The 106,985-nt window shown below is 38.4% G+C and overlaps 1 protein-coding gene across 1 annotated transcript; it reads right to left on the bottom strand.

Moving 5' to 3' along the window:
• Positions 1 to 5,006: 5,006 nt before the first annotated feature.
• On the bottom strand, positions 5,007 to 95,818 carry LOC136871929 (chitinase-3-like protein 1). The gene is made up of 11 exons (XM_067145662.2): positions 95,679 to 95,818; positions 61,208 to 61,297; positions 58,119 to 58,295; positions 50,966 to 51,066; positions 50,462 to 50,593; positions 31,345 to 31,472; positions 29,457 to 29,583; positions 24,175 to 24,360; positions 16,122 to 16,244; positions 11,719 to 11,847; positions 5,007 to 5,393 (listed from the first exon to the last, which is right to left on the bottom strand). Exons 2-11 carry the CDS (start codon positions 61,287 to 61,289, stop codon positions 5,127 to 5,129), a joined length of 1,452 nt encoding a protein of 483 aa, XP_067001763.2. The 5' UTR covers positions 61,290 to 61,297; positions 95,679 to 95,818; the 3' UTR covers positions 5,007 to 5,126.
• Between the last annotated feature and the right edge of the window lie 11,167 nt (positions 95,819 to 106,985).

Below are 106,985 nucleotides of genomic sequence, written 5' to 3'. Positions count from 1 at the left end.
TTATTTGTGAATACACATGTAGGAATATATTTTCTACAATCAAAATAAATATCAGTGATCTTCCTGATTGAATAATATATTATATACTATGTTCTAAATCATACAGTCATATCAAAAATGCAGTTATAAATGGATGTAAAATCAACTAAAAGTCACAATCAGATATTATATGGATACAAAAGGAGTCTCTTGTGTGATTAGTTTACTATTTTCATGAACTTATGTGTCCTACTAAGCACATCGTTCAGCGGTGTGAAGAGCACGTGATGAAGTACAATATGTCTGTGATCAAGTGTATCGTCAAACTCAAAGCTTATGGACATTCTACACAGATGACGATTTTCTCTTTTCCAATACATCTCTTGCAGACAACCTTTTTGCATGCCTTACACACATGCCCACCTTTCATGTCCTTTTTGCATTTGTTGCACACTTGGCATTTCCTGCGTATTCGGCCAGATTAAGATTATTTATTACTATCATCATCGTCTGCAGTATTGGTCCTTTTATTTCCACTCTGGGTATTTGCTGCGGTAAATTCCTCACCAAGTTGTACGAGAAAATTTCTTCATGAGATCTTGATATTTGTAACGTATTTGTACAAATATTTCAGGTTCCCTGTAGGAATCAACATCTGTATCATCTGATGGCCAGACAGGCATCAATTTTTGGTAATGAGACAAAGTCTTTCGTAGTGCATTGGCACTGCCGGTGGCTCCAAGTACCCTACGCAGTGGCCTCCACGGTATGCACTAGCCATGCGTCTTGGTGGGTGCGCTGTTTACCAACTGATGAGCCCAACTTAGCACACTGGGGCGAAACGCTGGCAACCAGGAACGTGTTAGCTGGAAAATTTATAATGTCCAATAACGGACCATTTATATTGGTATAACATTACTGAATGTGTGTAACAGCCACCTACGTGCAGCTGGCTTCACGGTATACTTTCTGGCCATTTGGTCCACAACGTCGACTCCATACTTAGTTCCGTTGTAACATGTTATGGTGTTGGGTTTCTTATTTCTGTCCCACATGCACATCTGGATGAAGTGAACTGAGCACATGTACATTCGTAAGTTTTGTACATTTTTTGAACTTGTGCTCGGGAAATTTTCACCACCAGAAGAACCTCCCATCTTGCCCGATTTATTATGACAAGAAGACTGGTTCCCTGGGATTTCAGCTTTTCAGCTAGCTGCAGTGATGCAAAAAATCTGTTGCAAGTGACATTCCTACCCTTGTTTGTGATAGGGGCCATTAACTTCTCATTTACATAATCACCCAAACACAAATTTTCAGGGCGCTGTTCATCCCTTCCTAGACGAGGAAATAAATTTAAAATGTATTTCGATTCATTAGCCATGCCATCCAGAATTTCTGACCATATTTGTCGAGCTTAGATGCCATAAATTGCAAAAAGTGACAGTGAGTTTTGCTGGAGAACAGTTGCTCATCAATTGTAATCCAAGTGCCAGGTTTATAACAAATCGGACGATTTGAAATAAACCTTTCCCAAACTTTTGTTTTCAGGGCAAACCTATCGGTTTTAAGTATCTCTGACCTTGAGGATCTGATATCGAACCTCAATAATCTCAAAATTTCTATAAAACAATCTCGGGACATGGCATTCTTACCCAATTCAAGTCCCTGCCTTTTGTACCACAGTGATTTCAAATCTAGGGTTCTCGCACAAGTTGCCTCCACGAGCATACCATATACCTAGAAGTGCATCAAGTTCATCCATGGTCACAGACCAATTCTTACATTGTAGCTGCTTTTCAGCCTGTGGGATTCTGTATGTTTTTGAGGATAAATTCATCCATTAAGAGTCTCTATGCGCTTGTGATGAACCCTTCAACAATATTTTGCTTTCCATGTGGTGCTGGACCTAACTCGTCCCACTTAGCTCTTGGAGAGAAACTATTATATTGTCCGGGCTCAAACACGTTCTGTGCTCCATATTTAAGGAATCATTTGTAAAACAACCACAACAACCAGCTCAATAAACAAACTGGTTATAATTCAAGTTTCACAAGCTCCTTACTGAGAATGGCAGGTTTGTTCTAACCTTGACTCACGTTGGTGGAGTGGGGAGGGGATAAATAGGTAAAGGTAGCAGATGGAGTGGAGTTGGGGAAGGAGCTAACAGTCTGCATCACGCATAGGAAACAAATTAGAAGCAAAGTTATGGAAATAGGATTCGAGTTCTTGTAAAATCAAATATGGGTCAAAAATTACTCTTCCATCCTTCTAGGTTGATTGGATTATAGGGTTTTACCAAGCTCGATAGCTGCAGTCGCTTAATTGTGCCCAGTATCCAATATTCGGGAGATAGTGGGTTCGAGCCCCACTGTCGGCAGCCCTGAAGAGGGTTTTCCGTGGTTTCCCATTTTCACACCAGGCAAATGCTGGGGCTGTACCTAATTAAGGCCGCTTCCTTCCCACTCCTAGCTCCTTCCTGTACCATCGTCACCATAAGACATGTCTGTGTCGGTGCGACAAACAACTTGCAAAAAAAAAATAATGTAAGGGCCAAGCTGTTAGAGCTGGGGCATCCAAATTTCAACGACAGCAAATAAAGCCTGTTGTTGTTGTTGTTGTTTGAGTCATCAGTCCATATACTGGTTTGATGCCACCCTATCCTGTGCTAACCTTTTCATTTCTACGTAACTATTGCAAGCCTAAGTGATGAAAAGGCATACAGTCTGAACGAAATCTAAGATAAATTATGGCAACAGCAGAGTGATGAATTCATAAAAAGGTCAAATATGACCCCTCCGTCTTTCTAGTGTTAAGACTCCTCCCCTATGTGGAAATTCTTCATTCCCATGGAGGGAATTAGATATTTTTCCACCAATAGAGCATATCAAAAATCAGATCAAAAATTAGATGTATGGCTTATCAGGCGTTTGCTGTATTAACCAGCATTTCGTCTTAGGTCTGACACTAGACTCGTCAGAGTGGGATGTGTCAGACCCTACCCACTGATGCTGGGGTGTATGCAGGTGAACTTATCAGAAGCCTATTTATGAGGCACAATCTGATAACTGCATACGGGAGATAAAACTCCTCCCCTATTATTGCTATATGAATCCTATTGAACTTATGTGGGCACAAGTAAAGGGTCATGTAGCAGAACACAACATGACCTTTTAAGAGAGTCATACCTTTAAAGTAGAAGAATTCTATTTGAAAAGTGCCGCATTATTGGACAATATTGTTGAAGATTTTATAATATCGCTCTCTTCAGATTCTAGTGAAAGTGATGAAGAATACACTTAAATGAACCATTGTGCTATTCATCAGAAGAAGACAAAATGGATGGGCACAAGTAAAGGGTCATGTAGCAGAACACAACATGACCTTTTAAGAGAGTCATACCTTTAAAGTAGAAGAATTCTATTTGAAAAGTGCCGCATTATTGGACAATATTGTTGAAGATTTTATAATATCGCTCTCTTCAGATTCTAGTGAAAGTGATGAAGAATACACTTAAATGAACCATTGTGCTATTCATCAGAAGAAGACAAAATGGATGGAATTAGGATACTGGAATGATAAGGTACGTACAGCATTTTGCCTTTAACCTTTTATTGACCCTTGATATATGTTCCTGTACCTTGCATTGTTGAAATAGTAACAGTTCATTGAAATATTATTTCATTTTTATATGCTATATTATACTGTAATAATATTTAATTATGTTTTTCTTTTAATGTTTCTTTTAACTTCTGTGGCTTTTAGAGATGCTGAGGTGTCAGAATTTTACCTTGGAGGGGTTATTTAATGCGTCAGTAATCATGCCTTTTCTCGCTTTGCCGCTCTTGCTCCTTCTCTCTCTTACAGGCTGGTAACACAGCACACTGGTTGTTTAAACCTAATTGCTGGAAGTGAACAAACATATAAGAATTACAGTGGTAATACCTGCAATGACTTCCAGCACAAAATATAATTCTTCTCTAAAAGTCATAATATTTTGGAGTGCTTTTCTAAAATTTAGAAATTTATAACTCCTACAGTCTCTGGGCAAACTCAGTGAAATTGGGAGATATACAGGGTAGTTGGAAACAACATGAACTGGGTGTATGAGCATTAGAGCGTTAGTCATACTGGTAAGTAATTTTAAAAAATTATTTTGATATCTCTTGCCATTGTCATTTTATCATCTGCTGAAGTTAGTCAATCAGATCTCTTCTCGGACGACTTCAAATGGGCTTTGCAAGGTAGTGTTGCTAAATCTGCACGTGGCTTATGACTGGCTTTAGAGCGCCAATAGAAGAAATGCACTTCTCCAGGGGAGGGACTTGAACAAGGACCTCCCTGCTGATAGGCTCGGCCCATAGCAAGCACGCTTCGATGGCATTGGTTGAAACCCACGGTGCGTTAGTGTTTGATACTCGTTTTTCGGCATGGCTCTCAAGTGATATAGATGCTGATTCTTATAGGGAACCTGAAATATTTGTCTCAAATGAGTAAATTTATAATACCAATATAAATGGTCCATTATTGGACATTGGTGTGCTAGCACACTGGGGCGAAACGCTGGCAACCAGGAATGAGTTAGCTGGAAAATTATAAATAACAGACAATTTATATTGGTATTATAATGGCTTTCAAGCCCGACCAAGCCACTTGCAGATTTAGCATCACCATCTCGTAAAGCCCGTTTGAATTTGCCCGTGAAGCGATCTGATTGGCTAACTTCATCAGCAGCTGATAAAATGACAACGGCGCGAGATATCAATGTAATTTTTTCAAATGACTAATTAGTATGACCAACGCTCTTAACGCTCATATACTCAGTTCACATTCTTTTCGACCACCCTGTATGTGCAATTGGATGCAGGTGTTCATAGAAACTTTTTTTTTTTTTTACAGAGTTCCTAGCACAGACGTTTAGTTTCTAGATGACATTTCATAGTATTCAAATGTGGTGTCAAACTTTTGGCTGGATTTAAGTGGGTAAATAGGGAAAAGGAAATATGTTACCAAATAATAATTGTGAGAAGGCTGTATAACCCCATTTTATTAAACAGTTGGTATAAATATTCTTGCAGCTACTTATACAACATTCTTCTCTCTGTTACAATTCTTGGAAAGATAAATGCAAGGGAACTGTATCTGCATTAACAGTCTACTTGATCCTTATAATTACATCCATTCATTTTGGGATCATATGCAAGGCCTGCAGGGCATTCAAATCTGGATGCAGTATAAATTCCACCAGCCAACTGACAATAATAAAACACAGCACAGTTAGTTGGATCTCTTACGTAACCTGTTTCTTTACATGGACCAGTAGGGTCAATTGCACCTCCAGGTGTTGTGGAACTTGTTGTAGGAGGAGAGGAGGTGCTTGATGTGCTTGTAGTCGGAGGTGGTGTTATGCTTCCCTGTGGAATAAATAAAATAGTTGTGTTAGGCCCAGTTTCATCAACACATGTTAGTACTTAACAAGGTGTTAAATCATTTTAACATACAATTTAAGAAAATTTGCATTTCATCAACAGCTGTTAACGTTAACATATATTAAGCTGCGTATTAAAGTAAACATCAGCCATTTCCCATGTTAAATGGCTAACATTAGTATTTAGCAACCTGTTCCAAAATGGCTGCTGTGAATCTCCCTTTAGATACGGAATTGCTCTATTTAGATCTTTTACACAATAATCCTGATCGAAGAAGAGTTCAGCGAGGTAATGACTTTGAAAATTTGACGGATGCAGAATTTCTTCATAGATACCTACGGGTTATCGAAAATAGTCGTTGCTAAGGTTGCTGACGAAATAAGAGTGAGGTTGGAATATCCTACGAAGAGAAACTTACCTCTTTCTCCAATATTGCAGGTACTGATATCATTACGATTTTTTGCTACTGGTTCTTTTCACATTATGGTCGGAGACAATGCTGCAATTTCTAAAGCGAAAGAGAGTGGAGTGTCTGTGATCATCCAGAACGTATAAATCTACAGATCGCAAATGACTTAGACATGGGGACACATATTAATACAGACAAGACCGCGGCGGCAATGACCAATTTTATTGTGGAACAATTACGTTTAAAATTTGTGAATTTTATCACCTGGAGGCAATAGAGTCAAAATATATCGTAATCGGAAGGGATATTTCTATGTTAATGTTCAGGTGATCCTAACCTCCAAATCAGGGATATAGTTGCTAGGTGGCCTGGTTCTGTACACGACAGTACAATATTTAATAACTCCCATATCAGAGCACAGTTTGAGATGGGGACAATTAACGAAGGGATTTTGTTAGGTGATAGTGGATACCCACTAAGAAAGTATCTGTTAACACTATTGAAACCCTCGCGGACTTACTCCCATGCCTCGTCCTTTTCTTTCATCGTCAAGCCATCTTCAGTTTCTGAGATATAAGTATCTTCATTAAAGGCATTCAACCCCTTTTTTCACCCCTTTTCACCCCACCTATTGGGATCTTCCAAAAAAAAAAAAGTGTTTATTTTTAATGAAGATTCTAAATACCAATTTTTACATCTGTAAACTTTAAAAGTTTTGAGATATAGAAGCACTCATTTTAAAAATCCCCCCCCCCTTTTCACCCTCCCATTAATTGGATTTTCCAAAAACAAAAAATTATGTGTTTCTTTATTTTTAAAAGAGATCGAAAGTACCAATTTTCAGGTCTGTAATATCTTCAGTTTCTGAGATATAAGTACCGATATCCTGCTTAAAGGCATTCAACCCATTTTTCACCCTTTTTCACCCCTCCTATTGGGATTTTCTGAAAACAAAAAAATACGGGTTTCCTTATTTTTAAAGAAGATTCTAAATACCAATTTTCATATCTCTAAACTTTTTAAGTTTTGAGATATAGATACACTCATTTTAAAATTTCACCCCCGTTTTCACCCCCTTAGCGACAGTATATCCAAAAATCCTCTCTTAGTGAGCGCCTACATCTTAATATGAATATATCCCCTAAATTTCATTTCTTTATGTCCAGTAGTTTTGGCTCGGCGATGATGAATCAGTCGGTCAGTCAGGACAAGTTATTTTATATATATAGATTACGCTTATTACTATCACATTATTCAGACGTGCCAACTCCCCCGATTTTAGCGGGTGACTCCCTATTTTTGGTCTGTCTTCCCTCTCTCCTGATTTCAGAGACTTATCTCCCGATTTTGAGAGCAGATTTAGTATTCCTAGATTTTTGTTGTTGTTTTTTTAATCCCAGGCTTTTCCCCGTTCTTTAAGTAGCTGGAGAGAATTGATATTCAGTGGACACTGGCAATACAGATGCAATTAGCTGCTGGTGTTCTTAAATATGACAGAATCTCTAACATAATGCTTTTTATTTTATAATTTCCACATAGCAATGCCAACTGTGAGACTATTCTTTAGCATATTTACAAGGACAAAATCTCAATTCAGATCAAAGCTTCCCGAAAAATAATTCTGAAAAAAATGTTCAATAAGGCCAGTGCTTTGAGTATAAATCTAGTTCAGAAATTTATGAAGAGGCCTAAGGCAGTTATAATGAAGAATCATGTTGTGTTCTAAGCTCAGACACTTGAAGTATTTGTTGACAAATAAAAAATGATAAATTATGCAATTCAGTAGTATAATGTGTTAAATGTTCTCCCACCGAGCTCGATGGCTGCAGTCTCTTAAGTGCGGCCAGTATCCAGTATTCGGGAGATAGTGGGTTCGACCCCACTGTCGGCAGCCCTGAAGATGGTTTTCCGTGGTTTCCCATTTTTACACCAGGCAAATGCTGGGGCTGTACCTTAATTAAGGCCACGACCGCTTCCTTCCCACTCCTAGCCCTTTCCTGTCCCATCGTCGCCATAAGACCTACTGTGTTGGTGCAACATAAAGCCAATTGCAAAAAAAAAAAAAATCTCCAAAGTTACGTCATCATTGATGTGTTGTTAACATGTTGGGATATGCCGCAAAAAGATCTCCTGCTTTTTGGTTTTTGAAAGTTGGCACGTCTGCATTATTATTTTATCTAGAGTATAGTTGAAGATGTTCGCCTAGGTTGGGCAATGTTATTTCTCTCCATTAAGGATCATTAAGGTAGGAAATACTGTAGAACCAGAGGGAAATAATAATAATAAAGAAATAAAGGAAATGAAGAGATTATAGGTCCATTTGGATATGGGAAGAGAAACAAGGCTGGAGATATTTTGGTAGACTTTTGTAGAAATAAGCTGATCATTGGTAACACATGGTTTCAAAATAAAAGCAGTCAGAAGATAACAAGATATTGTTGGGATAACAAAATCAAAACTCTGATAGATTACATTTTGGTCAAGAAAGGTAACAGGAAAACGTTGGTAGATGTAACAGCCCTCCCAAGTGAATCTTTCGAAGGAGATCACAGAGTTGTGATAGCTAAGTTAAAGATGGGAAAAATACAAAAGATGACTGTGATTAGGCAGAGAAAGCTAAGGGTGTGGAAATTGCAGGAGAAGGAAATAAATGAAAAGTTCCAGACACACATTAAAACGAGTATACCTAAGAAAGACATCAAAAGGGTCGAAGAAGAATTGGCATACTTTAAAACAGTCATGGTGGAGTCTGCAGAAAAGACCTGTGGAAGAGAAGGAAGAAAGATCAAGAAATGCCCCGGTGGAATGACAGGGTAAAAGATACAATTAAAAGGAAGAAACAAACTTGGAAAAGATGGCTGAGAAACAGAACAACAGAATGCAAAACAGAATACAGTCACTGCAAGAAGGAGTGGTTCAAGAAGAGAAAAATAAATGCTGGCAAAAATTCACTGAATCTCTGCAAGAAGATACAACCAGTGGGTTAAAAAGAAGAAAAACCCAGATGAAGGTGCTAACTTCATTAAAAATGAATAGGAGGAAGTGTTAACACAGAAGCAGGATATATTGCAGAGGTGGGGAAAACACTTTGAACAACTTTACAACGTGCAAAATACCTTGGTACAAGGCGAAATCGAAGAACCAGATTTAGTGCAGATGGAAGATAAGGAAAACGAGGTGTCCATGGCAGAGATTGAGTGGGCCGCTAAAAGAATGAAACGGGGCAAGGCAGTTGGAATTGACGAGGTCACCATAGAAATGATCATAGCAGCAGGAGCAGTTGGTCTACAGTGGATGTATAGACTTTTCAGAGTGATATGGAGAGAAAAGACTGTTCCAAAAGAGTGGACGAAAAAGGTCATTATACCAATTTTCAAGAAAAGAGACAGGAAGCAATGTGAAAATTTACAGAGGAGTGACAATGATACCTCATACAGCTAAGATCCTTGAAAGAATCTTGGATAAACGAATAAGAGACAGAGTAGAGGGAAAATTGGCAGAACACCAGTATGGATTGAGAAGAGGCAATATTTATTTACATTGCATCAAATGATGGAAAGGTATTGGGAATATGAAAAGGACATGGTAGTAACATTTCTAGATATTGAAAAGGCATATGGGAGTGTCCCAAGGAATTTGGTATGGAAAACATTGACAGAGGCACAGATTGGGAATGAAACAATGCAGGTGGTTATAGCATTGTATCAAAATTGCAAAAGCTGTGTTAGAACCAAAGTGGGTCAAACTGAATGGTTCAGAGTTGAGACAGGCTTAAAACAGGGAAGTGTATTGTCTCCCTTACTCTTCATTATCATCATGGATAGAATTCTACATAATATCAAGGAGAAGATGATGGGTGAGCAAGTAAAGTCTATGCTCTTTGCTGATGACGTTGTAGTTTGGGGAAATAATGAAGAGGAAGTACAGACACAAGTTGATTTATGGAAAGAGGAGATAAGAAATTTTGGAATGAAAATTAGTACTGCAAAAAGTAAGACTTCGATCATGACGAGAGGTAACAGAAAATCGAGGGGAGTGATAAAAATAGGAAATGAACCTCTTGAAGTAGTAAAATTTTATAAATATTTGGGCAGTGTGATGTCATAAGATGGAAATTTGGATAAAGAAATTGATTTAAGAATACAGCAGTCTGCAGGTTTCTACCAGTGTGTGAGAGACATTGTATGGAACAAAGATATGCCAATGAAGTGCAAGAAGGTTTTATACTCATCCTATTATAAACCTATGACCTATGCCTCAGCAGCGTGGACGTTGACTAAGCAGAACCAAAGTAAGATAAAAGCAGCTGAAATAAGGTTCTTGAGGAGCATACAGGGAAAGACAAGACGAGATAGAATACGAAATGAGGAAATAAGGAGAAGCATGGGAGTGTGTAAACTTCAAGAAGAGACTGATATAGCAAAGCTAAAATGGTTTGGACACATAATGAGAATGCCAGGAGAGAGAATACCAAAAAGAACATTCATGGATACAGAGACTAGAAAGAGGCCTGGGAGACGGCCCAGAATGAGATGGAGGAGCTCTGTTGTGGACTGTATTGCAAATAGAGGAGTCGATAGCAATAAAGTACTAGAAGAGGAATAGTGGAAAGATCGAGTAAGGTGGAGGGCTTTGGCACACTACTCTACCCAGAGAGAATCTGGAAAAGGGAATGGATGAAGAAGAAGAAGTCTGTGTATAGGACAATAAAAATCTTGGAGGACCTTGTATGTCAGAGGAACAAGTTGATCGTATTTGTATTGCTTAGCTCCCCAGTCTGCAGACATCAATGTTAGAGAGTCTGGAGTTATTTCTCAACCAAATGTTTTCAGAATATTGTGGAAGCAAGAAAAAGTCAAATAAAACTTCCTGTAGCCTCTAAGTCACCAAAACAAAATAAATGATTTCTGCATGGAAATCCAGATACATTTTGAAGTTAGTTTTACTGAGCAGCAAATTTTCAGTGATAAGCTGACGTAAGCAAGTCAGCGTAGAACTGAGCAAAGTTAGTGTTTGGTGTTTGAATAAAAGGTGTTTGGAAATTCTCATAACAAACTCCTAATGCTTGTAGAGGGGGACAAGTTGATAATGTTTTGAACAGGAGCCCATGTCCAAAAATATAGTTTCCATGCTACATGTACAAACACTTCAAATAAAGTTTAAATCTTCGTAAAGGGAAATGCAGTACTTGTCACTCCTGGTGAATGAAGCATGCCTTCACTGCCTCACCTAGCAGTGCACAAAAAAAAAAAAGACATTAATAGGGTATAGCAAGAACTAAACTATACTAATACCCACTCAGGTGATAATTTCTTCTTTAATGATAATAATTATTACTTTGCAAAGCTACCAATTATTGGACTAGTTCGACAACAGCAGACAATCATGCAGAGATGGGAGTAGGCAGTATGCTAGAAGGTTCACCAACTTGAAACCAAAAGAATTGAGACAAGGCACGGGCAAGGATAAGGAAAGTAGTACGAGTTGTAGTGAAAAGGATCTTTGAATTCAGAGATTTTGAAGTCCTGTGAATTGGTAATCCCAGTAAGAAAGTCAATAACTGTTATAAAAATCAGTATATTCTCTGTCAGGATATAAAACCACTGTTATCTCATACACATTCTGGCATGTTTATAGATTGTGAAAAATCTGAAACTGAATTGACATATGTTGGAGAAATATCTAATAATGTCCAAATCAGGGCAAAGAAAAAAACCTAAAGAGAAAAATGAAGTGAACCAATATCAAGGGCTGTAGAATCATTAAGGTTGTGTTAAACTAATCCCTGGACTATATTTCTGTATTATAATATTTTATAATATTTCTTATATTTTTGTAATCATTATAATTGTTTTGTTAAAGGTCACTTTAGTTAATGTTACTTATTTTGTCATTACTTACGCCACTTAGAACTTCATTGATGGCTGTCAGGAGAGGATATTTATAACCTGCACAGGTTCCCAAGAAGTCATCAGTCTCAACACTCCAGATCATGGCTCCACCAAGACCCAGATCAACAGCAAACTGAGTCTGAAAGACAAATCTTGTTCTGTTATTCACTGTTATCATCCTCATTCAAGTAATTCTAATCTCTTATTCATATTCCTTTTAATTATGTCTTTAATTATGGATAATATCGTCAATTCAGGTTACTTCATCCACTAGGGGATACTTTGACCATTCCATTCTAGTCAGTTATTCTCAACTGCCATCTAAAAATTGGTAGCGACATTAATTTTTTATAATGCAATCGGAAGCTGGTAGAGGGATCTGTCAATATCCATGTTTCACATTTTTTACCTTTCTGCCGGTTAGAACAACTAGGTGCAAGAATTAAATAGTGTTGTGTATATTGTCTGGTCTCGAATGCCAAGAATAACGGCCGAGAGGATCCATCGTGCTGACAACACGACACCTCGGAATCTGCAGGCCTTCGGACTGAGCAGCGGTCGCTTGGTAGGCCATGGCCCTTCAGGGCTGTTGCGCCAGGGGTTTGGTTTGGTGTATATTGTTTTGAAACAGTTATTTTACAGAAACGACGACTATTTTGCATATTATATTAAATTTTGGCTTAAGTGAGTGTCTGGCAATATATTCTCCAAATTTTTAGTGGGAATATTAAATAGGACTTTTGTGAATCATAAAATTTTGTTAATTACCTAGGTAACTTGCCATGCAGCACAATTGCAAAAGTAATGTAGTAGCATTCTTATGAAAATTACAACCCTATCTACACTGAGAGAACTTTAAATAAAACTTTGACCTGGGAGATTTTACATTTGGAATATATCTTCTGTCACCCTTGTCCAGTAAGCTCCTAAATCAAGCAGTGGATCACTGACCTCTATTTTGTCCTCTCCTTGTCCTGATCCACTTTGATGTTTCATATAGGCTATTAGTACTGTGGGCTCACCACACCCAAAGGCTTTTTATACTGCAGCCACTCCTAACCTGGAGAACAAACGCTACTCTATTTGAGGACCAGCACCCACCCAAAGAAGCTCCTCTGCCTGAAGCCATTGGCTTCTTTAGAGAGTCGGATTTTTACCGCTGCCCAACACTTGGTGTTGAGTCACTGGTTTTATGATCTACTTAATCCCGGTCAGATGTGGTTGAAAGCCATCTGAAATATAAATGGCTCATGGAACATTGTGTTTCATTAGATAATGAGGATCTATCAAGAAGTGTTAATATGTTTGTGTAACATATTCAGTGGGCCCATTTAAGCAAAAATTAATTTCAGTAAAGTATTTTTAACTTAATTATTCAATGTTTTTGTGAGTGAATCTTATTATATTATATTATATTATATTATATTATATTATATTATATTATATTATATTATATTATATTATATTATATTATATTATATAACTATAATTATTATATTTAGGCTAGTGCTTTTGACATGCAAAATAAATTTTGAAATTCTATGAACATATTTGTTTCATACTTCCTTGCTAGGCTGGAATAACAGTTGAAACCTCTGATAACTTTCAACTCCCCACTACTCATGCTTACAGCTGGTCAGGTGTGTGCTTGTGGCAAGCTGTACAATTTTCTTCATGTTCCTTTCAGAATTAAAATTGGAGTGATTTTTCTCCAGAGGGTAAAATTGTTAACATTTTTCAAGATGAGGGCCTTGAGGATATATTCCCATATCTTGATAATGCGACAATATGTGGAATAAATCAACTTAAAAATGATCAAAAATTGTAGAAATTTCTAACTGCTGCTGAAAAATATAATTTACTCTACTTTTTAGTGAAATCTGTAAACTTGCTAGGGTACACAACTGAACACAAGACAATCAAACCCAATCCTGATTATCTTGAAGATGCTGTCTCATAGCAACAAGCCCTGGGTATGTTTCCTTATTACTGTAAATAGATGCCCAGGTTTTCTGAAATGGTTCATCCTCTCTTGGTAAAACATCAGTTTCTTCTTTCAGAAGAAGCAATTTCAGTCTTCAAATCCCTAAAGAGTGATGTGGCTACGTCTCCAGTAGCAGCTATCGAAGATGATACAGCATTTAGAGTTGAGACAGCTGCATCAGATTTTACAATAAGAGCAACTTTGAGTTAAGCAGGACATCCCATGTCATTCTTCTCTCGGACATTAAAATCTGAACAAAGATACTCATCTTTAAAAAATCCTATGCAGTCGCTGAGTTGTTATGTCACTGGCAACATTATTTAATTTTGAAATATTCACTGATTAACAATATGTTTTCTTTATGTTTGATCAACAACATTCAAGTAAAATGAAGAACAAAAAGATCATGCATTGAAGGTTAGAGGTAGCATATTACAAATTTGGTATTATACATCACCCAGGAAATAAGAATACCTTTGCAGACACCCTAGCAAGAATATCTGCTGCAACAGGTTTAGGAAGTTACGTGCAAGATCCAATGGGATTTGCACAAAAAACTCCTTTTTCTTCGAAAAACATAAGAAAAGTTACAAACTCATATCCTGTGTGTGCTGAACTAAAGCCACACTTTGTGAAAAAAGAAGGAAAATGAATTAAAGCAACCTCATCATTTGAAAGAAATGTGGACTTTAAGAAATCACTATCTCCTTACCATAGTCAATGAGTTTTCTAGATTTCCTTTTGCTATTCCTTGCCATGATCTGTCTGCAGCCACAGAAATAAAGCACTTATTGCACATTTTTGATAATTTGGAATGCCTTCATATATGCATGAATTTTCCTTAACATCTCAAAACATTGCAACTAGTCAAACAATTCCATATAATCCCCAAGGGAATGGCCAAGGCGAGAGATATAATGGCATTATATTTGGAAGATTGTCTAACTAGTGCTTAGGTCAAACAACATGAAAATTCAACCATGGGAAAAAGTCTTACAGTCTGCTCTGCACTCTATCTGTTCCCTTCTATGCACTGCAACTAATACTACCCCATCTGAAAGTACTTATGTTTCATCATCCTAGAAGATCATACAGTGGGAGTTCCTTAACTATATGGTTAACCAATGGTGGACTTGTAATGATGAAGAAGAAGCATGTCCGTACAAGTAATTATGACCCTGTTTGCAGACACTGTCTACGTATACGTGTATGTAAAACTTTCAGATGGTCAAGAAACTACTATCTCAATTCACCATCTGGCCCCACAAGGGATATGAACAGGAAGTTGAACAACAGTATATATATATGAGAGAGAGAGAGAGAGAGAGAGAGGGGGGGGGGGGGGGCATGAAATGTGGATTGTTCTCTTTGATGTCTTGTAATATTTATTTAGTGTAATCCTGTATGTTGGATTTTTGCTTATTAAAGCCTATATTGTATCAAGAAATGCTCGTATTCAATTCAGTAGATCACAATAGGTAAATAATATACCTTTTATGTAATTATTTTAGGCTGTATTTGTGCTTTTTGGTTCCATAGTACATCCTATACTCAGTAACAGCATGCATCTTGAGTTTAAATGTTCAGTATTTGGGACAAGCGACACCTGGTACATGCAAGTAATTCAGCTTGTTTTGTCACTGTTATGGTCTAGAGCAGGGATGGCGAATTTATGTTGGGCCAGCATCGCCTCCATGCTCATACTGCTGGCCTCCTCCAGAATTCTGACATTTGTACATATATTCTGCCAGGTAATTCTCAAGATGTTTCCGAGACATCTTTGATGGAAGAATTTAAGCATTTTTATGTAGTGCCTGTACTGTATGTTTTCCATGTCTCATATCCAGTGAGGATTACAACTGATTTGTACATCAGAAGTTTGGTAGAGCTACTGATGTCTTGATTATTAAAAACTCTGATTAGCAACCTTCCAGATGCTACTGCAGCACATCTAAAATGGCAACAAACTTCTACATCAACAGTGGTTTTGCAGACATGTAACTTCCTAGATATGGAATGCAGTCAACATTTTGTACAAACTGCTTGTTGACTGTTATATGTTTAGTGTTTGGACATGAGCACTTGGCGCTGGCTGGTATGAGACTTAAAAGTCTGGTTCCTGGTTCTGCCATAGAGGATTTTAAGCCTAGAATGAGACTTGAGATGTACTAAATTTTAATGTAAGTAAACACCAGTATGGCACTGAAATTAAAGTTCATGGCCTATTGTTTCCAACCTTCATCCTAACTAATTACAAATACAGACACCATAGCTACACAGAACATCATGCACTCAGTACAAAACTGAAAGCCCCTAAAACAAAACAGGAACAATAATTCAAATTTGTTAGAAAAAATTCTCTTTACCTGAAATATTTTGGGGAAAAGTTTATTTTATTGCAGTTTTTTCTTTAATTAAAAATGACTCACCTTTAACTTAATTGATTCAATATTGTCATAACCAACCCATTGGTTTCCTTTGCTTGCATATGGCACTTTCTGTTCATCATCCCAGACAACGGTCCAGCCTCCTTCTTTCTCCAGCTCACAAATCTGTTTAAGGAATATGAGTTTAAAATAATTATCCCTTATTTTAGTTTGGTAGCTGAAATAAATGATTATGCTCTGAAGAAGAAGATCATGCTGATGATGATGCTTGTTGTTTAAAGGGGCCTAACATCTAGGTCATCGGCCCCTAATGGTATGATATGAGATGAAATGTAATGACAATTTAAAATTCCAAAATCATCCACTGACCAGAATTCAAAACATGATGGCGAAGGATGAATGGATAAATATGAATGTAAAAAAATCAGTAGATCCAACCCGCAATGCCCCACATTCCCAGAAACTAGCGTAAAACAATAGTATTACTGACCAAGGGACTGCTTCTAAAGCACAATTCTGAATCGATGATGCTTGTTGTCTAAAGGGGTCCAAAATCCACATCATTGGCCCTTCATAATGGTACTTATCACTAGTAAAGTAAAACCATGGTATTTGTCATGTTGCGGTACTAATCAAAAGTAGCATAGAATCGCAGTATTCTACACATTATGGTACTACTCAAGGGTAATGTAATATGCGCATGTAACAAAGAAGTATGATGTTTCTCACATAGCAGTGCCACTTACAGGCAACACAAACCTATGGTGTTCCTCACATAGGTGTACTAATCACAGGGATTCGAACTATTCTGTGGTGTCCCTCACATAGTGGGTACTAATCATAAGCAATGCAGACCCACTGTGTCGCTCATATAGTGGTACTAATCACAGGCAACGCCCAGACCCGTGGTGTGTCTCACATAATGGTACCAATCACAGGCAACGTAAGCCCGTGGTGTTCTGCATGTAGTGGTACTAATCACGGGTACTGTAAAACCCATCCTGCTTCACATACTGTTGCTACTAATCACAAACCTATTGTATGCCTAACATAGTGGTACTACTCGCAAGTAAAGGCGACCCATCGTGCTCCCTACATGATGGTACTATTTACAAGTAGTCTCATGGTCCTAATTCGATCATCCCTTGGTCACCCCTTTTAGTCGACTCTTACGACAGGCAGGGGATACCATGGGTGTATTCTTCGTCTGAGTCCCCCCCCCCCACAGGGGACTTTCACCACCTTGACTATGGTGGATTTAATGCTTCCTGGGTTTATGCTGTGTAAACATCACTCACTACTACTGCTATCTATCAAAAACTATTGATACCAGTGTATTAATAGAAGTGTGCTATGGAATTGTGTGTCCTCATTTGAGCTATGGAATAGTTCTTTGGAGTTGTATGGGAAATGAATATTCTGAATGACTATTTATTTTACAGGAGATATCTTAAAGAGTAATTTTTGGCATACCAAATTAAAGTACTTACAAACTTCTGTTTACCACTGTTACTGTACTACTTACAAATTGTGTTGATTATCCGCCTAGTCAATAGACAACTTTTACATCCACTTAAGATGAAATTTTTAGATAGACAAGACCCAGCATATGGTCATCCTCAGTAAAATATATATAATAAACTATAAATATTAGACACACATACACAATATGACGTGCTTGTTAAAAAAGTTTTTCTTTAAAAAAACATTATGAAAATTAAAAATATGAGGTGGTGGTCGTTAAAGCAGTTTTGAGCTGGGGGCCTTTTTGTTGCAATATTCTTGTTGTCCCCTGATGCAGTTCAACTGATATTTGTACAATGTTGACTTAATTATTATGTTCAGTCATATAGTGACACTAATAATACGAGGTTCTTTGTGGGCCATGCGGGGATTTGATGCTGCCTTACAGAACCGTGGCATAGGGATTCAAAGCCTTCAATGACGTACAACGTGTGGCTGGGTTGCCCTGGTTTCAGTTTGTTGGCGGGTTGCTTAGAGATAGCCTGTGATTCAGACATAGTGCCTAAGACTGTGTTTTGTATCCTGAAAGACTGCTTGAACTGTTCCCGAAGTTCTGCAGGTCACAAACCACTCCATTTCCAGAGAATGGGTGCTGCTACAGGGATATTATAGCTTCCACTTCACTGGTAAAGGGTTCTGCACAATGCTGGGGACTAGATGTTTCATGGAGGTATTGTCCACCTCTGTAGCGTAATGGTTAGCACTATTACCTGCCATCCTCAGGGGCCAGGTTCAATTCCTGGTACTGCTAAAAATTTAAGAATGGCAGGAGGACTGGTACATGCAGCTCACCTTCATTGGAGGTGTTCCTGGAAAGAGCTGCACCATTTCAGGATGAGGACATGAGTTTACTTTACTATGGAGGTATAATTTTTTGTATTGATTGTAATTAACAGTTTCCACTAAAAAAAAAAACAAGCCCTTGTGATTATAGTATGAACTCAGCAGCATGTGCAGGCATTTTGATTTGACACCATTGTAGCTGCCTGCATGTCAATTTTGACATTCTGTTTTACTCTACAAGAGTGTAGAGAAACAGACCCCTGTTGAGTGATTTACGGCTGAGTTTTATTGTTAATTTTGTCGGATAAACTTCAAATGTGTCACCATAGATCTTTTTGCATGCTGATATTGTATGACATGGAGTGCCAAAAGGACTTTTTGCCACCCTTCAAATCCAACTATCTCTGTCTGGTTTTTGGATCTTGAGGACAATACCCTATCACTGATCACCATTGACATTTCGATATGCATTTATAAATCTATTCCCTTTGTTAAAATGATAAAATATTGAACCAAAAAAACAACAGAAAAATTCAAATAAGAAACAAAATTGATTGTCATATAAATTTGTGAAATGAAAATCCACAGCCTGTTTCCAGTCATTTGACCTGGTCAGGGATGAAATGAATGAAGCCCTCATCTAGCGGCAAGGCTAGGAATTATGCCGGCTGCCGAAGCCTGTCGAACTCCTCTGGGGCAATGATTAATGACTGACATATGAAATGAAATGATATTGGAGAGTGTTGCTGGAATGAAATGATGACAGGGAAAACCGGAGTACCCAGAGATAAACCTGTCCCGCCTCTGCTTTGTCCAGCACAAATCTCACATGGAGTGACCGGGATGTCATATAAACTTGTACTGCTCTAAAAGAATGGATCATACATGAGTAAAGGGTATGTTACCCTACAAGTTACTTTGACATATCAAGACCCTGCATTCTTCAATCAACATGAAAACATTAATTAGCAGATTCCTGTATATTTGGAGGAGCTCTAAAAATCAGAATCTATGTTTTGTGTTGTACAGTAAATGAGTCCAAATCTATGCTTTCATTTTCATAACTTTTCTCTGTAAGGTAGAAGATGTTATCCAGATGTTATCTCATCATCATCATCATTTCCCTCCACTTTCTTCGGTCTTTCCACCACTCCTCCTCTAACACTGTGTCCCAGCCCATGTTCCTTTCTATAATACTGCGTTGGATTGTGTCCTTCCATCTCAGTCGTGGTTGTCCACGGCCTGTCGTTCCTTGCATTTGTGTTTCCATCACCTTGTTTGGCATTCTTTCATCACTCATTTGCTTTATGTGTCCAAACTATCTTAGTCGGCTCTTCTCTATTCTATCATTCATTTTTTCCACTCCAATTTCTTCCTGGATTTTCTCATTCCTTATTTTCTCTCTTCTACTCTTTTGTATCATACTCCTCAAAAACTTCATTTTGGCTGCCTGTATTAGACTCTCATCCTTCTTTGTCATTGTCCAAGTTTCTGCTCCGTAAGTTGTTATGGGTACATACCTCTAGTACATAGTTTCCTTTGCTTCCGTTGGCACATCTTTGTCCCATAACATGTTTCTTACACTATGATAGAAACAGCTTCCAGCTTGAATCCTCTTACTAATCTCAGCATCCAGTCAAGCATTCTCCATTAATTCACTCCCCAGGTATTTGAATGTCTCCACTACTTCTAGGGGCTTGTCTGGTCTGGAAGTCTAATCTGACCTTTCCCTTCTTTCTTCCCTCTAGTCATAACAAGACTTTTACTCTTTACTGCACTTATTTTCAATCCACATTCTTCGATCTTCCCATTCACCACATCCAACTCTTGAACCTTCAGTCCTCTTCTCCCCAAATCATAATATCATCTGCAAATAACATGATGTTAATTTCTCTTCCTCCATATGTTACATTTGCTGTTCTCACGATGTCATCCATTACTATTGTAAACGGGATTGGCGATAGAACACTTCCCTGTCTCAGCCCACTAGTGATTTTGAACCAACTTGTGCTGCCATCTTGTGTTTGCATGCAACTACAACATTCCTTGTACATTGCCATGATCATTTTTATTAATCCCTGTACAATTCCTTATTGCACCAGACTGTCCCAAACTTTAGTCCTGGGGACAATGTCATATGCCTTTTCAATGTCAATGAATGTCATCACCATATCCTTCCCATCAGTAGCAGCGATTGGAGGAACAGCCCCCCCCCCCCCCCCCCCACTTTGTGGATAAAAAAATAAATGTTATTCCATTTTAGCCACCTAAAACTAGGAATTATTTTAAAAAAAGAACAATTTATATAAACCTTGTTATTAATACTTAATTCTTTCCTTTAATTTCTTTATATATTAAAAGAATACTTAGCAGAAATATGCACAAAATGTCATTCGATGCAGCTAACCGATTTTTCATTGCCACAGCAAATAGTGGAGACACGCGAAGCAGCGTGTAGAAGCGAGATTAATATCTGATGGCACAAAATCTTAGTTAGGCACATGTGTAATTGAGGAGTGTCTGTTCAAAAGGTGCTATTTCCAAGTTGTGGGAAAAGCGCAAGAAACGTAAAATAAAAGGCACATGGAACATGCCCATGATCGGGCTTGGTCCAACTTTTAAGGAATTACACCTTCTTTTTTTTTGGTCTGGATTACTCATGGGAAATGACAATATTCAACTACTGTAATGCATGTGGACGAAATAGTGACTTATTTTTTGAAAGTGGAAATAGCACCTTTTGAACAGACATTCCTCAATTGTTCCTTTGCTGGAAGTTTCATTGTCTAGTATTGAATAAAAATCTCAGCATTTAAGTTGGTAAACTGTCAACCTTTATTTCTCCAAAATTTGCTCAGAAAGCATTAAAAAACTTGCCATTTTGTAGCTATTTTATTTCAATTTTGATTTCTACCCCCCAACTATATTCCCCACGCTCCCTATACTTGTTTGTTTTCTATAAATTTCTGTGCCCCCCACTTCTAATTCCCAATCGCCGCTACTGCTTCCCATACTCCCATTGCTTTTCCATTAGTTGTCTCGTAGTTAAAATGGACTCTATTGTTGACCTTCTACTTCTGAAACCAAACTGATTTTCCTGTATCTGATTTTTAACCCTCAACCTTATCCTACTCTCCATTATCTTAGCAACATGGGATATCAGTAGTTCTTCAATACTTTCTTATCGCCTTTCTTGAAAATTGGATGATTATTCCTTTTTTCCAATCCTCAGGGGCCTCCTTATTCTCCCAGACAATCCTGAGAACTTGATATGTCCACCACAGGCCTAACAGCTCCAGCTGCCTTTATCATCTCCACTGAAATTTCATCTATTCCAGCAGTTTTTCTATTCTTCATCTTTCTTACTGCCATTTCAATTTCATTCATTGTAATTTCTTTATCCATTTCTTCATCAACTAATTGCCTTTCCTTTTGGTCCATTGAATGACTCTCATTAGTTCTCATGTTCAGCAACTTCTGAAAATACTCTCTCCATCTATTTCTTATTTCTTCTGGCTTTGTTAATATTATGCTGTCTTCCTCCTTCACAAATATGGTGCTTACTTGACCTCCACATATTTTCTTCTAATTTCTTCAGTCTTAGATGTTTTCCATGCTTTCCATGCCATTTTCTTTCCCTTCATTTAGTATTTACCCTATCATTCCACCAGTGTGTCTCTTTGTCTTTCACATTTACTGATGTTCTACCACACACCTTTTCTGCACATCCAACCAGTGCTTCCTTAGATCTTTTCCATTCATCTTCAACATTCCCCATCTCCGTCCTGTGTACCAAGGGTATTATTTCCCTTCAAAATTCTTCTTGTATGCTTTTCTCCTTTAACTTCCATACTTTATTTCTTTTCTCTCTTCTTAATGGGGGTTTTTCAATCTTTCCCACCTTCAATTTTCCTGTCACAACTCTATGATCTCCACCAAAGGCTACTTCAGGCATGGCTGTAACATCTAGAAGGTTCTTCCGGTGTTCTTTCTCTATGATTATATAATCAATCATGGTCTTTGTTCGTCTATCTCCCCAACAGTACCTTGTAATCTTGTGACTGTTCTTCTTCCTAAACCAGGTGTTTCCAACAATCATTTGGTTCCTCATGCAAAAATCCACCAACAACTCGCCTTCTGGATTTACATTTCTATATCCAAAGGGCCCTACAACATCTTCCTTTCCTTGTCTTTCTATTCCAACTTGTGCATTTAGATCTCCCATCAATAGCACTTCCTTATCTTCTATGTGTTTCTCCACTTCCTCTAAAAAGTCCTCTAAATGTTCATCTATGCAACTCGTTTGTGGGGCATATGACTGAACTAGATCTTTCATGCCATTTTCAAACTGGAGTCTCATCATCATCATCCTATCACTGACGCATTTTGTATATTCCACATATTCTTGGATTTCTTTTCTAAGTATGATAACCACTCCATTTATTGCCTCAGGTCCTCTGCTGTAATACAGCCTGTATCCTTCTTTCAGAGGAATCTCTCCCATAACCCTCTTGCTGGTCTCACACAGTCTGGCTATATCTTTTTCTTTCATGAAGTCAACCAGTTCTTCTGTCTTTCCCGTCAGTGTCAGGACATTTGCTGTTGCAAACTTGTAGTTTTGTGCTGGTTGCCCACTTCTCACAGTTCCCCCAACACCCAAAGAGCTGTGCATCGCTTTTAGCAGGGGACGCCTTAACCTTTTCCGAGGCACCATATCTGCTTTATCCATATAGGCTATTGCTATAATGGGCTCGCCACACCCAAAGGCATTTTATACCTACTGCCAGATTCAAAATTAGGCCACCCCTAACATAAAGACAGATGCCTTTTGTAGCCACTCGCCTGGAGTACTGATGCTATGGGTTTGCCCCTCCGCCATCTCCACCGTACCGAAGTCCACCTTCTCCGCCGTAGATGCCGTTGAGGTCTTCACTCGTAACCCAGAGCTGAGACCCATACCAGATGTTACACACCGGGTCATTGTGCTCTGGGACTCACATAGGCAGGGGCGCTACTCCCTGGGTAGGGCTGCCTCCGAAGAGGGTCCCTACCTGCTACCAGTTAGATGTTATCTAACAACGGGAAAGTTGTATGGGGAAAAAATCATTTAAATTAAAAATTAAAAAAAAAAGGGTATCTTGTAAAGTTTGACTTGATTGAAAGAGATAAGCAGGTGATTTAGTGGGTGAAGTAGATGGTCCTATGCTTCACCACATCCCTATTCAGAATGAATTAATTTTAATTAGAAGAAATAAACAAGTGATTTAGTGAGTGGACTAGATGGTTCTATGCTTCACCGTAGAAGGCTATAGAAATTATTCAGAATTAACTCATGAAAACAATCAGTACCCAGATGTGTGAAGTACTGTTATTTTCTCATGTAAAACAAGAATCACCAACCCCATTACAATTAATGTCCAGATAGCAGCACCAGACTAGAAAATCTTGAATACCACTTTGTATTTCTGAGTGCTTCCTGCTAATTGTCGGGAGTTCTGATGACAAGTTGGGCAAGATGAAAAGCAAAATATCTACTGCTATAACAAAATTAATTTTAAAAGAAAATAAATAGTATTATCTATTTTCTTAAACCGTAGTACTATTATTGACAATGCATCTTTTATTTTTAAATAATGAAACTGTTACTTCTATCCTCAAACATTGGAAGGAATTAATATTACACTGAAATTTCACAAAAAAATTCCAGATTTAGCAACAAGTCACAAAGCTGACAATACTGTTGATCAAACAAAATTTTTTCAAACATATGTACGCTTATACAACATACCTCATTGTAACCTAACATTCCTGATTCACGAGTATAAGGGCCTGCAGAGCCTGGGCCTGAAGCAGGTGCCCCAGGTCCAACTAAACCTGCAGAAGGCAGTGAGAAACTGCGTCCATATGTTCCCATGCCAAGAACTATCTTGCTAGGAGTTGCACCATTCTCGATCCAGTAGTGAATGCTGGCATTCTGAAATATTTAAGATTTCTGATGACAGGTGATGGATTATTGACACATATTTTATTAAATAGATAACTATGCTGTAAGACCCCACTAAAAAAAAAAAATTAAATGGTAAGAATGGGAGCAATATACCGTATTTCTCCAACTTTTTCCTTCAAAAAAATTAAATCAGGGTTAAAAAGTGCTTTGTAGAATCACATGAATGCCTTTCTTGTACAGTACGCCTTATAAGACTATCTTTGTCTTCACGCCAACACCAAACATTGGCGTTAGTTATCCCTTTCTTTTTTGTGGCTGTACAATCATTCTTTATTTCCATGGGTTTAATTAGTAACCATTAACTTAAAACTGGCATCATAATATCAAAGAGAACCTGTTGACAATTTTTCGCCAATACCTGTTCCACATGTCTCTACAATACGACGATCTATCAGGAAAATATTCCTGCTGTCTATAAAACTATTACTATTACTCAGTGTCAGGTACAACCGCCTGCTGCTACACGTATGTCTTGCTTGCCGGGTTCGGCCGACTTCAACGGCTAGCGATGTAGAGGCCCAATAAAGGTGCAGACGTTGAAGGTCAATGAATAAGTTTATTGTGCCATGGTATAGCCATTGCGGCCTTATATTTTTCGCACACATTTTTTGTACAGTTCGCATTTTTTAAGCTATCTTTGTCTTCATGCTAATGCCATATATTGGTTTTAGTTAGGCCTATGCCATATTTTCTTGTGGTTACACAATTATTCTTCGTTTCCGCATGTTCAATAACCATTAACTTAAAATTGGCATCATAATATCGACAACAACCCGTTGAAAATTGGCCGCCAATGCCTGTTCCACGTATCTTTAAAATACAACGATCCATCATGAAAATACTCCTTTTGTCTATAAAACTTAATTTTACTGAGCGTCAAGTACAGTAGACGAGTTATAACTCTGCCACTGAGTAGCCATGGCCTTTCTAAGAATTCAAAGGCTCGCATGTTTCGATGCCATTCTGCGGATTTGAGAAGCGTTTTTGTAGAGGCTAACAGAATTTCATTCTCTCTTCACTATTTCCCCAGATCCAGTGACATTACACAGAAGCACTGTACAACCGCTTGCCATGGCTAGCGATGTACAGGGTGGCCGAGAATGAAGATTCGGACGTTGATTGTCAACAAGTTTTGTGTGTGCGCACGGGGGCGTGAAAAGTAGCAGCGTGATTACTGCGGTAGCTGGTATTCATTACTGTTGGGTCGCGAATGCAAGACGACCCTTGATTTTTCACATGAGATTCTGAGAAAAAAACAATGGAACGATGGCAAGTAATACTAGAGGCAAATGGATTACGAATAAGTCGCAAGAAGAAAGAGCACATGTTCTTCAACTTTGCGCAGCCAGGGCAAGCGGGCCCACAGAACACTGTCTTCCTTGCTGGAGAACTACTGATGATGACTGACAAGTTCAAATATCTTGAATCAGTCATCACAACTGATGGTAATATCGATGCAAACGTCAAGCACCGCATCAGTGTTCGTTGGATGAAATGGCGGTCTCTTACCGCTGTTCTGTGTGATAAGCGGATGCCAGTCAAATTAAAGGGCAAAGTGTACAAAACCACTGTCTGGCCTGCCCTCATTTACAGCTACGAATATTCGGCCAGGCAGAAAAAGCATGACCAGTGAACGCATGTCATAGAGATGCAGATGTTGCAATGGTTGGCGGGAGTCACTCTGCGTGAGGATCCTTTAAAGTTGTGCCCATAAACGACTAGATGGAGGAGAAACAGCTCCACTGGTATAGTCATGTCAGAAGAAGAAATGAACACCATTTAGTATGGAAAGCTCTTGCCATCGAAGAGCCGAAGAGAGGGATAGGGTGTCCTAAGGTAACAGGGAAACAAACTGCTGAAGCTGCTTTAAGGAAAAGTCATGTGATTTTCCCGTACCACCTTCTTCAATGCTTGACGGTCTCTGTTGGTCAACACATGTGGCTCACCCAGCCATGGGTTTGCTTGTGGCTATGTCTTAGTGTTTCCACTTCACAATCATGTCCCCAACAGTTGACTTGGGTAACTTGAGAAGGACAAAAATGACCCTGACTGATTACTTACTGATGTGGCAACCAATAAACATTCCAAGTTCAAAGTTCAAGCCCTCTCCTCCAAATCTGCAGGTATCTCATAGCACCAAGCAACAACGAGCTCTCAGCTGACTTTTATAGTAGCAGTGGTGCTGTTGTGACATCTATAATTTTACATCTACGGAGAAATGTCTGGATACTTTTGATCAGAAAGTATAATTGTAGAACAAAATCTGTTTAGCTTTAGATGATACCTTGTTGTTTCAGAGAAGATTCTTTAAAAGATGGTAAAACTGTATCCACTTTTGTATTCTGTTAATTATTTTGTTTTGGGCCGATGACCTCGATGTTAGGCCCCTTTAAACAACAAGCATCATCATCAATTATTTTGTTTACTGGGATGTTGTTCTCAGTGAGTACACTACCAAGCCATTACTATACTCAACTTCTTTCCAGTAGAATGTTGACTGGCTTCTTATGCCTGGTTGTCGACATATCTGCATAGCAGATAGCAATTCTTCTGGTTTTATTTCTTCTCAGCACTCAAAGAGCTCATTTCTGCTTCTCAGTTCTTTCAAGGGGCTGGACATTCACAGTCACATTCTCGTTGGTAGTATGTGAAGATGTTGAGTGTGAATCCCTGAAAATTTGTAACATCATCACGGATACACTGTATAAATCTATGTCATTTCTTTCTATTGCACCCTCTGCCTATTCTGACCTGTCATTATGTATATTATTCTTAATCGATAAAACTGTTTATGGACTATGAAGACACCAGAGCCTCCCATTCCTCCTTCAAATTGTTTCTTCCTTTCCTGCCAGAGATACTCCACTAACTTCTTATTTGCTGCTCACCTGTTAAAATCTTTCTCGGGTGAGATCCTATATCCTTGTGAATTTCATCCTAAAAGTCCAGAAATCTTCCTTTGTAATGTTTGTAATGTTTGCCCTTTTCAATTACCGGTGTACTTCTTGAAGCCAGGGCTGTTGTGACTTCAACTTCTTGACTTCCGCTTGTTGTTTGAGTCATCAGCCCATAGACTGGTTTGATGCAGCCCTCCATGCCACCCTATCCTGGGATATTTTCATTTCTACATAACTGCTGCATCTTACATCTGCTCTAAGCTGCTTGTCAAAGTAATACCTTGATCTACCCCTACCATTCTTACCACCCACACTTCCCTCAAAAACCAGCTGCACAAATCCTGGGAGTCTTCAGATGTGTCCTGTCATTCTATCTCTTCTTCCCGTCAAATTAGCCAAATTGATCTCCTCTCACCAATTTGATTCAGTATCTCTTCATTCGTGATTCGATCTATACATCTCACCTTCACCATTCTTCTGTAACACCACATTTCTAAAGCTTCTATTCTCTTTCTTTCTGAGCTAGTTATCAACCATGTTTCACTTCCATACAGTCCGGCTCCATGGCTAAATGGTTAGCGTGCTGGCCTTTGGTCACAGGGGTCCCGGGTTCGATTCCCGGTAGGGTCGGGAATTTTAACCATCATTGGTTAATTTCGCTGGCACGGGGGCTGGGTGTATGTGTTGTCTTCATCATCATTTCATCCTCATCACGACGCGCAGGTCGCCTACGGGAGTCAAATCGAAAGACCTGCACCTGGCGAGCCGAACATGTCCTCGGACACTCCCGGCACTAAAAGTCATACGCCATTTCATTTTCACTTCCATACAATGCCACGATCCAGACAAAAGTCTTCAAAAACATCTTTCTAATTCCTATATCAATGTTTGAAGTGAGCAAATCTTTAGTTTAGTTTAGTTTAGGCTCTTAACGGGACACCTCAGCAATCCCAAATTGATATGTGGCGCGCAAGCTGCACTCGCTCCGAAGAATGGCTGACACAAAGTGAAGAACTACCACTTGGTCACATGGAAAAATGGAGTACTTGGAGATCACTGAACAGATTACGAGCAGGTGTGACAAGATGTAAAAGCAACTTGCAGAAGTGGGGTTTCAACATCGAGTCCTCATTGTGTGAGTGTGGTGCAATCCAGACGACGTCTCATTTGTTGCAGTGTAGTAGGTGCCCTAAAACATGCACAGTACAAGATCTACTTCAGGCAACTGAAAATGCACTGGATGTCGCTAATTTTTGGGAAAAAGTAGTATAGACTTTTTCTTTTTTTATAAGTATGACTTTGTCTGTAATGTACATAATTCAGTAATATTATATATGTATATGTATATATAGTATTAATGCTTCTGATACGAATAAATAAATAAGTGAGCAAATTTCTTTTCTTAAGTAAGGCCTTCCTTGCTTGTGCTAGTCTGCATTTTATGTCTCTGCCATTATTAGTAATTTTACCACCCAAGTAACAATATTCATCCACTTCCTTTAAGACTTCATTTCCTAATCTAATATTTCCTGCATCACCTGGCTACTTTTGACTGCATTCCATTACTGTTTGTTTTGGATTTATTTTTATCTTGTACTCCTTACTCAAGACTTCGTCCATACCATTTAGTAACTTCTCGAGATTTTCTGCAGTCTCAGATAAAATAACAATATCATCGGCAAAACTCAAGGTTTTGATTTCCTCTCCTTGGATTGTGTTTCCCTTTCCAAATTCCTCTTTGATTTCCTTTACTGCCTACTCTATATAAACAATGAAATGGAGGGGGGACAAACTGCAGCCTTGTCTCACTCCTTTCTGGACTGATGCTTCTTTTACAAAGCCCTCGATTCTTATCACTGCATCATCTGACTTTGGATGACTGCATTGCACTCTGTTGGGCAAAGAGAGTTTTATTTGCCATCCTGTTGTCCCCATTCTTTTGATATGCCCATAAAATATCATGCTGGCTGATATTCCTTCAAACTTTTCTCAGGGCTCCTTGTTTGATTTCAAGTGGAAATTGAGTGTATCTCCATTTATCCCTTGTGTAAATATTCCTATCCTCCTTTCTAGTTTAGTGTCATTGATAAATACTTGCTCACTTTATTGCTCCCTATCCATGGCATACATGTCTACAATAAAGGTTAGAGTATATGAAAAACCTACCACATTGAGAGCTTGAGCTTCAGGTGTAGTATCCACAGAGCTGGCATACAGAGGAGCATTCTGCCCAGTTTCGCTTTCCCAAGAACCATGAAGATCATATGTCATCATGTTGATGAAGTCCAAGTACCTTCAAGTAGAAAGTATCAGTTACTGTTAAACTACTTGCAAAAAAAAATCATGATTATGATCTGATAAGGAAAAAGGAGAGATACAAATACTTATTTTGAACAGTAAGTTCAGACCAGTATTTGCATGGGTGTTAATCCTTGCTTGTAATCTGTGTCAAGTGGGAAGTGTTTTGATCTCAAGAGGCTACTCAGTGTCTACTATGTTGTAGCATTACACCACCCACTCAACATGCTGGCTGTTAGGTATTACCGCTAATGTTGTCAACAAGTCGTAAACTAAATGGAGCTTTAGTTGACATAAGTGAAAGTTATACAGTTGGATATTATTTGGAACTGCTGCTAAATTTTAATGGTGATCAGCTGGACCATAAAGACGAACTTGAGAATACAATGTCCCTTGCAGAGTTATTCGATCACGTGAGAGATTGTATCTGTAACGAAACGTGAACAGGGCTTTGTAGCTTATGTGATTAATAAGAATCACAGCCACTCCTGTTTTATAATGATGTTTAAATACAACAGACATGTCTCTCACTTTACAAGAGTGTTAGTTTGTTTGCAGGTCAAATGTTCGCTCAGATATTTTGAAGTTAGAGAACTGAAGGCCACACAAATTTAATAGTCTATAAAATGATGAAGATCTATTTTAGTTTCAGACATATATTCTTTTACGACTGACTAAGTGATAATTTTAGATTATTATTTATCAATACTTTTAAACAAATTCAGTTTTTGTATATATTTTTAGATGTGATGTATTGCTAGTTTTAAGACATCACAGTGTTACAACAGTAATAGTCTTATCACATTGTAAGAATAGATAGACTCCACAACTAATTGTTTTAAGATTGAGTTAGGCTGATGATGCACATTAAACAAAGGGCAAAACATGTACCTTAGAACTTTGTAGAACTATATAAAAATTTAACCACATAAATTGTGGAATGTATTGAATAGGTGGTCCAATAAATATTCCTGTAATACCCTATGTATTTTTGATATAAAGTCACTTTCAATGTGGAACAATTATGAGAATAATAACTTGTAATATTCCACTTAGTCAAACTGTTTGTCTCCTTACCCCCAAGTGTTCCAAGCTCAAAGTTTGCAACATTTTCGTAACAGTACTCTTTTCACCAGAAATCACCCAGAACAAATTATGCTACTGGTACTTTTCTTTGGATCGTTTCCAGTTCTTGAGGGTATGTGAGGGCCTCACATACAATGGAACCATACTCTAATGGGGGTCTTACCAGTGACTTACATGCCCTCTCCTTTACATCCTTACTACAACCCCTAAATACCCTCAATAACTAGGGCCCGGATTCCTTTACTTGTAGACAACGAAAAATGTAGGCAAATTGTGGTTCTGATATGGTTACCCCTGTGTTTCATTTTACATATTCTTGCCAATATTGTATTATATATTATGTGAAGAATGTAGCATTTTTGTTCATATCTAGGCAATTATTTAAAAAAAATTGTATCAGTTCGTTTAATTTTCAGATTATAGACCTCTTTTTATTTGTAGTATCTAATTCTAGAGTCCTGAGTCCTGCTGGAGTATTAAAGAACATTAACCAACCAACCTGTGATGCTCCAGTCCATTAAGAACCTTGCCCAACCAAGGTAGCTGCTGCCCAGTCATATGGTCTGCAGGTACTGAAGTGCACATGATCAGCATGACCTTGACCAGGCACCTCCAATAAATCAAAGTGTAAAATAATGTAAGAATTTCTTCAAGTATAGTTAACTCTTACTTTGATAATGATGGCAAATCATAAGATTCTTGCACAAGATATCGTCCTGCTCCCACAGCAGCACTCAGCAGCAGGCCTCGTTCATCAAACTTGGGACGTAGTTCCTGTAGCAGCTTGACATATGCTCCCTGTAAAGAATGATATACATAGAGATTAGGAGTACCAAACAAGAGTGGAAATGAGAAGAAAAGAAAAAAAACCTTTTGAGTCATTATATGAAGATGTGATAGTTTATGCATCAGTTACTTGTGTCAAAATACTGCACCAGCCACATTTATGCATATTTAAATAGACTGGGATAAGTGATAAACAACAAACATTATACAACCAGCTAGATGTTGAATAAGTCACATGCTACTAAAAGATCCTGTATATACCACTCATACCCTATTTTCAATTCTCTCATTAGAATCGCCCTTTAGCACTATCCTGTCCTTGTTGTTCACCCTGATTATTAATTTCATTCATTGTTTCATAAAACTTGTCTACTTCATTCTCATTTGTTCCCTCACACAGTAAATACACTGTAACAATTTTCATCCTAATTCCTCTTACCGCTAAGTCTATCCAAATCATCCACTCATTCATGTGCCTAACAGAAACTATGGTGCATGCTATGGTGTTCCTGATGACACACCCTACCCCACACTCTGCCCTTCCTCTTTTAACCTTTCGCGAGCGGCAATGTTTTGCAGCTGTGGGCGAAGGGTAATTTCGGAAAAAAGTAATTTGATATAAATACTGCTAATAGTATCCTAAGAGCCCCCTTGGTGGCCATAATCCTTAAGGCGTTGAAGTCTAAATGGTCTGACACCAAGGTTAGCCGGTTTGAGCCCTGTTGGTCGAATAAATGTTCATCATCAGAATGTTGGTCGGCAGGGTAGGGGAGGTGTTGGTATGCAATTTCTATTCACTAGATTGCGTGCCAAAAGCCTGGATTAAATTCCAAACCTCTCTGCAGTGCTCATATGGAGTGAGGGCATATAACGCTGTTGATGGTGATTCGTCCGTCGGACATGGGCGTTAAGCCGTGAGCAGACCCGTTGCTGCTATTCGAGAGGAGTAGGCTATGTGCCGGCACCAAATTTCACCCTCTCCTTTCCCACTATCATATATCACGTCATTCATTTAATCTCATTAACTCCTCTGATGAGGTTGACGTCAGGAAGGGCATCCGGTCATGAAAACCCACCACAACAGATTCATCTCACCTCATAATCGACCCCGTGGAACAACGGGACAAGGGTTGGACAAACACAAACAAACAAACAAACTGCTAATAGTATCCTAAAGTATTCATTCATGTATAAGAACAACATATATTTCGGGTTTTACTGAATTTCAGCACTTATGTGCTCCAGGAATGAATATTTATTATTTTACGAGAATTTGTTACCACAAAAACGTCACATGTGTCACTGAATAATTTTACCAGTATAATGAAATTTGTAAAATTGTTATTGTAATTCTATTACTATAATCACAATTCACTGACAAAATACAAGTCAGATGAACAACAACAACAACAACAACAACAACAATAATAATAATAATAATAATAATAATAAAATAATAAATCCTCGGTCCAAAGAAATGTGCTGACACATATCGATTACGCAGTAACAAAGAAATATATAAAACATGCAGTAGGATTTCAGATGTCATTCGAAAGCGAAGAGTTAAATTGTTTGGACATATTTCAAGAATGCCTGATGACAGACTTGCCAAGAAAATCTTTAACCACTACAATAAGCCCAATAGGAAAGGCAGCTCTTATGAAAAATGGTTTGTTAACACGAAGAAGGATTTGCAAGAAATGAACATCACACATCAAGACATCCGCAATAGAACCACCTTCAGAAAAAAGCTACACTCATTTAAGGGTTTCCTAGAGCCAGAAACAGCGACCAAGAAGAAACAACAATGGACGGCTGAAAGAAAAGAAGCAGCAAGCAGGAGGATGAAGGAGTACTGGCGCCAAAGAAAGTTTAAATAATGAGGAGTTATTTACATGGTCCACAGCTGGCCAAAATCGATAAAAGAATAATAATAATAATAATAATAATAATAATAATAATAATAATAATAATAATAATAATAATAATAATAATAATTCCAAAAATAAACTATGTACAGTTCAGAATGCTGTTATTACTGTCATAATAATTGTTCACTGAATGAATACCACAAGAAAGAGACAGCACAGAAGTAGAATAAGAAGAAGTAGAAGAAAAATAAGAATAATCCTAATCACCAAACCAATAAATGCTTCCAGGTCTGAAACACTTGGGGGAATCCATGATGCAATTCTTGCCCTTTTAGTCCGGCATGTTACTTTTTTCTTATTTGTGTTTCCCGGAATAGGCAAGTTTCATTTGTAATTATCTCAAAATCTCATCATCAAAGAAAAGATAAAAATACTCTAGTGGATCAGTCTCTTGAACAAAATATGATGGTAATATAGTCCCCCAGCTAAATATTATATATTGCAATCCTAGGTGATGGGCCAGATCAAAATTACTCACGTCAGTCCAGGCATGTGCACTATTGTCTGTACAATCACTTGTGCCGTGCTCACATTCACTACCGCTGCCACAAGAAATCTCGGGAGATTGACCTTCACTGTTGCTAAATGACAATTCTGACACTTTCATTAACTATCTCATCACTTGTGATTAGATTCCTTTTAACTATTTTGCCAAAAACGCGGTTAGAAACCAGAAAATATGAACCACAGCATTCTGCAATCACGCGCGATTAACGCACTCAGTTGATAACTCACAAAGAAATGTGCATAATATAATTGTAACGCCACAATTCGGCTTTAAAATGTTTGTAAGTGCAGCTTATGTCATCTGTTGACTATTCATGTTACTATTTGAACTAAGAGAGCTGGTAAAATTTTGAAGTACTGTGCAAGCCCATATATTGGTTTCTGCCTGCGAGGATAAGGACAGGTAACCCATACATGGGTTTTCGCCTGGGGAAAGTACACCTTATAATTGAAGCCCCTTCTCTGGCCAGGAGATGTGTGACGTGATTTGAGGTGCGGTGAAGGGTAAGAAGGGATCAGCTGTGGCCTATAAAAGGTACTGTCCGAGCATTTGCTTCAAGTGAGAATGGAAAACTACAGGAAATTATTCTCAGGGCAGCCGATGGTGGGGCCAGCCAACTTGCCTCCTGAATGCAGAGACTGGCTCTCTTTCAAGCCACACTGTTCAGTGCATTATCTCCCCTTACTAGAGCATCATCAAGAGATGAACTTTTTATGTTCACAACTGCTACATATAAGTGACTAGAATTCTGGCAATGAAACAACATACAATACAGTAGGACCACGATAATCCGGCATGCTTGGGGATCTGCCAACAATGTATTTTCAAGGTCTTTTTAAAAACAAACAAGGGGATATAAACAAAGATTACAGTTTTTATGTAAAAAAATTAATACAGTAGAGCCTAGACAATTCGAAATTGGTTAATTCAAAATCTCGCCTAATGCAAAGAAGCTCTCATTCCTGGAAACATGAGGTAGGCCTATGGTTCTGTATGTTATTTAAATTGTTTAATTAGAAATATGGGTAAATTTTAATTCGAAGAACAATGTCGGTTCCATTACCAAAATTCAGACTTTTAATTCAAAACTGCTTTTACATTTTTAAAAATAGTCTTTTACAGAGTAATTTAAATTCAAAATATCTCTTCATCATGAAAGAATGCGTCTTCTGGAACGTGCAGGGGTAGCTTTTTGCACTTTCACTTAATACAGTGTGTCTACAGTGTGCTTCATATTTGCTAAGTTCGAGTGAAATCGTAATTCTTTTGTATTCAGCATTTTAAGGAACGCCACAATATCACGTAGCAGGCAGTGTGTGGAGAAGCAGAATCCACAAACACTGGTGATGCCACCAGTTGGCGAAAAAATGTGGCTCATATACCGTAATCAATTTGTATGCACTGAAAAATATTGTCAATGCCGATGAAACTGCATTTTCTTTTTAATGCCGAGCCCAAACGGACTTACGGTTTTAAAGGAAAGAAGAGCCAGCTGGGAAATCATACAAGGGTAGGGTCCCTGTACTGTATGCAATGCACACAGAAGCGAGACTTCCTTCCATCGTCATAGGAAAGTTTGATAAGCTACAATGTTTTAAGGGCATGCAAGTAAAGGTATCTAAAAATGCAAACAGTGCAGTAATCCAGAGGATCAAGCATTTGCACAGGGGAGCCAGCTTAATTTGTCCTCGTCTTTGAATCGTGTCTTTTTAGATCAGTTGCGTGAGGTTATGTTTGCCAATGTTTTACCGAAGTGCATTATTTGAATAATGTATATACACCTTCTTGGAAACATTTCAGAAATAGTGTTTTCCATGTCATTTGAAAAGTTTAAACTGAGAATCAAGGTGATTGCATGCATTAATGGGTCTTAGAATACTTCGTGATACAGCAAGGGTTGGCATTGCTGAATTACAAGAGAAGTGCCATGGCGGGAACTTGTATGAGGATAGTCACTGTAATGTGTTGTAATGCAGACGGAAGTGAGAGATTTTTCTCCCCTCGTCATAGGAAAGTTCGATAAGCCACAATGTTTTAAGGGCATCAGTACTTTCTATGCAAGTACAAGGCATCTAAAATGCATATAGTACAGTAATCCAATGAATAAAGCACTTGCACAGGGAGCAAGTATAGATTTCTCCTCGTCTTTGAATCATTTTTAAAATTTCATTGCGTGAGGTTATGTTTGCCAGTGAGTTATCCAACTGTATTGTTTGAATACTGTAAATGCACTTTGTTGGATACATTTTGGAATTAGTCTTTTCAATGGCATTTGAAGGGTTTAAACTGTGAATCAAGGTTAACTGCATGCAGTACTGGGTCTTAGAATATTTTGTGACGCAGCTAGGGTTGGCATTTCTGAATTACGAGTTGGCAGTTAATTCAAAATCACGTCATTTGAAGTTAAATTTTTGTTCCCCCAATGACTTCGAATTAATGAGGTTTTACTGTAATTGTTATTTATTAAACACAACAGAACATATTATAATAAAAGAATTAAGAAAACAAAACTGAATTAAATATTAAATACTGTACTGCACAAATAATCAGTTTAAGGCTAAAAGTTTTAGCAAAGTTCAATAAGTCATTAATATTTTTGTAGATCTATTATGAAATAAAGAAGCACCATGGCTTTGAAAGCCAAGAACAATTTAATTTTAATCAAATAAAAATTTAGATTGAGCTTTAAAAGCCCACAATTATAGACATGATAATTAGCTTTTGGGCTGTTGCAGCATCAAGGAAACAAGGTGAAATTCTTTACGTTTTGCAGAGTACTTTGCTCCACATCTTCAGAAGAAAATCTTGTCTGTTCACGAGGAAGTCAAAGTTCTCTGCAAAATGTCAATAATTCCACCTTGTTACCTTGACACAGCAAAAGCCCAAAAGTTATGTCAAATAAAAATTGTTTAACACAGTACCAAGAATTTGGTACAGTTCAGTCTGAATCACTGTCTATAGGTGTCTGATGATGTCAAACATGTAAGACTGGTATCAGCCACTGGTAGGACAGCTTGAATTTTCTTCTGAGCCCTCTGAAACATTGCTGGGATATTTAACTGTTTCTTGGATTGAGCTCCTTTTTTTTTGACAAAAATTATTTGTATAGTGTGGAGATTCATAACTTCAGCAATATTGTATTGTTGGTTCCTCTCTGTGAATTTCACGATGGTGTTTAAGGTTTGCAAAGCTTCAGGCCATGAGATGTTTGGTTTCAAAAACATATTCACTGTACGTACAAATTTTTCACTGTGCTGTAGTCTATTTGACAGTCATGCACATTACTAAACTTTGATACAGTATGATGAATTTATTAAATAACTGTAAAAGAAAACCGCATTGCACGGATGCAAATGTGAGTACTGTAAGTATAGGTCTATATCAACAAAGCATCATTGTGATACTAGCACGAAGCCAAGACAGCGACTGGCTGATCCCGGCAAGAGCATATTCGTAGTGAGGTAGGCAGTAGTTACTGACGGAACTCTGAATGGTTCCGATATTTCTCAAACGTGTCCGACTGTACTGCCAATCATGTCAAGTGCTAAGTCCCTCAAATTATAGGAAAAAATCAATTTCTGATGCGTGCCGGACTATCTAGTCTGCTGGACTATCGAGTGCCGTATTATCATGGCCCTGCTGAAATGGTAAGATATGTAAACTGGAAAAAATCCAAAGGTAAGCAGCACGATTTGTTCTCAGTGATTTCCAACATGAGATTAGTGTTATGAAAATGTTATAGACCTTGGGCTGGGAAGAGTTGGAAGTAACGAGGCAAGCTGCTTGACTAAGCACTATGTTCCAAGCTATAATTGCAGAGATGGCGTGGAATGATATTAGTAGCAGTGGCGAGTCTAAGAATATTGTTCAAGCTTACCTTAAATTCTTTTATAAAGCAAGTGTATGCGGCGCTCCTTTCTCTCTGCAAATGTATCAATGACGCGGTCCCTGAAGCTCTCGTTATTTGACAGTTTGTGCAATAGAGATTTTTCTATCGCAAGTGTACTTAAATTACATAGTCTACTGTTTGTCACTGAATTCCTCAGGAAGGTTTTTATGCATTTTAGCACACTCATACTTCTTTCACTAGAACATGTTGCCACTCATCATCATCATTCCGTGTCCGGTCAGCATTTCCAAAATGTAGCAACTCCGATGGCCTTGTTGTTCGCCTCGATCAGGTCCTGTGTAGTGCAGGGTTGTTCTAGTAGAGGACAGATGCGCAGATGGTTCGGATCTTGTGTTACACCACACTCGCAGGATGCGTCTCCTCAGCTGGAAGTATGCCCCATTTTTACATGTTGGTCTTGCAAAGAGGGCCGCCCATCCTAAGACGATTAAGTGATCTCCAAATAGGGTAGGATAGGTCATTCCCTGGAGCTAGTTCTTCCTTTGCAGGGGTATCAGATGGCAGCCTGCTCTTCCACCTAGTGATGTGGTTAGACTGCAATGTTCCTATCAGTGGTTGAGTCCTGGTGATGAAGCTCTTTCTCGACTTCAGTCGACAGATTACAGCCTGGTGATCATGCAGTGGATGGCGAAAATCATTAGTCTGCTTTGTCCTCTCTGCATCAGCAGCAACAGCCCTTCTGATAGTTGGGGGAGCTATTCCAACAATCGGGTAGAGTTTGTCAACTGGAGATGACTTCAGACATCCCGACAAGATTCATATGGTCTCGTTGATTGCAATGTCAATCTGCTTGGTGTGAGTGGATGCACTCCACACAGGTGAAGCGTACTCTACAGTGGACACACACAAAGCAAGAGCAGAGGTTCTCAGGACGCGAGGGCTTGCTCCCCAGGTGGTACCTGTGAGTTTTCTCAAAATATTGTTCCGTGAACTGACTTTCAACCTGGTATTGTGGCAATGTTTCTTGAAGGACAGTGTTCGGTCAAGAGTAACACCTAGATACACAGGTGTTGGACAATGCCTTGCCATGTAATGTCCAGTTCCCGCCGAGCTTCTCTATTTCTTAAGTGAAATGTGCACACCTGAGTCTTGGGATTTGGCTTTAGATAATTGCCTTCATAGTAAGAGCCAAGAGTATCTAGTGCAGAAGTCAACTTTCCCTCCACCTCTTAAAATGTCTTTCCTTGGGCAGCTACTGTAGTATCATCGGCGCATATGAAAAGCCTGGTATGTTCCGTTGTTATGTTGTTTGTTTGTAAACCTTGTCCAGGCCATTATCCAACATATATTTTAGCAGTATTTGTGGAGGTAAATGTTTAGCTTCATCAGAGCACACATTCACAAGTTCATTTGTCAGTTGTTCACTTTCGAAAAAAGGGTACATCTTCAGGAGTTGTTTCATTTTCATTGAGGGAAAACTTGTGTTGTAAGCCTTAAATTGTTAGGAATGAAGCCATATTTTGCAGTGTCGACTTAGTTAAATGCAATAAAAACTTTTCAGTCTGTCAAACACACAGCAATTACAATATAAATTATAACACTATAAACATGATTGCCTTCATAGTAAGAGCCAAGAGTATCTAGTGCAGAAGTCAACTTTCCCTCCACCTCTTCAAATGTCTTACCTTGGGCAGCTACTGTAGTATGACTAAGTGTCATTCTTGATAGGTATGTTTATAGTGTTATAATTTATATTGTAATTGTTGTGTGTTTGACAGACTGAAAAGTTTTTATTGCATCAGCTTTAAATTGATTCTCATCTAATAATTCAGCAAAATGGAAGTTTTCAAAGTCACAGAACCGTATTTCCATCTGTACCATGGTGGTATCAATTATTTCATATGCTAATGCTGTGAGGGTTGACACTACAGATGGTTCTGTTGTCATTGCGGTATTGAGAGCTTTGCTGGTGTCTATGCATTCATTCACTGTTTCTTCATTTCTCAGATTTTTTAAGTTACTTGTGGTTTGCTTTATCTCATGGTTGCAGATATTTACATTAGATGTGCATTTTGCTTGCAGCACCTTGAATAAATGATCCGTGTAGCAGAATATCTTGTTAAAGATGCACAACAGGAAGAGAAAATTAGGGTCATCTAATCTCTTAACCAGTCCCATAGCACCATTAACAGATTTGCCATACCATTCTTCATCTTTATCAAGAGCTTCTTTCAAGTCCTTGAAATGGTATGCTATTGTTAGTGTTGCTCTGGAGTGGAAGTTCCAACATGTCGTACATGCCGGGGGACTTAGGACTCGAGTTCTCTTTGATGACTTGGTGAAATATGTATGGAAGGCAGTCAAATCATAAGTAAAGAGATGCACTTTCATTATAGCTTTTGCTCCATACAAGAGTACCAAATTAAGCTTATGTGCATAGCAATGTATAAACATTGAATGTGGGCAAACTTGCTTTACGATAGTTGAACACCCCCTGTAGAACCCGCCATTATGGAAGCCCCGTCATAAGTCTGACATATTAATTTATTTTCTACGCCCCATTTTCTTACAACATCCAATATTATGGCTGACAATCCAGTGGCACTTTTATCTTTTGAGACGTCGTAGAACCCGACAAACAACTCGTGAACGTTATAGCCAACACAGTACTGAAATATAATGTTCATCTGATTCTGACAAGATATATCTAATGTTTCATCTGCCTGAACTGATACAAATTCACAAATAGAAAGTTCTTTCTGAATCTCTTCATTCATCACTTGAGTTACAGTCAATAAGTTCATTCTGAATGTCACTCGAAGTTCCTTTAAATCCTGAAGTTGCTCCCAGATGCTCTCTCATGAATTGTTCTTCTTGTGCTAGCAATTCCAGGGTCTCGGGGTAGTTACCTTTATTTACAGAGTCACTACTCTCGTCATGCCCATGGAATGGAAGTTCCTGTTTTCCGAGAAAACACACCACTTGAACTAACCTGCCAAGAAACCGTCTATTATGATTTACTAACTCATTATGGTTTAGAGCTGCAAGACGAGCCACTTCTGATAAGGCATGCTCTATTCTACTCCTGCCAAGAAGAAGAAAACGCTCACTGTTCTGAATATGTCTTTTTGAAATCTGGTGTTTACGTGCTCTTCTATGAAGTTTTTTTAGGGTACTAATGCCACCCTCATTCCATTCACGATCACCTCCAAATAATATTCAAATGTAACAATAAAACTTACAATCTGTCACACTTGCTGTAAGCCATGTATAATCCTTATACCATTGAGACTGGAAAGTTCTTATTTGGTTTCCATCCTTTTGCACAATTCTCAATAATGGCTGTGGTCGCTTGTCTTTCAGGGCACATTTTTCTTTGAAAGACAAAGAAAATGGAGTTCAAAGCAAGTATGTAATAAGATCATTACCTTCATTCCTTATACATGGATTAAAAAGACACTGGAAACTCTTTTCACAAAACACAGACCACTAATAATAAGTTGTAAACTTCGCAGATCAACAGATCACAACGTAAACATTAACTCGTAACTCGAGACTTGGGGACTTGACTCCCAGCTAGGTTTCAAAGCGAGCACTTACCACTGAATGACGTCATACGTTGTCATAGCAACCAGCACAAGCCCCACCTGCTAGCAGGAAAGTAAGAGTCTGGCTAGGCTCAGTGCTCTGTGAGTAGCGCGGCAAGCAGAGAGCCGTGAAGTCTATTAAGTTTATTAGACATAATTTTTGTGCCTTATAACAATCATTTATTATTCGTATTTCGTCTGGGAAATCTGAGACTCTTAGATTCCCCCCTAGCTTTGCCACTGATTAGTAGACAAATAATCTTGAGTGGAGTTTCTAACAATAGGAAAGATCATAATATGAAGATTTGCAATTCAAGGAGACAAATTGTGTCATTTATAAGAAGAGGAATAATTTTTCAAAAGATATGTTTGATAAATTTCCAACTTCTTTGATATAATTAAGAAAAGACTAGGTAAATAGATGATAGAGAAACTGCCACCTGGTGACAGCCTTAAATGCAGATTAGGACCGACCGACCGACCGACCGACCGACCGACTGACTGATTGATTTGAATACCTGGGATCCACTGTCACTAATGAGCCTGAAATATGCACTTGTATTTGGAAGAACACCTCCATCACCATCAAGATGAAACTAAGATTTGTGCAATCTCTCATCTTCCCCATCATAATATTTTCTTCTTCTTCTTCTTCTTCTTACGCTGTTTTAATCTTGGCTCGCTATTTTGCACGACCTTGGGCATCATATGGTCTTAAGCTAAGAGTTTTCACATCAGCGTTTACTGTGTCATGCCAGCACTGTTTTGGATGTCCACATGGACATTGTCCATTAATTTCAAAGAAGTGGTGAAACTGGCAACTGTTCCAGATGCAGCAGGCAGGACATAACCATACCATTGGAGACAGTTTTCATTGATGGGTAAGATGCCAATTTGCTGGCAAATGGTGTCTTTTTGACATGATGCAGGAGTGTGATGACCATCAACCAATGGAACATGCGCATTTCCATGTTGTATAGTTGGCGGTCCATAGCTTTGTCAGCTGGTCGCCGTTCAACACTGTATAAAGCAACAGGACGTACTACCATGCAGTATATTTTGAACTTCAGAGTATGCCTGTGACTTCCCTCCATTTTATCCATCCTGCCTTTATCGTACTTCATCACATATCCCACCATCAGTCTACAGGAATGAGATCCTAGATACCAGAAGCTTACAGTCTTCGTTAAGGTCTCTCAGTCAACTTGGATGGAGCCATTGCTTGGGATTGTTTCCAGGTATTTGGTCTTCTCTTTGTTCAGTCTAAGACCGTATTATGAGAGACGGCTGTCCCAGTCTTCAACTTGATGCTGCAATCCTCTTCTAGTGGCATCAGAAAATGCAATATAATCTGCATATAAGAGAGTCGAGGGTACACTTCTTTGCACGTCACATGTGATTGTGTCCATTACAAGGACAAAGAGCAATGGGGACAATGCACAGCTTTGGTGTACACTGACTTTCACTGGGAAGCTCTCCAAGATGCTGACAGCGCAACATACATGACTTGTAATGTTTGTGTATAGCATATTTATCCAATTGATAAGCATTTCTGGTATATTGTAGTCACAAACTGCATACAACATCACATTATGTTAAACATAGTCGAACACCTTTTCAAGATCAAGGAAGGTAGTGTGTATTGGCTGTTGTTTCTCTTGGTGCTTTTTATTGGGTATTCTGGCAGCGAATATTGCATCTGTTGTTCCAGCACCCTTGACGAAGCCGCACTGGTTGATTCTAATGCTGATGATGTCATGCAGTTGCCGATCAAGGATTCTCTCAAAAATCTTCATTGTGTGCAACAGCAGGTGAATTGGATGGCAATTTTCACATTCTCCTAGATCACCTTTTGACTTGAAGATAGGCACAGTGATGCCTGTAGCCCAATCACTGGGAACAGAGCAGACGCAGCTTCATAATATGATCTGCAGAGCTGCAGAACCACCAGAATGAAAGATAATATACAGCGATTAGCAATCCCATCCTCCGTATTGTGTGTTGTTATTGAGCGAAAGATCGATGCCCATTCAGATAGTGGTAATGCAGTGTATTGATTTATTCAAGTGTCCGAATGAATCAATTCATAGGAACGGCAAGCTCACGTCACACTATTCAGCTGACTCGCAGTGGACAGTGCCGAGTGGCTTACTCACGGCTCACTAGCGGGACACTGGACATTGGTGGGGAACCGAGCTTCCGCTGCAGCGAGACATACAGTGAGCCATAGCACATTGAAACAATTGTACACAGTCACGGATCAGTGAGACACGACACACACACACACATGCGGCTCCTTATCGGCACACTGGACACTGGCGGGGAGCCGAGCTTCCACTGCAGTGAGACATACAGTGAGCCATTGCACACTGAAAGAATTGTACGCAGGCAAGGATTAGTGAGTCACAACACACACATGGTTCATTATCGGTACACTGGACACTGGCGGGGAGCCAAACTTCCTCTGAAGCAATACATACAAAGCCATGGTACACTGAAAGAATCCTATGCTATAATGGACTTTCAAGCTCAGCTCATTTGAAAATAATACCCACTTTCATTCACTGTCCTCTTCTCACAGGGACTTTTAAATAGTAGACGGATTTATTTACAGTGTTAAAAAGGTAGTCAAAATATAATTCCAAAGTACCTAGCTTGTAAGTAGGTAGGCTATTATGTTATTCTATTTACCATATTAGTTTAATCAATCGGTATTTTTCTAACTAGTTGTCGTTCGACAATTAATTAAACTCAACTCTCTAGCCTCCCCGTCTGGCTGAGTGGCTCAGAGGGTTGAGGCGTTGACCTTCTGAACCCAACTTGGCAGGTTCGATCTTGGCTCAGTGTGATGGTATTTGAAGGTGCTCAACCTTTTGACGGTAGATTTACTGGCATGTAAATGAGCTTCTGAGGGACTAAATTCTGGCACCTTGGTGTCCCCAAAAACCATAAACATTGTTAATGGGACTTAAAGCCAGTAACATTATTATCTAGCCTACCCTATGACTATGAGTCATGCTCAAAACCACTCAAAATTGTCTGTTTTATATTCAGAAGAACCGCTCGGTATTCTCTCAGTTCATATGTCGCATCATTGCACAATACTTCAATAATTGAATCACGAGATCACCGGTGTATGCGGGCAGTGAGTAAGTGAGCAGACTAATGCAATAGCTTAAATAAAAAAATGTTTAATCTGAAAACCATTGGGCTACTGTACATCTTGTGTAGCCTAAACAAAATATGACATTTTAAAAAAATCCTCAGCTGATAGAAAAAGACATTTTGAAAGATGAACAAGCTAGTTGGCCATGCATTTAGGGTCGCGTAGCTATGAGCTTGCATTTGGGGTATGGCGGGTTCAAATCCTACCGTCAGCAGCCGTTAAGATGGTTTTCCGTGATTTCCTATTTTCACACCAGGCACGTGCTGGTGCTGTACCTTAATTAAGATCACGGCTGCTTCCTTCCCACTTCTAGCCATTTCCTATCTCTTTGTCGCCATAAGACCTATCTGTGTTGGTGTGACGTAAAGCAACTTATTTGATTGATATTTAATATGTGGGATACTTATTGTGGACACAGATAATTTTACATCTAATTATATATAAGAGCTGTGACATTCAGAGAACTGTGGAAAACCATTAGGTAGTGTATAAAATTTGAGTTATGTCAGTAATTATTATTATTATTATTATTATTATTATTATTATTATTATTATTATTATTATTATTATTATTATTATTATTATTATTATTATTATTATTATTATTATTATTAACTACGTAAGTTTTGTGCTGTAATATAATAAGCAAGTATAGTACTGAATCTGGAAGTTAGATGACGCATAGGGAAGTAGTTCATAGAATGAAAACCAGATGGTAGCAGCAAGCATTGAATGTTGTTGCTGCTGTCTTATCAGTACACACTACACAGATGCAATAGAATTGATGACTCTAATGAGCCATGAATCAGCTCGCTGTATCAATTCAGTAATGTGAACGGAATCAAATGAATCGGTTCATTAAAATGAATCTAATATCCCATCACTAGATCTGGCAACCTTGTTTGGATCTGTGAACACCAGAACATTAGGTTGAAAGCATGTGAGCATGTAACTACAGCTTTTTCCGATAGGTGGTTCTGCATGAAAAAGGTTCTGTATGAACTGCACGCCTTGCAACACAGCTGGCCTTCCCGTGTTGCTGAGACCACAGAGTTAGTAAATGATACACTAGAGCAGGGATGGCGAACTAGGTGACACGCGAACACGATTTCGGTGGCACGCCACATGAACATAATATTTTATATATACGTCTCGTACTACAGACAATGCATATCTTATAGTGTTTCACGTGTAAGAAATAAATATCGAAAATCTAAATACTAGTTCCATTCGGACGTGCAATATGGCAACACTGCTCCGAAAGTCAAGTAAGATAGTGTCGTTCTCTGGTGGTTTTGTATACGGGCATTGCAAACATGTTTTCGGTGCCGAAAAGAACAGAAACTTAACAAAGGTGGTGATGACCGTATTTTTCAAGAACTCTGGCCAAGGGAATTCGGACTGATAAAAAGATATGTTGCTTGTGTTCGGAAACAATTCTATCCCCCACATTTAATGTAAAGCGCAATTTCAAGACTGGTCATTCAGATATTTGTTCCATTTCAAATGAAGAAAGAAGAGAGTTCGTTTCACAAAATATCGAACATTACACAAAACAAACTAGTTCTTGTGTATCATATTTCCACCCTAGGAATAATATCGGTGAGGCTGCACAGTACAGCATGCATGGGAAACCGATTTCTGACGGTGAGTTGTTGAAAGAAAGTTTCTTATTGACGTCCGACACATTATTTGAAAACTTCCCTAACAAACAACTAATAATTAACAGAATTAAAGGAATGCCAGCCAGATGAACTGCTGTCAAGGATAGAATAATAAAAATGAGTGAAGAATATTCGGAGCAGTTGAAAGCTAATTTGGATAACTCCCACATGTGTGCAGTATATTTTGATGAAAGCATGAATGGGACCTTACAAACAAGGATAGCTGTTTTTTTTTAAGATTTCCTTATGGAAATGTGATGAGGGAGAAATTAGTTTAATTGTTGAGCGTACAAACTACAACATGGGAAGATAATGAAGCTAATGGAGGAAGTGAAGTCCATTCTGAATATTAGTACTTTTGATTTTTATATCTAATATTTTTTTTACAATTTGTTTTACGTCGCACCGACACAGATAGGACTTGTGGCGACGATGGGATAGGCTTACGAGTGGGAAGGAAACCGTTGTGTCCATAATTGAGGTACAGCCATGCAATCAAATGTATTTACAAGATATATGTATAATAAATAAATAAATAAATAAATAAATAAATAAATAAATAAATAAATAAATAAATAAATAGCATATTATTAAACATAATCGGGAATTTGGAAAGGATGTCTCGGGGGAGGGGGGGAGTTGGGTTGTAGGTTGTAGACATCCCTTAATGGAAAACAAGTGGCACAGTCAACAGGTGAGAATAATGAACCAGACTTAAAATGGCACACTAGTTGGAAAAGGTTCGCCATCCCTGCACTAGAGGTAGCACCAGTGCCACCGTCTGCAAGAGAATCACTGCAGTGAGTGGAGCATGTTGAAATCTCCTTGTCAGCTCTTTGGAAAAAAGGTTCCTCCGTGTACTCATCAATGTAAATAGAGAACTTTTAAAACTGTGTGGATATTGATACGGTTTAAAATTCTTACATGTAAACATTCTCAGAGACTACAGTATAATTGTAATGTTTTTGTTCAGTAGAAAAAAAGTCCAAAAAACTTAAAAACAGGAGAAATGCACAATGAAAGAGGATGGTGCTCATTTGCGATTAAGTAACACAAAAACATATCAGATGTAAGGCTTTTCAGGCGTTTGCTGTATTAACCAGCGTTTCGTCTTAGGTCTGACACTAGACCCGTCAGAGTGGGATGTGTCAGACCCTACCCACTGACACTGGGTGTATGCAGGTGAGCTTATCAGAAGCCTATATATGAGGCACAGTCTGATAACTGCATATGGGAGATAAATCTCCACAATGGAATAATTGCCCGCCTAGCAATTCCGAATGGAAAATAAGTAACACAAAATCAATTTACTGTTAAGTCTTCAAACAATGTACTTTAAGATTGTGAGTATGTATATTTCTCTATCTTTTGTGTAAATGGCCAGGACTTTAGGCATAATTCTATCCAATGACTAAAAACATTCTCTCTCATATGAAGCAAATGAGTGAATTTTTAGGCCTAAAAGCCTTGGAGAATTTATGGGGCTAACTAGACAAATTATTGCCATCGCTGATTTTTAAACGTGATTAAAAGTAGAAATATAACACTGGTTGTGGTTTTAGTCTGTTATGGAGTTTTTATTTAGCTTTTCCTCCCCAAGCGTGGCTGTAAATCACACCCTCTCCTCCCTTGGACTATCACTCTCTTTGGAACAGCCTTGTCTTACTGGATGTGAAAGAAAAGACCTGGTTTGATGATTTGTATTGAAATGTTACTGCTCTGGGTTGGCATCTTGCTATTAGACAACACTGTGGCCGAGAATTATTTCAAGAGTTTAAACTGACCTCCTTTCGACAAAGGTTTTAACAGGTGGTCTTCCACTCTTCGTAATACAGTTGGCAAGATAAAACAAGCCATTCTACAGTTCTACATTCAACATTCTACAGTTAATCATGGCTATGTTTTTCCATAATGGTAGTGAATTCTTTGAAGTTAGGTAGACATAAAAATGAAAACAGAAACGTTAATACAATCAGATGATGTTCCCCCTCCATTAAGAAAGCCAGCTCCCAATGATGTATGCAGGTCTCGGAACCTCTGTAAATATGAGCGTGTCAATACCACATCTATTTTTTTTTTTTTTTTTTTTCAATAAGCGGAAGAAAGGCTTCCTTTGTAACATTTTAACTGTTGCTTTTTGTACAAGTCAGTTGTTTATATCGTCGAAGTCCCTAAAAAAATTGGCTTCTTACAAATTGAGATGTATGTTAACCTGTATTTTTTTTGTACATTTTCAGGGGACTTCAAAGCTCATAGGACATGGAACAAGATGTTTCTGCAAGGTTGGAGGACAGATGCCAACGAGCAAAGGTGGCAGTTCCCATGAAATGAAAATTTCACAGCCTATTTCCAGTCATTCCACCAGGTCAGGAATGGAATGACTGAAGCCCCCATCTAGTGGCGAGGATAGGAAATGTGCCGGCTGCTGAAGCCTGTTGCACTCCTCTGGAGCAATGATTAATGAATGATTAATGAAATGAAATGGTATTGGAGAGTGTTGCTGGAATGAAAGATGACAGAGAAAACCGGAGTGCCTGGAGAAAACCCTATCCTGCCTCTGCTTTGTCCAGCACAAATCTCACATGGAGTGACTAGGATTTGAATCACGGTATCCAGCGGTGAAAGGCCGGCGCACTGGCGCCTGAGCCACAGAGACTTCGGCACTTCTCATATGTAATACAAATTTAGATTTGTCTATTACACTTACTGCAATGGACTGGGCGTCGCTGAGCAGAACCACCAACATAATTCAGCACAAGCCACCAATGGAACAGAGTCAGTGTCAACTGTGGCAATGAAAAAGTTAGTCAGCCAGTTGATTGCAAATTTTTTAAATTCCTGCAACATCCAGAAGTCTGCCTGAAGGTCATCTGGTCCTGGCGCTTTTTGGTTCTTCATACTCCTGATGATGCTGGTGACTTCCTCTGACATGATGTGTAAGATAGGACCTGTTGTTGGATTACTTTGTGGAATAGGAGAATGTGGGAACTTAATGTTGGAAATCTCTTCAAAGTGTCATTGTCAACATTTGAGGATGTCCTGTCGGTCCTGCAATCGCCAACCATCTTTGCCTTTTATGCACACATAGTGCTCATTATCCTGTGCTTACTTTGTTCTAGCTTTGGTTAGCCGGAAGATAGTTTTCTCTCCTTCCTTTGAGTCCAGTGTTTTATACATGTCATTATAGTGACTGCATCTAGATTCAGCGACAGCTTTCTTAGCCTCATGTTTTGGCTATGACATATATTTCCCTGTTGTCTGGAGTCTTTTATGAAACCCAGCTTCTATATTCCTTCTTCTTTTCATGCATCTTTTCTTTTACTTTCTTCATTGCTATATATGCATCAGAAACTTGGACTGAAAAAATAGCAGACTGCTGCAGGATCAATGCCTTGGAACTGTAGTGCTATAGAAGGTTATTACAAATACCATGGATGGCACACTGCACCAGTGAGTCAATCCTGAGACAAACTGGTGTTGACATGGGACTGTTAGTCCTAGGAGCCAAACACTTCATGAAATACTTCAGATACAATGCCAGGAGACCAGAGGCAATGAAAATACTGATTGTCAAGGAAAACGTTGATGGCCAATGGCCCAGAGTATGTGTTCCATTATAATGGGCAGAATAACTCAAGAGCCTGACAAGAGAGAACTTGCAAGATGTGATCTACCATGCTCAGGACAGGGAAGACTGCAGCAGAACTGTCAATATGCTTTTGTATCATGATGTCACCATACCTTTAGGGAGGGTCAGAACATGAGAGAGAGATTGAATATTTGCTACACATGATCCTAAATTCATATGGTCAATCAAAGCATGTTAGGTATCTTTCATAATTTTATCTCAATAGGGAGACAACTGGCACCACAGAACGAAAAAGATTTCAGAATGAAGAGGCATCCCTCTTCATACTCTGTTCTTAAAATAAAGGAAGCTGTATGCTTAAAATATTACACTATGTTATATTGGCTGAAAGCAAAGCAGAAAAATAATATTTTATGCTGCTAGGAAACAATTCAAGTTATGTTGTTATCTATCAGATATTCAATGAGAAGCATACTTTTGAAATAAAAGTTGGTGCATACCTGCCAGTGTTATTGCTTACTTACAAATTACAACTTTAAGAGAAGCTGAAAACAATTACTTCTCTAAAATACTTAAGTGCTTAAACTGTACATCACAGAAGCAATAATAAAATTCTTGTATATATGACTCCACATAATTTCATATGAGGCGTTGTGACAAAATAATAACAACTTCATTGTTAACTGGGAGAGAATGAGATCAGTACCTTATCTGAAGCTGCTCCACCTCGCTGAGCTGGATATTCCCAGTCCAGATCAAATCCATCAAAGCCATACTCTGTCACAAAATCCACTACGCTCTGAACGAAGACAGCTCGCTTGCTGTCATCGTTCATTACCTAAATATCACAAAAAACAAACAACCATTTAAGGAGATCACAAATGAGGTGATTTATTATAAAGTTTTGTGGCAAATTATTAATAATTAACTTACTTGTGCCCTAGGAATTTAAATTATTCATTTTCTTGGAACAACTAATCATACTTCATAAATTGAAAAATTAGCATACAAAGGCAAATGAACAATGAAACAATGAATTCAGAACATTAAAAAATAATATTTGATGAACTTTGTGATATGTTATAATCTTATATTTCCTTCATTTCATGCTTGAAGTCTCCTCAGTGGTTCTTCAAACATACTTTATAGATGTTTTTATGTAACGCATTCTTAAATTTACAGTTTTTTTTTTTTTGCAGTTTCAACTTACTTGAGAATACTTTTGAGAACCCTCATTCCAGCCTCCAATTGCAGCCATAACTTTAACTGCTGGATTCTGCTTTCGCAGGGCAAGAAACCGTCCAAATCCATCTGAAAATCAGTATTCAAATTATCTTAAAAACTCAGAGAGAGAGAGAGAGAGGGCAGGGGGTGGGGGGCAAGAAACTGTGTAAATCCATCTGAAAATCAACATTCAAATCATCTTAAAACCTAAAAAGAGAGAGAGAGAGAGAGAGAGTGTGTGTGTGTCAATACATTCAATTTCCATTTTTCACAAAGAAGAATACTAGTTCTATTTACTATACTTCTGATTTACTGCTATGCAGTGCTGTAGTCCCAAATTTCTCACAGGGTATACTCTAAGACCCTGACATTTAAAATTAGTGGGTTACAGCTGGTTGCAACAAACATCCCTCTGTTTGGCATGAATCAGGCATATAGAAGACATTTTATGATGACAACAAGGAAATCCATATTTGAACGGACTAGTTTGAAAAATCTTAATTTGCTTATACAGTATTTTTCTACTGGACCTACTTCCAGCTACTTTTTAAAAAACAATCCCAGAAGCCCCTTTTCATTTGCAATAACACTTTTCACTGGAACAAACTCTTGAATTGGTGTATGTTACAGTACGGTGGGTTTGCAGCCACATCTTTATATGTTTCTCAGGCTTAAATCGGTCAGCTGGTGGTGAGGCATTTGAATGTATGAACACAAGGCTGGAGACGTAAGCAATGAACATTGGTGAGCTTAAATAAGTGATGGCTGGTAATGTTATTGGTCAAGTTGAACCTTCGATGTTTAAGATTACAAGCGCAGCTGAAGAGTCAAAACTCACTGATAGAATGCCAAAATTAAAAAGAAACCAAAGTAGAAGTTATATGCAATAAATCAGAAGGCATACTGTAATGAGTGGAGTTAACCAGAAGGCATACGGCGTATACCCATGTATATACTCACTACCAGCCCTGCTTCCATGATAATTTCTCCTTCTAATTACCTCTTCTACCGTGGTGAATCTATTCCTTTTTTCTCCTTTCTTAATCTAAATTTTTCTTGTTTTTATCATCTCTTCAAAATTTTGTATTATATCATCCACACAGCCCATCATTTAAGAAACTACTGAGCTCGATAGCTGCAGTCGCTTAAGTGTGGCCAGTATGCAGTATTCGGAAGATAGTGGGTTCAAACCTCATTGTTGGCAGCCCTGAAGATGATTTTCCGTGGTTTCCCATTTTCACACCAGGCAAATGCTGGGGCTGTACTTTAATTAAGGCCGCAGCCGCTTCCTTCCCACTTCTAGCCCTTTCCTATCCCATCGTCACCATAAGACCTCTCTGTGTCGTGGCGTAAAGCAACTTGAAAAAAAAAAAGAAAAGAAACTAGTATACTTTCCACGCTTCACCTGTGATTGAAAATGATGATACTTTCCATACATTTCCCAGAGTGCTCGTACTATAATCATAAATACCATAATGTTCTCTTTTCAAATCCTTTTTCATTTCATTTCAGTACTCTTTAATCTTGAACAGTTCAATTGATGCTTTTTCCTATCATTGTTTATATGTTACTAATATGCTTCTCCACAAATATTCCTAAATAACCACACTCTCCATCAGTTATAATACTATCCCCCACACTATTTTCAGTGTGAGCACATTGAGTGTAATGCTTATATAAATAAAACAACCAAACCAAGAGGTTTGAAATACCCCAAGAACAAGAAAGGCTACAGGCTTTCTGAATTATTCAAGGAAGAAGGCCATCTAGCAGCTAAACATATGCAATCAATGAAATATTGTAGAAGTCTGAAAAAATGCCATCAGCATCGTTTTAGAAGAAAGAGTGAAATGGCAAGATCATATACTGGTTGGAGTGCCAAAACCATCCCTGCTGACTCACAATTGTCACCAGAGACAAAAGTCGATGCAGCAACTATCAACTTTTGTTGCTGAATTCCATTTTAACAAAAGTACTATCTAAAAGTTTGCTACCACCCACAGAAGAGTCCCTACCAGAGATGTAGTGAGGTTTTAGATTGAATCGAGTCACAATCTATATGGTCTTCACTGTCTGAGAAATGCAAGAAAGATCCAAGGAAAAAACAGCCTCTTTACACAGCATTCATAGATCTTGTGAAAGCCTTCCACTCTGTAAACGACACCAAGAAACTTTTTGGAGGGTCCTAGCTTTGGTTGGGTGTAAATCAAAGTACATCAAGATACTTCTTACCATTACAGATGGGATCGAACTGAACATTTACCAAAACACAAGTTATTTACCAACCTACACCAAATTCCCTTGAGTCACCTCCTTACACCACGGTCAGTGGCAAGACCTTGCAAATACAGAACACTTTCCTTACCTGTGGAACCACCTTTCTGCAAATGGTAGGAAAGATTATGTAATATATCATCATCTCAGATGTGCTAGTGTGGCATTTGGTCATGTCCTTAAAAGGATCTTTGACAACTATGGCCTCAGTGCCTAGACCAAGTTGCATGTATACAGTACCATAAGTGGTACCAACACTTCCTTATGATGTGAGACTTGGAATACTAGCTGAAGACACTTAAGATGTCTGGAATAATGCCACCAGCAGTGTATTGGAAGAAAGAGTGAAATGACAGGACCATCGAACAAATACCAACATATTAAAATAGGCCACCAAGACCATGAGCATTGAGCCAACAGCCAGGTCATGTTGCTTGAATGCCCAACACATGCCTTCCAAAGCAAGTGATGTATTTTCAATAGAAGAATAGCCAACGTAATCAGGGAGAACAGCAAAAACATACAAGGGTATTCTAAAGTCTAATATGTGCCAAATCAGCATCAGCAGTTTGGAGGATGTAGTGTCTGATCAACTGATGTAACAATGTTTTGTCCTCAAGGATTCGTAATACGTCGAATGCTGAGCCACAGTGATGAAGATATGAGTCCAATAAAAGATGCGGTGGAAAAGACTCACTCACTCACTCACTCAATCACTGTAAACAATGCGCCTCTTGAACATGGAAGCTACATTGAAACTGTAAGTTACATTTTCATGCATCAAGTTTTCATCATCAATGGGTCTGTGACTTCATATAAATCTTCCTCTCCGAATATTTTCCGAACTTTAAGCGATCCTTTGGAAATCTTTTGATTCTTGAAATTAATGTAATCATTCAAAAAAAAAAAAAAAAAAACAGAAAGAACATTTCAGTATTGGTAATTCTCCTTCTGAAACATGGGTTTCTCATTTGTAATTTTCTAAAAGCTTGCTCCCAGAATTTCGGTTATGGTTGTTATTTTATATTTAAAGTAATGTTCTCGGGAGTTAGGGGTGGTATTGTTTCACCCTAAAGAAATGTATAATTCATTTGTGTAATACCTGAAAGAGTTCCCACAAGCGTCTATTTCTAGTTTTCGGTCCCTTGTTGATTCTATTTATTTGGTATTATGCTTTCTCTCAATTTTTCTTATTACCGATAATTCATTATCCTTGAGTCTCTTTTGTTCTTTCTCTTGTTCCATTATTGTGGGATCCTTGGGATTGGTGCCTCGTAAATTTTGCCTGCATCATTACCATGTTGTTGTTTTACTAATTTTTAATGATTATTGATGATTGATTGACTTAATGCTGTGGGTGGATTTTTCCTTTGGAGCATGAATTCGGTATTCTGCGCTATTTTTCGGGTGAACTTGGTTTCTTTATTAATGTTTTAATTACCTTTTTCGGGTAATCTCTGTTTATTTTCATCTGAGTTTCTGTTGTGGTTTTATTGGCTTGTTTCGGTTTCATAATTGAAACCTTTTAAAACTTTGACGCTTGTGTAAGCTCACAGCAATAAATTTGAAACTGTTCAAGTGTTTTCAGAAACTTTAAAAGGTAATTGCGAATTTTGTGGAAATTGATTGAGATTGTAGATCGGTAACTTAACTCCTGCCGTAGGCCTACTTAAAATACCAGATTGTTTTCTTTTAATTTCATTTAAATGATGGCCATCTTTTGAATTTTGAGTTAATCGTTAATTTCTTTTTTTTCCTTGTTATCTACGTTTTATTTATTAATTTTATCATGTTGCAGCTCACTGAGCACAATTTAATAGTATTGTTCATTCTACGATGTTAAACCACTTTTAAAATACCTTAAAATTAAATCTTTGAAACTCAAAACCTGGTTGGTCTTTCTTTCATTTAGCCGTACCAGTTAATACTGTACCAGTTTTATCCTAAGTATCCACGGGAACTTCTTGTTATCTAAAGGTAAGTTTTCTTTACTTTGGTAATTATGTTTGAGTGGAGCATGTGCCAAGTGATTAATTTCATCTTTATGTATTATTTTACCTTGTCTTGTACACATACCAGCTTAAAGGATGGCACCGGCTGGTGCATTACATAATGAGAAGGTAAAATTTTTGTTTCATTGAACTAAACAAAGTAGCAGATTATTTTTATTAAAAAAAAATTTTTTTTTACAAGTTGCTTCTAAATATGTATTTCTAAGTCTTTAATATTATGAAACAGGTTCACAACCCGTATACTATAAGGGTAATGTTTACTATAATGTTTCATGACATAATAGGCAGCCAATATTGTATATCCAAATACACTTTTATTTACTCTCTTAGTTTCAACGCTACGTAAATCACCGAAAACTATTCATATTTAATGCTTTTTATCTCATTCCCTATTACATGTACAACTATTAAAATTTCTGAACGAGAAAGTTACATGTTCACAATAAAATCTTATATTTCACTCCGACATAGACATTATCAAACTCATTACTTAACTATTATTATTATTCTTTGCTATTTGCTTTACATCACACCGACACAGATAGGTCTTATGGCGACGATGGGATAGGAAAGGCTTAGGAATGAGAAGGAAGTGGCCGTGGGCTTAATCAAGGTCCAGCTCCAGCATTTGCCTGGTGTGAAAATGGGAAACCACGGAAAACCATCTTCAGGGCTCGAACCCACTATCTCCTGGATGCAAGCTCACAGCTTGCACGCACGGACAACTCACCTGGTACTTAACTATTCAAAATTACAGCAGCATACATGTTGATATTCATGATTTCCTTCATAGCCAGGCCAATTTTAATGCATTTATATTCTGCTTTTTTAATTTTGCTGTTTAAAGTTGCAGCTACAAAGCTGACCACTTCAAGAAATACAACGTGCGTTCCATAAGTAATGCGACCAATTTTTTTCTGAAGCAACTGTACACTGCAGCGTGTTCTAACCTGCTGGGCTAGGTGGAGGGGAGTCAGGACGTGCATTTCCGTCAAGCCCATTTTGAGTTCATGTAACACGGCACAATGGATTGTTCTGTAGAGCAACGGTATGCTATCAAATTTTGCGTTAAACTTGGGAAGTCCGCCACGAAACGTTTCCATTACTTCAGCAGGCCTTTGGAACTGATTGCTTGTCCAAATCACAAGTTTTTTGATGGCACAAGTCGTTCATGGAGGGCCAAGAGGAGATCACCGACGAACCTTGCAGTGGACGGCCATCAATCTCACGAGTCGATGAAAATGTGACGCGTGTGCGCGATTATTTGAACTCTGACAGACGGCTGAGCCTTCAATTGATAGCACAAACTCTAAACATGGCAAAAACAACCGTTTTCTGCATTGTGACTGAAAAAGAGGGTCTCGCACTGCCAAAGCGACATCAAGGACACGTGGAAAGTTCATCACGACAACGCGCCGAGTCACAGCACCTTCATTGTCAAAGACTTCCTGGCCAGGACCAACACCCTATTGGTTCCCCAGCCTCCCTACAGTCCTGACCTGGCTCCCGCTGACTTTTTTTTTGTTTCCCTGGTTAAAAGGAGTCATGAAAGGAAAACATTGGGACACGATTGAAAGAATCCAGGTGCATGTTACATCGGCTCTAAAGGACATTCCGGAAAAGGCTTTCCAGGATACCTTCCAGGCATGGAAACACCGCCTCCAGAAGTGTATCAACACAAGAGGGTGCTATTTGAATATTTTTGATTATTTGTAAGAATATATTCAATAAATTATTTTTTTTTTGTAATTTGGTCGCATTATTTATGGAACACACCTTATATACTGTATTTCCAAAATTATACTTAAATACAACATATTTTGGGCACATTTTTGTATGCAGAATCATAGAATCTTGCTTTTTAATTCATAACATCAAAGCAAATGCAGATATTTACAAAATTCTGCCTCTCTAATGAACTTGGCTATAAATACAAGAATAGTTTGAAAATTTTTTTACATTTTTTTTAAAGGTTTGAGACAAATGAAGACCAACCTGAAGAGTTGAACTAAAAAAAAGACAAATCTGTAATAATTTTGTGTGTCTATTTCTAGCCAGGTGCAGCCCTTGTAAGGTAGACCCTCCAATGAGGGTGGGTGGCATCTGCCATGTGTTGGTAACTGCATGTTATTGTGGTGGAGGATTATGTTATGTGTGGTATGTGAGTTGCAAGGATGTTGGGGACAGCACAAACACCCAGCTCCTGAGCCACTGGAATTAACCAATGAAGGTTAAAATCTCTGATCCAGCCGAGAATCGAACCCGGGACCCTCTGAATCAAACGCCAGTACACTGACCATTCAGCCAACGAGTCAGACTGACAAATCTGTGAAACACCAGTATCTTATTAGAAAGAAAAATACAAATTTGTGTCTGTAAGTATCACTGCCTCATAAGTGGTGCTTGAGAGACTGTTCCCCGGCCACTCATGGACTTCCTGAAAAGATTTAGAAAGTACTGACCTTCTCCACTCAAGTGTGATAGCCATATTAAAGAGGTCAATAGCCATTTTCAGAAACCACACCTATAGACCTTAACAACCACCTTGAGCAACCCTGTTTTCATTTAACTTCCAAAATAAAATTAAACTGTGAAATAATATCTATGGCAGGCCTACTGTTTGACTTACCCTTGTGGCAGCATGCAAATATTTCAGGAAGATATCTAATATATATATATAATCCTTGTCTCAGACACTAACTTAAGATTTACTTTTTATGTCTGGTTCCTTGGAAATCTCTTAACCAAATTTAACTGTACTTCAGTTCCCAAATATCCACATAATATACTTTTTGATAATAAATATTGTCTTATAAAACACATTTTACTAAAATTGATTTTTGATTACTTCACCTTTTCCATCAGGAAGATCATTCCATGTATCCAGAACCGTCACTTTGCCATCGTATCCGAGACCCACAAAGCTATAAATAAGATGAGTGCAGAGGTTTGGTTGAACGTTTTCAGGTTCGAATTTGCCATTTCCTAGGCGATATACAGCCCAACTACCAAAGTAGCACACAACTTTATCTGAAAAACAAATATATGAGCACTATACGCATTCAAATTCATAAGATATTATGAATAATTAGGAGTAAGACAATAAACTTGAACTATATGATTTTTTGAGAATGTATTCTTTCTAGAAAGTAAACCAAAAAAAATTGCAATCAGCAGAAACTATTTTCAGAGGGTTACTACAAAGCAAATAATTGGTAAATTAATTTGATATATGAGGGTTAGTCAATAAATAAATCACAAAACTGAATTGAAGAAAAAATAATCAAAGTAACTTTCTGACATTTATTTCACTTTTCCACATATTCACTCTGTACATTCAGGTACTTATCCCATCTCTTTACAAGTCCTTGAAAGCCAGCAGCAAAGAACTCCTTTGGTTGCTGTCGCAGCCAACGTGTAACCTCATAGATTACGGCATCATCCGTATCAAAATGACGGCCACACAAATGATTTTTTAGGGGCCCAAACAGATGAAAATCACAGGGGGCTAAGTCAGGACTGTACGGTGGATGTTCCGAGCGTTCTCCGCAGGACAACCAGGACGCTCCCCATCTCTGATGCTCTTCCTTCCATGGTTAAACTTCTGGATCCAATTGAACACAGCATTCCGTGAGAAACAGTTTTCACCATAGACGGGATGCATTTCACGATGCACTTCTTCTGTGGACAGTCCTTTGGCCCACAAAAAATGCACAACTGCATGCTATTCTTCTCGTGTACAGTCATGCAACACATGTGCCATCGTGCACTAACAGCCTCTGACTGACTGAGTGCTTGCGAGATGTCGTACGACAAGCATACATATGCTGCCATCTGCTGGTAAAACTTGTGCGCGTAATTTCAAATGGTATAAGGCACACACATGTTTGTGACTTATTTATTGACTCACCCTCATACAATTACAAGCAGTAGGTATAATTAATTAATAATTACAGAAGTCCATATTTCCTTATTCACTGATATTTTTTCTCTGCCCTAAGTAACCATTTCATATGAATACAGCTATTTGAAGCCTATCAGTGGCATTTTCTGGGGGGATGTCCAGTTCAGTACTGCTACGCTTTTTCTGAACTATTTTCCTATCGCAGTTAGTCTATGGTAAAACTGCACATGGTTTAACAAGGCACCTATGCTGAAACTTTAGGCTAGTATACACCGTAGTGGAGCTAGACTGGCAAATGGAGCTTTTTGGACTCATGACATTTCCAGCCTACTCACTGAATCATAAATTACATCATTAGACCTTAGACAGCAGCAGAAGCTTTTGACTTGCACTACTGGATTTGTATAATGTCACAACATTCTAATTATCAATGCCTCTTTTGTACATAATATCATCAGCACAAAAATTAGCTCGAGAGACACATAGCCAGTCGCAGTCTACATTGACAGCTTGTATTGTGTGTTGAAAACTGAAATTGGACAAATTTCCACTAACGAGTCAATGGAGAGATTATTGTGTATTTGTTCATAATAATATGGATATAAAGATCTCACTTACTTATTTGGCAATGTGTAAATTGAAGAATTTACTGACATCTTAAAAGCTATATGACTTACACAAAAGAATTTACTGACATCTTAAAAGCTATATGATTTACACAAACACATGAGCTATGTCCCTTTCTCATGTGTACGGACATTTTGCAGTCGATAGATTCCTCTTTTCCGCATACAAGTTGATGCAGTAGATCTATGACCTTTTAGCTGAACTGTGTGATACTATTATCAGAGACACTCTTGTGGTTCACATGAGAATACTGGGAAACAAACAGACTAAGCTGTGGAGAAAGGTGGTATAATTACCACCTAGATCTATGGATGTGCCTGCTAGGAAGATTTGTAGTCAGCTATGGTGAGTCCTCTTGGCCCCCTGAAAGTCAGGCACCTACGCTGAAACTTTAGAATAGTATACACCGTAGTGGAGCTAGACTGGCAACTGGAGCTTTAGAGTTATACTCCGTAGTGGAACTAGCCTGGCAACTGGAGCTGTGCCGGCAAACTGAGGGTAGTTGACAATTGTGATGGTGGTTCCCTTTCCTGTCTTACCTCAATGAGGCTATAGTTTTATGCAGATTGAAGACAGGTCATGGAAGATCCCCATATTCCTATCCCTTAAGGAAAGTAGGCACCTTTGTGGGTCAATCTGCCTTTTATTCCTGTCAGTAAACCAGAAAAATACAACAAACTGAAATCTCCTAAATGTGTTTTCTATACATGCCTTTGGATGTCAAACTACTGTCAGAAGTTCCTCAGTCGGGATAATCTTCTCCATCTACATCCATGATCCTTCTGCCTTGTCTTCTATGATCAGTTTAATCACACTGTGTTTGTTATTTCTAAATATGTGACCAAAACAGGCAGCTTTTCTACATTTTGCTAGGATAAGACTTCACACAATTTTCTGGCATGATAGAGTACCAGCATGAAAATGTGCAAGAGCCATATCTGATGGTTTTAGCATGCTTTACATACAGGACCTGATGCAATTACTAAGATGGGTTTCAACTTAGAGGTTGAATTAAATGGAGACAGCAGATCCATGCAGCGGACCCTGCAACTAGGTGGAATAAATGTTACAAAAAAAAAGAGAAGATATACCTAATTCAAAATAACAATGAAATATGAGGCAAAAATTTGAAGTATACAAACAAAAAGTCATTTTAGTTATGTGTATTACATGTTCAAAATCTGGTTTTTGTTAGACATATTGGAAACTCAATAAGAACCAAACTTTACTGAGATACACAATCAAACGTCACCTTTCAAGTGAGTATAACATAGAAATCTGTATAACAGCACAGAGAAGGTTTGAACATAAGCTAGCTGAAAATGCTATAAACATTCATACAATCCAATTCTCTAATACAAAACAAACTGACAGTATTTCATTTGCTCTTTATTGGATGAGATATACTCACTTGTTACAGATGAAGAACTGGACACAGACTGAACTGCAAATAGGGCCAGCCCTACCAAGCATAGTCGCAGCCAATACGTCATATTCTGAGCTGTATGAAACAAACACACACTTCTTTTACACTTCAAGTCTATGAGGCACATCACAGTAATAATTATTTAAACACTACAGGTGGAAGTTAACAGGGCAAAGGATTAAGAATAGGATGAAATTATAATCCAGTGAAGACAGAATACAGGCAACATATCAATCTGTATAAGCAAGAAGCAAAGAGCAAGAACTATTTACCTTGGCACTGTTTATGCTTAGGATGAATGATATCATGAGAGCAGCAAAAGAATGAACACACAATTATTCACTGATTATATTGTATCAAGGAGGGAAAAAAAATAGCTTAATGTAGTAAATGGGAGGATAGAACATTGGAGATCGAGAATTGATATAATACTAGGAGAGAGATGTAGATAAATGGAGGAAAAGGAAGCGACAAACAGAAAGATGAATACAGGTGGTAAAAGTGAGGAATCTACAATGGAAGAAAGATATTGTCACATTAAAAATCATGAAAATCACTTAGTTGTGTTTGTTTTGCGTTAAGGATTCAGTGTACCTTTCATAATGAAGAATATATCTGGTTAGCATATTTTGGATATTTTAATTCAGTTATCTCTTACGGTTTTGGTCTCTGGGACTTCTACAAATCAAATCTTGATGCTATTTTTTGAATACAGGAACAAGTTATCAGAATTATATTGAAGTGCAACAGATCGGACCATTTTGTTGGTCATTAGTTAAGCAACCAAGCTTATATACACTGATGTTTGTCCAACCCTTGTCCCGTTTCCCTACGGGGTCGGGTATGAGGTGAGATGAATTTGTTGTGGCGGTTTTTTATGACCGGATGCCCTTCCTGACGTCAACCTCATCAGAGGAGTTAATGAGAGATGAAATGAATGACGTGATATATGATAGTAGGGAGAGGGTGAAACCCGGTGCCGGCACATAGCCTACTCCTGTCGAATAGCACCAAGGGGTCTGCTCAAGGCTTAACGTCCCCATCCGACGGACGAATCACCATCAACAGCGTCATATGCCCTCACTCCATATGAGCACTGCGGAGAGGTTTGGAATTTAATCCAGGCTTTTGGCACGCAATCTAGTGATTAGAAATTGTATACCACCACCTCCCCTACCCTGCCGGCCAACATTCTGATGGTGAAAATTTTTTCGACCAACGGGACTCGAACCGGCTAACCTCGGTGTTAGACCGTTTTTAGACTTCAGCGCCTTAACGATCATGGCCACCAGGCGGGCTAGGCTTATATACACTGATGAGCAATAGAATTAGAGATAGTTGTTTTTTAGTGAAATGGCTCTATGGCAGACTACTGTAGGTAAATGTAATAGTACGGGCACCATTTACATGGGATGAAAGAACTAGTTATACCTACAACAGCTGAAGAGACAAACAGAAAGATGAATACAGGTGGTAAAAGTGAGGAATCTACAATGGAAGAAAGATATTATCACATTAAAAATCATGAAAATCACTTAGTTGTGTTTGTTTTGCTTTAAGGATTCTGTGTACCTCTCACTACACTACTGAAATTTATTTTATCTTCTGAAGATCCAAACAGCCTTCAGACTCGGGACTCAACATAAGTCATCATTTAACTTTTGGAGGGCAGAATTTAATACAGTAAATTAAATTCCATTAAATTGCCAGCGAGCGGAATGTAATATACTAAATGGTTAGAGATTCAGTGTTACCGGTGCACATAGTACTAAAAACTCAACAGATGGCAGTAAATGGCACTTTTAGGTCTGGCTGAAAGGGGAATCCTTGAATGGAGTTGTGTTATCTCCCTGCTAGAGTTGTACAAGCTGTGAAAGGCTATCATGATAATTAAGAGTGCGTTGTGAGTTTTGAGACTGGATTTTTTTTATTTATAGAGTTATTTTGTGACATGTTCAGTAAGAAGAGAGTCAGTGAGCAAGAGATTGCTTCTATTTCAGACTCCACAGACAGAGATGAAAGTGATATTGCATTTGAAGAGTCCAAACATGGAAATTCAAGTAGTGAGTCTTCTCAGTACAAGAGTGCCCCAGAGAACGAAAGAGCTGACAAATGGACTGACAAGAGTAACTTAAACCCATGACCTTCAAGTACCATTCCAATATGTAATCAAGGATTGATTTTACATTCATATTTTGACAAGGTGACCAAGCCTACAGAGTACTTTTTACTATTTTTTAATACTGAAATTTCTGATATCATTCACCAGAAAACAGTAATACAGGGAAACAAACAGAAACAACAGGCAACACCTTCAACTAGAAGATAGAAAATCAAAGATTGATCATCTCCAACACTATCTGATATAAGGGCTTTGATTGGCATAATCACCAATAATTTATTTCTGGAATGACTCTTACGCCTTTTGTGTCTTAACATGATGTTACGAAAAAATGTGATAATATCCTATGCACTTCTGCGATGGAGTGCATCCAGTATTCAAGGTAAGTCATTAATATTATGTACATATGAATGTTTATAGTTAGTGTGCGATAATTCTGGACGAGTTTTAATTTGCATATTTTCGGTCCGCATTCAGTCATAAAACAATTCCTAGTGTTAATCCATGTACATGTTAAGTAAACAGAGGAGGACAGAAATCTACCAGGTAAGAATGTGTAGATGACCACACACCCCTTGGCCTACCAAGCGACCGCTGCTCAGCCCGAAGGCCTGCAGATTATGAGGTGTCGTGTGGTCAGCATGACAAATCCTCTTGGCCATTATTCTTGGTTTTCTAGGCTGGAGCTGCCATCTCACCATCAGATGTCTCCTCAATTGTAATCACGTAGGCTGAGTGGACCTCGAACCAGCCCTCAGATCCAGGTAAAAATCCCTGACCTGGCTGGGAATCGAACCCGGGGCCTCCGAGTAAGAGGCAGGCATGCTACCCCTACACTGCGGGGCTGGCAGAGAAATATTACACAGATCCAAAAATTTTGGTGTAACCTTCAGTGATGGAGGAAATAGTAAGTCTAATCCTTCCTATAGTAGATACATGAAGGCATCAGGATGGAAAGCAACAAAATTACCTAAGATGAACAAAACAACAGTGGATCAAAATAAGTGTGGACCAAAGACTGAAGGTGTTTATATGCAACTGTCTTTTTGCAGGATGTTCATGATGACACTGTTGAACCACAACTGACATTTTCTTGTTGCTGTATCCTGTTTCACATTCATGTTCTAAATAATTGACACTGATGTTCAGAGAAACTAGGTACTCTTCTTCAGTTGCCATTATATGACTTAAAATTAGGTGTTAGTATGGGATCAGTGTTTCAAGACAGCTAGGGCCTATTTCCTTTCATGAAACAATTACTTCATTAATACACTGTATATTCAGGGCTTTAAAAAAAAAACTTTTATGACCCCAAAGAAGGAAAGCATAATAAATATTCCCTTATTTTAATAATTTCTAGAAATCAGTCGTATTTTTATTTTTTACAATTTGTTTTACGTCATACCGATATAGATAGGTCTTATGGCAACGATGGGATAGGAAAGGCCTAGGAGTGGGAAGAAAGCGGCCATGGCTTTAAGGTACAGACCCAGCATTTGCCTGGTGTTAAAATGGGAAACCATGGAAAACCATCTTCAGGGCTGCCAACAGTGGGTTTTGAACCCACTATATCCTGGATGCATTCTCACAGCAGCATGCCCCTAACTGCTCAGCCATCTTGCCCAGCTCTTATTTTTATTGTTCATATGATGCTATATTTCTTTAGTTGTGATAGTATTTGGCACTGGCTACAAGCATTATCAAAATGTTGTTATTATTACCTGAACTGTCTAGAGGATATTTCTATTCCAGAACGTGCTAAAGTGTTGGATTGTTCATCTGACCAGATAGTCCTGAAATTACTTACGGTGAGATAGAAATAATTTCTTTTTGTTAATGTTTTAATGTTGAACCAACCTAATTCTTTGCTCACATCGTGTGATATGGCGAAGGGGAAGGCACATAATATTAGGAAATGTGTCAGGGAAGAGGAAAAATGGAAGAGCCCTACACTTCTGGCAGAAGATCATGAAGGATTCTGACGAACCCAAAGAAATATCTTCAGAGATCACACTCAGGATTGAGGAAATGATAGAGAGAATAAAATAATGATTATTATTATTATTATAAAGTATCATCTAAAAGATTCATAGAAGATAACTGAGGCAGGCAATATTAATAATTACATTTCTGGTATTTGGTTATAGTGAATACTGCCATAATTTTTTATTTATTTATATATTGGTGACAAAAGGCCCCATGAACCTCTGGCTCATGATAGGAACAGTACAGTACATACTTTCGTTAAGGCGACACAAAAATTACATTTCATATACTGGTACTACAGCTTTTTCAGTAAAGTGAGAAGTACATTTTTGGATAGCTATGGCACAGTTTCTTTTAACCTTCAAACGATAACGTGTGGGTCAGATCTGATCCAACTGGAAGTTGCTTGCTCACTGTTCCTCCCTCCCTTATCTCCAAGTGACATAGCTTTCAGGTAACCTTCACCTCAGTCATGAGGAAGGCGGCTGAGCGACCGCATGTTCTAGGTAAGTGACTATCCGATTCTATTCTAATTTATATTCACTCTTGTCACTGGCCGGATCGGATCCGACCCAACATTATAGTTTATGTTAGACATTCTCCCTGTCATTTCATTTTCCTTTTTCCTCTCTTTATTCCATTGTTTTTCAACTGTTGTGTACCATGGCATTCAGTAAGTTTATCTACACCACTGAAGATATATTAGCTGAATTGCAAAGGCAAGAAGAGGACTCCGAAAAAGATTGTGATGATGAAATAAGTGAAGCTGTGTTTGATTGTGATGGTGGGAACGTTTCATACTCGAGGGAGAGTAATCTTCAATTTGCAGTGGGACAGGATGATGATAGACATTTTGAACTTGATAAAGATGATGAATCAATTTGGTCCGACAAGCCAGTGCATTCAAAATTTCCAAAGACACTACCTTCGAATATCACTCATTTGCCAGGACCTAAAGGAAATGCATGTGGCATCATTGATGAATTCAAATTATTTTCCTTATTTATTAGTGATGAAATCATTGAAAAAATTGTACGCCATACTAATGAAGTAATAGGAAAGGCAAAACTCTGATACAACTCAGTTCAGTAGTTTATATCACCTACTGATCCAATAGAAATCAGGGCTCTGATCGGACTGTTGTACGTAAGTGCTCTACTAAACAATTGTACTTTGAGACTTAATGACATGTTTTCTTCAATATATGGGCCTCCAGTATTCTGCTGCACAATGTCCCAAAAGAGATTTGCCTTCCTTCTGCAGAATTTAAGATTTGATGACAAAGCCTCGAGGAATACACAAAAATCTACGGACAAATTTGCTGTATTCAGGGAAGTGTGGAATACTTTGAAAGAAACTGCTCTAAGTATTACAGTCCTTCTGAGTGCATTACAGTGGATGAGACTTTGCTAAGTTTCCATGGGCAATTTCCTTTCAGGATGTATATTCCAACAAAGCCTGATAAATATGGCCTGAAAAATATCTCCCACTGTGATGCAAGAACGTTTTTATCGGTAAAGAGCAAGCAAAGAAGAAGAATGATTTGCCTCTGCCAGCACAGTATGTTCTATGGCTAACAGAATCACTGAAAGGGAGCAACAGAAATGTGACTTCTGATAACTAATTCTCCTTGTATGAACTGACTGAAGCACTTCTTGAACGGCAACTAACTTTTGTGGGCACTTTGCGGAAAAATAAAATACAAATTCCACCTTCAATGTTATCTTCAGCACCAGTTGGCTCTTATCAGTTCATGTATCAAGATAACAAAATGTTGGTTTTGCACACTCCAAAGAAGAATAGAAATGTGCCACTAATTTTGTCAATGCACTTCGCTGGAACCATAAATGATGAATCAAAGAAATCTGAAGTAACGGAATTTTATAACATGACTAAAGGGGGTGTTGACATCTTAGACAAGCTTAGCCATGAAAAAACTACTAAGAGAAAAGGCAGAAGATGGCCAATGAGGTACTTTTATGGAATTCTACATATTGCAGTAATAAACAGTTTTGTGCTTTACAAATGCAATGTAAACAAGGATTCGTACCCAAATGATGCATGCTGCACCTTCCTAAAGTGACTTGCATTTACCTTGACTAATCCTGTGATGGAGAAAAGAAAGGAGATTCGCAGCACAATTGTTCAGTTGATAAGTAAAGAACAAGAAAGCGGGGGAAAGACAAGAAAATCTAAAGCAACTGAGGCCCAATTCCCGAAGAAAAGAAGATGTGAATACTGCAATTCTTCGAAGGACAGAAAAGGGAACGAGTTCTGTAAGAAGTGCCATTGTTGCTTGTGTGGAGAGCATAAAGTAGTACTGTGACCTTCTTGTGCCGATGATTCTAGTGATGTGGAAAGTGAAATGTGTACTGAGCAAGTGGCCGTGCGGTTAGGGTCATGCAGTTGTGAGCTTGCATTTGGGAGATAGTGAGTTTGAGCCCCACTGTCGGCAGCCCTGAAGATGGTTTTCCGTAGTTTCCCATTTTCACACCAGGCAAATGCCGGGGTTGTACCTTAATTAAGGCCACGGCCACTTCCTTCCACTTCCTAGGCCTTTCCTATACTGTCGTCGCCGTAAGACCTATCTGTGTCGGTGCGACGTTAAAAAAAAAAAAAAAAAAGCGAAATGTGTTAGGTGTGTTTTGCAACCTGTATTATTAGCAGGCACTTCTCTGGCTAGTTTTCTACCACTAATGTGTTCTTTCCTATTAATAACTATTTCTAGTTTGAAAAGAAGGAAATATAGACTACATTTTACCCATTCAAGTGCTGAAACTATGATTTCATGTTTTGTTTATCTGGATGTACTTTTAATAATTTTTGTATTTAGTTTTTCAAGATTTCTTGTATGCTTCTGTAATCTAATTTTTAAACAATTTTGTTTCACTTTACAGTTGTTTTGAATATGACCATTTTAAATTAAATAAATAGGTGCTAGTTTTGCAGTACTAAATGAAGCTGTAAATATGGAACTCGGTGGACATGGAAAGGCTAATACTTTCCTTTTTTTTAAAAGTAAAACAATGTAATCAAACAGTCTTAAAGGCCTTATGAATAAAGTAATTATAAAACTAAACACGTTATTATGTTTTGCCCTCCGTTTTAGAACTTCAAAGTGACAAAATTTAAGATGGGTCGGGTCCATTTACATTCTCGGCGTTCACCTTACCGATGGAGGGTTAAGACTTTAGCATAATAGATTTTCAGAAGTATTTTCAGATATTGCATGGCTTGAGATATTAAATATGGACAATATATTAATGTATTAATTAAAGTAAGTTATATAGATGTTATATTAAGATATCTATTTAAGAGTAATATTCCTTCAGGTTTTTCTTAAAACATTTAACCAATTTACAGTTCTTTATAACAGAAGGCAATACATTATATTCCCTAAACATTGATGATTCTATGCCTTTCACTCCATACTTTACTGAATTGGAGTGAGAGGGGTATATCCTTAATGATCCTCTAGTTTCATATCTATGAATTTCACTAAAATGGGCAAAGTTAACAGCAGAGTAAGTTAATTTCCTGTCTAGCTTATACATAAAGACTGATGATGTAAATGCAATTTGCTTATGGGATGGAAGAATATTTGAATCTGATGATTTAAGGAAGGGGAATCCATACATGATTTTGATGGTTCTTTTTGTAGGATTTTCAAATTATTAACATCATCTTTCCTACGTCTTCCCCAAATGAAGCTTATGTATGTTAGATGTGGGTGGATCATTGCATAATATATCGTCGTTGCTGGGACAAAACCTCCTATGTGATAATATGATATACATTATGATGAGCGAGAATGCCTTGACAATATTCACACAATATTGCACCTTAGATGAAAGAACTGGCCAAAGTTCTAAGGTAAAATATTTCACATAGGAGGTTTTGTCCTGGCAGCGATGAGCGACGATTACACTTCAATTGTTGCTGAGAAAAATTAGTGTATCTTAATCTGTGCATTATTTCTATCAAAGGGGTAATTTTGCTGATGACATAATCAAAATGGTTTTTCCAGAAAACTGTTGAGTCTAATACTATACCAAGATACATAGCTGAGTTGACTCTCTCTATTACTTGGTTTTGTAGGGTAACAGTGTTAGCTGCTTTGATATTATGGGCTGTTTTATGAAAGATTAAGTATTTTGTTTTATTCACATTTATGATCATTTTTTGAGATAAAGCCCAGTTCGATAACTTGTTCAAGTCTCACAATTTATATCTTCCATAATTTGTGTTTCGCTTAGTCCTTTATAAGTTATTAAGATATCATACCGAGAACGAAGAATTATCTACAATCTGTATAAAAATCAGTCTGCAGTGATAAGAATCGAGGGCTTTGAAAAAGAAGCAGCAATCCAGAAAGGAGTGAGGCAAGGCTGCAGTTTGTCCCCTCTCCTTTTCAATGTTTACATAGAACAGGCAGTAAAGGAAATCAAAGAGAGATTTGGAAATGGAATCACAGTCCAAGGAGAGGAAATCAAAACCTTGAGATTTGCCGATGATATTGTTATTTTATCTGAGACTGCAGAAGATCTTGAGAAGTTGCTGAATGGTATGGATGAAGTCTTGGGTAAGGAGTACAAGATGAAAATAAATAAGTCCAAAACAAAAGTAATGGAGTGCAGTCGAACGAAGGCAAGTGATGTAGGAAATATTAGATTAGGAAATGAAGTCTTAAAGGAAGTAGATGAATATTGTTACTTGGGTAGTAAAATAACCAACGATGGCAGAAGTAAGGAGGACATAAAATGCAGACTAGCACAAGCAAGAAAAAGCTTTCTTAAGAAAAGAAATTTGCTCACTTCAAACATTGATATCGGAATTAGAAAGATGTTTTTGAAGACGTTCGTGTGGAGCGTGGCATTGTATGGAAGTGAAACATGGATGATAACTAGCTCAGAAAGAAAGAGAATAGAAGCTTTTGAAATGTGGTGTTACAGAAGAATGCTGAAGGTGAGATGGATAGATCGAATCACGAATGAAGAGATACTGAATCGAATTGGTGAGAGGAGATCGATTTGGCTAAATTTGACGAAAAGGAGAGATAGAATGATAGGACACATCTTAAGACACCCAGGACTTGTTCAGTTGGTTTTTGAAGGAAGTGTAGGTGGTAAGAACGGTAGGGGCAGACCAAGGTATGAATATGACAAGCAGATTAGAGCAGATGTAGGATGCAATAGTTACGTAGAAATGAAAAGGTTAGCGCAGGATAGAGTGGCATGGAGAGCTGCACCAAACCAGTCTATGGACTGATGACTCAAACAACACAAGATATCATCAGCAAATAATTTTCATTTTCTCTTTAGTGTTAAAGATTGTATGTCATTAATATAAATAAAAAATAGAATAGGACCTAGTACCAATCCATGCAGTACTGCCATGTTTAGTTTATTGCTTAGAACTTTTAGTATCGTTAATCATCACATATTGTGTTTGGATTGATAAATAATTTTGGAACCATTTGTGTGCTAAACCCCTAATTCCTGCTATTTTTAACTTGTTCAGAAGTATTTTGTGGTCAAACAGGTCAAATGTTGTTTTTCAGATTTATAAGTAGCCCTGCTGCTAATTTATTTTCATCTAAGGTCTTTTGAACATCTATCACTGTATCAAGTATGGCATTAACAGTTCTTCTATTTGGGAGAAACCCATATTGATTATTGGAAAAGTAATTTGTTTCACAAAGAAAATTTACCAGTCTCATTTTTACTACCATTTCTACAGTCACGAGCGAGACATCGGGAAGTGCGGACGTGTGAATGAGCTGAGGTGCGCAATATGGGAATAACGATACAGCAATACAGGCTAAGAATTGGAAGATGGCATGGTGCAAGGCAGTGTTGGAAGGAAGGTGGAGTTGAGAGAGGAAGAGAAAATAGTGGTTATAAAGGACTGTTGGAGATTATGTTGTGTCCGACGGTTATTGCGACGCTGCTGGTGGTAGGAGGTATAGAAAAAAATCCGGGTCCAAACCAGGGACCGTTCGGCTGGGAGGAGCTTGAAGAGATCAAGAGAGTGGTGAAGGAAGCAAGCAAAGGAGAAGAAATTAAGGAAATGATGCAGGAACACCAGGCAACCCAAATGAAGGAGATGAAGGACTTAAAAAGTTTTATAAAAGAAGAAATTGGAGGTGTAAATGACAAGTTAGCGGAGATAGAAGATGAGGTAGGGAGCTTGAAAAAGAAGGTGGTGGTACTGGAAGAGGAATTAACAGCAATGAAGAGAGAAGTGAGGTTAGCGAGGAACGAATCAGCAAGAAAAAATGTGTTTGTGTATGGTGTACCTGAGGAAGGAACAGAATCAAAAGTGGAATTAGTATTGAAAGTGGTGGACATAGTTTCGAACAAAATGAAGATAAACTTTTCTGAAGTTGATATAGATGATATATATAGAGTGGGAAGGAACAAGGGACATAGGCCGGTGAAGTTAAGATTAATATCAACCCTGATGGCTGATATACTTCTGAGGAATGCTGGAAATTTGAAAGGATCGAACATTTATTTGAAGGCTGAGATAGAGAAAGAAGACAGGATGCGGTCGGATGTCTATAAGCGGCATATGTGGCGTGCTAGAGCGCAGGGATTGCGAGTCAAGTTAGTGGGGAGGTGTCTGGTTACTTCAGGCAGAAATTGGTCGCGATCGTGGACACAGGAGGAACTGCTGAGGATGGGAAATTGTGAGGAGGAAATGAGTTGCAGAAATCGAGAGCAGGGCGACATCAGTACGGAGAAGGAAGAGAGAAGAGGGGACTGCGGTGTCAGCGGGCAGGTAGCGAAGACAGCAGAGTCCTTGGTGAGTCAGAACAGCCCAGGAAGGGGTGAATCAACAAGTAGGACACTAGACCGAAGTGAAGTGGATACAGGTAGTGAAGAGGTGACGGGAAGGGAAAGGAGTCAGGGTAGTGACTCAACCTCCCCGAATAGGAATAATGCAGAAATAAACCTGGAGAGAAAGCAGGTGTTAAATAAGGCGAGATCCTTAAGCTTAAAAGATCTATGGGGTGGGAAAAAAGGCTCTGGCACGGAAAAGGGGAAGGATGGGGGTGAGAAGAAAGAGAGGGGTGGGGTGGAGCCAAAAGGAAGAATTACGAGAAGTAAGGGGGGAAGTGGTGAAATGCAGAAGTATAGGGAGGGAGGGGGAGGAAATAAATAACTAGATATGGTGATAGGGATGCTGAATATTGAGGGGTTGATGGGGAAGTTAGGGAATAAGGAAATTGTGGATTTAGTGAAAGATTTTGAGATTATTGCTCTAGTAGAGACGTGGTTAGGGAAGGGGGTTGAAATTACATGGGACGGTTATAGAGTAGTTAACGTGTTAAGGAAAAAAATAGGGAAGAGGGGCCGAAACCCAGGGGGCATAGTAGTTTTAATAAGAAATGAGATAGCTGAATGGGTGGAGACGTTACAGACTAGGGTAGAAGGGGTAGTGTGGTTGAGAGTAAAAATGGGGAAGGGGGCAGCGGAAGCAATTTGTCTGGCACTGCTTTATAACCATCCGAGCGATTCAGTGTATGCAAATAAACATTTTTTTGACGAACTGATTGAAGAAATAAACACAATTAAAGGAATGTATGTAGAAGATGGGATGATTTTATTGGGGGATTGGAATGCGAGAGTGAGCAATAGAGTACCGGTATACGAGAAAGAAGTAAAAGTAGACGGGGTACTGCAAAGGAAGAGTAAGGATAATGTTGTAAATAGTTATGGAGAAAGGTTATTAGAGTTATGTGCTCTAGAACATTTATTTATTTTAAATGGGTGGATGAAGGGGGATAGTGTGGGAGATTTGACGTATATTACAACAAATGGAGGGAGTGTGGTGGACATAGGAATAAGCTCAGAGATAGCGTTAAGGAGAATAATAAGTTTTGAGGTGTTAGAATATGGGTTGACAGAACATATGCCTATCAAAATAAAATTGAGAACGTTGGTCGCTGATGAGAAGGGAAAGATGGAGAAAAGTAAGGAGAGGTATAGGAATGGAGGATGGAAGTATGTATGGGATGATAATACTAAAGAGAAATTAAGACGGCATTTGCAAGAGGAGGGAGATATATTAAGGGTAGGAATTGAAAGGGCGGTAGAAGGGAATGATATGGATAACGTGCTAAAATTAATTGAACTCCCTGTATGGAGGGTGGGGAAGAAAGTGAGGAGAAGGGTAGAGGGAAAAAAGAATAAAATGAATGGATGGTTTGATGAAGACTGTACGAGAAAACGTGAGGTTGTAATGAGAGCCCTAGCGGAGTTTAGGAAGGAGGGTGTGCAAGAAAAAAGGAAGGAATATTGTAAATTGAGAAGGGAATATAAGGAGGTATTGAATAAGAAGAAAAGAGGATGGAAGGAGGCGGAAGCTGAAAAAATAAATATATATTGTAGAGAGAAGAAATTTGAGAGAATTTGGGAGTCAATAAACAAGATTAGAAGAACGAAACCGGAGGGGAAGGGGGATAAAATAGGAGAAAACGAGTGGGTTAGGCATTTTAAAAGGCTTTTAGAAGGGGAGAGGAAATTGGGTAGAGAAATAGACAAGTCACAAATTGGAAGGGAACTGGAAGTAGGCATTACAATATTGGATGGGGAGATAACAAGGCAGGAGGTAATTACAGTATTAAAAAATGCTAGACCCAAGGCTGCAGGAGGTGTGAATGGTATTTCCAATAGTGTATGGAAAGAGGTAGGGGCAAATGAACCGATGTTGAGAGGGATTGTGAAATTCTTTAATAGGTTGCTGGAAACGGGGAAATTTCCTAGAGAATGGAGGAAGGGGGTATTATGCCCTATTTATAAAAATAAAGGAGCTAGTAGTGATCCAAACAACTATAGAGGAATTACACTCCTAGACTCGCTATCAAAGGTGTACACAGGGGTTTTGGCGAATAGGATAACAAATTGGGCGGAACAGTACGGTAGGATATCTGAGTTCCAAAATGGATTTAGGAAAGGATGTAATACAGTTGATAATGTTTGGATTCTGGACACTTTGATTACAAAGTATGTGAGGATAGCAGGGCGTAAATTATTTATAGCAGCGATTGATTTAGAAAAAGCCTTTGATACGGTCAGTAGGGAGGCGCTATTTTTGAGATTAGGGGAGGTTGGAATGTCGAAAAAAATGAGGGTGGCAATTGAAACTATTTATGAGGAAGTGTTTGTGATGATTAAATTGCAGGATGGAAGGTTGAGTAAGTGTTTTGAGTCAAAAAGCGGGGTGAGACAGGGTTGTAAGCTATCCCCGATATTATTTATATTATTTATAAATAATATTTTAGAGGGTCATGGTGGAGACGCATGGCAATGCCCTTGGGTAGGGAAAATGGAGGTTCCGGGGTTGCTATTCGCGGATGACCTATTGATTTTGGCTTTGACGGCAAATGGCTTGCAAAAAGGGTTGGACAAGGTAGTTGAATATACTAGGAAATGGTCTCTCAGAGTAAATGTAAGAAAGACTCAGATAATGGTGTGTAGGAAAAGGGGTGGGAGAAAGAATAAGGAAGTCTGGAGGCTTGAGCAGGAAGAAATTAAACCAGGGGGGAAAATTGAGTACCTAGGTGTAATAATTAGTAAGAATGCTTCTTGGAAAAATCAGTGTAAGAAGGCAAAACTTAAAGGAAGAGGAGCGCTTGCTGTAGTAGGAGTATTAGAAAAGAAATTTCCAGACGTTAAATACAAAATTCAGAAAACGGTGTTTAAATCACTGGTAATGGGCAAAATGCTATTTGGGGTTGAAGTATGGGGAATGGAGGAAGGCAGGAGTGAACTAAACCAGGTGGTGGCGAAATTTAGCAAGATCATGATGGACCTACCGAATTGTACTGCCAATGCCGGGGCCAGATTAGTCTGTAAAGAATCGATAGAGGTTGAAATTGCTAAGAGGGTGTTCAAGTACTGGATGAGATTGGAGGAAGGGAAGGGTGGGGCGTTAGTACAAGAAACGTTGAATTTTCAGAAAGGTATGACGAATGAAGGTTACTGGGTGAATAAGTGCAAAAAATGGTTACAAAAGATTGGATTGGGGGTATATGGAGAGGTCTGGGGGGATGGTAGGAATAAATGGGTATGGGAAAGGATAAAGGGAAGACTACTAGATATTGAAAGACAGAGCTTAATAGAGGAATGTAGAGAGAGAGTCTCTTTATCAGTATTAAATAAATTGGTGGAAGTAATAAACCCGAAAACGGAGTTTGAGGGTAGAAGGGATAAGAGAGGTTTGTATTGGTGGGTATTGGGTCTTCCGAGGAATAGGGGGTGGGTTGGTAGTGAGAATAGGGATAGATGTGTGTTATGTGGAGAGAAGTGGGAGGACCTGCATATTTTTAATCAATGCCGACCTTTGGCGGAGATAAAGATCAAACTACTAAGTAAGAAGGAGCTGCATATGGTAGGGGAAAGCTATAAGATAACATCTTGGTTATGTAGAGAGTGGGAGAAAGGAACGAATATAGCGAAATTCTTAAATGTGGCCAGAGCTATATTTATAAAGAAATTGAGGGAGTAACAGGGGTTGTGCAGATAATGTGGTTCGTGCTGAGGGAGAAAGGGGGAAGGCATTCTGCTCAGAGGAATGGATATCCGCCCTGAGCAAATGCGGGAAGGGTATCATGGTAATCATGATATCAGAAGAGGGGGCTGTAGTGTTAGGGGAAAGGGGGAGAACACCTTGCCCTGTGGAAAGGTGATCCGCCTGGGGCAAAGGGAAAGCCTGAGAAAATTAGGTAAGTGTTGAGAAAAAGGGAGGTTGAGTAGGTTTGAGGGTAGTGTAAAGCTTAGTAAAAAAAAAAAAAAAAAAAAAAAAAAAAAAAAAAAAAAAAAACAAAAAAAAAAAAAAAAACGAGTTGACTGAGTGAACTAATGGACTTGGAATGGAGTACTGTCTGTTGGTGTGTAAATGAGGAGTGAAAAAAAAATGGATTGTTTAAGTGTATTTGTGTGAGGAGGGAGTATAAAGAAGGTATATGTGATAGAATTGTGATAGATTAAGTGGGAATGTAGTTAAGGAGAAAATGTTGGCAGTATGGAAATTATGAAAGTAGGTCAAAAAAAAAAACTCTTTTAAAAAGAATTTAAATGGTGTAGATGCCTTGATGAGGGGTGTAAAAATTGAGGGATTCTTGATGTTTATGTATTAAGTTTAATAGGATGGAAGAAATGGGATCTAACAGTTTGATGTAATTGAGGTGTTGTAGACTGAGAAGACGGAGTGAACTAATGGATTTGGAATGGAAACTGTTTGTTTGTGTGTAAGTGAAATGTTTAAAACAAAAAAGTCAAATTGTTTTAAGTGCGATATAAAATGATTGTTAGTTGATGTTTAAGTCTGAAGCTTAATAAGGTGAATCGGTTTGATATATGAAGTGTGGTGCGGTAGGTGGAGAAGACTGAGTGAACTAATGGACTTCGAATGAAAAAAGTTTGTCTGTGTAAAAAAAAAAAAAAAAAAAAAGTGTTAATTGTTTTAGGTGCGTTGATGAGGGATTTTAAATGGTTGTTAGCTGATGTTTAAGTCTTAAGTTTTTATAAGGTGAGATGTAAATAGCGGGAGTAGTGCGTGAGAGGTGAGGGTGACGTATCAAGGGAAGAGGGAGGGGTGGGGGACTTGACCCCACTCCAAAGAAGATAGACTTGAGCATGTCCGCACGGAAATGAAAAGGATAGGGAAGGTAGTGTGCTGACAAGGGACAAGAGTATGTGTGACGTACATAGCGGAAGTGTGTTGCAGGCCACCTGTTGGGTCTGGTTTCAGCCAGGGTGGCTTGTAACACATGATAAGGAAAGGAACACAGTGTTTGTCAGCGAGGGTCGGTGAGATACGATACCAGTTCTCACGTGGCAAGGCTGGTGGCTGCTGTAGACGGGTTGGTGGGCATGTGTTCCATGCCAGGGCTGTTGCAGCGACCAGTCTAATTATTTTTTTTTTTTTTTAGGTGGTAGTTAGGGGTTGGGCTTTGGGTAGTTAGTAGTGCGGTATCGTCCTGCATGTGTGCTGGCTATCCGCGTACGTGTGGGATGATACTGAGCAGATGTAGAGGTAGTAAATGTAGTTAAGTAGTTTTAAGAGATATGTAGTTGTTATTATTGCTTGTTTTCCTTTGTTTCGCTCTGTCTGTCTTTATTGCCTGTAAGCCGATGGTGTACACTAGGGTGGGCAATAAAGATATGTATGTATGTATGTATGTATGTATGTACTACCATTTCTAGGAGTTTTCCAATCACAGATAATATACTAATTGGCCTGTAATTGGATGGATCTGTATTATCTCCTGATTTAAAGATAGGTACAATTCTGGGACGTTTGAGTGATTGGGATATTTCTCCACCAAGAACTGAATGGTTAATAATTTCCACAATATATGGCACTGATTTTTAACATGACATTAGTTATTTTATCTTCTGTTAAATTACTTTTATTCTTTACAAAAGTGATAATTTTGAGCATTTCACACTCATCAGTTGGAGCCATGAAAATACTACTGTATTGGTTTGACTTTCAGCACAACATGCTGCCATGATGAGCTTGCTGATCTTCAGGAAGGCCTTTACTTATATTTTCAGTTACGTTAACATATAGTACATTTAGATTATTGCATTCGTCCTCTGTGTTTGTAATGCTGACATCATTTGCCACCAGATAGTTGATTTCATGTTTATGTCTAGGCTTCCTATTTAACACTTCATTGACTACATACCATGTTTTTTTTGGTTTTTGCAATTCTGTAATTTACGTTCATAATACCTTTTTTGTCGCTCCTTTTTTAATTTGGTTATTTTATTATTGATTCTTTTGTATTCTTCAATTACTTCTGCAGAGGGGCTTTTTACTTTGGTTTTCGAAAATAGTGAGGAGAGTAAGTGTTAGTAATTCTTGGGTAACCCAAGGTTTTAGGGGAATGGCTTTGGGGTTCTTTTTTTATTGGAATTAATCTGGTTTCAGAGACTCAATTTGGTTTCCGAACTGCCAGAGGCACAACAGATATGATCTTCTGTGTTAGACAACTCCAGGAAAAATGCAGAGAACAACAGCAGCCTCTGTATTTAGTTTTCTATGATCTGGAAAAAGGCTTTGATTCAGTACCAAGATCTGCTGTGTGGAAAGTATTGAGACATTTTGGATGTCCTGAACGTTATGTGGAATTGGTCCAAGCTCTTCATGATGGCATGTCTGGACAGGTTCTTCATGGTAACTCAGTATCAGATTCATTCCCAATTACTCATGGATTGAAACAAGGCTGTGTGCTTGCTCCTACACTCTTTGCACTGTACATGACTGCCATGCTGCATGAATCATCTGCAAACAACTTAGGCATGGATATTAAATTTTGTTTTGATGGAGGCCCTTTCAATCTGGAAATACTTCGCTCACAAAGACGTACTCTGGTTACCCGGGTGACAGAACTGCAGTATGCTGATGACACCATATCTCCTGCTTTAACACCTGCAAATCTACAACAGTCAGTCAACTGCATTAAAACTGCATGTGATCGCTTTGGTCTTGCCATTATTGCGAAAAAAAATGAAGGTACTTGCACAGCCTGCCCCAGGATTAACACTTCCTGAGTTCAGTATTTTCATCTTGGACACAACACTGGAACAGGTTGATCACCTTTCATATCTTGAAAGCATCTTATCTAAACGGTGTACCTGTGAACAAGACATTAATATAAGAATTGGGGCTGCTCATACAGCATTCAGACAGTTAATGCACAGAGTCTTCATGAATAATGACCTAAAACTGCACACCAAACTCGTGGTGTACAAAGCTGTAGTCATTTCCACGCTGCTGTATGGCTGTGAAACTTGGACACTCTATCGCTGTGATATCAAAAAAACTTGAGCGCTTCTACCAACAGAAAATGAGATTCATCTCGAATATAAAGTGGGAGAACTATGTGACCAACACGGCAGTTCTCGACAAAGCGCAGCTAAATAGCATTGAGGTAACAATCATCGCTCATCAACTGAGATAGTTAGGCCATGTTCACCGCATGGGTGATAGCAGGCTTCAGCGCCAAATTATTTATGGTGAACTTTGCTCCGGTAGTAGACCTCATGGAGCCCCTCTTAAGCATTTTAAGGACCAGCTGAAACACATCATGAAGACAACTGGTATAGATTTACAGACATGGGAAGAATGTGCTGTGGACCGCTCACTGTAGCTGAACACTACATCAACCGCTGTCAACTTGTTTGAAAGAGAATGCCGCAGACATCAAGAGGCCAAGTGACAAGCAAGAAAACTCTGTCAATTACAACCCTGCTCTCCTCCATCCATTCAGTGTGATTTGTGCGGGCGTATGTCTTATGCCAGGATTGATCTGTTTAGTCATCATAATCACATCCATAAACTGAGTTGAACTGGTCATTGTATGCAGGAAGAAGTTATATATATTCAGATCAAGTTACAGCTGACAATGACGATGAAGCTGGTTTCAATTCCCTTGCTAATATTGTTGTTAATGTCCCTGTTCCTTTGATGTGCTTACATGTGATTGATGTTCCCAATCTTTGTTCTCTGCATTAGTAGTTGTAGAGAAACTGTTGCCTGAGCCTAGTTTTTACAGCTTGTCACCCATCCTCTGTAGGCACATCTCAAAGAGTTCAGTTTGAAGGTAAACCTTGCAATGCTACACAAAGCTTGAGCATTTACCATACAAGCAGTGAAGCTCAACACACTCTGGCTTACAGTGACTTAGGTTCCATTTCATGATATCTTTATAACAGAGTTTTTGTCTCCCAATTTTTCTTTTCCCATCCTGAAGTTCACCATAGAGGATATTCTTTGGCACCTGCCCTGTGGGTGGGGCTGGTAGAATAACAACTGCGGTATCCCCTGCCTGTTGGAAGGGGAAACTAAAAGGGGCACCAGGAGCTCTAAAGTCGGGAGTGAGGGTTGGCGACCACAGGGCCTTTAGCTGATAACTGGCACTGCTTCCACTTATTTGTACTGGGCATCTCACTTTCTTCTATCCTATCTGACCTCCCTTGGTCAACTTTTGTTCTTTTCTGAACCTGGTGGTATTAGGTTTGCGAATCCCAGGGAGTCTTTCATTTTCAAGCCCTTCATGGCCCTTGTCTTTCTTTGGCTAATACCTTAATTTTCTATTTCTTCCCCTCTGATTAGTGTTTATAGAGGATGGTTGCCCAGTTGTATTTTCTCTTAAAACAATAATCATATCATGTGACGTGGCATAGGGCAATAACTCTTCTTTGGCAGATGATCATTTTTCATTCAGACCACATGTCCTATACCTATTGAGTTTGCTTGCCATAGTACATCAGTATTCCTCACATAATCATTCCCCTTGATGTGAAGAATTGACCAAAGGCATCTCAGATTGAAGTTATTTTTTTTATGTGGCATCAATATGGGCACTAAGTCTCTGAGGCATATGAGAAAGTTAGGAGAACGATAGCCTAGTACATAAACAATTTAGTATGTAACTGGTATTATAAGACATGAAGACATGCTAATTTAGTTTTCTAAATGTGGCAGAATTTGCACATCAAGCTAAATATTTTTACATCATAGTGCTACCCAGATACTTGAATTTCTCGAAGGACTTCAGATTTTCATCATTATTTATTTCAAGAGGTTTGTGCTCCTTGGATTAAACGCACATGCGAACACTAACTTTTAGACCAAACCTGCTGCATGATTCCTGGAACCTCATTACATGATCTCAGAGTCCTTCCCTTGTATCTGCAGCAATGGCTACATCTTTGGCAAACATCAGTATGCTGATTGTTTTAAATTGTTTTTTCCTGCTGCTTCTGAGCTGTTGTAGATTGAATAATAATAATTAGGGCTAGGATTTGTATGTAATATCAACATGCAAACGCTGAGGATCTTGCACATTGCAATGAATGTCGACAAGCCAGGGTTTCTCACCATAACAGACTCAAATTTCTTCATTACTTCTGTTCCAACAGTCCCTTCAGCAGCTCTTAACTTGAATTTCCATAATGTCCAATGATTTCTTCAAAGGTATGCCATGAGTTTCTAATTTAAAAATACTGTCAGGAATGAATCCAAAATTGCTTTGGATATAGGCTAATAGGCACTGTACATTAGAATCACTGAAGGCACTTCGGGTGTCTCCCATAGAAACTGCTGATTTACCTGGAAATGAATCTATAACAGACTTCATATCTTTCAAATATTCACTATAAAAGCAAGCAGCTTTGATCCACGTACCCCAGCTAGTCAGGACAGGTTGAGGGGGCAATGTTACATTTGGTAATTGCTCTCTGTAGTGCAACACACATTGCGGGGCTTCAGGCCACAAAACTTTAAGTCCATCATTCACAAAACGAGCCACTGCTGCATGATTTGTGTATTCCAACACTTTTGAAGAAATCAGAAAAGATGTAGGGGATTCTTCTCCATCCAGCTTACCAATACCAAGGTTGGAAACATAGTGCCCTTTCACATCCTCAACAGCGATCCACATATAGTTGCTGCCTATATGATGTCGTACATATATCATCACTTCCTCGTAATACAAATGCAGATAGTCTTATTGGAGCGTAAAATCTAGAATCTACCTCCCACAATACTTCTCTAAAAATGCACGATATTTAGGTACCTGTAATTTGTACCATGGGATTTTTGCGGCAACCATAGCAGTACATGTCATAGAAGAATTCATTCCTTGCACTTGAAGGCTGTTGCATTTGAAATAGGACTTGTTTTTTAGATGGTTTCAGTGCTTTATTCTTAGTGTGACCAGAGGGGAGAAAGAAGGAAAAGGTATTGATTAGACTTGCAGACAAACCCCTGGAAGTAGTGGAGATGTTCAAATACCTGGGGAGTAATTATAAGAATAAATTGACATGAGGGTCCACCTTTTTCAATACAATATATCAAGTAAATGATATTACATAAGTCTTGGGACTAGTTTCAGCCACTTAGTGGCCATCTTCAGCGAAATAAATTTAACAGATTATGTTAAACTGCCATTGGTTTTTGGGTAGTGGTATTTGAGGATCCAACCAGCCTTCAGGCCTACTATATTTACATTTCTACCCTCTCTCATTGGAGGGAGATGGCATGGAATGACATTAGTAGACGAATAAGTTTGAGTGGCGTTTATGAAAGTAGGAAAGATCACAATATGAAGATATGGAATTCAAGAGGACAAACTGGGTCAAATATTCATTTATAGGAAGGGGAGTTAGGGACTGGAATAACTTACCAAGGGAGATGTTCAATAAATTTCCAATTTCTTTGAAATCATTTAGGAAAAGGCTAGGAAAACAACAGATAGGGAATCTGCCCCGTGGGCGACTGCCCTAAATGCAGATCAGTATTGATTGATTGATTGATTGATTGATTGATTGATTGATTGATTGATTGATTGATTGACATATGTATAACAGACAAAGACAATGTTGCAGGAATAATTATAACATTACATTACATATAATAACAAAATTTATGGTTATGATCTTCTTGTCATGATATGATGTCTTCAAGTTCACTTAGGACCCCAGGCAAAGAAGTAAATCTCTAATGTCTGATGGAGAACAAGCACTGACTTGTTGGAGGAAGCAGGCAGACCATGTAACAAAGAAGAGGACAGGGAACAAGCACTGACCTGCTGTAGGAAAGGAGGATAATTGCACCTGTCATAAAGAATAAGGACAGAAGGTGTGATGAATACAGAACTGACTAACTGCTGCCAATTTGCAGGGTAACTTCTCTTATATCTTGCCTAATACGCTTCATTTTGATGCCGCCATTGGTTTTTGGGTAGTGGTATTTGAGGATCCAACCAGCCTTCAGGCCTACTACAGTATTTACATTTCTACCCTCTCTCGTTGGAGGGAAACTTAAAATCTGTAATCACTGATTAACTTGAGTCTCAGACGAGAGTACACCTAAACTTATAAAATATTATTATTATTATTATTATTATTATTATTATTATTATTATTATTATTATTATTATTATTTAGAAAAAGGCCCATGGATATATTGAAAATATTCTTATATATATGTCTACCTGCAGGCATAAGTTATTGATCTCTTGGGAAGTTGTCTAAACTGAAGGTCAATATCTCTTGGAAAGTTGTCTACACTGAAGATCAATATTATCGCTTCTCTTTTCAGTCAGAATGCCATTAATTAGCATGAGCCTGTTTTCCCTCTATTTTTCACGACATGAACATGTCCAGATATTTGTAACAAAATTTATTACAATATTCTGTGAAGAACCTTTTCTTCACTTACATATCATTGTTCTAAACTGAAGTTTACCATAATTCACTAAAGGTACTTTATTTGATAGAGATGAGATAAAGACTGATGTTTATCTAACCTTGTCAGGACTATGAGACGACAGCTGTAAACAACTTGTCAGCAACTATGTGTTTGTTCTACGCACATAAGCATTCAGAAAGAATGTGGAGAGTTATTGTGTTGTTGAAAGAATTATATCCTGTGACGTCTGTGTTAAAAACCAGTAGAGATTTGTATTCAGGTGTATTTCTTTGACATTATTTGTCTGCTTTATTTGATTATCTTACAGTGGGTTTTTATGTTAATAATGAGCAATTCCGTATGTGACTGACTGACATTTACAATACACTTCAGCAAGAAAATGTCTATATAAACATTGTAATGGGTGTAAATTGAAAATTCTAATAATATGATATAATAAAGGAACACTGGGCTATTATTACAATGATATATAAAACAGTTTAAAAATTTAAAAAACATACGGTACTAAATGCTTGGTTCCAAAGTTTCTGTAACTGTCTGACATAAATGTCAACTCTCTATTCACGTGAACATATTTCCTTGTATATTTCTCTGAAAGATTATTTTGAATACTGTTTTCCAAAATATTGTTTGGAAAGGAAGGTTTAAAATTAGATGGATGACTTTTCCGGCGTTTGCTCTATTAACCAGCGTTTCGTCTTAGGTCTGACACTAGACTCTTCAGAGTGGGATGTGTCAGACCCTACCCACTGACGCTGGGGTGTATGCAGGTGAAATTATCAGAAGCTTATTTATGAAGCACAGTCTGATAACTGCATACGGGAGATAAAACTCCACAATGGAATTAATGCCCGCCTAGCAATTCCAAATGAGCATTGGTGGAAAAGAATCTAATTCCCTTCATGGGAACTTAGAATTTCCATAAGGAAGGTTTAACCTGCGAGTGGTCGCTAGCGAAAATGTAACGTGAGTGGTCGCGTGTGAGACTTTCTCTCACATCAAAATAAATATGACATTTTTCAGTTTTGTGGGGCGTAAGGCTGAAATTTACCACTGAAATGAAACCTTATATACTTATATATTTTAGATAAAAATGAAATAAAGAAAATGAAATGGCGTATGTCTTTTAGTGCCGGGAGTGTCCGAGGACAAGTTCGGCTCGCCAGGTGCAGGTTTTTTTATTTGACTCTCGAAGGCAACCTGCGCATTGTGATGAGGATGAAATGATGATGAAGACGACACATACACTCAGCCCCCGTGCTAGTGAAATTAACCAATTATTGTTAAAATTCCCGACCCTGCCGGGAATCAAACCCGGGACCCCTGTGACCAAAGGCCAGCACGCTAACCATTTAGCCATGGAACCGAACATAAATATGAAATGATTAGCTGTTTATTAAAGACACCAATTGCTACTTAAAATAACATATGCAATGTACATAAAAATAACTTCTGTCCTGGAGTTGTAAAAAAATAAAATCTCACACATGCATTATATCTAGTAATATTTACGTAAAAAGCAAGGTTTCTGAACACAATAACATTTTCAAAAACAAGAAGTGCTCATAATACAAATACTAACGCGTACAACAGGAGTAAGTTTTCTGCTCCACTTCAACATACCACCAACACCATTGGTCGCGCGATGAGAGAAACTCTCACGCAGTGCGCACGGTCATATAGGAACCTTTGTTCTGACTAGGGGAGGGGGTGCTTACCCTTCAAATGTGAATTGCTGTACTCACAACAGTTATAAACTCAGCTAGAAGAGGGAACAGTCACCTCCCTTTCATCACTGTGAAGTAATATCACAATAAAAAATAATGTGAGAGAAAATCTCATATAGCGACCACTCGCAGGTTAACCTCCTGAGGCCCAGAACATTTCTCTTTTGGTCAAATGTCATAAAAGTGTATACTTCTTTAACGGTGTCTTGGTTGGAGACAGTGAAGTGAGAAGCATATCACACCAAGGTAAATGAATTCCAAAAAAATGGAGCACCAACAAAAGGTCCATTTTTATTTATTTTATTTTTAAAATATTTCTTTTACATGATATTCCATTTTTAAACAGTGTCCTTTTAAAAGGACGCCAGGCTTCAGGAGGTTAAGGTCTGAAACTCAATTTATAAGGATGTCGTAAGTAAAAATGTGGTGTGTAACTGACTGACCGCGTTATGTGATTAACTGACATCTCTGAAATTATCCTTTTCATATTGAGTTAGTTTACTGATAATAATTCTGTAATCACATTATTTTACGCTCATCAAATTTTTCAGGCATCAGTTTATTGCAAAAAAACACGATCAGAGCACTGTCAATAATATAAATGCAGTTTTTTCACTTTAAATAACAAAAATGAAAATATCATGGTTGAATAACATAAAATAATATTTTTAATATCAACACATAATGTAGCTAACTAGTGGTAAGCTTATATTGACAGTCAGACAAACATAATGCTGTATTTTAGTTGTAGTTTGTAATTTACGTCATTATCTTCTTCACTATCTGTGCAAGTGAGTGGAACACATAACGCAACATCTGGGCACGTGTGACTGACATTGCTGCAAGAAACACTGCCTAGTGCAATCTTTCAACATATCACTTTATTGTCCAACAGTTTTTGTTTGTGAAACCTGTGCATCCTTCTCACTGACTGTTCACAAATAAAGGCGCCTGGTTTATAGCTCAGAGTGCAGTTATCCACAAATGGGTTCCAGACCGGGGTAGCCGTGTGTGCTTGTCATCAAATCTGAACAACTGCATTACTCCTATGAACTTATTTCCTCTTATAATGCATGAAAAATACATAAATTTGTCACCACAGAAGTTTGAGGGGAAATTATTTTCCTCCATCCATTCTGCGTGCATATATTATACTGATAGCAGTACTCAGGTATTACCTTGGAGAACTTCACAGCCTCTAATTTTTATACAATTTTTAATGTTCTGTAGAATATTACCCACGCTCGGCTTGCTGGAGCGGAAAATCGATGATGATGATGATGATGGTGATGATGATGATGATATAGAATATTACTATCTATCAGCACTTGCCATGCATTTGAGTAATAATCATAATAATCGTATGGCCTCAGCTACCGTGTGCAGACATTTTAATTTGACGTCATCTGGCTGTCTGCTCATCAATTCGACGTTCTGTTTTACTCTAGGCCTACTAGATGACAGACCAAGTAAACTGAAACTCTCTTGGGCATCTATGGTTGAGATTTAATGAATTTTGTCGGGTAAACACCAAATGTGTCACCAGAGATCTTTTACATGCCAACATCGTACGACATGAAGTGTCGAATGGACTTTTTTCTGCCCTTCAAATATCCGACTACCTCTGCCAGGTTTGAACCCGCTATCTTGGGATCCGGAGACCGACACTCTACCACTGATCCACAGAGGCAGCTTGCATTTGAGTAATTCCCACTGACTTTAAGTTACTTAGTATGACAAGTGGGTCCTGGAGTTTCCCCCAGCACATTGTGACGCCCTAATCTTCCAGCTACATGTCTTGGTGTAATTCATGCCCACACTGTTCCATCAGTGACAGTTTCATGATCTCCTACAGCAGGTTGTTGAGATGGAGGTAGGTGGTGAAACTTTTTCTTCCTTGGCTGCAAGCTCAAACTCAAACTTGAGTGTTACTGGAATTGGGCATATAGGTAGTGGATCTCCTAACTGTTGTTAAACAGGTTCTGTATGTTCATCATCTTCTGACTTCAACAATTTGCCTTAATCTGATTGTTGAAGTTCATATTCTGAGTCATGTTAATCATCCAACTCATTACGTTCAAAAATATCTCCTCCTTCTGTCACTATCTGGTAAACTATAAAGGTAATTCAGGTAATTTGTCATCTTGCACAAAACACTGACATGCCATAATAATGGAGAAACAATAAACTTTAACCACACTGACAGAGAACAGCTACTGAAAACAATCTACTCTTAGACTAAACAAAGTGAAATAAAAAGAGAGGACATGAGGCACAACAATGAAAGTCAAGAGTAAAAGAGACCCCAACAATGATAGACATTAGTAAAAGATGTAAGAAGTTCATTGTTGTGTCTATAGAAATGTTGGAAATAAAAATAAAAAATCACTGGTCAAATTGAACAGTGGTGGTCCTAAATGTACCCTATATTAAAAGTCACAACATGTAAATGCACTAAATTAAAAACTCACATGATTTATAAAGTCCTAAAAACTGCTAACTAGTCAAAATGACAGGTGCAGTCCTTCAAGTGTTAACAATGACTCGTTGCTTTAGATATAGTAAAACCTTTATTATAAAGTAATAGTAAATCTCTCTGTGCATCCTAAGATCACAGGTTAAAATCCAGTAGATGTACCATAGTTGTATTTTTGAATGGCAGATTAATGTCCATTTGGCATTCCAGGTCGTACACTGTTGACTTGTAAAAGATCAGCAATAGGTTTCCCAATAGGTTTCTCAGAGAAAAGTGAAATATCAGAATCAACATGCAGGTAGCCTAAATGGCACCATGTCAAAATCCTTGTCCACAGTATCTGAAATGGTTATTATCACCACCACGCCACCACCATCATCATTAGAGCCTCATCAATCCCCCATCTCCTTCTGTCTTGGACAGTTATCAGCCACATTGGTCCTACAGTCACATCTGACCATCTAGACAGTGGACGTCTTCTTCACAGATACTATTCTGTTACCAATTTTGTCCATTTCTGGGGATTAAATCTTACTACATGCCTGGCCCAGCTCCACTTCTCGGACCTTAACTCCTTTCATACATCCTTGAATCCAGTTTTAAGCATTATGGCAGTGTTATGAAGACAGTCTTTCAGAGAAACACCTACAGGTAGTAAACTCCTTTCTATACTTTCCTGACAAGCTAGAGGTTGGTTGGTCTGAATTTTAGTCGGGGACCATGTCTCAGAACTGTGTGTGAAAACAGGCAGAACACAAGTGTCCATTGCTTAGCTTTTGATGTTAAACAGCCGGGCTGAGTGGCTCAGACGGTTAAGGCGCTGGCCTTCTGACCCCAATGTGGCAGGTTCGATCCTGGCTTAGTCCAGTGGTATTTGAAGGTGCTCAAATACGTCAGCCTCGTGTCGGTAGATTTACTGGCACGTAAAAGAACTCCTGTGGGACTAAATTCCGGCACCTCAGTGTCTCCGAAGACCGAAAAAGTAGTTAGTAGGACGTAAAGCAAATAACATTATTACTGATGTTAAACAGATAATGAAATGTAAAGTGACCAGTATCTCTTCCGGGCAATCACTGTTCTTCTCCTAATCACTTTATCCAGCCTGCTTTGAAAGGGTAATGTACTTATGTATGTTAAATCCTCAGTCCGAAGGCTGGTTGGATCTTCAAGAGTTCCACCATTAGCTGTGATAAATGGCCTAGGCATCACTGAAGAGGCGTACTAGAGAAATGAGGAGTGAGGTAGTTTCTCGTTGCTTTTCCTCACTGAGCCAGAAGTTGCTACTGCCAAGCCCACTGAAATGTATGAACCAACTGACCCTATGAGCAACATTTTCACGCTATTCATAGTAGGGAGTGGCTGCATAAGGAGGTAAATAAATGTATTTTTCAATGTAATCTATAGCCTTTCCTTTCACCTTTATTGTTTCCTCAAGACTGTCCTAAACATGGTCTTGGCTTCATTCATTAGCAGTCCCACTTGCTTACTGTGTTCATACAGGTCATAATCATTAATAGTTTTTATTATTATTATTCCAATGGATCTTAGCATTTAAATGTAAGACATGTTTTATGCTAGTATCCCGAATACAACACCAAGAGAGCTTGATGATCAATGAAGGGACAGTACAGCAAGTGACAAAGTACAAGTATTTAGGAACAAATGTGAACTACAACATTGACTGTATTGAGGAAATAAAAGTCCAGAATTGACCAAACCAGAAATGCATTCAATAAAATGAGGTGAGTGTTCAGTTTACATCTAAAAATTAGACTTCTGAGATGTTAAATCTTCTCCACCTTGTTCCTCTAGAGTTAAGACCTGAACCATAGAGAAAAGAGAAATGGACAGAATAGAGGCATTTGACCTATGAAGGTACAGAAGGATACTATGGTTGAGCTGGACAGATAAAGTCACAAATGATGGGGTAATGAGGTGAATGGGAAAGAGAAAGGAAATATTAAATACTGTGAAAATCAGAAAGCTGCACTATCTCAGTCATGTGATGTGAGGAGAGAAATATCATCTACTGCAGCTGGTCATTCAAGGAAAGATACTAGGTAAAAGAAGACCATGAAGAAGACACATTTCTTGGATTGTTAATCTGAAAACTTGGTTCAACTGTTCCACTATTGAGCTGTTTCACTCTGCATCATCTAAAGCAAGAATCTCTATGATGGTAGCCAACCTTCTGTGTGGAGATGGTACTTGAAGAAGTTAATTGTAATTGCTCAATTACTGACTGTCATTGTAATTCTGCAGTAGATAAATTCTTAACCACCAATAACTCTTTCTCCCATGAAAACAATTGTATTTTCCTGTTCCCTGCTGCCTTCAAATCACTTTTGTTTTTGTTTTCATATAAAAAATGCCTCCTTCATTAATTGGCTTTTGACAACATTATTCTCTGTATTTGTTTCATACTTCCTCTTCAAACAAAGATTATATAGCCTTCTCCCTCTACAATTTAATTGCTGGTGTTTGTGACTTCCTAAGATAAGCAGGATGCTCCTTCAATAAACTTACGAAACACATCTGGCTGGCCTCTGTCACCACTTCTGAATTAATACTTACTTATCGTATGGCTTTTAGTTCCGGGAGTGTCCGAGAGCATGTTCGGATTGCCTGGTGCAGGTGACCCATGGGAAACCTGCATGTCTGGATGTGGGATGATGATGATGATGATATGGTAGAGAGAAGGAGAAATCCAGTGTCGGCACATAACCTACTCCTGTTTAATAAAACTAAGGGATCTGCTCAAAGCTTTACGTCTCCATTCAACGGATGAATTACCATCAACAGCATCATATGTCCCCACTCCATATGAACACTGTGGAAAGATTTGGAATTGAATCCAGGCTTTTGGCACACAATCTAGTGATTTGAAATTGTATACCACCACCTTTCCTACCTTGCTGGCCAACATTCTAAGGTTAATATTTTTTTGACCAACGGGACTCGAACTGGCTAACCACGGTGTCAGACCATATAGACTTGATGCCTTAATGATCATGGCCACCAGGCAGGCTATAAATTATCACTGTCTGACATGTGTGCTTTTTGAAGTTAAGATTGTAAGAACCACACAGCATGACGTGTTCTACATACTGGCAGTAAGGTAACTACTCCAGGAGCTAGCTGGTTCGTGTGCATTGTGATAGTACATATATCACAATATATCACACTCTGCATTACAGCTGCCACTGTGGATCAGTGGTAGAGTGTCGGCCTCCAGATCTCAAAATAAGAGGTCCAACCCCAACAGAGAGGTAGTTGGATTTTTGAAGGGCAGAAAAAAGTCCATTCGACACTTCATGTTGTACGAAGTTGGCATGTAAAAGATCTCTCGAAATACATTTGGTATTTACTCATCAAAATTAATTAAAACTTAGCCATAGACGCCCAAGGCAGATTCGGTTTACTCTGCCACATCTAGTAGGTCTAGAATAAAGCGGAACATCAAAATTGATGAGCAGACAGCCAGATAGAGTCAAATTAAAATGTCTGCACATGGTAGTTATGGTCATACGATGAATATTATTATTATTATTATTATTATTATTATTATTATTATTATTATTATTATTATTATTATTATTATTATTATTATTACCCTGCATTATATTTGTTATTACATCTATTCTGTATTAAATTATTCATTTCATGTGTTAAATTTAGAAGCTGGAAAGTTATTCATAGTTGATCATAATATATTTTACGTGGGGAAATCAAGTCTAACTGTAACCTGGAAAATGATCAGCCTCCTGATCAGTTCAGGTGAAAATATCTAATTACTTTTATTTATTGTTTAGATGCAAGCAAGGTTTAAGTTATGACACAAAATTGAAATTTTCAACCATCAAGTGGACTTTCTCTTTATGATTTTATTGGAAAAAGAAAATCCAATACATGGTACTTCACTTCAGGGAGTAAAAATGGTGTCTATTTCTAATGCAGCAATTTACAGTAGATAGAAGCAAGTGTCAGAATATGAGTTATATGTCTAAGAGAGAGGGGTAAAATAATCTGATTATCAGAATTTCATAAATCCATATATAAAGATAAGCTGTTTATGTCATTTGAAATTGTGAGAAAACGGCTCATTTCAGTGAATGACCTCTCATTTCAAAGCATACAATTTGAAGATCATCAGGTAAGTACCTAGTAGTTTTTAAAAGATTGACAATTTTCCTGTGTAATTCCCTTATTTTCTTCAAGTAGTTCTGAGGTCTTCTGCTAGGTACTGTATGGCAGCAGGTATCATCACTACAAGAGCTACAGTGGGTAAATTGCTGGCCTCAAGCAATTGCATTAGTGTGAGGTTACTATGGGCTGTGGTTTTGAAGATATGTTGTTACGAACTTACGACCTTCACTATATAAATCAACATACTGCCATGTTTGCTACAGAACTTCCCATCAGACACTGCTGATCCTACAGAGACTCATCAGAGAGAAATAAAGCCAGATATCTCAAAGACCGACAGCAGTTTTGTCCAAATATGTTTTCAGAGTCGTTGATGTCGATGAGGGCACTCTCATCATTTACTGTATCAGTCTAATGGATCAGATTTGTGACTGCTGCCCAGTGTTCCATTTTTCAGCAGAAAGAATATCAGACCATTTCACCTCTTGCTGCCATGATGGATTAGTTTACTTTCCACCAACAGGAATGAATGAGCAACATAACTAATGTTTAACGATAAAACAATTTATGATACCAATATAAATGGTCCGTTATTGGACATTATAAATTTTCCAGCTAGCTCATTAGATCCTATAAGAGTTCTATGGCATTTGCTTCATTTTTTGCATCTCAGCAACAGCCCATACTATTCCAAAATTCAGGATGAAATGCTTAGGTGCATAATACAAAGGTGGATCAAATATAAACAGGAATTCGAATGTACTGCTGCTGTTAGTAATAATTCTGAGGAAGGGCTTTGCCACAATGTTGGTGGGGGTGTCTGGAGAAGGGGTTTGCATGCGCAAATGACGGTGGAGAGCTGGGCTGCTTCAGTACGCCATGAGTGAGCAAGAGGTGCACACATCTGTTGCACAATGAATCGTTATCAAATTTCTCGCAAAAAAGGGCACCAAACCTTCCGAAATCTTGCGATGGCTCCGTGCACAGTTTGGGGAAGAAACACTTTCGCAGACTCAAATGTATGAGTAGGCTAAAAAATTTGTGGCAGGAAGAGAATCTATGGAAAATGTACCTCATGAAAGGAGACTGCGGAGAAGCATCACTGCAGACAACATTGGTTGCCACTCGTGACATTATTGGTGAAGATTGGCGAATAAAAAATTTGTAAATTGTTTTAGCCATAGGAATAATTTACGGAAGTGTTCAAACAATCATCCATCAAGCTTGATAGCTGCAGTCGCTTAAGTGCGGTCAGTATCCAGTATTCGGGAGATAGTGAGTTCGAACCCCACTGTCGGCAGCCATGAAGATGGTTTTCTGTGGTTTCCCATTTTCACACCAGGCAAATGCTGGGGCTGTACCTTAATTAAGGGCACAGCTTCTTCATTCCTATTCTTAGGCCTTTCCTATCCCATCGTCGCCATAAGACCTATCTGTGTTGGTGCGATGTAAAACAAATAGAAAAAAAAAAAGAAACAATCATCCGAGACGAACTCTATTTCAGAAAATTGTCTGCCAAGTGAGTTCCTCGTCTCCTCAACCAGGAACATAAAACTTTACGCCAGGAAGTTTATTAGAGACTCCTGCATTGCTACAAGGAAAGAGAGGATTTCTTGCATCGTATTGTGACTTGTGATGAAACTTGGGAGCATCATTACACCTCAGAGTCAAAGTAAGCAAGCAGCGAAGAGATGAAGCAGGTCCGGTCAAGGCCAAAACATGCCCATCTGCTGGAAGGGTGTTGGCAACAGTTTTCTGGGACTCCGCAGGCATTTTGCTGGTGGATTTTCTTCACGAACAAAGGACAATTAATGCAGTCTATTGCTGCCGCCTTTTGGATGAAGTAAAAGCTGCATATCACAACAAGCAACGCCGGCAACCGATTTGAAACGTCATTCTTCTCCATGGCAATGCAAGGCCGCATACTGTCGCTTTAACGCAGGAAAAACTGGAGGAAATTCACTGGACACCTCTAGAACACTCTCCGTACAGTCCAAATTTATTGCCCTGCGACTACCATTAGTTTGGATCACTCAGACAAGACCTAGGAGGACAGCAGTTCGATGATGATGCAAGTGTAGAAGAGTTTGTGCGCAAATGGCTCCGCACATGTCCCTCTTCTTTCTATCAGGACAGTATCAAAAACTTACCAATCCAATGGAGAAAATGTGTATCGAAGGCAGGACACTATGTAGAAAAGTTATCTCTATATGTGTGTTTTTTTTAGTTGATGCAATAAATTTTTTAAAAAATCATTCCGGTTTATATTTGATCTGCCCTCATATCTGCAATCTACAATTCAGCTCATTTTAATGGTCTGCTGTAAATCACAATGTGCTAACATTCTACATGTCCAGAATGACCAGCATTCATTTGATACCCAGTGGACATAAAAACATTGTCTGATATGCTTGCCAACAATATCTATGCCATTTTATACATGAAAGCAAGAGAAATATCGGCAAACACAGAAAAAATCAGATCAATACAATATACCAACCACAGAGGAAGATTCCAGCATTTCTGTATCTGAAGATTGTTGACTTCCAAGACATTGTTATATTGTTACTTGAGGTATGAAAGGAGACCCACAAATATTATTAATATTAAACCCTAATTCTGATCCGATGATATCTCTCTTCTTCTTTCCATGTAGTGAAACTCGCTGGGATTTACAGTTGCAACATAATGGCCTTCACAACGAAAACAAATGCTCTACAATGACTACTCCGCTTGCTTGTTGTTTAAAGGGGTCTAACATCTAAGGTCATCGGCCCCTACAATGACTAATGCTTCAGTTTGTGTCTTACGGGATGACCATTCATAGCCCCTTCTTTCTCTCATTAGATTAGTATTTGCTATTACCATCAACAGGTCACAAGGTCAGACTTTTCAGAAACGTGGCATCTGCCTCTCAAAATGTGTATTCACACATTGTCATACCCATTTAGCAAAAGATGTAAGGGTCAAAATTGAGCCTACCATGGGACAAGGAGAATTCTTCTGTAACAATAAATTTTCACTCATTTACAGTAAAGTACCAACTATAGTGTCATATTTGAAGGAAAACATTGTTAACCCCTAGTCGACGTATGAGATTTGAATGGCTACTCCTACCCAAGATGGAGGAAATTTTAATATCCATCACTTTAAAATGATAATAGGTTTTCACCACGCACAGAGGCTGTTCAATAGTGATAATGCATGGGCCCATAATGTGCATACAGGCCAGCATTGATGAATTAAATGAAATAAGCATTAATACATTTATGGTGAACATTTTTTCAGACATGCTTCTGAGACTATAATGATCTATTTGATTTGAAAGTTATATGAGGGCATCAACAACAGAAAAGGAAGGACTACCCCAGGTCTCCCGCTCTTTTTCAGTTGAAGGAAACAAGTGTTGTCCAAAAAAGACCTTAGCCGAAAAAAGAAAATGAGAGTAGCCTGACTCACTAAAAAGCAATGTAAGACTCAGCCTGAGCATTGTAAATTAGAGTACCAAAGAATAATTTCTTGATTTAAGAAGGTAAGTGGACTTCAAAGGAAGGAGTAGGAAGAAAGACAATAGAACAAATAGAGAACCAGCCCAACCTATTATAATAGGATAAAAATGCTATGAACACACTGAAGTCTAGATTATAATTCCAAGAGCTGAAAGATATTTAAAAGAAATATTGGATAGAAAATGATCCCTATGATGGTTAGTTCAAGGAAACCATCCCTTCTCTAGTGAAGCAGAATGTAAAGTGTACTTACCTATAGAAAGAAACTAACAATACTAGTTAGAGAAACTCAAGATTTGCTTCTCTTCTTATATGTGCTAAATGTTTGCCAGAGTGTGAGCAAATATAGCTTTTTTACAACATATGATCTGGGAACACAACAAGTGCAAACAATAGGAGTTAAGCCTGAGTCAACATGGTGCTAATCTAAGACACCTGTGGCCTTCACAATATAATTATAGTGTTTTGGAGAAGTGTTCTGTATGTACAAAAACAATATTTTTATTTTTCTGTGTTGTATAGAGTTCATAGTCTTTCTATAAATAAATAAAACATTGATTGTTCCTATATTAACATCTCTGTTAATTAGTCTTCACTGTTCTGCCTTTTCTCCCTTGAACTTTCAGTGTGAGCTACTAAATAAATATTAGTAAAATTATATCCCTCTTTAGATTCTGCTGAATTTACTGAATTTAGTCCCTGATTGCTTTATCAGCCCTACTAATGTGAGCACTGCAAAGGATGCAGTAGCAGAGCTGAAACAAACATACATATACATTACAGACAGATAGTTCTGTGGCCTCGTTTAGTTCTATTATCTTCAAGTCATTAGAAACTGAGTCTAACTATCGTCATCTTGGTCTCTCTCTACTTCTCTTACCCTCCATAATAGAGTCTATTATTCTCCTAGGTAACCTATCCTCCTCCACTTGCCTCACATGACCCCACCACTGAAGCCAGTTTATGCGTGCAGCTTTATCCATAGAGTTTATTCCTAACTTATCTTTATCTCGTCATTCCAAGTACCCTCCAGCCACAGTTCCCATTATTTGTACCAGCAATCATTCTTGCTACTTTCATGTCTGTTGCTTCTAACTTATGAATAAGATATTCTGAGTCCACCCACCTTTCACTCCTGTAAAGCAAAGTTGGTCTGAAAACAGACCGATGTAAAGACAGTTTCGTCTGGAGTTTTGACTTTCTTCTTACAGAATTAGCATTAGTTTTACTGAACCTTGATTCAATCTCACTTACTATACTACGATCCTGGGAGAGAACACATTCTAAATACATGAAATGATCTACATGTTCCACTTTTGTTTCCCCAATCTGAAATTCAATTCTCCTGGATTTCTTACCTACTGACATCAATTTAGTCTTGAAAAGGCTAATTTTCATACCATACTTATTGCACCTATTCTCAAGTTCCAAGATATTAGACTTCAGGCATTCGGCACACTTTGCCATTAAGACCAAGTTGTCAGCATAGGCCAAATTGCTTATTACATTTTCACCTAACTGAATTCCTCCCTGCCACTTAATACCTTTCAGCAGATGATCCATGTAAACTATGAACAACCAAGGTGAAAGATTACTGTCTTGTCTAACCCCTGTAGGTACCTTGAACCGAGAACTCATTCTACCATCAATTCTCACTGCAGCCCAACTGTTCACATAAATGGCTTTGATCATTTTAAGTACCCTTAATGCCATAGTACAGCAAAAATCTTTTCCCTCGGTACTCTGTCATATGCCTTCTCTAGAGCAACGAAACATAAACATAACTGTCTATTCCTCTTGTAGCATTTTTCAATTACCTGGTGCATACTGTAAATCTGAAATTGATAGCCCCTCTGTGGTCTGAAACCCCACTGGTTTTCATCCACCCTCCCTTCTAAAATCCCAGAGAACACCTTGCCTGGTATACTGATCAATGAGATACCTCGATAGTAAAGTCGACTCTCACTAATTTGAAACTCAATGGACCAAAGGAAAAACCAAGAGGGAAAGGGGGGGGGGGGGGGAATTCAAACAAACAAGAGTTTGATTAAAATTTGATTTTTATTTCACAACATTTTTACAATTATACACAAATGTTCATTTTGAAAAAATCTGTAATTTTCCTTTTGAGTGAGCAACTTCCATTCTATTATTGTCCAACAAATTTTCGATAGTAGTGAGAGCTGAGAAGAAATCGTCACTTGTATCTGTTCTCAGGGCATAAGAGCATAGTGTAGTAAGAGATGTCCTTGCCTCGCTCAATGTGACTGGAATTGGCAGTTGTTCTTCTTCATTTTCTTCCTCGTCCTTATCCAGAAAGGTCAAATCCAACAGTTCAGCATCAGTTAGAGCATTACAAGTAATAAATCTCGTTGTAGACCGATGTCATTGTCAATTTGAACATAATCCTCAAACGTTAACTCTCCACAGTTAGGTAGAAGTCCCCAACCTGAGTCAAAATTCATAAATTTTGGTGGCTCTGATGACTGTTCTATGTTTTTGGTTTGCTTAAACCGCACTTTTTGAAGAAGTTATAAAGGGTAGTAGGGCTGACATTTTTCCAGGCCTTATCAATCATGGTTATAGCAGTCAAAACTGTTATATTTGTCTTCTCACCTTTTTCAATGCTATCTAGCACAAGAGAAACAATTTCTCTGCAGTAGAGGGTTTTAAAATTTTGAATAATGCCTTGGTCTAATGGTTGCAATCTTGATGTTTTGTTGGGTGGAAAAAAAAAAAAAAAGAATTCTTTTTAATGTGATCTAAAGGTTGTTATGCACGGTGCAGTTATCCAAAAACAGTAAGATTTCATGTTTTTTCTTTTTTTTTCACATCACTGTTAACCGAGATAAGCCATTCATTAAACAACTCTGTCGTCACCCATGCTTTTTTGTTTGACCAATAAGTTGTGGGCAGTGATTTTATTCCTTTGAAGCAGTGTGGTTTTGCAGATTTCCCTATAATGAGTGGTTTCAACTTTTGAGATCCGTCCATGCTATGTAGAAGGACAGTTATTCTATCCTTGCTCAGTTTCCCTCCATGACACTTCTTGTCTTTGAACGTTAAGGTGTGATCAGGAAGACATTTATAAAAAAAAAAAAAGCTTGGCTTTGTTTGTGTTGAATATGTTCCTTGGGTTATAGCCATTCAAAAGATAATTTGGTTCATCAATCCATTCGGAACAAATGGAATTATCCATACTAGTGCTCTCTCCGCAGAACTTTTTAAATGTGATCGCGTATCGGTTTTTGAAATTTGAAAGCCACCCCTTACTTCCTGCAAATCCTTTAATCCTGAGACTGTGCAAAAGACTTGGCTTTTTTTCTTTAACATGAAACTGCCCATGGGAATGTTTTGTCCTCCATACTGAAAAATACACTTAAGCAAGCACTCCTCAATACGGGGAAATTCACCCTGACGTGACCTTTGTCTACTTGCATTTCCGGTGACACGATCTTTGTTTCTCAAAATCATCGACAATATCGATGGTAAAATGTCAAACTGTTTGGTGACATCTTTTTTTTAATTGTCCATCCTCCACAGCTTGAATCACATGCTTCTTTTCACTTATGGAAAGACACTTGTTCCTTCTTGAACTCATTTTGATACTTAAAAATTACACAAATCAAACATTAACTGTACTGTAGCACACTTTAACGTTTGAAAGAAGACTCAAGACTGCGAACTCACTCATGCCTCTCATTATTGATGTAAACAAATGACAGGTCACTGCATGATAATAACACTGTAATCACAGACTTCAAATTACAGAGAGTGGGGAAGCCCGACTTCAAATTATAGAATGTCGGTGAGCAAGATGCCATTCCTTCAACTTCAAATTATCAAGGGACCAAAACACATTGATTTTTTTCAATTTATCGAGTATTTCCGGAGGGACAGGGAAAATTATCGAGAGATTCAAATTAACGAGAGTCGACTGTAGTTGCTATCCTTCCTGTTCGCTTGTTTATAGATAGGTCCACTTACTACTTTTGTCCATTCAGAAGGTACCTTACTAATACTCCATGCTAATCTTATTACTCTGTGAAGTCATTTCATACCTGCCTTCCCATTATATTTCACCATTTCAGGTCTAATTTAATCTATTCTTGCAGCTATAATAACAATGGAGTTTATTTACCATTCTCTCCTCTTCCTCAAGCATAATTTCACCAACATCATTGTCATTCTCCCCATGAGCATGGTTGTTCGCGGCGTCACCAGGATTTCCTTTTACGTTAAGATTTTCAAAATATTCCTTCCACCTGTCCAGTTATTCTCTGGGATCCATTATGAGTTCACCTGATTTACCCAAAACACTATTAATTTCCTTTTTCCCTCCTTTTCTTTCTTTATTACTGTCCAGAAAGGTTTCCCAGCTGCCTGACTAAGCCTTTCCCAAAATCTTCCCGTGAGTTCTTCTTGAATTCAATAACTATTTGTTACACTCTGTTTATTTCTTCTATGCACAATTCTCTGTCTGCGTGTTAGTCTTTGTTCAGAGCCATTTCTGATATGCCTTCTTTTCACATTTACAAGCTGCCTTCACTTTATCATTCCACAAAGAAGTTTGCTTTTTCCCATCTTTACACACAGTTTCTGTTGCTGTTCCTACTTCCTACTTCCTCTTTCTATATCCTGAACCTACTTACTGTCTATTTTTTTTTAGGTCATTTCACTAATCATATCCATGTACTTCTCATTTCCTTGTCCTAGAGATTTTCTAACCTTATTTGTCTGCAGACAAATTTCACTTTCTCTATCCTAGGCCTAGAGATACTTTGTTCACAACAGATCAGATAGTGATCCATATCATTGAAACATCCCCGGAAAACAAGCACATGCCTAACAGATTTCCTGAATTCAAGGTCATTTAAGATATAGTCTATTATAGATATGGTGCCCCTGAATTCAAGGTCGGTTAAGATACTGTATAGTCTATTATAGATATGGTGCCCCTACCCTCTCATTTGTAGCGGTGAATAGCCTTATTACAAGTGTCAAGTGAATAGCATAAGGCTTGAAATATTGAGTGATTAAATGCAAATATACGTCTAGAAGTTGTTTCAAAGCATCACCAAAGAATGGACGCATACAATAATATAGAAAAACATTAATATATAATGATATTATTTTGATTATATTGAAGAAATCCCCAAAACTGTCACAAAGTAATATCAGTAAATAATTGTATCAAGCACTCTTTATATTTCTTGTTTTTGATTAGAGTCACTTAGGATTTTGTTTTTGGTTTGTTTTATTGCTTGATTTTGTTCAGGAGCATGATTCAATTCATATAATTTGAGGTTCATGTTAGGATCGCTCCAAACGTGTTTGACTGACTTGTGTCAGGTTCTCTTGTTTTTAGATATTAAGGCATGTCATATGATAATCCAGAGGTAAAGGGTTGTCAGTGAATTTGAATGTTGTTATATGGGAATGATGTCTGATTTTTATTGTAAATATCAGTGATTATGTGTGTCGCGAAGTTTCGCCAGTGAACGTCTGTTATAATAATTATCATTCAAAATATCGAAGTGGTACGTGGAAACGTGTTATGTCTAAAAATGTGTGTAATAATAATAATACCATGTGAAAAAGGAACGGGCCTGATTTCTAAGAATGATTTAAAGTAAATTATTCAGTAATATGTGGCATGTGGAAGCCTTTAATTAGTTGCAGTAAATATGAATTAAATATTATTTGGTGTTTTAATGCTTTGGACTCGATAATAATCAAAATAATGTGTTTAGAAGCGATAGAGGCACTAGGATATGATGGTCACACCATGTTGAAGGCCTGGAGTGGGTTAAGCCGATTTTTGTTTTATGAAGTCGTATGGGACAAAAATCCGGCATGAAAGAAAATTGAGTCGTACGATGTTGATGAAGAAACATATTAATCCCAAGGTCTATGCCAATGTTATATGCGGATTCTGGTGTTAAGAGTGGGAAATAAGTCCCCACACCTAGAATTAATGAATAAAATAATTTGAAGAGTTCCAGAAAAAGAAATGGACTTGAAGTGAGAGAGAAAGAATAATTTAGCACTCACAGGGACTGGATGGAGATCACCCATCCGCGAGGTGCCATGAGATTTGAGATTTGTCTTGGGAGGACATGGTGTCCCCATAAATTAACTACAGTGCGAATGAAGAAAGGTTGTGGTTCGATTACCGTTATTGTGTCCCGACCGATGAGAATTCGGAAGTTTGTTGTTCGTCTGGGATTTAACATGTGTGACTAAATTTTAAAGATTGGAAATTAAAAATAATAATAACTGCAATTAAATCATGATCTGACCGATTGATTAGTGCCGAACATGATCATAATCGTATAACTTGTGGATTATTAATAATAGTTAACTGCGGTAAAAACCATTTAAAATAATAATAATAAGAAGAATTCAAAATATTAACAATAATAATAATAATGGTGAAAAAGAAATAATAGATCAATCAATGATGACTATGGGTTAAGATAACAATTATCACAGTGATAATAATAAAACACAATAATAATATTAGATATGGATTAATTAGGATGATGTTGACGGTAATAGCCTCCGTGACTCAGGTGGCAGCGTGCCGGCCTCTGACCGCTGAATACCGTGGTTCAAATACTGGTCACTCCATGTGAGATTTGTGCTGGACAAAGCGGAAGCGGGACAGGTTTCTCTCTGGGCACTCCGGTTTTCCCTGTCATCTTTCATTCCAGCAAAACTCTCCATTAACATTTCATTTCACCTGTCAGTCATTTATCATTGTCTCAGAGGGGTGCGACAGGGTTCGGCAGCCAGCACATTTCCTATCTTCACTGCTAGATGAGGGCTTCATTCCATTCCTGACCCAGTCAAACGACTGGAAATAGGCTGTGGATTTTCATTTTCATGTTCACAATGAGTAGGGAAGTCAGCTGACGAAATTATATAATGAATGTCAAGATGCTGTAAATAGGAAACTAGGATTTGTGAGATTACTGATGGCAGATCCCTACATCTGGATGTTTAGGTTAGGGTCCCTTTGTCATATTCCTTTTGTACGTATTTGGTAAGGAGCCTGGGATGGTGTTGAACAATCCCGGGTGAGTCTCATCTCGGGAAAGGTGGAGGTGATGACATAAGTTATGTGCTCGCGCCCACCCATCCAACAGGTAAACTGTCTCAACCATATTGGTCATGGTATCATCTAAGTGTTGCAGTTTTAACCCTTGGCGATCATGTGTTCAACCGCCCAAGTGGTCAACAAATTGTAAAATCTATTTGTGTTTGTTTTTAAAAAAAATGGATTTGTCAAGTTGATTGGCAAAGAAGGGACAACAATATTTGTTTTGTTCCAGAAGTAATTTTGAATAAAATGCACCTTAAGCATTTGCAAAGGAAACAGTTCCAGGTTCTTGTTCTTTTAGACACTAGTCAACCCTTGGTGACCGATTAATACATTCCCCCACCCGCCTTTCCTAGGACAGAAACTCTCGTTCTCCCTTTTGATCTGTTTTAGTTTATTTATTTTGTTTTTATCTTTGTGTCTTAACATTAATAATTTGCATGCCCCATTCACCCCTATAGTACTGATTTCGCTGTGCCAATATTTCAACTGTAGTTTCTGAAACTTTGTATTTATGTTTGTTTGCGCCATATATCGAACCAGAACACTTCTGAGATTACATGCTGGTTGGGACTCAGGTGTGAGTAGGTGCAGTATTCTTGATGAACACTCCGTCCTTCCCATTTTAACACCCATCAATTACACTTTATTATCTCCTCTCTTCCTCGTTATCTCTCCTTACTCGAATATCATTAATTCCTAGCACATCCAGATGCATCCTCTTTGCTGACTCAGCCGGTTCTATTTTCTTTCTTCCATTAATATTGATAGCTTCCCATCGAATTTTATTTTGTTCGCCAAGCTGTTTCCAAGGAGTCCCTCGCCTGTCAAATGGGAATGGGTTTCCATCACTCCCATAGATCTGAGAGGCCTGCTTCAAATGTTCCGAGTGTGCTCGGTGAAAATTCTTTGAAACAAGATGCTACCCTTACTTACATATAGTCCCAGTGAGGATCTCTCCAGCAACAGGTTAGGGACCACTGGTGGATTGTATGGTCCTAGCGGCTTGAACACAAGGATGTCCACGACTCAGAATATGTCTCAGATACCCACTCCCACTTTGTAGCATCTGGTATCTTGACTCTCAGGACCACTTACTAGGCCACTGAGCCATTGCCTATGGTTCATGAACTAGGACGTGACTACAGTAACCCACACCATGAACCACAGAGCAGAAAACCTGCAAAAATAAATACTGACTGAATCTGGACTAGTAATAGTGCAGTGCAGACTGCTTACAAGGCAGACATAGGCACTGCATGGGGGTGCAAAGCGGTGTACTTGCACTTTCCCCCCGCACACTCTGGCTCATAAAAAAGGTGAATTTAAATGGGAAAATCTGTAAGTAAAACAGACTGTGTAATACAGACTGTAATTTATTCAATAGAACAGAAATTCAGTAGATAAATTTAATACTAACGAATCTATACAAAAAAATTGTGCATCTATTTTCATTCAATAGAACAGAAATTCAATGAATAAAAATTTATGAACATGTATTAAAAGGTTGTGGGTTCAGATCCCAATGGTGTCCGGTTGGCCATTTTTGTTTTGTACTTAACAACTCTTCAACATGTACTAAATGTTTGTAACACGACCTAATAGGTTGAAAGTCAGTTTCTATTACAATGCGGTCATGAAAATTCAATATTCATGTATTAGAAGTTTGGAAAAGCATATAATTAACATTGAAACACTTCTTTGTTGCTATCCCAACTTGAATCTCATAATGTCAATGAATACAGTTCTTACTGAACTCTGTTCCTGGGAACACTAAACCACACGTAGTCCACTTTAGCCTCCAGCCTCATCTTGATGCACCATAATGTATTGATGGTCAATGCTCTCGCTCGACTCTCGAGACGTGCGTCACAGATCTCGACACTCTTGCGAGAATCTCGAGATCGATTCACCGGAGCCACGATCTGTGTGGCGTCCCAGTAACTACGAGTGTAAACTCGACAGTATATCATAAGCAGTTATTGCGTGAAATAATGTCATCATATGGAAACGTGAGAGCCAATAAATTTTGTCAAAAGCCTGCAAAAGTATTGCATGTTCAACTATGAACCCCTTAATACCATTTACGAAAGTGAAAACAGAATGTAAAGTACCGGTATCTTAAACTTTTCACGGCTTATTTGAGGTGGACATCTTAGCTGAATAACGCTGTGTAATTTGTTAATAACTGTAGATAGGATGTACACCTACCTGGATACTAAAGGTGTGCATTATTTGAACTTGAGTTGGAGCAAAATGTGTTTTGCTGTATATGCAACCACCATTACACATGAGTGGAATGTGTAATCTAAAATGCCAGAGTTTGCTCCAATTCTTTCAACAGGGTTGATGGGAAACGTTCTTGAGACTGATTCTCCTGTGCTGCGAGCTGTGGGACATCCCAGTAACTACAAGCGTAAGCTTGATAGTATATCATCAAATTTTGTCAAAAGCCTAGGAAAGTACTGCATGCTGAGGTATGAGCCCCTTAACACCATTAACAAACGTGAAAACACAATGTCAGTATCTTAAAAATGGTTCACGAGTTATTTCAGGTGGACATCTTACAAGGGGACATGGGGGAGCTGAATCCACGACCATCGAATTACTAGTCCAAGCTCTTACCGCTACACCAACTACTGCTCGGTGTGGGCACTAACGTAAGTGGCTTATATGGTGCGAGAACCGCGTCAACATTATTATTTTTATTTTCTATACGCTTGGCCATCTGGAGTTCCCACTTTGGGTACTTTCATTTCTAGCCAAGCCCTGCATGTTCTATAAATTTGAGCAAAATCGGTGGTGACGACTAGAGAAAATGCCCCCTTGTTAGCTGAACAACCCTTATAACTTGTTAATAACTGTAGATAGGATGTATACCTACCTGGATACCTCGCAACTGTTGTCGATAGGGTAGCTTCTTGTGATGTAGACCAGGCCGGAGGTGTTATGTGATGATTCCTTTCATTGATAGTGTGTGTTGTTAAGTGCTGGATCATCCCAGAAGTATTTTTGCTGATGTATTTTACTTCTTTTGAACAAACAATACAACGGGCTGTGCAATGTGCCATCTCTTCAAAATAACAGACATCCACGACTTACATTGCGTTTCGGACATCGTCGTAAAGTTATTGCGTACAATTAAGACAATTACGCATCATTATGACGCAAATACTCTACAACATTGTAAGGAATTATCTCCTTCGTCACCAAACTATCAATGAACACAAGCAGTGGTCAGATGATAATGAATGTGGGGTCTGATAATGATTTACACCTACCTGTCGAAGAATTGGAGCAAACTCAGGTGTTTTAGATTATACAGTCCACTCATGCATATTAGTGGTTGTATATGCAGCAAGGCGCATCTTGGCCAGTCTCGAGTTCAAATAATGCGTGTCTCTAGTATCAAGGTAGGTGTACCTGCAGTAGCCGTCAGTTTCTGTATTTAGGCTACTCATTCGTGTACTTACCGCTGTATACAATGCCAGAATGTGCATCCTTTTTAATTATGTTATACTCCGTCAAAAAAGACCTTGGAAGAAATGACCGCCCTAGTCGCTTGTTGACACGTGTTTATGGAATGGAGAAGGCCTGTGGTTGGCCATTTGCATACTCAACACAAAGAACATTCAGGTCTGTCTTTCTGGAGGCCTGCGACATACTGCTTGCCACACAATGCGGGGACAACACTCTCGAGATCTCTCAAAATTTCTTGCAAGAAATAGTGCCTGAGCTAGTCTCGAAAAATCTCGAGACCTCACCTCAGACTGCCCATCGCTACCATAATGCAGTATGTTGTCAATGGGGGAGTCAGGCCGATCTTGATGGCCTCAGCTACAGCTAGGTAGAATGGTGTCTGCAAACTCACGGGATTCATTTGGAGTTCCTTCATATTTACAGATGTTATACCCATGTGGCAGCCATGGCCATAAAGTTTGGGTTTCACAATTGGACCCTGCCTGCACTTTCAAGCTGATACCTCCTCTTAAGGTATCAATACCTAATTAAGTCATTTTAGATTAAATTAGATCAATAAAACAATACTTTTAATTGGCACGAATCAGCGGACCAGATACTGCAGGTTTCAACTGCTGTCAAAAGCATTCCAGAACCTTTAGGTTTCCTCTTGGGGTAATTTCTGGATGCCAATTGACACCAGAAGCCACACAATAATGGAGGCTCAATTAAATGTGCTCTTAGAGGTAATATAATAATGGCGTGTGGCCTCCGGGGAGGCCTGGTGCAGGTCTTTCCATTTGACGCCGTATAGATGACTTGCCCGTCTGTGAGGATACCTAGGATGATTTCTAATGCTTAAGACAACACACACCCAGCCCCGAGTCATCGGAATTAACCAATTACTGTTAAAATCCCCGACCCGGCGGGGAATCGAACCCGGGACCCACTAGACCAAAGGCCAGTACGCCAACTCACAAAGATGGCGGCGTGCAT

This window comes from Anabrus simplex, chromosome 4 (genome assembly GCF_040414725.1).
Source record: "Anabrus simplex isolate iqAnaSimp1 chromosome 4, ASM4041472v1, whole genome shotgun sequence".
Taxonomy (NCBI): domain Eukaryota; kingdom Metazoa; phylum Arthropoda; class Insecta; order Orthoptera; family Tettigoniidae; genus Anabrus; species Anabrus simplex.
Note: the sequence above shows the minus strand (reverse complement) of the source record. Positions and strands in the feature narration are given on the sequence as shown.

Excerpts from the sequence above, each read along its gene's own strand:
- LOC136871929 (XM_067145662.2), bottom strand. The coding sequence starts at position 61,289 with ATGACGTATTGGCTGCGACTATGCTTGGTAGGGCTGGCCCTATTTGCA. Across the intron at positions 24,361-29,456 it reads AAGCTCAAGCTCTCAATGTG|AATGCCAGCATTCACTACTG; the intron begins GTAGGTTTTTCA and ends TAAATATTTCAG. Across the intron at positions 5,394-11,718 it reads TCAATGAAGTTCTAAGTGGC|GGAAGCATAACACCACCTCC; the intron begins GTAAGTAATGAC and ends TTTATTCCACAG.